Consider the following 114,212-nt stretch of genomic DNA (forward strand, 5'->3'; position numbering starts at 1 on the left):
CCGTAATTCGTCGAGTGCGTGACAGATGTCGCCGCGATAGCAACGAAATCTCAACTTTACCATAATCGAATTTCTAGATTCACCGGAGAGATTTACGGCAATTATCGCAACCGCCCCGAGGGGGGAAATAATGACGCGATTTGTAAATTCGACATAATAGACAGATAGGGATCAGATTTTTACGGGGCACGTTCAAACTATGGTGTATTAGTGCTAATCGCCGCTCTGGATCTAGGCACGTAATGGACGATGGGCTAATGGAGGAGGACAGTGCGAAGAAGACTTGTGTGGTCGAGTTTTGCGGTTTTCACCCATTTGTTTGTAGGGTTAGATCCGAAAAGAGCAGGATAAAGACAAAGAAGTTACCGAGTCAGATCAAGTCAATTTGACTTGACACCGCATAACCACACAATAAAGTATATTCTTTTGATGGCATTCTATTCTATTAATGTTTATGTACAAAAGCACTCTTATTATTCATCCTAATTTTTTTGTCATCTGCATTCTCCTCTCCAACAAAGCGACGATTAAACTTCGCTTTTTATCATTGTAATCGTATTTAGGGGCGTTCTTCGTCCTTGAGAATACAATATAGTTCATATATAGAAATAGTTACCCTATACAGGTGCTCTTTTTTATTTACTCACTCTGTATCGACTTGTCAAAGGGATATCTTTACCGATGAATAGACAAATCGAAGGGGTGACGGATTAAATTGGAGAAAATGCCATACTAAATACAGTCAAGGGTTGTTTTGTGGCCATCATTGTTCTGTTATCACACTTTTGCGCTCAGCTCTGTATATCATTCGCCATGAAAGTGTTCGGTGTAAAATAATGACGTACGTCTCTGGACGCGTACAACACACGCAGAAAAAGGGCCATTAATGCGTTTGGTTGATGATTTAGAAGAAGAGACCAGCCACAATTTGTATTCCAACAGTGACAGGCCAATCTCGCTCCCGAACTTCACCCAAGATTAATAATTCCACTTGTTTTTGTAATATTTCACATGTTAATTACCGCCATTGTGTGCCATTTGTGGTGAGTTATGTACACGGACCACCAGAAATTTGTTCACAGGAGAGAAAAAAAAAGGGTTGGAAGATGAAAAGAAAGGTGATTAAAGGGGGAAATATGTAGAGCGAATATAGAAAAAAGAATAGAACGCGAGAGTCCGTAGTCCAGTTATTTATAAACTGATAGATACAATACATGAAATTGGTAAAATGATGTAAAATAGCTCTCATGATTTCAAAACTAAACCGAAATATTTACACGCATTCAAATTCTCATTCAAAATTGGAATTTGTACAATGTTATATGTAGCCAATAATATTAAGTTTGTCTCTCTATTTTGATTTTCGGAAAATGTGGTCTTTGTATAATATTGGTCCAACATTTTGTAAAGTTAATTAAAATATAACGTGTCGCGTTTTCGTCGTCTGCAATAATTTTTGCAGTTCCAATTACTCTCTTGATCTCGATGGTCGATTTCCGTTCCGGCGATTTTATTGATAGCATCCGGTATGTACCATCACGTTACGTAATCCTCTCCATAACTCGTCCATCTACATGATAATGGTGACCGCATCGTCCCATGAATCAGGTAGATAAGGAGGATGTGTTCTGCTAGTGCACATTTGATAATTTCCTGTGATTACGGGCATAATTGGGGAAGGGCTGACCGGAAATTGAGGGCGACCGCGTACCTACTTCCACCAGGAAATGATGCTTGTCAATTAGGTGTCGCCTGTCCGAAAGCTGGAGTTATTAATCGGACACTGATTTATCTAGAAGACTATTTTTAGAACGAAAAAAACTTGCCCCCTGCCCTTATTTCCATTCGCTTTTGTTGGCAGGACTGCGTGTAAAATAATCCGCGGCCTTCAAGCGCAGATGTCTCCTGCTGGATAGGTTCTGACATGGGAATGGATTTAGGACGATGTGTAATCCAAGGAGCTCCCGGTTTTACCCTTTCTTATGCTTCTAAGGTTTCGGGGTTTGGGGTTTAATGACACGAGAAATTGGGCACGCGTTCTTGCACTTTTTACATGGTTTCATTGGAATTTTATAAATTAGTGGCGGACGCTCAAATTAAAATTAATTAAATTCGTAGAACTGCGGGAGAATCTTTTCTAAAACAATTCATTGACATGGCTTGGTAATTCCGCCTGTCTACCTAAAAACGACTCTTTGGCGTTAAATATTAGCCTTTAAACTAGAAATTTATCAATATTTTTTTGTTCTCGCATTCAAATGATTTTAGGATTTCTGTTGGGCGCTTTACCTTAGCTTGTATTTTTATATTTGAATCTTCTGCGTTTTTTTTATCAATAAATTGTTTTGAGTTTTATCGATTTTCTTTCCCAAATCAGACCTAAATATTCCGAGAATTTTCCAATTCTGCCAGTAAATAAAGCCCGTGGCCTTTGTCAAAGAATTAAATTTTTCACGCATCTCCTACACCTTTTTTACTGTTTTGTTTCACACATTAAAATAATCGCTTCGTGGGATTTTATTGTTGATAATGTCCCGTTACATCGTAATCGCTGTAAATTTAAATGCAAGCCAATTTTGAAAATGAGGTAAATGAGGTGTGGATAAGTGCTGTCACTGCATTTTCATCAATTTGACAATGGACTTTCAAAACGAACCATAAAAGTAGGTGAATGATTACCGAAAATTACGAAAATCCTACGACTTTATTACACCTGAATATCCGCATTGCACCCTTTAGCCACCCTTACCTCGTGTTTTATAAATCGCTTATCAGTTATCATCAAATGTCCCCGTAAATGTCATTACGATAAAACCCACGTCGCGATAACATTAAAATGATAAAGTATTATGCCTAGCATTTAAGCATATTTTCTGGTAATTCCCCCACTGTAATCAAATATTCATTCGGTCTGCTTAAGGTACTTAATGATTTTCCAGCTCATTTTCTTAATTATCGTACGTTGGCAACATGAAAAAATGCACCTTTGTACAATGAAAAGCCGGCAATGAGTATGCAAGTCCGTCAAGTAGGCGTCCCGGACTCCCGGACTTTGGGAAAACACGCGATCTGATTGCGTAATTACACGCTGGGAAACGAACACTTTTTACGGCTTCACCCGTAAAAGTCAATTTGGAATATTAATATAGCGCGGTCCAGCTGAGAAGCAATCTAAAACCAATTCCGATAAAGTTCTTTCCGCTCTTAATGGTTGTAGAAGTGTTGGGTTATGTAAGGATGGTGTCTGGTAAATGGTCAACACCTCGGGCCTTTGTACCGTCGAAATCCACCGAAGAATTTCGAAATTGTTGGTACCGGAGAGAAAAATTCGGATTTTGCACTGTACCGTTCGACAACAAAAGGTGAGGCCATTATCCGGGACGAAATCTAATCTTGGATCTCAGTGGACACCAGGACCTCATGCTGGGCGCAATTCTACGCAGGATGGGCAGTGGCGGCGCAGAAAACCATGGAAGATTAGAAAAAAAAATTCTCATCATTTTCCGGTTCAAATGTGCGATTTTCCTATATTTAATTATGATTAAACTGAAGACTGAACACTCCGAAAATAATCAGCACATTAATTCTCGGTGATTTGACCGTCTTGGTCCCCCAGGCTTTTATATTTCTATGCATAATTTATTCGTGTCAAAATTCGCTGTCGCCGCCGCCGCCGCCCACTTTTCACCAGCACAATGACTGATGTTGTATTTGCATGTCAGCTTTGAACGGTACAGACCTTGAGACGGCTTCATTTCTCCACCTCAGAATCTGTTCTAGTCCTAACAAAAAATTGGATCTCGACAAAATGTATGCGTTTTGAATAATTCATAGCGTCAGATGGACGGCTACATCGCAGACTTCGAGAGCGAACGCTACCGATTTCATCCATCCGTTGAGGTTTTGTTGTGGTTAAACACACAAACTTTGCCTCTGTTATTTTGTGAGACTTCCGGGTTTAGTACGAGCCGCATTTACACATTTTCTGCACAAGAAAATTCAGGTTTTAATAAAGGAAACATTCCGATCGAAGCTTATAAATCAGACCTTTATTTGTAATCTTCAATTAAAATTGTTGAGCAATTAAAAATTCTCTTGCAAAAATTCCTGATATTAATTGTGAAGTGATCTCTCTAATATCAAATTTAATTTGTTGGTAAGGTTGTCGCACTTCCTGGCTCGTCCTTTCTATTGTGACATTTCCTGGAATCATTTTATTATCCTTTTTACGCGAAGCGCTGCACTTCCACGAACCGAAATTAATTTTGATTCAATATTTTATATTTTGCGCATCGGAAGGCGATATTTATGGAACAAATTCCAGAGGTGGCTTGTGATTTTTAGTCTGGAGCGGGCTTTTTAAAACATTTTTTTTGGGAAAATTAAATTTGTTTGCGTCAGGATGCTTACATTATTCTGAGAAGAATGACGGTTGACGAACTATTTGTTTATGATTAACAATACTAAAACTTTTCCGTTTTTTTTGTCACCGCGAGCAAAAAATCTGGTGTAAGCGCTTAACGGTAAACTGAACCATAAACTGATTTTCTGTATCATGAATCCCAGGCAGTAAAACCCACCTAGGTAAAAGCCGTGGGTGTTGGTCCCAGTTTACGACAGACTTCGTGGAACCGCTCTTCGGGGGGCCCCCGGTAATTAGTCAAGGCGCATATAATTCCAACATTGACAGCCCGTCCTGATGTCACTTGTCAACCTTTCCAGGGACGGATTCACGATTAATAGCAGCCGAAAAGCAGCTGTGATTACGAAATATTTCGCTGGTACTGTTGGTAGCATTGTTTGGTAGAGCTAGCCACAGGAGGTCGTTGGGGGGTTTTTCGAGCGACACAACTCTACCCTGCGACATTTTTCGACAGATGCGACGATTGGATTGAGGTGGTCCACTGGAACACCTCTTCATTTGCGAGGGAACGCCGATTTAAATCAACCCCTGTGTAATCTGGTCCTACCGCCATATGGCTGATTTTTAATGCTGGGATGGTGTTTGTGTACGCAAATTATCGCAATGATTAGAGAGAGTCGTGAAGACTTGAAGTTTTTGATGATTTTTTCGAGGGAAGCGAGAGCAAAAAATTCAAACGCATCCACATCTGCCCGGGGGTTGATGATCCTTTCTAGGATTATCTACCTGGCTAGTGGTGGGAGTCTGGAAAGGACCATTTTTTACTATCTTGGAACTGTCAACCCTGTTATTATCCTATTTGTGAGACATTTTTTAAGTCCATTCTTCTTAAATTAATAAAGTCTTCAGTTTACATGTTTGAGGGGAGTTGCTTGAAAACAGTGTTTTATCCACCCCGAGGATCTTTAGCCATTACGGCCTACAACCATGAAGACGAGGAATTCCACAATGTAAACTGAATTCTCAAAGATTTGGTGTTCAGAAATAGAAAAATCTCACAATCGAATTAAACTTCTTTGAATTAATTGACTGTTTTAATGATATTAGTGGTTCCAATGTGATCATAGTTTGAGATTATTTATACTGAAAGCTTTTAGGTGTTTCGTGCGGGCTAGGCAACCAGTAAATCGCTTTAGCAGGGATGTTTTTCCCGCTACTTTCTTCTCCCCAGAATGTTGTCTTTCAGCGCGTGCTTTGAAAAATTCTCTCACCGAGCGTAATCTAATTTAGAGTTTCGTAATTCCGTTGCGTGCTACTCTGTTCGACAAAAAAACGCCCACTCCTTGAGACAAAGTTGCATTTGACACCCTGTTATTATTTGGTTTTATAGCTAATGCATTTCGTTGCACAATAACAAAAGGTTAAAGCTAAGTAACCGATTTAATTCAATTACGTGGAATCCGTGAAGTGGAACGAAACTCCATTTTATCTGTTTTATTCATTCGCGAAGTACGTACGCTCGAACCAAAATAAAACACCCAACAACCTAATCTATTTTACGTTTGCTGTTTAAATTTTTTTTCCGTAAACTATTCCATCGCAAGCATCGACCATTCCGCCCATATTTCGAAAACAAATTACCGAAAAACGTGCGAGTCATGTCGAAACCAAACCGGTCATTAGCGCGGATTCGGAACGCATGTTTGGTACTGCTGCTGACTCATCGCCGTCTTGATTAACTTGTCAGTGTTTTTACTTAAAAAGCGGCATTTTTTAATTTCTTCCGCCCCGAAAACGCAGCTCCAACTTTTATAATTACGAAAATATTATCTACGCTCTCGAGGTTTAATTAATCTCGAAGCGGGAGGTTTTTATGCAACCGGACTAGTAATTGCGTCGTCTTTTAGTGGATGGACGTACATCACCGACAGGTCGACTTTGATTATGGGTGCGGAAAATGGGACTGGAATTAATTGATGGACGATGGGGGAGTGGGAGCATTGTAGTATTTATATGATATCGTTTACACTTAAACTCTTATGGCACCCTTATTCTTCTCACGGTTGTGCTTCGTTATAAAGTCTACAAGCTCTTCGACTTCAGTTGGATCTCCGATAAACAGAGGACTATTCTGATTTATATCCTTTACTGCAACATCCTTGATAAAAATTTGTCCATTACTAGCCCACCCACCGGCATCCGTCATAACAAAAGCCATCGGCCTGCAATTACACAACAAATTCAATTTTCCGTTACGAAGATCCTTGTCGGGTGGATACAAGCAAATCCCCCCATGCTTTATCGTCCGATGGATGTCAGCAACCAAAGACCCCACGTACCGACTAGTGTATTGCTTCTTCTTGTCTGTGAACTTCTTCTCTCTAACAAACTCTTTGAGGGAATCATCCCACAACGACATCCTCGCTTCATTAAGCGTATAAATATAAGACTCTCTTGTTATTGAGATCTCCTTCTCGCTTAGTAAAAACTCTCCAGTTTGAGGATCTAAGATAAACTCGCTGACTCCATTACCAGTGCTGAAGACAAAAATAGTGGCACTACCATAAAGAGCGTAACCAGCAGCTAGCATGATATTGTTTGGATTTATAGCGTCTTTGACTCCTGGTAAGCTTCCATCGTGCTTCACTAGGATGCTGAAGATGGTGCCCACATTGATGGCGACGTCCACATTGGAGAGGCCTTCCAGACAGTCGAAGGTTACGATATATTTACCTTTATTCTCCCGCTCTACCTCTAGTACTCCGTTGGAGTCACCTGTGATCATGATACCAACGACCCCGGAGTATGTGAGGAGGTTGACGACGACGTCGTACGCCAGCGTCTGTATCTTCTTCGGATCCTTGCTTTTGTCAGTGATGGTAAAAGGATGAAAAAGGTTTCCACAACGAAGAACAGAACTGATCGTTTTGGCGATAACACCGAAAGTATGCAGAAGTTCGGTGAAATCGCTGGTTTCGTTGACAGTCCCAATTGCACGAGAGGAGACGAATTTGGCCAGGGGCATGTGATTAGGGGCGAGAATCAACGGTTTCGACATCGCGGGGTATGACATTTCGGTGACGTTGTCTATGATTATGCAACCAGTTGTACAGTTTGAAGAAAAGTTGAGGATTTTCCATTTTTTCTAGTTAATTAAGCGATTTGATGGCCTAATCATCTCCCCTGATTGATGGGCAATAGATGAAACAAACAGTGCAAGTCCGGTCCGTCGATGGTCATTAACACCTTCGTACGACCTCAGTTTTGACACTTACAAATCACGACTCCCATCCTTCCATCTCCGGATGGATTTATCTACCGTCAAGACCCAAAGCACCGGCCATTACCGCCGCACTTAATAAATTTCATCGTACATCACAGCACTTTGTAGTTATTCCTGATTAATAGGACGATTTTTTATTCAAAGTCTTAATTAGAAACCGGGCCTCCAGCGAGCGTTTAACCAGCGCTCATTACAACGCAACAAATTAGATTAGGTGTGGAGGATTTGACATCAATTTGACAACGAAACAAACAATTTTTGGGGATTGGGAATTTCGTTTAAACTACTTCCATCAGCGAACATTTCTTCGTAATTAAATGTCATTTCAACGCACTGAAAGTTAACAGTAGAGTTCGAAGCACCTTCAAATAACAAAGTTGGTTGCTTCGCTCTTGGAAACTCCCGTCTCTTTTTAGTAATTGATTTTCATAAATATAGTGATGAAAACCTAATCTAGAGGAGGAAAATGGGGACTTGAATGGTTTGATTGCTTTCGCAGTGTTTACGGTTTTCGGACGGGAAAAATGACAAAATTAATGTTCAAAGCTGAATAATAAGACACTGAGGTGAACCTGCTTACACAAAGTTTTCAATGACAAAGTAATTTAAACTTGAAAGATGGGAGCCTGCAATGAGATGAGATTCCGATAGTTTTTTAGACTAAAAGTTCCACTGGTAACAAAACAATGTCCAACAAACTACCCTAAGTTGGAATCTCTCCCTTTTTATCGGTGATCTCTTTTGCCCTCGGCGTGGTGTTCGCAACGGCATAATCGCCGCCCCCAGCCCCCTATCCAAACCGCCTGAAACCCAAAGTGTGTACCTAAGCGTCGTCGGTGCGCCAAATCGGATGCTGCGTGCGCTAATTAGAGGAAGTCTCTATTGAATCGTTTGTAGGTCGCTTGGCAACTCCCGCGAAGAACCGATTTAAGCTCGAAGGCGTCTCTCCGTTTCAACAGCGAAATCCGAAAATGTCAATTTATTGTAATTAGGCATCCGGATAAGGCGGCCAATTAACAATAATTCGCGAAGGGAGAGCCAATTACATTAAATGTAACGAAATAACCACAGCCCACATCAAAAGCTCCACTGGACCTAAAGCTCGTTACTAAATGCAAACAGGACCAACAAAGCAGGTAAGCGCGCCGATGATGTTAGCAGGAATGCCTGTGGGATAATAGGCGTGCATCGGGATGCTGTTTGCGGGGTGGAAATTCTACAAAGGCTATTGTAGATTTGATGGTAATTAATAATAGCAATTGCTGAAATTAAAAAAATCGGGGCTAGATTTATAAATGAGAGGTTTACCGAAAGGATGACTCTTAAATTGACCACTCAAGCGATAAACCACACTTGGGAAGCTGCAGACTCATCGAAACGTCTGTTTTTAGGTGTTCAATTATAGACTTCCAGATTTAACAGTTTTTTGGATCAAAAGTGACAGCTAATTTCTTCATCTCACAGTTGTAACTAGAATAGTTTTTTGCTCTCCATAATAGAGCTTTTAGATTACACTATCCATACGGACCCATAATCTTGAAAGTTGCAAATTCAGAGTGTTACAACCTCTTTTTATTAGTTGTGTCTAGACGCGTTTCGGTCATCCACATGTCATCGTCAGAGTTCGCATAATCTGAATGAACGTGTCCCACCATCGCAACGCTATTTTTAGTTCTTCCACTTTTTTTTTGTCCCAGACCATTAAGTAAACTCTCGCCCATTAACAAAGTGTCCGCCACGCCACGCATCATAACCACTTTCGCTATAGTTAAGTTAATGCTTCCTGGTAAAATCCGAACACCTGTTTTAAGCCGAAACTCCCATCAAGTTCATAAATATGAACGCGAGCGAAACCCTCTCGTCCTTTGTTGTTGTGAGTTTTTTAATAAAAATGACGTCGTCGTCCATAAAGGCGCAGATTCCGGCTCGTCGAGCGCCTTTATTGCACGATTTACGATTTGTTGGTACAACTGGTCCCGGATTAATCCGGGTTATTCGCAAAGATGGCGGCTTATTTTCGCCCCCGGAATAAATTCGTGCATTGATAGTTGGTTCCAGCGCACAACATTCGCCACATACTTAGCATTCGTGGGTTATTTATTGCGCATAAATTCAGAGACGGACCGAAAGGTCCGAGTCCGGGCAGACTGCGCGGACCCCGCCGGGTAATGTGACAACAGTAAATCTTGGATATTGCGGATGACCACCGAGAGTGGTACTCACTCTTTAAAACGCTAATGTGGAGAAGACTTGAGTTATTGGCGGGCGGGAAACGGACCAATTTTCAGTCTTTTAATTCGGAAAAAAATTGGTTCATAGAGTTGAGTGACTTTCTGTCTTCTGTTTCTTCAGCGTTGTTGCTTGCGTAATTGGAAAGTCCCAGGACGTCCCATTCTTGTCCTCCTCCATTTTCCGAGCACCAAGTCCGCAGAGTATCTTTTTTCCTCGCGAAATTGCTCGGCGATGATACAACATTCCTCCGCTGCAATCCCATCATGCACCATGCACCGGCCCCCATCTCTATCTGTCCGTCGATCTAAATAAGTACCAAACATGCAGTTTGATGAGTTGTTCTGGTTACGGTTAGATTATGGGTAGGTGTGAAACTCCAACCTTCTGTCGATGACTCGGCTGTTTGCAACACCATCAATTAAAAGTAACCCGACAGCTGCTCGAACGAGTCTAAGACCATCATCAAGTCACAGGTGACGTCTCACACATGTCATCCGCATTGTTTTTGATCCATTAATTAACAGAGGTGCTGAAGACCTCATGTCAAGACTTATTTGCAGCGCAGGCCTACCGTGACCAACGCGGAAAATTCGTGCAAGGGTGTTGGAGTTTTCGGTGGAATTCTCGCCCTGGGTCGAGGTCCGTCGTCAATCACTCGGTCGGTAATTACGGGGAGTCCCAGCAGGAGGTGCGAGCCATCACACCGCGTGGAAATCGAAAACTACTTGATACCGCCTTTATACGTCGCTGCAAGGCCAAACGAGGAAAAAACGTTTGTTAGAAATGGAACGAGTGCGGGGAATAGTCCCCGTGACAGAGACAGGTTTATTCCGAGGGAAAATGTCATAAAAATTACAACAAATCCAACTATTATTATTATTATTATTTGAGACAACATTGACGACAGTTGCGGTTAAAATGAACAAGATGGAAGACATTCCAATTAGAAGTTGTCCCCTGAAGGCTTTGCTAATGTTCTTAAAATGAACTTGACGTTAAATTACATCACCTAGAATTTTTACTCATTAACTCTTTGTTTGAGATAAATTTGACTCTTTCACACTGATTATGCTAAAAATAGACAACTCAATTTCAAATTTGGAATGTTGAATTGGGATCGAGGTCAAGGCTAGAGAATTTCTTCTATTGTATATGCCTAATAAAGGCACAACTTTTGGAAGCACTATTTCTGTACAGTCCAAATTTTGACGAGAAACATTTTTGCGCTGAGATATTTTATTAAAAAATTATTGTCTTTGAGAAAACGTTTCACTTCCTAAAAAAGTAATGACTAAATTCTTGATCGTGCCTTTCTATAGACGGAAGTATTAGAAAACATCACGTATCTCTAATAGTGGCGATTTTACTATTAATCAATTTTCTTTTTCTAGTTTTGTTTTACTTTATTTAAAGTTTTTATTTTGTTTGATATTCTCACATTCAAAATTAAATAATTTATTTGAACTTTTAAATTCGTTATTCTTGGATATTGTAATATGTACTGATATCTTTTAAAATTCTCGAATTTTGTAAACCTAAGGTTGTAATCTTTAAACTTGAGACTTTTAATTTATCATAGCCAATTGTTCTGCAAAAAAATCAGATTTTACGTTACTTATGAGATATTTAAATTAGCTAAATTATTTTTGCATTTTCCGAGGTTTTGAAAGGATTCTTTTTTTGTGCAAATTGCACTTTAGTTCTAGTTCAGATTTTCGAAATTCTCCAGTTTCCAAAATTTGCCTTTTTTAAGATCTCAAAAATTCTTTATGTATTCTGTATTTTTTGTGATGTTTGAAGTCTTTAAATTCTTTTCTCAGGAGAAAAATCTATCAAAAAATACAATTTTTTTTATGAAAAAAATCATTAATTATGCAACTATTTAGTTCCAAAAGAATTCTTTTTTTGCAGAGTAAAAATAAAATACTAAAAATCAAAACAACCATCGAATCACAACATTTTTTTACTATTTATGACAGGAAGTCATCTATTTTCCCAACTTCTAAATATTAATAAAAGCGACACCCTTTTAATTTTCCCGACACTGCATAAACGCACCGGAAACACCGCTGAAACAAACATAATTATGTGCAAGAATTAATGTTAGAATTTTATTGTTTCCGTTTTACACGTTATTTAAAATTCCTTGATAAACAGGTGTGTTGAGTATCACATTCCGTTTTACGGAAATAAATTTCAGAGGAAGAAAGCGAAAGCTCCAAATATTCTAAATATCCTTCTTTCAGGTATTATTTATGAGAAATTCCCACTCAAGTTTGTCGAAAGATAAAAAAGTAACATGATAGTTTGCATCGAATGGAATAATTTGCAAGCTTTGAAATCCTTCTAAATTTAGAACAATTATTTTTCCCGCATCTTTAATAATCCTATTCCTGAAAACCACTCCCCCTCCGCCCCCGAAATCGATAATTACAACACAATTAAAATTCCCTTGGGGTCGTCTACGAGCCGCCTCTGTCGACTAGTTTGTTGCACCTTGTTAATAACGCTGACTTTGCATATTGCTAAGCTTTTTGTAGCGCTCAGTTCTTGGTGCACGTTTTAGGAACGCCATTAAATGCTGTGCATATGGCATATACGAGACCGCACGTTTAATTTTCACATTATCGTTTTTTTCCTTTCCACCTTCATCATCGCTTCTCTTACGCGCAGCCAATATCGTTTAGACACTTTTAGAAGGTGATAATTAGTCTCCGAGATCCAATTTTTTCCACCCACCTAATTCCTTGCGTAACGTCTAATTGGCTGATATTTTTTCAAAATATCCAATGGAACTAACACTGGCAGTGTTATTTGAGTGGGAGAATTTTGTTCTTTATGAACTGAGACGTGGATTTGCATTAGAAAAGACAGGAAGAAAATAAACACGATTGTTCGAAGGGCGAAGGTCAGGTTTGTTTGGAACTGGAGATTTTATCTGAGTTTTTTTCGTTTTTGCGTCGAAGAAATGGGTTAATTTGAGGTGTTATTATATGGATCCATGATTAGCGTCTTGGTTCATCCATGCGAATTTAGATCGAATTTTCAACGGTCACGTCTTTTCGGCTTTCCTCCCTGTTCGTTGGTGTAAAAAGATAACCCAGCGTCGGCGATACCTTCGTGAATATGATCTCGAGCAGAACAAGGATACAATAGCCATCAGTATTAATGATATCTCTATCAGATGGCAGGTGGCAGTGACGGTCAAAGGTCACGAAAAGGTCTTCGCGGCACCTTGATGAATCCGTGCTCTCATCATATTGCATTACTTATCGAATCTTCTATCTGAGTACTCTCCCTGGAAACTATCTTCTAGCCACAAGAAGCCATAAACAAATTCTAAAAAAAAAAGTCGATACATGCCGTGAAAAGAAGCCGAGTTTTTTCCTTCTTTTGCTGTAATAAATTAGTGTGATCGGAGACAAGGCTCGGAACCTCCACTCGAATCCTTGCAGGCAATCACGGTGATGTATCTATTTGTCAAAGCAGACTCGGCCGGCCGAAGAGCAATTGCGGTCTCTTTTTATGTTTCCGGTCCACCGGAAGTTCCGCTCGGCTACCGGTCGATATATCTACGTGCAGTTGCAGATTAACTTCCTGTTTCCGCTACCAAGATTCGCGTTTTAATGATGCGAGTTTTTGTGCGAGCGAAGAGAGCGATGGAATGAGGCTTTAAAAGTATCATAAACAAGTTAAAGTTAACCACGGGAAAGGGTTGAAAAGTTTTCAACCTACGCTAAATAATTTTCAATAAACCAATCATTCACAACTCATTGCTACTTCAGATATCAAAAGGACAATATACCTATACAACAGTTTTTAATTTGGACGAAATTTGGAAATTACAACATTTGGTAAATACGACGGTTTTTCTTTGAATTGCCGCACGAATTGCAGGAGTTTAAAAAAAATCTGCAGTATGCAAATCGGTCCGCTGAATAACGAATCAGAGCTGCACTTTAAATTTAACGCCTACAAAAAATCTCTGCAGGAGAAATTAAGTTTATACGTTATTTTTTCTGCAGAGAATTTATCGATTTATAAAGGAACAATTTTAGAAATCAGCAGAATTTGAAAGAGATAAGTTAGATATCTGTAGTAGATAAATGTCAATTTTGATTAATAGATGGCTCCACAATCAAATATCAAGTTTTTTAGTAATGACAAAACAAGTATAAAAAAAGTTGTAATAAAATACTTGATAATCTTTATTTATTTAATCTTTAGTTTATTGCTGACGCTCGATTTGACAGTTTGACAAGTGTAACAATTCTTGTTTGACATTTCGCATTTTCATATTTTTTAACTCGTTCTCTCAACGACAAAATCACTGAGCGAGCCGCATTTTAAATTCGGTGTCTACAAAAAATCTCAGCAGGAAAAATGGGTTTAGATACTTTAGGCGCTTGAGCAAAGATTAAAATTTTAAAATTGAATGAAAAAAAATGTAAATAATAGAAAACTAAGAAAAAATAATTAAATAAATGTCTCTCAAAGTTATATTGTTGCTTGTTGTATTTTCTGAATAAATTTCTACGAAAATTGTTTAAAAAAATAACGAAAATTCTAGGTAAAGACACAAATATTAAAAATATAGAAACTGAGAAAACTAAAAACCTCATACCGGATTGTAGTCTTAAAAAGATCCGCAAATTTTAATTTGATTCTATGAGATTCTGATTGAATCCTATGAGTTATAATTTTTTAAATAAAACGGAAGATCTGAGAATCTGTGAACGTGGAAAAGCACCAAATTATCGAAAACCCACATAAAATCTGAACATTTTTTGATCAGCAAACCAATTTTTTGAGAATGGTTTAACAAATCAAGAACCAGAATTTAGAAAATCGGTGACAATTTAAATGAAGTGTCAAATTTAAGAATAAAAGTCGAAAAAAAGCAAAAAGCTTGCACATTGTACAAGTTTTTTAATAAAAATATACCCAAAAGTAATTGACGACAATTTATTTTTTTTAACTTAGCAAAACAAATCCATTAATTAAATTTATAGAAGCGTTAAAAACCTTTATAAATTTTATTATCAATTAATACCTCCGTAAGTGCGCGTTTAAACCTATACTTTAGAAGTATTTTTCTGTTTCAGATCGTACCTGAGACCGCATATTTACACAGCAAAACTTATACATCCTGCCTAGAAAACCCCCAGGTAAATAATTTATTACTTTACTTACCATTAATTACACAACTTTTTTTATCGCCTTACATAACTTCGACGTCTTTTTGTTTTTTGTTGGGTCCTTCTGTAGGAATTTCGACACAGAAGACATTTAATAAGTATTTTGTGATTGATTGTTGCGATGATTATTGAAAATACATCAACTTTTCCAGAAAGCAATTACAGTTGTTTGCTTATTATTGCGTCAGAACAATGATAAATGCGTTTTTACACGACGGAGTCAATTATCTCAACTACCAACGAGGAAAATTAATTAATTATTGTTATTACCATGATTAAATTAAAAAATGCTAATGACGCAAATGGCTGTGCAAATCAGAATAACAGCGTGGTAATGAAAAATTTTCCCAAATTGGTGAGGCCCCAAGTGAGAAATTGCCCCAGCAGGTGCGTGAAAAAATAGATAAAGAGACTTTTAATTCAGTTGTTTGTTAATTCAAGTGGAGATGGCGGAAAAAAAGTGAAGTCTGGTATTTGGAATGTCACAATTTCACCTTTTTTTTCTGTGGAGTTAATTTTTTTATTTAGTTTTTTATGTTTTTGCTTTTATTAACTTCACCTCTTTTCCTTCATCATCCATCTTAATTATCGCGCAAAAAATCCGCGCCTCAGTGCACCTAGAACACGGAAAACAGAAAATTATATACCAACATAACATAGTAGGTCAATGAAATTCACATCGTGACATAAATCACCAGAAACCAGTTACGACTCGATTTTTCTTCGATTTGCGTACGACTTCATCACGAAAAATAATCACCACAGTGAAAAGTGTTGATTGATGTGAAATTACAACCAGTGGCGTGCCATGCACACAGGTTTTTGTTCTTTGTCTAATTGGTCTACTTCGAGGGTGATTTCCGGCATTGGGGCGGCGAGTACGTCAAAAGCAACTACGCCAACTACGACAGGAGAAAGTTGTTGCTTGATTGTGACCCGAAAGTTTCGAGGCTATTGTGGCCATTTCATTCTGTTTTGATGGCTTTGCGATAAAACTGAGCTGTACAAAAGCTGCTTTGCTAACCCCCACTTTTGGGACTTTTTCGCGAATAATCGGGGCATCGGCTGGAAAAGAGCTAAACCAAAATATGTGCTTCTGTGGCGGCGACTTTTTTACGAAAAAAAAAAAATCCATGCCGATTTGTTCTCATCCTCGAGATAACATCACGCCGTGCACAGAAAAAAGAAATTGAAAGTTGGAAAATCGCCGGTGTTTCCCCAAATTGGCAATATCACCCCTTCCCTCATCTGCCTCTTCAACAGGTCCTTTCTTTGCTTCGAAAATTCTCGATAGATAACAATCAGAATTGAATAGAAATTTACATTAGAACGGTTTTGTTTCCGTACACAATGTACCGATGTCAGTGCAATCGATACTCGCGAATGTCGCCGACAAAAGACGTCGACAATGGCCCGTGTCATTCGCAGGACCAAACAAGCGCCATTGTTACGGTTTACACGGAAAATACTATTGCAAAACTCTTGTTGTTCTTTTCCGAGGTGCACACACAGACGCCAATAAGAGCGACGCTGAGATAAGAACGATAACGCGCGTGCCGCCGACGCGAATCCTATCGCGGAACGTTCAGACTTATCGGTGACGTCGTCGTTTCCGATCGCGTGTGTGCGTGCCGAGAGGTTGGCAACATTGAAGCGCGACAAAGGACAGAGAACAAGGTGATTATATTTCGGTGCGAAAAAACATTTTTGAAAAATTTTAGTAGTAAAAAAAATTACGACTATCAACGAGATATTGGTAACACTGGATGTCATTGGAGAATTGGATACCAACTTGACTACAAGAAATGCCCCAGCAACTTGTAATGTAACTCAGTTTACGGCCACGCTGTATACCACCACCTGTTACTGGCCTTTATTTCTGTTTAAAATCAACAATCGTTTGGCGGCTCGAAATAAATATCGCATTCTTTGCCCCTCAGTGGCATTCTCCCTCAATAAATCTTATATTTCCCTAAATATCCCTTTTGTCTCGCAAGTCCCAGTCCCGTTGCTCTTAGTCTCGTTTTCGGCGTCTGTGTTTTTCCCGTGTAAAAGTGAGCGTCGTCGTGACGGATGTGTGCGCCGCGACGCTGGCTCTTGTTTTAGCTCATTGGGCGCCGACCGGATGCCCGGCCAACGCTACAATCGATACGAATCCCCGACCAATCCGGCTCTACTACAGCCTGCCTTCTTTTGTCTTTAGCAGAACAATGGAGGAGCGCTCGTTTTGTTCTTGTACACGTGGGACACGAAGATTTATTTCCGTGTGTGTACACGCATCAGGTGTAATTGACTCGGCGTTTTTTGCTTGTTTGTTGTAGTTCGTTTGGGTGGGGGCGGCGTTGACGGCCTCCGGTCATTCATTTCAAAGATAACATCAAGCGGACTAAGATCGGGACGGGCCGAAGTTCATTCATTGTTTCAAGGAATCTCAAGAAAGGACTTGGTGTTGATGTCTCAATACGTTAACTTGCAAACGGCGCGTTTTTGTACAAATAGAACGATTTGTGTGTGTAATCTTAATTATTTCCGGCAAGGATTTTTTCCTTCGACATTCTTAAATGGATGAGAACTCAGAATGATCCGTCACACTCGCTTATCCATTATTGTCTGCGATCTCATATTTCATCGGCTGAAAAAATACAAGGTTGGAGGATTATGATTACTTCGTGGAGGTGGGACTGCGTTTTTGCGATGCTTCGAAACTTGGAATAATGAGTTTTCGAATGCGTAGCGATGGGAAAGGGATGCTCTCTGAAATAAATTAATTCCAGAAATATGCTTGCAAAAAACCTATTTCGAATTTAGGAAGATATTATTACTGCTCCGTGTTTCGTGAGTTGTACAGGCGCGTGGCCAAATTCGTTTTTTAAATTCGATGCAATTTTCAAAAAAAAATTACATTCATTCGCATATTTTTCGCAATTTTAGGTACATATTTCATGTTTCTCAAAAATTTGCACCTGAAATTATACATTTGTATAATTGTATCAATTTGAATCAAATTTTTTGATAAAAACATCTTTTTTAAAATTTTGTTTCCAACTCGAGTATGTTCATTGTCTAACAAATATCTAGATAAATGTAGAAGAAAAAAACAAAACATAGGTAAAAGTTATATCAAAATCATATTTTAAAAATTTTCTTTTGGGTAAATTTAGAGGTCAATTTTAAAACATAGCTGCTCGTAAAAAAATTTAAAATTTTGAAATTTAGACATGGTTCTATTTGCGTCAAGTTTATTGACTGTATCAAAATGACAAAATTTTGGTCAAGAAAGAAAATTTTTTAAAAATATTAAAATATGTTTTTTTTTGGATGAACCCAAAATTCCTTAATGTCCATTAAATTGAATAACATTTACGCAAATAAAGTAAAACTTACTTGTACCAAAATGACAAAAGAAGGAAATGAAATTACCTAAAAAAATGTTTATTTTAAAAACGATCTCAATAGGTCTGCATTTGTAAAACAAATTCCAGTTTTTTTGGTTTGGTAATGTGGAATTCTGTAGCAATACTATTTCGGGCATGTCTTATAGACTTAGGTACATAAATAAAAATTAAAGAAAAAAAAGAGAAATTAAAAAATATCGGGAATTAAATTAAAGTTTGAGTGTTTTAAGGCTAAAACAATCAAGTTTTGGTGAAGTTACTTCTGAGACGCTTTTATTGACGCTCTCAAATCACAGGATTTTTAAAAAATCTTGAAATTAAATAAAAACAATTTTTTTGGACTGTACAATGTGCAACTTGCAACAAATGCTACAATGAAATCTCTCTTGAGCGGACAGCAATGGTTCCAATTTTTTTTTCCGTTAAAAGAAGGTTTGACACGTCCACATTTTTTCTCAAATTTTTACGATTAAAAAGTTGGAGAAAATATTTTTTCAGTAAATGTTGAATTGTTGAATGTTAAATGAAAAAAAATTTTAAAATATGTTCTAAAAATTCACAAATAATTTCACAATTCTGCGCAGTATATAACAATGCGTCAAGTGAAGAGAATAAAGCCCCAAATCGCTGATTTTCGATTATTCGTAAAAAATTGAGAAAAATCGTGTCAAAACCGCCTTAAAAAGGAACTTTTTATTAACAAAGTACCCATTTGGTGCTGAAAGAACTCCCCGCTCAAGAAGGACGTCCGCTTATAAAAGAGTGTCCGTTTAAAAGAGATTTCACTGTATACCAAAGAAAAAAAATTAGAGACGATAATGCTTATTATAAGTTCTAAAAATTGCAACAATTTTTGACGAAAAAGGGGCATTTCGAGAATTTGCAACTCTTATCTTGCAATTCGTATCCATACAGAAAATTTACGGCTTTATAAAGGAGCAATTTTTATAAGTTGGATACCTGCAGTGGATCGATGTCAATTTTGTTTAATAGATGGCTCCACATTCAACTGTCAAGCTGTTTACTAATTGCAAAGTAAAGTCCGTTTTTTTTTTAAAACCACCAACACCGCACTGCACTCTCCCAGCATTTTACAACCGGTAACATCGTCGATGGTGACTTTTTGGTGATAAAATCAAATAGGTTGGCTGCCTAATTGACAATTTGATTAGACAAAACGGTTTTTCAGGCTGTGCCGAGTCTTTTCACTATTAAATCCTTTGATTTGCAATCCAACAGGCTGTAAAAGAAACGTTTTTAACGGAAACACTGCCTAATTTTCAGAAATGTCAAAAATTTGACAACTATTTTCTCACCAAAAATCTCCCTTTGCAACGTTTCCGGTTGTAATGCAGGGAAAAATTGCAGTGTTGGTGGTTTTAAAAAAAAACGGACTTTAAAAACATAAATTTATGTATAATAAAATGGGAGTTTATTACTAAAAATTTGGTGACAATTTCGTAGTCTTTTTTGACGTTCTGTAGAAACTGCAAAACATCATAAAAAAATCAGCATTGTATAACTCGCTCTGCTTAACGATCGATAATTATAGGGCCGATTTAAATTGGGCCCCTCTGCAGGAAAAATTTTAGACTTAGGATGAAACATTTATTTTTAGAACAATCCTACAAATACCAAATTTCAGATAAATTGTTTAAGTCTGATGGTTTCACCGGCATCTCAAATATACCACTTACATAATTAAACTTTAATTTTAAAACAAAAATGCTTTAATTATCATTTTTAATACGAGTCCACTGTTAAATTTTTTGTATGTGCAAGCTATCAAGTTAATATTCTTCAATTGAAATAAAACGGAAAACTTCATCAAACAAAAATTTACATTCTGTGGAAAACCGCGATGAAAAAGGAAAACAATAATTTTATTGCTAGTTTGTTTGAATCGAGACGAATCCTGGACACATTTTGTGGAAAAACTAGTGAGCAGAATCCTACCGTCAATGAGACTTGTTTACGCAGAACAAATCAATATTTATTTAAAAATGACAGATGCTCATTAATTCCAGAGATGTGTAAAACAGTTCAAATTTGATTTGGGTACGTTTCCGTTTATTTCAAAACATCATATTGTGTATTTTATCATTGAATGTATTATTAATAAATAAAGTTGTATTCAACTTTTCTCAAATAAAAATTACGAATGCAATAATAATTAAACATCCATTTGTGTGTACCTACTGGATATTCTAGGATAATATTTGGTTGTATTCATTTATTGCACGACTTTATTATCCATTTCTTTTGCGCCTTGTCCAATGATTTACTCCAAAAGACCACAATCATTGATTTATTCCATTTTGGAAAAGTTTTTCTCCCTTCACTCCATTCACACATTCCACACCATTTTCCTTCTTTCCGACCGCAATAATTAAATTCTCTAACTGTAAAATCAATCGGTCACTTTCATTTCTCGTACTAAAAATCCGTCGATCTAATATCGCCAACCGCGAATTGGAACCGAAGTAAAAGACCCACGATTGTTATCTATAATTGAACGGATTATTACGGTACTTCCATCAACAAACTAACCAATTTACCAGCGATGAAATTGGGTAATTACCCAATTAGTGTCTGTCACCTCGTCGCTCCTCATTCTGATTTCTATTTTTCAAACAATTCCTGCTCAGCAGGAACGTATCGCTAACGCCATCTGTATAAGCGGCAGAAAAGCGCCCCCGGCATAACTTACAAATTCACGTCGTGTTTACATCCAACATCTGATGTCGCAGAAGCGCTTCGAAAAGACTTTTATTGTTTTTTGGCGAGAAACTACGTGTGTGCATGTGCTGTGCTAATGAGAGAGATATTAAAGGCGAATTAAGGAGCGGTGGTAATTAGGCGCAATGGGTGGATTTTTACGGGGGTGATAATAGATGATGAATGGTACAGTTAGGCTTTTCTGCCATTGAGACATCGGAAAAATGCGATTCAAAAGACATATGTTAAGCCAGGAGAATACATCTAACAGAGAAGAAAGTATTTTTACCCAGCCGCGAATTGACACATTCTACATTAAATATCTGCATACACAGCCCATTTGTATGATTAACTCGAGATTTCCCGGTTTATTAACTCCATGTTCAATCCATCTGTCTATTTTTATTCTACCACAATTCCATTTTCGTAACTGATTTTCCCCTTGGTCCCCGAAAAAGTCGGCAACTTTTCCGGAATAATCAATTAAGCTTTGGGTCGAGTCTCGGAGATTGAGAAGGGTCCCGATGGAATCGTCTCATTTTGCGGCTGCTGAAATGACATCCTCTTTTTAGCCGGCTGATCCGCGCTTCCAATTAAACTAGTGGCCGGGTTGGGGATGAGAACACCGAACAATGCAACCCTCTTCTCGTCTTGCCGTGAATTATTACCGACATGCTGCTACTCCCTGTAATATGGACGCCATTGATTGACAGCACAACCACTCGAAGAACCCCAAGGATGCCGCCAACGGCGGTTACCCACCGGCCTTCGAGAGAACTCGGTGGTTGCGAAGAATTCAAGGGGGTTAATATGCGAGGGGGAACGAGTATGTTGGAAATTAAAGATACACGCTGTATAAATTCTACAAAAGTATTTCAGTTGAACTTTGTATCATTGGCTTAATAAAGTGACAGACTGCTTAACATTATCTCACTTTTTCTGTTATCGAAGCCCTAAGAATCAAACTCAACTTCAAAACTTTAAATTGAAGGATCAACCTGATAAAATTTAGTCCAAATGTACTCATCTCAGTCAGACAGTTCAGTACAAATTTTACCTCTTACAATGCAGACGTCAAATATCTTTCTGATTTTATTCTCCATCGTTCTGATCCTAATTGAAGTGCGAGCAACCCAAGTGGATCATTGTAAGCGTACTTCTTAAAATTTTCAATTTTTTATTAGAGATTGTAGGCCTTTTGGGCAATGGGAGTTTGCCAGAAGAAGTGGTACTTGAGGGTTGCGACATACCCCCGTGCACTTTTTATATTGAGGCTAATAGTTCCATGACCATGAAATTTCGATCTCGTGAGTGCCGTTTGTGGAAATTTCCCAAAATTGTCTTTTTTAATCTTCAGCAAGGTACTTGGAACATTTTGCGCCAAGAGCCACGGCAATAGCCCTTGGAGCTACGGTTCCATATCCTTTAGACCAAACTGATGGTTGTCTTGGCGTTACTAACACACCGTGTCCTTTGGCGGAAAATGAGTACATAGAGTATACGTACTCTATGTTTATCTATTCAATTTTTCCAAAGGTTTGTTACTTCAAGTAGAAGTTGGGCCTTGCTCAATTTAGGATTTTTTTAGATAACATTTGTTTTGGAATTTTCTTTGGTCGATTTAGAACAAAACGAAGAACAATTTGTTTGTTTTAGGGCGGTTATCTCCCTGGAAGATTTGCCATAAAGAAAATCGTTTATAAATTTACAAATTAGTTGTTGAGTTACTTTGTTTTAGCTGATAAAATAATATGTAAGTACGATAACTCAATTGTAAGTTTATCTATGAGTGTTTGATCATGGATTATTACTTGACAATTGATTTTTATTAAAGATAAGACATTTTAGAAATGTTTCATTTTCCCCGACTTCCTATTTAATTTTGATTATTTAAAATGAAAATTGAGACATGAAGCCAATTTCTCATGAAGGAAACAAATATAGGAAATTTTTTGGGCAGAAAATCTTTCTACTCCACTTGCAAACACCCCAGAAAATGTGGAAACACTTGTAGGGAAAATAATGCCAAAATTGTAATATGTAACACGTTTCCCTACAACCCCATTTGAAAGTGACATTTTCCATACGATTAAATTGCCCCGAAAGTTGATGTTTTCGTGCGTGCTTGGTCAATTTTGACAGGTCTGTGTTCATATTTTTACTTGTGACTTTCGTAAATCGAGATCCGGACTCATTTATTGTTTTAGATAGAGGATCGTAGGAATAATAGTGTACATAACTCGCCGGAAACTGCCTTTCTTGGTGGCGTCTCGTGCATTTACATTCCCACTCGGGCGAAAGTTGGCATGTTATGTAAATATCTATATCGACATTTCAAATTCACTTTGGCCAAATTTTTGGATCAAAATTTATATACGAAAATTTCAGGAAGCAGACCATAAACCTATAAAGAAAATTTTATAAATTTTACCACTTGCAACTCATTTATGTTTCCTAGCATTAAAATTATCCAAAAAAATCATTTAGGACTCTTCTGCATTTTCAGAAAACTATTTTTATGTACTCTCCACACTAGACAAACATATCAAAATATTCCAATTATAAGTTTATCATTGTTTTCTTTGATTGAATTTAAACTTTATCAGATAAGCACACCTGTCTCAATTTATGCTCAAAAACATTCGTGTTTTATCGTCAATCACAGCTGCAGTCAAAATGAACATCATCTACATTTCTTGCCTCTTCGCCCTCACGTTTTTCTTTGATGTAGTCCAAAGCACAAAAGTCAACAACTGTAAGTTTAATAGTAATACAAACAGGACAAAAATTTGAAGCTTGTAATTAGGCACTGGTACACCGGCTCTTCTACCAGAAGTAGACATACTAGACTGTGAAGCTCCGCCATGTGTTTTCTACATTGGTAAATCAGGACATATGTCCATAACGTTTAGGGCTCGTGAGTAATACATCAGTGGCGTACTAAACTTCTAAAAGATAATTTCAGCTCGATATATTGAGAAATTTCAACCAAAAGCTGTGGCTAATGTTTTTAATATGGATATTCCTTATCCATTGAATCAAGACGATGGTTGTGTTGGTGTAACCAATACACCATGTCCTTTGGCGGAAGGCGAATTGGTAGAATATTCATACGCAATGGAAATTTTAACCATTTTCCCAGAAGCTTCGATAGTTTTGGAGTTTTCTCTTATTGACTTGGATCAGAATAAGGAACCGTTTATTTGTTTTAAGGTGAATTTGGAACTATCGAAAGAGTAGGATTCACTGTGATTTATAAAGAATAAATGTTTTCTAAAATTACATTTTACTAAGTACATTTTTTGCCTTTATCCCTTGTAATTAAGTCAAATAATTATCGTTTTTTAACTTTATTGAAAGTTTCACTATTGATCTGAAAAAAAAATCAGCACAATTTTAAGCCACTCCCTCCACCGCTCATATTTAAAGAACACAATACGTATTTTCATTAAGCAATTCTGTTTTGTTCACATTATTTAAATTTTGTCATTGCAAAAGGTGGGACGTTTCGAAATATCAAAATTAGATATTGAACACCTGCAATAATTGATATAAATGTACTTATAAACTTCCTCCAATTTTCTGTAATTTCTTATCAGATCACACACCTGTGTTTGCTAAAGCCCTGTACCAATATCTCTCTATCACTGTTCCATATAAAAGAACCTTCGTTAGCTTTTCCATCAGTTTCACGATGGAGTCCGCAAACTTGTTCTTCACTTTCATTGCGATTTTTTCATTTATAACAGCGTCGACGGGCACAAAAGTCAGCAAATGTAAGTCCCACCTTAAAGAAGTTTAAAATACTTTTGAATTTTTTCCTAGGTACGAAAGTCGATGCCCCTTTACCAGAAGTCGAAATCAAAGACTGTGACCAATCCCCATGCACTTTTTATATAGGAGCTGCAGGTGTCATGACAATGAAATTTCGAGCTCGTGAGTTTTATGGTGTTCGAAAATTTGGAAATTTCAGTTGATTTTTTTAGCGCGATATTTGGAACGATTTCAGCCTAAAGCTGTAGCTAATGTATTTACAATGGATGTGGACTATCCTTTAGGTCAAGATGATGCATGCGTTGGTGTTCTCAATACACCTTGTCCTTTGGCAGAAGGGGAGTATGTTGAGTATTCGTACGCTATGGATATTTCCAAAGAGTTTCCCGCGGTTTCACTCACCTTGGAGTTTTCACTTTTGGATTTGGAACGGGATAAAGAGGCGTTTGAGTGCTTTAGAGTGGATTTGCAGCTAAAGAAAGTTTAAATTGTGGTTTTGTTTGATGCTATTTGTATTTTAATAAAGTTTATATAAAAATAAAGAAGTGTTATACAACCAATATTGCTATTAATAATAATTACTACACCATATTTCAAAATGATTTTCATCTAGTTGCTTTTGGAATGAAATCTTTTGTGTCGCTCGCATTGTACTAGTCCTGTCACTTTGGACTGCTGTCAATGGTGTCACTTGTCAAACGTTAAAATCGTCATGAGAGAAATAATTTGAACAACAAACAGGAAAATTCAGCAAAGTTTCAGCCATCCAGTCGTCCGAGATCACTACCTAATAATTTTTTAAAACTATTTTAAGGTAGTAACGAATATTCCAAAGCATTATCTTTGTAAAACGGCATTTTTTAATTTGTACGAGTTTCATAAGGCAAATTTTAAGGCAAGAATCCAAGTTTGGATGAGTGCCATAATGGCCTTGTAAACGACTTTTTTATATTATTTTGTCTATTTTGCTTTAGTAATAGAACTATTTCCGCATTTGTTTTGGATGCGTTAATAAACCATTTCTACACCGAATGCGTTAATAGCAAGTGAGAATAAAAAAGGATTGAAAATACAAATTAGGAAAAAAGATTTTACAGTAACAAGTTATAGAAAGAGTATATTTATGTCAGGATGGTAATATATTTCAAGTTATTTTGTAGATTTTTTTCTTTTCATCGATTCCATGGAGGTTTCTAGGCAAATCGACCAACAAAAATCAGCAAACATTGCTGCTGACCATTTTCCATTGTAGCGTCATTCAGTATGCATAATATCCTGATGAAATCTTTCACCATGCTCATCTGATACGGCACCGAGATTTTCCGGAAAGAAATCTACATGCGAAACCAAAAAATGGATTATGAGTGACATATTGCATCCTAAAGCTTTGTAAGCAGAAAGAAGCTCGCGAATCATTTGTCGGTAGTTGTCAGCTTTTGTATTACCAAGAAAGTTATGACACATATACAGGGTCCGGCAACACTTGTGTCCACCCCCAAAATCGTCTTTAATTTTAAAGATAAAATTTTGAAAGTTTGCATACGCTCACAGTTGACAAAGCTCTAGAAGCTGACGTAAAAATTTGTTTTTTATCACTGATAGTTTTGGCGTCGCGACGCCTTAAAAATGTAATTGTTAGGTAATTGTGAGGGTTTGTGATATCAACCCCTAATTTAATTTTTTTTTCAATATAAATATGTTAAAAATATCTGAGTTATTATTTTAGATTCAATGCAAATTGTCTTCAAAATTTGAGGAAAAAATGCTGTTTTATCAAGTTAGTTTTCAATTTTATTATGTCAAAATTGGGAACTACGTATACACCCATCTGTCAACATCTTGTGTCACAAATGACATCCATTCTTTGGCTCGCTTTAGATTGTAACAAAAGTCTTACTTGGTGAAATTGTCACTTTGTCGATGTTAATTAACGATTTCTGGTGTCCATAAAGTGCAACATGCCCGTGGTAATCAAAATTAACCTTTATAAAAGTGAGTGAAGTGACTTGTGAAATTTTGGTGTAAACGTAGATTGCCGCTGCACTGTCATAATTTTGAAAACTAACTTGATAAAGCAACGTTTTTTTCGCAAATTTTAAACACAATTTGCATTAGATTTAAAATAAAAACTCAGATATTTGTACCACAGTTATGTTGAAATAAAATTGAATTCGCGTATATTTCCGCAAAAACTCAAAAATCGCTAAAAATTATACTTCTTAGGCGTCGCGACGCCAACCAAACCGTGATAAAAAAACAAATTTTTACGTCAGCTTCTAGAGCTTTGTCAACTATGAGCGTATGCAAATTTTCAAAATTTTATTTTTAAAATTAAAGACGATTTTGGGGGTGGACACAAGTGTTGCCGGACCCTGTATATGTATATAGATTGTTTATAATGTTAACGCATAAAAAGATTAAAAAAATCCTGACATTATATTTTGGAAAAAAATTCAGAAAAATATTTTTTGAAAAATCTAGACGTGATAAAGCAAATCGACCACCGGGATCAGATTCAGAGCATCAAAATCTTGGTATTTATGACATAATTTTTTGAAGGCGGATTTTGTTGCAGACCAGTGAAATCTGAAATATTTTGATCTAGACATTAGAAAAATAAAAAATATTTTAACATTAAAAAATGTTTTTTGGGATGTTTATTCAGGTTTAACCACTTTTATTGCAATAGTAAAATAATTGGTCTATCGAGATTATAGCAGCACAGATAGTTTTTGTGTTTTTTTTTTGCCTTTAGTTAATTGTGACAATAAAACCAATACACATAAACTTAAAGATAATTTTTATTTTCTTATTAAAACTTATATACAGACACTCTATTTTTCATCGTCCTAAACTTTTCTTGGTCTCTTTGCTGATGGAACTTTTATTTGCTTTTTATTTGCAAATCAACTTCATAACATTCAAAAGGCTCACTGCCGTTGTCAACATCCACAAGCGTAAAAAACAAAGTCAAATTCACTTCAGGAAACACATTCAGCAATTCCATTTCGAAAGAGTACTCAATTGGTTGACCTTCGTCTATGGGACACTTAACATTGGTAATACCATCACATGCGTTCGTTTGTGGAAGAGGATAAGTGACATTGATGCCCGAAACTTGGACAATAGCCTTTGGAGTTATATTCTCCAATTTGTGAGCTGAAATTGGCATTGTAGAAGCTTATGAGCATACACTGAGTTACTTACGAGCTGTAAACTTGATGTTGGTCACCACTGTATCGCCAATGTAGATAAGACAAGGTTGCTCTTCGCAGCCTACAATATCCACCACGTCTGGGACAGCAATATTTTTGCCTGTAAAGAGTTAGACTAATAAAATACACTTTCGTTATTAAACAATTAATTTTTCCTTACAAGATGTTACCGCAGTTGAGTCGACATCACCAAAAAATGATCCAAAGAGAATGAAAGCTGAAATTGCCCAGAAGATCTTCATTTTGCTGACGATCAGTTTATTACTAACAATAAAATCAGAATTTGGAGCTTTTACACTAATTTTCCATGTGTTTTTTAAACTGCAGGTGTTCTTATCAGCTGGTTTCAAAACAGAATTCTAGAAAATTAGTTCACTTTATCACCTCTTCAGCCTTTGCAATGTCTTATCGTCATGCAGCAGGTGTTGGATGGAACGACCATGTTTGCACAGAGATTAGAACAATCATCTAGATTTATATAATTATTTCGTCTGGTCGCATGAAATTAAAATTTTCCTAGCCCAGGTGTTCAAAGATAGATTGATTGATTGATGACTTTTTGTTGGCATTTATTTAATTTAGAAATGGCGATGCTCTTAAAATCATTGTTAACATTTTCGTAGAGAGGAAGTCTATCGTATTAAAACTAGTAAAAACACTTAAACTTCTCTTTAGTATAAATTTTAGCAATCATTAATAATTCTGAATATTTGTTTCGCTGCTGTAAAAACCGGTGCTCTTCTTTTGATGTCCATCCTGTTAATTTCATCTCCTGCGTCCCTCCTCGTCCAATTTCTAACAAGTTAATGCCCCCAGTGCAGCTCAGAACTCGCTTCGGACAAATATCACCACCTGCTGCGAGGATCTTATCTAAGTAACATATCTTTTGTAAATTTATGAGCATACTGTTAAGTATTTGTCACAGTCTTACTCCTGTGTTTTATATATGTTAGTACGAGTAGCTGCCACTGTTTTACACTGTACACCGCAGGCGGTACAGTCGCACAGATGAGCTTTCATCCACCAATAAAAGCATTTACAATTCCTGCAACCATGGTGGAAATCTCGCGAATTCTGCGTGTTATTTCCGTTTAAAAAAATTAAGCATGACCAGGAAATCGGTGTCGGAATTTCGAGTTGGGAGTAAAAGTTAGACACGATTTGGTTGGATGATTGTTGGGATATTATGTGTGTGTGTAATGTCTATACCGCACACGTTTTCAGGTTTCGGATTATTTATTAATTTGTTTTTATTTATGCGGTATTTGAAATATGTGTGTATGAACGGTGGACGCTCACCCACGTAGACAATGGTCATTATGGCAAAATTTTGGTTATTTATCGGATTATTATTTAAATTGAATCAATTTAAGCGTGCTTGTGGGTGGGTGCGAGGATATTTATGGTTGTGGGTTTTTCTTCACTTTTAGGGGATTTATTGGGGCTTTAGGGGTGACCGCTAAATTATTATTATACCGTCTGAACAAGTTAGTAAAGCCTTTCTAATACTAGAGAGCTATGAATGGCATCTGTCATTATAACGTCTTGACAATGACCTCCACCATCTCCAAATGTTTTTCTATTCGAACTTTCTCTACAAAATGCTCTCCAACCCCCATTGGGGGCATCTGGGACTACTGCATTCAAAACACTTCTCTCCCTAATAAGGTGGATGTAACTTCAGCCGAAAATGAGACACCCACTTCCATAATTTCAATAATTTACAGGTAAGAAACTTTTTTTTCATCAAAAATTCTCCACTTTTTTCATCCAGAGCGGGTACTCGTAACGAGCCCCCTGACGCCCCCGGCCTCATTCACACCCTCCGAACATGTGCTTTAATTTCAACAAAAAACGCCAGCGAGTTTGCCATAGTTCGCAACGTTCAACAAAATGGAGCTTGCCTCTCCTGCTTAATCCACAGACAAATCGTGGCGTATCTCCTGCAAGGCACACGAGGAGCTATAGAGAAGACTCTTCCATTTCTAACAGAAGTGGCAACTAATCAGATTTATGAACCATGGGAGATATCAGACAATGTTAGTTGCATGAAAGAAGAACTAAAGTTTTTACCACCCATGGCGAGAATCAAAGATCTAATTCATAAAGCGGCGTTTAGACGAGGTGGTCTTGGTAACTCTTTGTATATTCCGGAGTACAACCTTGACAAAGTCTCCTCGGAAAGTTTACAAAATTTTGTGAAGACTAACTTCACAACGGGTCGTACGGTGGTCGCAGCTCTAGGAGTTGACCACGGGATGTTGCTGAAATATGTTGCAACTCTTAACTTACCGTCTGGGGAAGCAGCTCATCCACCCTCTCCTTACAAAGGTGGTGAAGTTCGGATAGAAACCGGAGGTACTCTTGCTTATGTGGCTCTCGCCTTGGAAGGGTTTTCCTACAGCTTCAAGAACTTGACCTTGTCACGTATTATCAAGAGAGTCCTCTTCGGTAATCAACCTCCAAAGTCTAGATGCTTTAAATACTCCAACTTGTTTAATTCGCCTTATACTTCTCTTGGAAAAGTGGTGCAAGACATAACGGAACCAGTTGAGATAGCACCGTTTCACTACACCTACAGTGACACAGGACTCATCGGAGTGACAATCGCAAGCCACAAAGATGTAATAGGAAAGCTTGTAGAGGTTGCAACAGCAAGTTTGAAAACCAAGAGTATAGAGGAAGGAGAGTTTAATGTAGCCAAAGCTCAGACGAAGGGACAATTTTTGATGAACTGCGAGAGTCCAATGTTGGCGTTGTATGCCATTGGGAGACAAGCGGTTTATGGCGAGGTTGCTCATAGTCTGAAGGATTTGGAAGAAATTGCAGATGGTGTAAGTCTGACCGATGTCAATGAAGCTTTGAGCAAAGTGGCGGAAGGAAAACTGAGTATGGCAGCTTTGGGAAGTTTAGAGAATGTGCCGTATTTGGACGAGATGCAGTAACGTTTTAATTATGGTTTTGTAAGAATTTTTCTAAATATAGTAGAAGTTATAGTTATAGTAGGCAAACGACTTTCAAAATCTTCCAATGACTGCAACGCTGAACTTCCTTTATCACATGAGAACAATAATGCCCGCACAAGAATAGAAGTGCATTATTCAATTTGTTGGAATTTAATTGTTATTACGAAGCATTTGCTTAGAAGTCTCAAGCAGTGCTGTACTAAAATAGAAGGTTAAAATTAGCTAATAAAGTTTATACTGGAGTAAAGAGAAGAGCTTTGAAGGGTAAAAATTCGTTGTTCCCGAAATCACTGTTTGGCCCCAAAATGCAAAAATAGTCCATCCATCACCGTTATCTCTTTCCATCTCTTTAATCGTTCCTGCCCTGTCAATATCAGCTCCGTAGAAGGCATTAATAATTATTGGATCCAATTACCTGATAAACACATTTCGATAAGCCGTCGTCGATTCAATATCGCCGCTTCGGACATCTGTAAGCCTCGCAGACATGTGTTGAGGTTTTGTATTTGGCTTGTATACGTTTTTCTTATTTTTTTCTAGGTGTTGTGAGAGTGTCGGTCGTGATCTTCGGTGGTGTTGGGTCCTTTGTCGGTCTTCCTGCCGTCATTAGACTATGAGTCAGCAGCGAGTGCGGTGTTTGAGCCGTTTCGGACATGTCAAACCATCGAAATGTTTGATGCCAGTTAGATTAATGTTTTTAAGATATTGGTGGTTCGACGTGACGAGGCGGTTCTGGATGGGAATAAGAACTGGCGGTTTAAAACATGAGCCGACAGAAAAATGATGCCGGAAATCGCACACTGGAACTTCCAAAAATCGAATCAATTAGCATGAGCCACCTCTGAGCCTCATATTTTTCAGCCAGCGGATTTATCGTCCTTATTAAAAATTAATACAAAATGATCGTGACGTTAACACCGCAACAACATGGAATTAAGATTTCCTCTTATCATTAATATTTCCCGTCTCCTTTGAATAGGATAACGAATGTCCTCGCCCGGCGATTTGCATACCGGTTCTTATTTATCCACAAATATTTTATCATAGATCCGTACATACGTTATGTTAATGAACGACTTTTTTCGACGGGAACCATCCTGAAAATTTTCGCCACGGCATGAATCACGATGTCGCTCGCCTTTTTCAATAAAAATGCAGACGTCAGTCCTAAATCCGTTCAAGAATTTCGAGAATGTCCAATAACCGCAGTAATTTAATGTTCCAATGGCTAATCAAATAAATAGAGCTCAAATTAGTTAAACCACCGGTCGTGACAATTGCGCTTTGTAAGAAATTAATAGACGGCGGTCAAAAAGTGGGCGAAAATGACCGTGAAAAATCCAAACTGTGCTTTGGATGATTGTCGGTTCGCTTTCACACGGTGCACAAGGCAAGAAAAAATTTTCCCAAAAAAGTCCTGCATGGTCAATCTTGGATTCCAAATGCGTCCGAGTCTGAAAAAGTGCGAATATTGTTTGCCTAGCCCCAATTACGCCGACTTTCCTTTCCTCACCCCATATTTAGCTTTCTACGACTTCATCTAATTTGTCCCCATTCCGCCCTCTTACCGATTTATTCCGCCCTATCCAAGGGATGATACCTTCTCAATCCAGGAAACAAAGCCACCTCCCTCGCGTAAAAAACACGTCCTATTTGATCAAAGCGCCACTGTAACATGCAATCATCCCGATTACCCTCCGACACCGTTATCCTCATTCCACCCCCAAAAAATCCCAAATCCACCACTGATTTTACCAGTGTACGCCAAATTAAAAGAACACAGTGACATGTGGTCGGCACTTGAAAGTCTTCGGTCTAAATTAGAGGGGTGCATTTTGCATACTTGTAATGACTTAATTCGTAATAATAGCAACATGCGCGCCCCGAGGTTGGATATTCTAATTTTTCCTGGCATGCAAGTAATAGACAAACGGCCCAAATCAGAGGTTGCGTTCAAGTCTAACAGAAGTCATTCGAGAGATAATTTCGAGTAATAGAATACGGGCCTGGAGATATAATTGTGGTTGGGACACGCGTTCTGTCAGATGTGCAACCAGAAAGCTGCCGGGGGCGGAGAGCGCCGGGACAGACGATAGACGAACTTGCGGCTTGGCGGTGACCAAATTACGGCGCTACGTGCATATTAATGACCATTTTAATTAAAGGAGGGAGACCAACGAATTTTCGCAAACCGGGGCCGAATTATGAAATTATCTCAACGGTTTTCGAACGGTACTAACTAGGAAAAATCTCCCCCTAGACCGAAAATTACTCTTCCCTGTCTCTTGCCATGCTCACATTTTTTCATAATTACTCTTCGTTGAAAGACAGTCGAGTCACGACTCCGTCCTATTCACAGTCCAAACTTCGTCAAAGCTTCACCTTAATTAATGAGTTTATAGGGTCCCGGTTTAAATCACACTCCCATCACCCTCGAGCGGAAAAGCGGAAAAAACTCTTTCCTACTTTATTAATTTCGCGCCACGTTTTCTTCGACTGACCACTTAATCGATTGAGACGTCGAAGCGAAATAGTCATGCTTGATTAGGCATTTTTTGTTTCAACAATTCGAGGGATTTTTTTATAATACAGGTGGTCAGAAAATGGGACCGCAACGCTAAAACGAGGGACGGAGATCCTGCATTTTTGGAAGTTTGCAATTACGCCAAGTTTTTTGATTAATCACGGTAATTAATTAGGAGGCAGCCAGGGGCGTACTGAACGATCTATCTCTAATCATAAAAAATTTCCCAATAGTCGCATGTCGCATCGCAGGGTATTTAGCAAAGTTTTACCACTCTTGACTTGATTTTGGGACAGTTTCAGGCCGCTTTGAGATGTTGCAAATTGGTTAATTACATTTTTTATAGTCTCCTTGTTTCTCCCAAATCCTTCAAATTTAACAAATTTTAAAAATGTGCGAATTATCAGAAGTTCGGATAAATACATTATCGGATTAAAGAAGTTATACTTTAGACTAAAAAATACAGGAAAATAAAGGAGCTTGATGGTAACGACAAGTTTTTCCGTCTTTAGTAAATTGTGACAAGAAAACTAATATAAACTTTTAAAGACTATTTTTATTCTTACATTAAAATTGATATACAGATTACATAGTCACTTTCTTTTTCATCTTCCTAAACCTTTCTTGGCGTCTTCGCTGGTGGAGTTTTTAGTTGCAAATCAACTTCATAACATTCAAAAGGTTCACTGCCTTTATCAACATCTACAAGAGCGAAATGCAAAGTCAAATTTACTGCAGGAAAGATATCCAGCAATTCCATTTCAAAAGTGTACTCAATTGGTTGACCTTCGTCTATGGGACACTTAACATTGCTAATGCCATCACATGCGTTTGTTTGTGGAAGAGGATAATTGACACTCATGCCCAAAACTTGAGCAATAGCCTTTGGAGCTATATTCTCCAACTTGTGAGCTGAAATTGGCATTTTAGAAGCTTTTAAGCATGCATTGAGTACTTACGAGCTGTAAACTTAAGGTTGGTCACCACCGTATCACCAATGTAGATAAGACAAGGTTGCTCTTCGCAGCCCACAATATCCACCACGTCTGGTTTAGCAATATTTTTGCCTGTAAAGAGTTACACAAATAAAAGACACTTCTATTACTAAACAATTATTTTTTCCTTACAAGATGTTACCGCAGTAGAGTGGGCATCACCAAAAAATGATGCGAAGAGAATGAAAGCTGAAATTGCCAGGAACGTCTTCATTTTGCTGACGATCAGTTTATTACTGACAATAAAATCAGAATTTGGGAGTTTTATACTATTTTTCCATGTGTTGTTTAAACTGCAGGTGTTCTTATCAGATTGTTCCAAAACCGCATTCTAGAAAATTAGTTCACTTTGTCACCTTTCCTGCTTTTGCAATGTCTTATCGTTGTGCAGGTGTTGGTTTCATCTGTTTGTAAAGACCATGTTTGCATAGAGATTAGAAGAATAATCTAGATCCTAAATTTTTGGAAGTCACTGTAATTAATAATAATTAGGAGGATATTTTCGACAGTTCTTTCTGTAAAAAGTGCAAAGACCTGTGAGACAATTTGTGACAACTTCCGACCTTGCAGAAAATGCAAACACTTAAGAAATTGTAATGGTAGTAATAAACAGTTCACTCACATATCCACGAATTTTGAGTACATATAATTTTCATTCCCCAAAAAATGATTATTAGTAATAATCAGAAGCAGCTATTGAACATCTGTGAGTGCAAAACCTTCTAATTATATAAGAACTTATAGCAGCAGATATAACCGCCAGGTAAACAAAATAATTTGTACATGACAGGCGGATCTCTAGGCATGTGTCTGGCGAATTACAAAATATTTTAAACTTATAATTTTGAGATTTTGGCGTGAAAATTCAAGAGACAAAGAGTAGTCTCCGCTGGACCATATCGGAGTCTTCACCTCGTCATAGAGTGACAAAAACCGATGCATTTGGTACGGCTCGGTTAACACAGTACACAAATCTTTTGATTCGATTATAGATGCCTCTTGGCGGTCCTCGGATCTGTGCTTATTATCTTTTAGTCGGTCTTAATTCTTCGCGGATGAAATCAGAAAACGCGAAGATTGGATATCAACCGTGCAAACCACGATTAGAAATTTTGTGCGGTTTTAGAGGACCCGCGTGTTGGAAAAGTGTGTGATTAACTGTTTAAACTTCCAAGAAAAAACTCTTTCACCTTTCGATCGACACCCCATCAATTCTTCAAATATATTAGACAAGTCTTCGTAAAACAGTCATCTTTATGCTTTTAGTCGGTGTTGCGTCGTATATCATTCTTCGTGAGCCTTGACCTCTGCTACCATTGACAAACATTGACCAATCCGCATCCGGCGAAGAGTGGAAAAAATGCGTTATTAATGTTAAATTTTCCGGTACAAATGGACATCGTCTTCGTGGCGATTTGTCACAACAGCGGGGCGCTGCGAGCTACCGGAGACGCTCTCACGATACACGCAGCGAAAATGGGTACAGCGAAATTATTACAAGGCGAAATGAAGAAGACATAATTTTGACTAATCCCAGGTTCTTCTTTTTCTTACTTTTGGTGGTCCAACATTGAGGAGTGTTTGGTCTATTTCATTATCGAAGCGGTTTCAGCAGCACACGTGCAAATCGACCTTGAGGTCACAAATTAGCAGCAAATTAACGCAGTCATTTGAAAAATGTTCGAATCGAAAAATTCTCCGTCAGGTCAGCAGCCTCAGCCACCAGTTGATATCGCGTGTTTGCGCCATCCTGAATGGAAACCTCCCTTGGCCATTTAATATTATTACTTTGAGCGTAGCAGACACACATCGACCTCCTAATTCCAATATTCGACCGATAATTTCGGTCGGCAAACCCCGTTTCACTTACTATTATTATTATTTAGCCGTCGTGACATGTATTGTCGAAACGCAGGAGTTTCGAGAACGGCTCAAAATTGAAGTGTACAGACACATACTCGCGTATTCTATCGAAGGACATATGCTTTTAGTTTTAAGAAGCGAATTTCGAAAGGAGTAATGATAGTGATTGTGCCCTCAGAGCGGGAAGCGTAAAAACGTGACTCGAGAGAAATGTTAATTGGAGCAAGGAGATTTTTGACAAAACAGCTCTGGAGGGTTCTTGCCGGAGAGGGATTCTCTCAAGGGTCAACGGCTTAAAATTCAAGCGATATTTAGATTTGCATATATGAAGAAAAAGAGAAGGTCCACTACGACCTACAATTTACAAGTCTGGCTGAATTCCACTTCGAAATTTTTGCAGGCGATAAAAACGCAAAAAAGAGGAAAAACTGTCGATTGTAATTTATTGCAAATTGTTTAATTAATTTTGCGACCAAGCAATGACAGGTCTAGTTTATGACCACTATAAGGTCCCATAAATAAAATGAAATCGCTATAAGACACAAGAACCTTCAAAAACAGACTGGACGAAAAAAAAATTAAACAAACAAAGTTTAAAAAATCTAAATTCTCAGGTGCACTGTTCACATTCAAACCACTGAATTCTCCCGTTTTCCAGTTTTAGGGGGTTCTTTTGTCACCTTTGATTAATTGTTTTCTTCAAAACTGTCCTAAAAAAACAAAATCTCTGATTTTTTATTTGCAAAATGTCGAAACAGCGCTAAATTCCTCCAATCAGTTTTCTCCCTCTCCGCTCGCTTGCCGAGGTGGCAATTTATATTTTTCCACTTATTTTTAGAAAGCGGATAAAAAAGGGGCGTAAATTCTCACACGGGCCGGCACCGTTCTTCGCAACGGGTCATTATGCGGAGGGTTGTTATTAGAAAACAGTAATTTTAGGTGCACATGTTGGCTATTGTTTCCGTATCACGGGGTTCCCAGCGCCTGACGACACGCAATTTGACGGAAACAAGTCGACACACCAAAATACGAAAAAATCAACAATTCGATGACATCGAAAGGGTCACGGCGATGGGACTTTTCGTGTCTTTGTTTTAGAAATGAGTTCGTGGAGAGGAAATGGAAAAAATATCGCGAGATTTTTAATTATTGGAATCTTAAGGGGGATTTTGGCTGGAATGGATTAAATTGTTTTTTAAATCGAAGGTTAGAAAAAAAGGGTGAAAGAACACAAAACGGCTTATCGGTTTGTGCCTTTTTGTTTTAGCTTCAGCTTTGTGTGAAAGTAAATGACAAGATTGAATCTCCAAACATTTAGAAGAAAATCCTCCAACCGCGACCCTACACGATTTCGCGTGATCTAAACCTACCCCCGGGCCAGCGCCTAATAACAGGGCCGACTTCTAATTGAATATTATCGAACACTCCCGTCCTGTTGAGGTCCACTAATCATTCTTAATAAGCAGAGACAATCGGATGAAAAGTGCGTGTGCCTGAGCCCTTTGCGTGTTCTTCGCTCTTTTAACCACAAATTGAATCCTGATCAAGGGTTGCAATTTCACTGATTAAGGGGCGAAGAGCCGAAACTTCCGCACGATATTTAAAGAGTTGATTTTTTTCCAAATTTTCCGCTCTTTTTATCCGTTTGCCATCGGCACCCTTTTCAAGATTATCGTGTTTTATTCAGAACGTCTTTTCATTCATAAACACGACAAAAAGGAATCGTAGAAAGAGTGTGTTAAATTGTCAACAAGCTGCGACAATGCAATTGTACATCCATTCAGGGCGTTTGAATGGACTTGTCTATTCGATTTTGTTTCGGGAGATGCGCGGCTTAAGGAGCGTTTACACGGCGCGAAGAAGAGATGTTCGACCTGTAAACTTAAAATAAAGAAACTTTTACAGATTTGGACCAATATTATCCAATTTTTATGTGCTAAAGATTTAATCGTTAATTTCGCTCGAATTCAGAAACATTTTTACCATTTTCAAACTTCCATGTTTTGGGAATTTTTTTTAGTAATTCAGCCAAACAAATCGTCACTCCGCTGATCCAAGAATTGTGGATTTTAAAGGGATTCCAGCAGTATTTTGCTTATGGAAATTGGAGTGCAAAGTTATAACAAAATATGCATCTCGAGAACCAAGTAGAATTTTCTAATGTTTCTTTTAATGAAAGCTGTAAGTGTTCTACAGAAACAATTTCCAAAATTTTAATTAAATGTTGTAATTTTTGTATCGAATTAAATATTAAAAAAAAAGTGTAAATGTGGAAAATCTCATTCCTCAATTTGGCAAATGGTAAAGTTAAAATCAATTTTTTTTTAATTTACTGCGTATTACCTCATGGTCTTCATCTCTAAGGTTTGTCAAGCTAGAAGGAACGTTCACAAAAATAATATTATCCACAACTAACTGAACACTGTCATCTCAATAATCCCCAACAATCATTTTTTTTAAATAAAATTTTTGTGCTTTAAACTGTCCGCATTTTCCCCATAAGTTAATAAATAACTGGATTAGACGAATTCGAGAAAAATATATGACTCAATCGATTAAAAAAATTCAATTTTTCGTTTTTTTGACCACCTAAATTACTTGTCCTACCGATCTAAAATTTGGCCGGATCATAGAATTTGAGCAGCTTGTTCGATTGATATATGTACAGCAAAGGCATAAACGTCGTTTTCGTCCTGAAAAAGTTCCTTAAAAATCACCCTAAAATAACCTCCTAAAAACTTATTTTGGTCAATATCTAATTTATTTGTGAAGCAAACTTACGTTATTGAGACTCAGAATTTCAGGCAGAATCCGAAACTGTGCTAATTTCTACCGTACGTCAAGAACTTGAGTTATCGCCAATTTTAAATTTCGAATTGTCGCCAGAGAGCCAAAATTTTGAAGGTCTAGAAATATCGGAAATATCTTTGAAATTACGATGCTTTTGCATTTTTCGGAATTCAAAAATTTTACCGTTATCTTTCGAACAAAATCTCTACAAGGGTAGAAATTTCACATGCTCTAAGATAATACATAGGACTAAATGTAATGTTATTAGTCTGATTAGTCTAATTTCGATGGCTAAACATAAAATTTCCCAAAAAAAATCTGTTTCAACTGTGTAAGTGTGGCAGAACTGTTTAAAAAAATACGTAATTTAAGAACCTTACATTTTTATTTTATTAATTGCATATTTCGAATTCGAGAAGGTATACATGCCTTTAGCTCGGGGTGACTAACATTGTGAGGGTGTGTTTGTCTCCTAAAGTACGCAGGTGTAGGTTGAAGATGCTACTGTGGAGATAATCTCACGTTACGATTAGCATAAGAAATATAATACAGATAAGTTAGATGGGACAGTTCGTGACGAATGACCCATCGGAGATGCTCACCGGTGGCCGGAAGTCGGTAACTACCTAGATTCATCTTGAGATTAATAGTTAAATGAAAAAACACAAAAGAAGTGTGAAAAAAATCTCTCCCTCTTCGACAATTAATCTGAAGACGGGTAACCCCCGATGTGCATCGCGCCGCAGAAGCCACCTGGCGAATTTTTCCTCAATTAATAAAGCCCGCCGCTAATTACATTAGCTATTAGCAACCCCTCATAATTATCCATTTCACCGCTAGGTGTTGGTTCAGCCAGTGCACTTGTTTACTCCCTGGGATTCACAGATAACAGTTCTTCAGCTGGTCGACTCGGTTTCTAAGTCGGCCGATCTTTTACAGCTCATTTGCATTTTAGAATTGCGGAATCCATCTTAGCTCGGTTTTGTTTTAATGTCAAGCGCGCTGGTGATTATTCGGGATTTAGTGGCGCAACCCTTTGGCGTTGACAGATGGTGGATTGTCTTCTTGGGGGGCGCATTTTTGCGTGCAGGGGCTAATCGAGTTGGCGGTAACCTCTGACATGCCGGTGTTAAATTTGAAGAGTTAGCGCGGTCGTATATTATGGGATGGCTCGATGGTAATGGCTACTTATGTTTTACAGCCGGTGCGAAACACTCGTAAATTTTCGACCGACGACGTGTACATTAAATTAGGGGGCAATTTATGGCCAAAGTGACTGCATTAGGGAAACATCGGGATGGACGCGAGGGCGGAGGACGGTCAGCAACCAAGAAATGCCAAGTCCTGCATACCACTAAATTCTTTTATTGGCATTTCATTGTTCGCAAATTCGGCTTTCTCTTCCTGCAAAAAAATGGACAAATTGTGTCAAAATATTTAAATTCATTTGGTCACAATGAACCGGCCTTAACATTTAAAACTTCCATACCTCGCGATTTGCATACTAACAAATCGCAGACAACGCGGGCCAATTTTTCAGCGTGTCCGGTCTGTTATTAAAATTAATAATTACGAAAATATCAAATACACTAAAATAATTTATACGGAATGTCTGTAATTTAAAGCTGGCGACTTAAATGAAACGCGCAATTAAATGAAAAAATGCGACCCGTTTTGAAAAATGACCACTAAAACAGTTCTCTTTAGCGGATGACATATGAGTCCCGACGAAATATTGCACGCTAAATCATGGGGCGATGGTTCGCTGGGTGGACAGAGGCGTGCGAGGGAAAAATGTCCAGTCGCGGAGGTTTGACTGTACTTTCGAACGTGGAAATTGGTTGTGACCTATTAATTCGCCGCCAAAAAAGCGACTTCAAGGTTTAATCCGGTTGTGACGTTCTTACGCGTCCATAGTTCACAAAAAAATCATTACGGCACTTGCTAAATCCATGAGAACCGAGAAACCTCGACTTGTAATTATAATAAATGAATCCCAAAACACGATCGTACTTTTCCAGTGGCATCATTAGTCCCGTTACTTCACGCATCATTTATGACTTAATTAAATTTGTGATTAATTGTAAAGTTATGTAACTTCTGTTTGTTAACATTCCTCTTTTTTTTCCAGGTTTCAATGTCAAATCCGTCAGTCAGGTCCAAGGTTTTGCCGTGAAGGTTCCGTCAATAAAATTTCTAAATGTTCAAATGTTATTTTCTTTCTCCTCCTTTGACTTAATGAGAATCTAAGACAAAAGTGGGTTTGTCGATGAGTATCGCGGTGATGCGACACTATTTTTAATTACAACAACCCCGGGACGTCCATGTCCTGCAGAGTGATGGTAAAGCAGCCGCCTTCATCAAAGTCAGGTCCATCGACACCTTCCTTCTAACGTTATTTATTATACATTGGTATGCATGCGTTAAAACTAAAGTCAAGCGTCGATTAATCAGGAATGATTTATTTTGTGTCCGGGACCAAATTGCGTAGGGCTTAACTAGTGGAATTGGAAAAACGAGGTACCGCACGTAGAACAACCTCCGAAAAATTAACAGAAAATTCCAGACATGTTTGAAATATTACTTCTAATAAGCAATTATTTAAGCTCCAGGAAGTGCTCTTTAACGATCATAATTGCAACTTTTCGAAATTAAGAACTTAAATTATTATGACCCTCGGAGTAATAAATGATGCCACCTTTCGACGATTGCGATGGACCATGAACTCAACTTTCGCCAAAAACATCGTCTAGATATTTGATCAAGCAGAAATTCAAAACAGGAAGTGTAAAAAAGATGTTTTTCTCAATTTATTGCAGTTTTAGTGAGCAGAAAAGTAGGTAAGTATACGGCCAATCTAAGAGAAAAACACACAACAAAAAAAAACAAACAACGTTGACATATCTTTCTCTTAATGCTGCTGGCGTTCTAATAAATTATTGTTCATTTAGGTATTTAACACGAACCAAATTTTTTTTCTAAAATTTATAATTCCACTAACACAAACTTACGGCAATGAAATTTGAGAAGGGTAATACTTTTATTTTGCTTATTTAATTGTACGAAGTTCCAAAATTCTAAAACCAAAAAGACAGATTTTAGAAATTTTCAGTTACGAACGAACCAAGAATTTCTATTTTTTTTAAGACTATAATTTCAATAATTTTAGAGATAGAGCTGTGGCAATAAAATTTGACAAGGGTAATACTTTTATTTTGCTTAATTAACTGTACGAAGTTCCAAAATTGTAAAACCAAAAAGAAGCAGATTTTAAAAATTTTCATTTACGAATGAAACAAGAACTTTTTTTTCTCAAATCTCCAATTTCCCCAATTTTAAAATTGTGGCAATAAAATTTAGTAAAAGCGATAGTTTTATTTTACTTGTTAACTGTACAAAGTTTCAAAATTCTAGAACCAAAAAAAAAAGATTTTAGAAATTTTCATTTACGAACTAACCAAGAATTTCTATATTTTTTTTGAAGGTCTATAATTCCAATAATTTTAGAGATGTGGCAATAAAATTTGCGAAGGGTAATACTTTTATTTTGCTTATTAATTGTACAAAGTTTCAAAATTCTAGAACCAAAAAGATAGATTTTAGAAATTTTCATTTACGAACAAACCAAGAATTTCTATTGTTTTTTTTTTGTCTATAATTCCAATAATTTTAGAGATGTGGCAATAAAAGAGAGAGAATTTAGAAATTGTCATTTGCGAACGAACCAATTTCTATTTTTTTTACTAAAAATTCATAATTTCAGTAAATTTAAATTTGGTTATCATTATCAACTATGTTGTGTCAAAACCTAAAAATGCCTAAAAGACATAATAAAAAATGTACTGAAACATTTTTTAATCTCTCGATTATTCAGGCACTAAATTAATTGTTGAACTACAAAAAAACACAGAACTCTTACTTTATAAAATATATTAACAATAACAGTACTTAAAGGCCCTTACACTTAGCGAAAAATCGGAACATACATTCGGTGGCGACCTCTAAAACTGTGCCTTTCCTGTAAAAATCCAGAGTCACACAAAACACCCGACTCCTACATCCTAGACACATCCTCCACACTAATTTAGTTAGGATTTGGTGGAGTTGGCACATTCAATAACAAATTCTGTCCTCCAGGCAAATAAGACACCTGCCTTGATCTCGACAATTGGTATGCTATATCCTCAGCCGCCTCAATCCTCCTTAGCTCAACCAACCCTTCTCCAGCATCCCCAAACGCTTTGGCCAACAAATTAGCTGCTTGTGCATCACCCTCAGCTGTAATAACCGCCGCTTTTTTATTCTGCTCTGCTTTTTCTACCAAAAACCGCGCCTTTTCCGCGTCCTGTTGCGCAACTTGTTTCAATTCAACAGCCAGTGTGAATTCCCGGCCGAAAGTCAAATGGGTGATAGAAATGTCGTCGAGAATGACACCAAACTGTCCGGCTCTTTCTGTAAGATCGTCACTGACTTTTTGAGAGACGAGGTCTCGCTGGGTGATCAACTCCCCAGCGTCGAATTGAGCGACAACAGCCTTGAGAACTTCAGTGGTGATTGAAGGCAAAACACGCTCCTCATAATCCTGGCCTAAAATTGTGTAAATGCGGGGAAGTTGGTCAGGAATGGGGCGAAATAGAATCCTAAGGGTGATGTTAACGTTCTGGAGATCTTTACTTCCGGTGATTACAGGAACGTTGCGGGGACGCGAACGAACGTCGAAAATAATAGGGCGTTGGACCCATGGTATGAAAAAGTGGGTGCCTTCACCGACGACTTGCTTCTTTATACCCGAGAAACGGTCAAAGATGACGGCGCGGTGGCCTCCATCCACTAAAAAAAACACAATAAAACTAATACAAAAATTATGATAATTACCAACCGTTATATAACGCAGAGTTGACTACGCCACCAACAAGGGCCACCCCGAGCCCAAACTGCCCGATTCTGTTGAAAAGCTGGGCTGCTGACATTGTTTATCTGGAAAAAAAGTGCCGATTAACGTGGTTAAAGTTTGACTTTTTGAGGTTAGATTGGAATACTCCTAAGAAGTCGCACAAAAAAGGGTTCTTCGAAGTAACAATGTAAATAATGAAAGGAAAAAAGTGCGTGTAAAGAGTAATCATAAATTATTACCGTTGATTTAAGGTAAACACAGTAAACTTTGCCGGTAAACTCACGAGTTATGCACCAACAAAATGGAAGTCGAAAAGTGACATTGACAGTTGGTGACATAAAATTTAGTGATTTCAGTGCGGGCAACCTTGTGGAGAAAAACAACTAGACATTTTATACAAATTTCTATAAATTTAACCAGAATTTGAGTAAAATTAATTGTTTTTTGCAATTGTGTCCTGGTGTTAGTACAAAAAACATAACTATGATGTAACTAATATATATAAAAAAAATATAAGTATAATGTGTTGCCTACATTCAACAAATAAAATTTTAGTATAGGAACGTCGCCTAAAACCGCACAGATTATTTTATAAAAATTGTTCTCTCGTTCCATGTAAATATGTAAAAACACAACTTCTACAAATATTTATTGAAATCTTGAAACTGATACAAAACTGATTAAATTACACATAAAAACTGAAAAGCTAAATAAATAATAGTATAATATAAAAAATACTGACGTATAAATGCTATATCTAAAAAATAAGGGCAGTAGTATTACACATATTTTATGATAGAGTACACGCAGTTATTAAGTGGGATTACATTAAGGTTCAAAAAGATCAAAAGTTTCCAATTTCTCCTGTTGCTCAGGAGTGTCACTTTGTGCCACAAGCAAGGTATGACCAAAGCCCATCGACAAACTTATTACTTTCACTCCAGAGAGTTTGTTGACCTACAAAAAAATCCAAATTCATAATAAAAAGTGCTAGAAATTAATAATTACCTCTTTGGGAACTGTAGAGGACTTGGTAATTTCTCCCAACCCCAATTCTCCATAAGTTGGTGTAGCTCCCCATGCTATAACCGACTCATCCGCGGATACAATAATCGACGTATTTCCTGCAGCCACGTGATTGATACTCCAACCTGTGAGGTCTTGAACAGGCTTAGGATACATGTTTGCTTCTCCACTTTTTTTAGTCTGACCAAACATGAACAACACACCAAAGTCGGATACCGCAAGACTGTAACTTGAGCCACAATGGATCGCTCGAATTCCTTTCGACTGGATATCGAAATATTTAATTAAGCGTGGAACGAGTTCATCTCTTGGTTCTGCGTGACCTAAGCGTCCAAAGCCGCCGAATCCCCAAGAAAACGCTCTTTTTTTGCTATCAATTGCGACGGTATGATTTTGTCCGCAGCTGAAATCAACTATCTCTGTAACATCCACAGGGGCTACATGACCGTCTTTGCTCTTTTCAATGTAGAGCACGATACGTTTCGGGCTAGTCACAAAATTAAAACTAAGTTTAGTAGTGGTTTTGAAATATTTGCCATCGGTATTGTGGCCCAACTGGCCGTATTCCGGCAAACCGAAAGAATGTAAACCGCCTTTTATATCTAAAATGACGGAAAATTCGGCTCCACAACCCACTTTTACAATTGGTGGTCCTCGGTAATTGATTCGAGTGGGGGTTAGAATATTGGGTTGTAGATTTCCAACTCCGCATTGACCTGAGCGGTTATCGCCACATGCATACACAGTACCTGTATCGGTCAGAAAAAGGGTGTGATTGCGACCACAAGCTGCACCGATTACATTCATGTTTTCGAGTCCTGGAACAACTGTTGGAATATCTTTAGTATCTGTATTATCCAGACCCAGTTGCCCGAACTTATTGCGACCGAAAGTTAGAGCTTTTCCTTCTTCTGTAATAAGGATGCTATGAGTGGCCATGCAACCACTGACAGCAAGACGTACCTGCATAAAAATCATGCTGTTAATATAACAATCCAAACTTTGCATAATTATCAAAAAAACAATGCAAAACAAACAAAGCTAAGCATTTTGCCGATTTCTTTTACGTCAGAACTATAAAACTTGATTAATTCAATCACAATGTTAAAAAATGCCGTCCAAAATGTGGCAGCGATTGTATAAGGTGTACAAATATTTAAAAATAAACAATGGGTTTTATTTATTAGAAATATTCAATTGTAATAAAATAGCCAAACATCAAAATAAATTTTCCTGCAGCCATACACTATTTGCATTTATAATCTCTGGGATTATTACCTCTTTTCGTTGCATAAAAATGTGAGAACTAAGTTATGAATGCTTCATTGCTGTTGGATAACTCGCAAATTAACCATAAAAACAACACTAAAAATAAGACCAACAATAAAGCAGATTAAACTCGTTGCTCCTGTTCCGAGCCAGAAACAAAGAAATAGAGGGAATAAATCATGTAATGTTAAGAAGCAAAACCTACACATCACAATATAGTCAAAATAAACTGAAAACTATTTTTTCAAAAATTTAATTGTGAATCGAGATTTCAAATAAAGTGAGATGTGATTTATTATTGTACACTGAACAAAGAGATGAAAAAAAATGAAAAAAAATGCTGAAACTGCGTGTGTTGCGAGTCAAGTATAGCGATGGCATAGTTTGGTTATTAATTATTTTCTTACTTTTGATTAGTTGGTTTAGGTTGCGAATGTCCACCCAAGGTCACAAATTTTAAAACATTTTTTACAGTCGGTTTAGTTTGCAAGTGTCCACTTTGACAGTAGTTTTTTTATTTAAGGTTGGAATCTTGACGAATTAATTTTCGAAATTTTAAGATAACATCAATAACATGGTTGGCATTATGATTCTCCCCCGAATGTGACATTTTTCATTTTTGACAGGAAAATTGCTGTACATCAAAGTTATGTAAAAAAATTAGTGCGAGTCCTTAAAACATGTTCAAAGCGAGGTGAAATTTTTCTCAGAAGTGATTGCTGTTTAAAAATGGTAACAAACAAATTTAATTGCGACGCATTACAATGACAGAACTTACACGATCGTATTTTGTACCCCAAAACAACACTGCCATTGCAACATTTGCAACATTTGCAAAAGGAACAAACTACACGATGGAAATTTTAAAATTTGTTACCTTGGGTAACCTAAACCAGCTAAACCTTTAATTACATAATTGCCTATGTTGTATTGATGTCGGAATTTTGAAACTATGGTTTAACTCCGCCCACATGAACAAAAGACGATTTGAATTTGACGAACCAAAGAATGACAGATCCTGTTTACTCAACACATAAATTACTACTGTCACACATGTCGAGAAGATTTGTAATTTCGTCGGCTTAAGTCGTTAGTTTGCCAAGTCCATTTTGATTTTATTTGACGGAGATCGATAAATTTTTATTTTTCTCATATTTGTCGTCAAATCTGAGATTTGAAAACTTGTAGACTGAAAATAGAATGTATCTTAATTCTGAAATAATAACATATAAAAGAATCGAACGGTAAACCTTTTTGTTTTAGTCTTTTCAAAGTGCAAGAGTTAATAATCGTGAGATTTTCGTCCATTTTCTTCTTCTTCTTCTTCTTCTTCTAATTTGTGGACTAGCTCGACTTCCAAATATTAACAGAATAGAAAAATGTTGCAAAACAAATCAGACTTTCATCTATTGGCATAAGGTAAGTGGAGTTAAATCAAAATTCCGATAATAGTAGTCCTGATTAGAAGTTCAACAGATTTATTTCTACACCGTTTCACAATGACATAAAAAAGTGTATCACTTTATTTTGACGTGACTGTCTCATACAAAATTTCCCAGAAACAAATGTTTGAATTACGGTTCTAAATTATTTTCACTGGCGCAAGTCAACTTAAAATAAGTCTGAAATTTTAATTTTTTAATATAATTAATGAAATTCTTCAAACTATGAAATTTTTAAAATTCCCTATTTCAAGTTCTTGCGTTGTAAGTTAAATCCCATTTTCTTCGATCTAGACTTCAATTTTCCCTTTATTCAAAATCCAGGGCCAATTAATAAAATATGTAAATTATGTTGACTGTGATATGGAAATGAACAAAATGTGAAAGTAGAGCATACGCCCAACACACTGTAGGACGTGAATCGAATTTTTCAGGTGTCCTACTTAAAGGGAAAAACGTGCTCTCCTGTTCAAACATTTAGTAAAATTGGCGTCAATGGGGCAAGCAAATGCGTCACCACCATGTAGGCGTAGTTACGGCAATAATTGACGAGATATATTCAATTCAATTCCATTAGTGCATTACATAGATTTTTTTTAAATTCATCGTCAAAGAATCAAATTTTAAAAAAAGGCACTAATGAGAAAAAAAATTGCAAACTAGACGGCTCCTAATAAAAAAAAGAAACAAAGCGCCCTAAAGAGGGGAATTTGCATCCTTGCAAAAAATGCATCAAAAACATCTGCAAAGCTCAAGTTCCCCTTCAAAACTGATTTATTGTTGCACACAAAACATATACCTTGTAATCCAGAAATCGATGTGGACTATACAAGTTTGGATGCATTTTCATCTTCACTTCTTTTGGTATCTTATTTGAAGCGTGATCCCAATTAATCAGGCCAAAAATCAACAGTTGGCCCGCCGGTTTAATTAAAGTTTTAAGTAACTCCTGAGGTAATTGTGTTGGTTCATCAAGGGCATCCCCATGTCCTGCGATGAGGACTTCATCAGGTTGAGTGGCGTTTTCATTGTCACTGGCATCACTAATCTCTGAATCCACATCACTTTCTGCTTTTCTCTTGTTACGTTTGGCTGGACCCCTCTTTACTGGTGGCTTCTTCCGTTTCGTTGACATGTCTCTATAATAAGAAGTTTAATTAATAAACAAAAGTAACTGTCGACCACTTTACAATGCAAAAAATTCAATTAAGATCAGTGAAAAACCCGGAAAGATTGGAAGATGTTTTTCGACCGAATTTAACACAACGCCGTGACCGCTGGATGGAGTAGTATTGTCGTTTCAACGGGAAAACATTAATCTTAAGGACCGATTACCGGTATTATTGAACACAATACACAAAAAGTGAACACTGAGGAGAAACAATCATGACTTATTTGGGGTTAAAAATAGAAATGGGATCATACACAACCCTACAAGAATACTTCGTACTTTTTCTAACGGTATTTCTGCCACAGGATAAAGTAGTTTATATCAAAATCGCCGTTCCGTTTCTTTTCGATTGTCGCTGTTGGCAGCGTGGCTTGTAAATGACAGATGACACTTGGCAGATTCAACCAATTTATTGTTTGCGCGACGAACCCTCAAAGTATCAAGAACTTCATCCAAATTTGCCAGTAAAAATACCCCGAGTTGGACAATCAATCAAATAATTAATTTCAACGTTTCCTGCATATGTCCAAACTTGAATTTGTCTTATAATTATTAAAATATATTCAATTTCTTCGTTCGTGTGGTCGTCGCGCCTACAATCAACCCCAAAGCAGTATTTTTTTGTGATTTTTCCAATTGGTACCCCTGTTCCCTAGTGTGATCTGTCATTTCCAGGACAATTTTCTTGTCACAGTTGGTATTCAAAACGAAAAGTCGTTACGATGTACTGATTGTCGTGTATATTATGTTTAAACAGTAATTTTTACAGTATTTAATTCATAGCCTAATGCCAATAATTAAAGATAATTCGTGTTTGAAGTGATTTCAACTGTAAACAAGAAAGTACCGTTCATTGCTGTTTCGTTCCCTGCCAAATATTGGTGCAATTTTGACAGTTGCAAGCTAGGTACACACATTTATATTTCTAGCCCAAGAAACGTCAAACGAATGGAGTTTGATCTTAGTAAAGAGAATATTCAGCCACTTCGAGGGGGCCGAAATGTGGTACAGTTAGGAGTAGCCCTGCAAGCACAAGGTGACATGGAGCATCAAAGAGAGCTACTGCAACAGAAGGGGTAAAACGGTACAATGTTAAGGTTATGACTAAATCTTATTAATTATTAGCGAGTTTGAGAAATTAATTCATGCATATACCGGGGATGATCCTCTAGAAAACTGGTATAATTATATCTCATGGGTTGAACAGAGTTTCCCCAAGCAAGGACATGAAGGGAATTTAATATCACTTCTGGAACACTGCTTAAGTTTATTTGAACATGATAATCGGTACAGGGAAGATAGACGACTTTGTAAACTATTCATTAAATACGTGAGTACACCTCAAGAAATCAATAAAATCTACTTCTTATCTTGTAGATTGATCACCAACATAATCCTATAGAACTTTATCGTATGATGTATGCACAAGGTCTGTGCAGAAGTTGTAGTGATATGTACAAGGCTTGGGCATACTACTATGAAGCAGGAGGTGATTTTCAAAATGCACATCGCGTTTTTGAATGCGGGAAACGAGAATTGGCTCAACCATATGAAGAACTACAAATTGCCCATGAAAATCTTGTTATGGCTGCAGGACATCATGTAAGCTTAAATGTAGTCTATAACCGCTCAATTTGTGAACATGTGTTTTAGATAATATATGGACCAAATGAAAGGGAATTATCAGAAAAACGCCAAGCCCTAACTTCACTTCAAACATACAAGTCTGGACAAGTGTTTAGTGTTAGAAATGCAGACTTTTCTCATGTTGGAGGAGTTGGTGAGTGCTTATTTTAACTTTCAAATGCTGGTCCATTTAATCAGTTCAGTAACAAACAAAAAATCCAAATTCTTCACATTTACGGGTGTTTTTTTTAAATTATCCAATGCTTTAAAACCAGGAAAACCTTAATTTGTGGTTAATTGCTTATTACAGCGTTGTGTGAAAAAACTCATTTTCCAGTCCTCATCGCGTTACATAATAATGTGAGCGCCAAAGATAATTTTTGTATCTAAAAAGGAGTATTGGTTTTGTCTTGTTTTTATACAAATTTGGCAGCACATTTACATAATAAAGCCTGCGTTAATTCGCCTGGAATTACATAATGTGTTTTTTTTAATTTTAGGGGCGCCAGTTATGGGTCGGTCTAACATTTCGGTCGCAGTTTACGAAGACAAAGGTGACGAAGTGCATGGTGCAGAAGCAGGTCCAAACAGCATCGTCACAGCCGCGAAACGGCAGGAAGTCCGAAAAGAAAACACACTAAAACCTGGACCCTGGACAACTCTACCAGTTAAGAAGAAACAAGCAGGGGCGAAATCCACACCGAGTTTCACTGGTGATAATTAAACCGACATTGTTTTGATAATTGAATATTTTGTTTTAGTTCACGAAGACAGTGACGATACCAGTAATGGTTTCAAGCTGAGTCATTTTGTTTCTTCCACTCTAGAAAATTATTCCAACTGGATTGTGAATCTTACAATCCCTGAACCAAAAGATGATAGAATGATTCCAGTATACCCCAAAGACAAAGTATATTTTGAAACAGGTGTAGAATATAGTTTGGAGGAGTTGCGTTCGCGTCGATACTGTTGTGATAAAAAACCTGTAATGGATATAAGTCGAGAAAATCCTGTTCAGTCGTTCGTCGCAAATGCCAGCGTTTCTTTCTCGAAGATAAAGGTAAGCAGTTATACCACGCATTTAATAAAAATTATTGAGTTGATTGACAAAGATCCTGATCATTTGTTAAATAACTGATTCTGTTTTAGGATGAACCTAATCCCGAACAAATGTTGTATCAAAACAGTTTTCAACAAAATGAACAAAGAAAATCCAGTTTCTCAACATCGACAATCTTTAAGACAGAACAACACGCACTAGAAAATACGCCACCGAAACTGACCGCAGAACGAAACTCTGCAGTCGGAGGAATCCAAAATATAAATTACAACTTTTGGGATGATTCGTTCAAAAGTGAGTCACCCAATACCTCCGTTAATGTGATACAAAAAGCCAGTGCACCCAAATTTTCGATCTATGAACAGACTGCTTTAGAAGAGCACATGGGACCTAAAGGTACGCCATGGAAACTTTGAGTTAGTTTTAGATACTTGTATTGCAGTCCCAATAAAGTACAAATGGTATTTTAGTAGATCCTTGTTAAATTTAAGTTATTTATTTAGGTAGTGCAATGAAAACCCCGTTTAAAGACTTGAATGCTGAAGAACTCGCTGAAACTGGATCTCGAGGAGGAATGGACATAGCGGCAGCGGCTCCCGTGGATAGCGCAAAGAGACTACCGATCTATGACGACGATAGCTCTTCATATGAAGATATAATGCAACCTGGAAACTTTGGGAATCTCACGTGTAATACCCAGATGTTTAATTTTAATCTAAATGCTATGCAAGTGAGCACTCCTCAAAACAAAGAATTAATGACTGCCAGGTCAATTCAGGATTCAGTGAACATCACTCCTAAGCAATTGTTTACCGATACAAAAAATCAGGATGATAAAAACAAAGTGCTTTCAACAATTCTTGAAGAGACAAAGAGCTATGGGTATGTTTGAAAATGTTCAACTCGTTTATAATAAAATTGTTTACTTTAGTTCAAGCTCAAGCAGTGGTACAACAAAATCTTCCCTTTTTGGTAGTCAGATGAAACAAACTAACATGGCGACAATTTCTGAAGAACACAATAGCTACTTGGCTCAGAATCTTATGGTAAACGCAGCGTTACGTTCAAGCTTAGGACATTTGATGGATTTCAATCAACATAGTCCAGTACCATTGCCAAGAACATCCACTGTTGCATCTGCAATGAGTACAACACCTCCAGCACCCACAAAAGCTATGCCTCTTACTTTTGTGCCATCTGATCCTTTCAAACAGAGCGTTATTGAAAATTTGCTTCAAAGAGTGAATTTTCCAGGACCACACACTGAAGGCTATTGCTGTATTGGTAACATTCTTAAGCCCACGGTCCGGAAAGAATCTATAGGTATAGGGTCAGATAGATATATAATTGAAAAACAATTGGGGAAAGGAACATATGGAACAGTATTCAGAGGTGTTGAAGTTAGGACAGGAAACACTGTCGCTGTGAAATATCAAAGACCCGCAAACCGATGGGAATTCTATATCTGTAGAGAACTCCGAGCTAGACTGACCAACCATCCGCTGAGGGAGCGATTTATGGACGTCACAATCGGATATTTTAGTAAGTTTCTTACTGTTATGCGCCAGAGTGAAGGTGATTTTTCTTTTTTTTTGTATTATAGGTGATCAGGCTTCCGTGCTGATCTCCGAATTCATGCCATGTGGATCATTGCTAGACGTCGCAAATCTCGTTAAACAAAAGTCAGGTCGATCAATGAAAGAATCTCTATGTATTCATTTTTGTTTGGAAATGTTAAAAGTTGTACAAGCAATGCATGAAGTACAAATCATTCACGCTGACGTCAAACCTGACAATTTCTTAGTTCAGCTTTTACCAAATGACATTATAGGCTTGCAGCTGATTGATTTTGGCTGCAGTATAGATATGTCTTTATACCCACCTGGTACAAGTTTCACCAGAAGAGTTACCACAGAAAATTTTGTCTGTTGTGAGATGTTAGATAACCGACCATGGAATTATCATACAGATCTATTTTGTGTCGCTGCAACTGCACATGTTTTGTTGTTTGAAAAGTATATTCAGTTGCAGAAAAAAGACATGCATTGGTCCATTTCCAACAGGTTGCCAAGATATGCAAGACTGGACTTATGGAATATGTTTTTTAGCACATTACTTAATCAACAAGAAGGACCGGCAAATTCCGTACAAGTACAAGCCATGTTAGAGGATAGTTTGAATCATAAATTTGATGACTATCATAATGAATTGAGATATCTTGTGAACATACTCAAAAATCGATAGCAGGTTGATGAAATAGTTTTTGCACAGCTTTTCTAAGTTCTGTTTTATAATAAATACTTCAAATTAAGTGAATTTATTTATTTTGTGGAAATTACTCTGTAGATATTTTTAGTAAGTTATTTAAAGGCTGTACTGTTGCATTCTTTGTCTTAAATACTTTTAGTTTTATGTCTTAAAAATCGTATGATTTATTTTCATTTTTAGCATGATTACTAATTAAATATTTACAACTTAAAGAAAAGTGTTTTATTCCATTCTTTATTGTCGAAGCAAAAAGATTAGATTTTATGACAAACCCAAAAAATTATAATCCTTAATTAGGTGGCAGCTGCTCATTGAGATCGACGCGTAAAATTTTATCAGCCAAAACTAACTTGTTGACTGTCTCAAACTGAGTGAATCCTCCGCCAATTTTCGCCAACTCAAAGCCTTTGCGAAACAATTGTTTGCAAGCTTTTGGCAAATACATAGGAAATGTAATGTTAAACGTAAGAATCAGATTTCCACGATTGGGATACTCGTCGCAAATTGGCATTCCTTCGTTTTCAACGATTTTTTCATATCCGGGGCTATAAAAATTAGGTATTTTATTAGACTTTCAGCTCAAAAAAGGTAAAATAAAAACTAACAAGATTACGTCAGTTATGGGCACTCGGATCGTCCGATGGTCAATGGTGGCCACCGCCACTGTAGTCCCCATCAAAGCCTCCTCCAAAGTAACATTGTACACCATCAAAAGATCGTTTCCTTGCCTCGAGAAAATCTCATGAGGGCGATCTTCAGTTATAAAAATAACATCCGCGGGAACGAGATTGGGATTCTGATCTCCTTCTTCGGGAAAAATCATTTCCGTACCAGGCAAAATTCCCGGTTTTATAGGAACTGTAAGGATTTTTTCTTTCACTTCAGTCTTCGTTTTCTGATCATTTATATAAACAAGACGATGTATCTTCATTTTTTTTATACCCCCGAAGAAAATTTCATGCAGAGTTAGACAAAGCGGATGTACAATTGGTGGCTGTTTATGACAAAATGTTTTACCACATCTCTCTGAAGTCTCGTACGACGGTTTGTGCGAATAATCCAATAAATTTGGATAAGGAGACAATGTTCCAAAGAAATCTCTAAAAAAAATCTGGAAAATTAAAAACGCATTCTTTGCATTACCTGTAGGTTCGCATGGGATCGCCATGATAATGATAAGGTTGTATAAATTCATCAGGCCCTGGGACACCTCTCTTCAGTCCCTCTTCCCCATATTGATCAAAAATCGCTCGTCGTAAAGGATCACTAAGCACATCGTACGCTTCACCTATAAGTTTGAAAACTTGTTGCGCGTTCTCTTTTTTGAGTTTTTCCGGATTGAACTCAAGAGCCAAGTCTCTATAACTGTAAAACTTTTTTGGTTTAATGAGTTTAGAACGAAGTGATGCTCACGCTTTTTTTATTTCCAAATCGGTGGCGTTCCGGGGCACTTGTAAGACTCCGTAAAAATCTACCCCCATTTTTAGTGACAAATTGTCTTATTGACAAGTGTGACAAAAAGGATGCCCGGTGTGGGTTATTAGAAGAAGGCTTTGATCTGGATTACCAAGAAATTATTTGTAAACATAATTCCCGCTACAACTTTAAAATTGTCGCACTTTGATTGGTTACTCGGTAATTTATCAACCAATATTGGCGCAGGATTTTTTCACCGTCTCCAACCGGACGGTAAAACAGGTCACGACAGTGACACCCCAGATTTCATAACCTCAATTTATCCAAGTGTCAAACACACGTGCAAAAATTGTCAGTCAGTGTAAACAAGAACACGCCTCGTCCTGAGTAGCACACGCCTGGTAAGATTTTTTATTTATTTTAACGTTTTTCTCTTCAATGGCTTGTAATTTGTAGAACAATGGATGAAGAGTTCTCCGAGGACTGTGAAGACCTCGAGGTCATATATTTGGATGACGTTACCAGTGAAATAGTGGAACAAGCAATCGCTGACGACAACTTTGAAGAAGCGGATGAACCCGACCTGCCAGACCTTTCGAAACTTACCTTCGCAAAACACTCAAAGGCTGTCTTTTCCGCAGATTTAAGCAAAGACGGTCAATTAGCGGTCACTGGAGGTGAAGATGACGCAGCATATCTTTGGCTAACAAACAGTGGAGAGACAAAATTTGAGTGTACAGGCCACAATGATTCAATAACTTCTGTTTGTTTTAATTATGATGGTCAGTTACTGGCTACTGGAGACATGTCAGGCATGATCCAAGTCTGGGATGTCATAAATTTCAAGTTAGTTTGGTGTTATGAAGGAGAAGACATGGAATGGTTGACTTGGCATTCTTTAACAAATGTACTAATATCTGGAAGTCACTCTGGAGATGTGTTCATCTGGCAGATTCCTCAAGGAAAATGTAAAGTCCTTCCATCCCATGGCTCAAATTGTCCCTCTGGAAAAGTCTTACCTGATGGCAAAGACATCCTCACAAGTTACGAAGACGGTCAAGTGAAATTATGGGATATTAAACAAGCTACAACTAAGTGGCAATTTCTTAATTCACTTCAACCAACAACAACATCTCTAGAAATCAACTCTGATGGCACTCTATGTTCTGTAGCTCCATCTTCTAATTTAATAAAAGTATCTGATGGGAAGTTGATAGGAACTTTATTGCTTCATGGCGAAACTGAGATAGAAACGCATTTATTTACCAATGAATTAAATCTTTTACTCACTGGATCTCTCAGTGGAACTGTTTGTGTGTGGGATTTACACGCAAAAATGATCAGACACCAAATCAAACTGGACTATGGCATAACAACCCTTAAGATGGGACCAAATGGAATGGGTTTTATTGGATCAACAGATGGAATAGTTTACGTGTGTGATATTAGAACTGGAGGAGTAACTGAACGTTTAACAGGACATAAAGCAAGCATTTTGAGTTTGTGTGTGTCTAATTGTGGGACTTTTATTTTGACCACCTCTGATGATAACACTGCTAAGATTTTTTGTGTAAAATCAGTGTAAATTTTTTAATCTAACTTTAAAAATACATAAATGTGAAAAATTTTTGATTTTTTTTATTAAACCTTCAAGGAACTAGAGGTTTTACACCAACCTGTCATCGAAATAATTGATTTATGGTGTTGTTCAACAAACAAATCAAATTTTCCACAAAGTAAAGAAATTCGGAACGTTTTAAAACAATTTAGTTAATGTCTGAAAAACCCACTAGCACCTGACGCAACTCGTAAAAACTTAAAGAGGAAATGAGTTCTGCGGACTTGTACTTGAAAATGTGATAAGAAGTTTTTATCGTAGTGTGAAGCAACAATTTCGGTGCACAGAATTATTAAATCAGGTCAAGTTCATGTTTATTTTGTAGCAAACAATTTATAAATAATTTTAGAAAATTTTAACGTTCTTAAAATTTCAGAATACAAATGAATGTAACAAAATAAAAATTAAATTATTTAAAATTAAAAATTATACAAATCACCGGCAGTGTCAGCACAAACCAAATAAAAAAAACTCGCTTACCTAAATAGTCTTTATAATAAATCAAATAAATATTATAATTCTAGAAAAGTAATAGGTAACTGGAAAAAATGGAACAATATAATACAATAGTTGTAGGTAAATAATATCTACAAAAATCTACAGCGACTCAGTTCACTTTTTCGTCTTCCTGAGAGACACACATGAATAATTTAGCACAGGAATTATTGAACTCGTTAAATACCCAACTCAACCACCTCGGCTTGTCCTTCCAAGCAATTGTCACTAAATAAACAGGAATTCCACAAAAAATGAAACCTAAACCTACTCCTACTTCAACCGGACTAACATAACAAGGGAATGTTACAAGAAAACTACAAATCAACAAAAATATAATAGGGAGACTAATACTCATTTTAATTGGTCGCTTCAAATCTGGACGCCTCCATCGCATGTACAATAATCCACTTACACTAATCGTGATGAATAAAGCCTCCACGAACGAAACGTAGTTAATAAGAACGTACACATCCTCAATCATTACGAGTGCCAATGTGATGATGGCCTAAAAGTAAACTTGAGATCAAAGATGTTGGAGGACATGTCAACTTACCATAAAAATTAACGAAGGCACTGGAGTCAACCTCTTAACATCTATTAAGGCAATCGCTCGTGGTAAGTGTCCTGCACGAGCTCCGACGAAAAAAAGTCGGGACGAGGCAAAGATAGCACCGTTTAAAGAACCGAAAGTTGAGCATGCTACCGACAACGGCATCAAAAATGAAAAGGCACCCAGCATTTTATCGCCGAATGTCACAGCAACGGCTTCTGAACTTAGAATATCATCTTTGCTGAGTACCACGAAGTAAGCCACGTTGGTTATGACATAAATAATAGTCACTACAGGCACGGAGATGCAGATAGCCCTTGGGAGATTCCTGTAAGATTTAAGTTTAGTCCTCCTGCGCCCACCTTGTTCCGATTACCTGTAGGGATCTTTCAATTCTTCTGTGACATAATTCAAATAATTCCACCCCGAGTACGAAAACAACCCTGAATAGAACGACAGAGCGATGTATCCAGGCCTCCAGTCGGTACCTTCCATAGGGTTTTGGAAGTGTTCAACGTGGCCAGTGCCCAAATAGTACAGTCCAGCTATCACTATTATAAAAAGCGCCAGCATTTTTGTAGTGGTGAAGATATCTTGAACTCGCGTCACCCATTTCACATTATAACAGTTTATAAGGGTAAGCAGGCAGACCGCGGCTGCTGCTAGTAACCTCACAGCTTCATACGGGGGGGCACAAGAGCCCCAGAATGGTTGGAGGATGTATTGGGCGAAGGTTATGGCAGTAATCGCGTTTCCTGTTGGGGTCAGGATGAAAAGGGCCACCCAGAGGTATAAGAAAGCGGGTAAGGGGCCGAAGGCTTCGCTGATGTAAGCGTAGTCGCCCCCAGACTTTGGGATCATCGTTCCTACAAGAAATTATAAATGTTGGTATAATGAGTACAATTTTCAGCTCATTTTTTATTAATCCAGTTGATGTTTGCATACATGAATGTTAGATCTGTTCTTAAATTCCAATTACATACAAATTGTTCTTTTATTATAACTGCTATAATGTAAGGTCTAGGTGACTATTTCTACGTGAATTCGAGATAAGTTTGAGTGATTTAAAATCAGATTTAACTCGTTCGGAATAATACTATAATTATGTGCTGATTAGATTTAAAAAACGATTACTATAAGTGAATTTAATTTTATAATCTTCAAGTGTGTTGTCGTCACTGTTTTTATCAATCCATTGTCTGATTTGTTTTGAATTTAATATTACATAAACAGCCTTCATGCACTTTCATGATGTTCAATAAACACTTCAGTAATGGTTTTATTGAATTGTTATTTTGGTTACAAATCATTTTAATAGTGAAAAAATGCAGAAAAAGCACCGACAAAGTGTAGATTTTAAATCTCAAATCTGAGTCATACAATTCATGTTGAATTAAACGACGCGCGATGTTGTAATGAAAAATAAGATATCGAGCATTCCATTCAGCTATCAATTCACGAAGAATAATGTTTTGTTTTGTATAGTTCAGCCACGTTCGTCTGAGCCACCATAAAATCATAAACATTTGCGGGCGACCGCAACGGGACAGCTCGTGGTATTTTCAGATTTACGATGACGACCAGACAGCTGGCCTGTTTGGGGATGATTCTTATATTGCAGGGTGCTTTGTTAAATAAAGATCAGGTAGATATTTTAAATATTTGCAGATTGGGTTGTAATAAAAATTCTGTATTACTCAAATGAAAATTTAATCCTCCACCTCGCTTTCGCTATCATCACTTTCATCGTTTACATGTACAATAATTTCAGGAAATTGTGCTTCTGACAGATAACTATTTTCTATATTAACAACATGGTTGACGCAACTTTTCCAAAGTAAACTATCTATTGTTTTACATTTGGCCCTAATGAGGTCCACAACACTTGCACCTAAACTGGGTGTTGCATTCCCTTTACGTACACCATGTTTAAGCTGACTCCATATTAGCTCTATGGGATTTAGAACGCAATAATAAGGCGGTAATCGCAAAACGTCATGACCACGATCCTTGGCAATAAGATCTACATTATACTGCTTACTCTTGTCGATGCTTGAGCTATCTGCGATTATTTGCAGCAGGATTTTCTTTGTGTTCTTTACAGGTATTTCCAGATTATTTTCCCGCAAAAAATCCAAAATCTCGGCTTTTCTGGAACTTTTTGTGGGAATTTTCTTGTCCTGCTTCGAGTGGTAGGACGCATTATCCATCACAATGACGGAATTGAGCGGAATGTTGGCTAAAAGTTTGTTTTCAAACCACTCTTCGAACATCCCATGCTCCATATCTTGATGATAATCGGCAGAACAGTTTTGAATATTTTTTGCCGAAAGTAGTAAGCAGTTAGGTACCCATCCGTCACTTCCTCCTGCGTGTAAGATTATTATTCGCTTTCCCCTCGCAACCGGTGTATCCAGACAACAACTTCTGGAATCGTCAACCCATCCTTTTTTTAAAACATCGTGAGTGTCGAACCACGTTTCGTCTAAATAAACGATATTCCGACCTTCCTCACGATATTTCCGGATTTTTGAAATAAATTCCGTTCGCCATGGTACAAGCCTTGGAGACTCCATAATTGCTGTCCTTTTGTTGATGATTTTATGTTTAAAACCAATGAGTTTTAAACACTTCCTAAGTGTCTCCTTCTTCATAGCAGGATAACAGTCTTCTTGTTGGACCTTTCGCAAGATTTCATCTAACGTAGGCACTTGTTTTTTTTTGTAGAAACTGTAAACAATTGCTCTCAGTTGGTCTTTCGTTGGTTCGTCTAACGAAGCGACAACGGAGTTTCTCTTCTGAGCCAGCCTCCTGGACAGCTCTTCTTCTGGAGTTCCAATAATCCTTTTAAGAGTCGAATATGGAGTACCCGTCATTTCGGCTACAACCTTTAAGGGAGTGGGACATTCCTTTTCTATTAACTTTTGGTGGAAATTGCGAAGCATTACTTTGCAATTTAGGCAATAACGCTTATTAGTGGACGCACGTTCTGTAGTGAAACAAAAAGTAAAATTAGTATAACTTGAATTTAACATTTTTAACAGTACTAACCTGGTAAATTTTCGTCAATTTCATTATTCTGCATATTTGCAGAAACACTGACTTCACCCCATGGACGCCACATTTTGTATTTAAAGTTAGTCAAGATAGCTGTGTTCAAGAAAAACTAAACTCTGATCGGTTCAAGAACAAATCAACGAACTAAGTAAAGTTGTAACGCAAAGATACGAAAATGTAAAAGTTTAGTGGGGGGTAGCACCCCGAAGTAATTTGAATGTAACGAGCATTTCCACCACTGATTTAACTTTCACTCCCTAATATTTTTTTAAATGACATTTAACGATCCCTAATTATCTTCTTTGGGTTTATGAATGTACCTGAACATCTCGGTACCTTATGAGCATAAGAGTCAATCTCAAATTTTTGTCAAAAATGAGTTAAATAACGTTATTTATTACTCTTTACTTTTTCTTTAAGACAGAGAAAAATAATCCCCATTAGATAAAAAACAAACGATTTTAGGTTTCTATAATAAAGGAACTAAGCTACCGCATCATGTTAGAAGCTTAAAGCCAACTCTTTGGAGTTTTTTTACTCAACTGCTCCAAATTTATTCAAGGTAATGCAACCATGTTGTTAATATAGAAAATAGTTATCTGTCAGAAGCACAATTTCCTGAAATTATTGTACATGTAAACGATGAAAGTGATGATAGCGAAAGCGAGGTGGAGGATTAAATTTTCATTTGAGTAATACAGAATTTTTATTACAACCCAATCTGCAAATATTTAAAATATCTACCTGATCTTTATTTAACAAAGCACCCTGCAGTATAAGAATCATCCCCAAACAGGCCAGCTGTCTGGTCGTCATCGTAAATCTGAAAATACCACGAGCTGTCCCGTTGCGGTCGCCCGCAAATGTTTATGATTTTATGGTGGCTCAGACGAACGTGGCTGAACTATAAAAGCAATCATATTCCAAGAAATACATAATATAAAAGAATTTTGATGTCTACGGTGCTTTTGGGTCAGTTTGGCACATTACCACTGCTGAATAATCCTGCATATTTAATATTATACATATATCATCGATAATATTTATACACAAATTTAAAATGCAGGACCTTTAGAAGAATATTGTAATACGTATGCAAAGTGTCTGTGTCATTTTAAATTCTAAATAGACGTCTTCATTTACAATGATAGGTATGTGTTTATCATGTTTGCGAAATTTAATATATAAAAGAATAAAAAATTAATATCTATATAGGTATAGAAATAAATTATAAAAAATAATAATTGTACTCCAGTTTATTGATAAATTTAGCATTAAATTACTATAAAAGTAGTACGTCAATTTAAAAAAGTTCACCTAGATAAAAGTGCGCAAATAGACTACTAACAGACCATTCACAGACTGATAATAATTTGACCGTATTGTATTTAAATCGACACAAAATTAGAACATCTGAAGTGTCCATCGAAATTTTCTTTAATTGCTTTAAAATCTAGATGGTAATCAAGTAAAAAACTTGTTCATTTTTTAATGACATCAAAGGCTTTGGATATTACGTAAGAAACTTTCAAGTTTGAGCAGGGAATTAAATATCAATATTTGCAAGCCCAAAATTACCTGGAAATGCCATTTTATCTAGATATAATCGCATAAAAATACACAGAACCTTCTACTGAGCCTTTACAAACTCAAAGATATTGATATTATGTAATAGATTCTTGTTATTACTTTGGTCAAAAGATCTAGCTGTAAATTTAAAGTATTAATTTTAAAAAGCTCAGAATTTTTTAATTGACACACTTATCTTTAACACACTGATTTACTACTGTGCCAATTTACAAAAGTTTATTTAAAATATCCTTTTCTTTTTTTTTAACAAATTTCGAAATCTTGGAGATGTTACTATTTATTTACTATGTAGAAGTAGAAAACAGAAATAATTTTTTTTTTGGACAAACTTTCAACAAATTTATTATAATATTGGAATAATGAGCTTCGTTGCAAATATTGAGCCAAAATAAAGTTACAACAAAAATATGTTAATTCGTTATCAGGTTATCACTTTATCAGTAATACCTATTCAATGAATTTGACGTCAGGTTTCAACCGAAAATATGGGTTATCAATAAATTATTGAGTAAATATTATAGTAAAAGTTGCAAGAGGGCTGAATTTCTGAAGCTTTTCCTATTTTTACAGGAAGTCGTTAATACATAATTTGTATGAATGTAGTAAGAAAAATAATTGCGAAAACTGATCTTTTTGATTTACAGGATGTAAAATCCAATAAAGAGTCTGATTTAAATAATCCAAGCCAATAAATGTGTCGGGGGAACAGATAAGAAAATGGTGGTGCATATATTGAAAAACTCATTTCTATTGCATCATACAACTAAATAAATAAAGCTTAGGTTCTGCAATCATCTTAAGCAAAATTACATCTTACACAGCTAAATAAAAATCGCACGTTTCAATCATTGCATCATTTATTGCATTTTGTATTATTTTATTTAATCGAGACATTCAGGAAGCACAAAAAAATTGCTCCCACTTCACAAACTGCTTTGTCGACAATTGTATTTAATTTTTTCCTCGCTCTTTGGATCAAATCAAATTTCACGCCCTCGATCAATCTATAAATATAACGACAATTATAGTAATTTTATTTTTATTAAGTACCCCAAATTTGTAGGGCGTGAATTTGGAATATTAACGAACCGTAAAAGAAAAAATGTCCTCGAGATCAAGGGGAGATAAAAAGAATTTATCGTGAATATCGTACAGCCAGAAAAAAATGAAATGAAGTGCTGAATGATTCTTTGTTCTTGGAACACCCGGCACAAACCCATTGAAAAAAACTGCACATTCAATGCGGATTTAGTTGCTGATCCAGTTTTCAGGATCACTCTGTATGTTTTTAGGTTTTTACTTCCCGGCTCTGAGCTTAACGAACTTTTGCCGACAAGGGACTCACATGTCTGTTCAATATGTTTAAATTATTTTAATTTTACAATTTTATTTTATAAATCAAATTTTACAGACACAATAATTCTTTTTTTTTTATTCTAATAATTAATGCAAATTATTATATTGAGCAATGATGTCGACAAGTGTTCATAAAAATACTTCGTTATTGCAGCGAATCGAAGTAGATCACAAACCGCGGCAAAACCGTAATTTGTAATCGTATCAGTGAATCTTTATGTATTTATTTATTTCCAGTAAATGTAACATGAAGTAATTTTATTACAAAGTGTAAAGTGGAGCAAATATGTGCACTTAAACTAGTCTAGGACACATGTATAGATACACGAAAAAGAATGATGTAACATTCGCGGTAGCTATCAACATGTGGAACTTACCCAGTTCTGCATAACATAACGCACCAATCATAGACAAAGTTCCCGACAAAACCCAGACAATTAAAGCTTGTCCAATTGAACCCGAAGATCTTAACACCCCTTTTGGTGATACAAAAATCCCTGAACCAATTATAACACCCACTATAATAGCGACACCATCCATTAACCCGAGTTCTTTCTTCATTTTAATTTCGGAATTGTCCGAGGACTCGGCCCCTTCGTTTTCTGTATTATTTTTTATTTTCCCCATTTTTATGTGTTAATTAACAATTAATAAAAATTTGAAGACACCTCCACTGACATACCACCACACCACACCACGTGTTTGTAACCTGTATTTTGATTCCAAACATTGCTCACCGCTAACAACTTTCGAACGAACAACTTTCGTTATCGTTAGTTGCTAATGCGCCGTCTCCAACACAGAAGCACCGCGAACATTGCGAAAACATGTCTTCAGGTGCGTACTTTGAATATTTAAAATTAATACAATGGAAATTGTCAGTGGACACAAATCATGGCAGTGGCAGTGGGAGATTAGGAGTTTATTATGCTTCGTCGGCATTGTGCTACTCAGTATAGTACATCCTGTAGGTTGTTATTGTATTAATAACTTCAATAGAAACCCACCGTCAACTTTAACAAGCGGATGTCAATTTGACACCATGACTTCTCAGATTAAAGTTTTTCCTTAGTGGATACATACGGGGTGATAAAATGGCACAAAAATTACAAATTTAGATATTATCCCTCTTAATTAAAACTATAATTGCGTCTTATTACACCCCTCTTTAGATGTTTTTATTTTTATCGAGAGGAACGAGCAAAGTCGGCAACATAAAGGAATGTAAAATGCCAGCAAATTCCAGATAAAGCATCTGAAAAGTGGATTGTTTCGGAAATTTTCATGGTTTCGCGTTGGATCGTAAAAAATATACAGCTCTGAGACAGTTGGTAGTCTCCCTATATTCCGTTTAATTTTAACAACTTGAGGAAGGTAGGAGCTGTTCCTTCTTCCGAAAATGATTTCAAAGCTCCTCAAATTTAAAATTAAAACTTTAATCAAAAGTTAAAACGGTATAGAACTTGGTGGGTTTAAACGAAAATAAATAAAATTGTGATCTGCGTCCTGCTTCGACTATTAAATAGTCGACAGAATTTTTTGGTATTTTTTTTTCTAATTTATCTATTAACAATTTTAAATTTTGACATTGTTATAAAGCACGGAAATATATTCCTGAGTTTCTAGAATTTATCTGATTTATTGATTTTCAATAAACAAGTTAACGCTTATTGCACAATAAGCATTTTATTGCACACAATTAAATAAAAGTCTTTCAACAGCAATATTTATTCACAAATCGTCATTTACAAGACAAATATCCGATCTCAGAATTGATGCCTTTTTGCAAAAGTTAGAAAGACGCATGTTATTGAGTCTGCTCGTAAACTCTCAATATGAAGCTCTAGAGAAGTTTGATAAATGATCTATGAAATCGTTGAGAATTCTCAGGCAAGGACTTTACTGTAAAAAATGTTTAAAAAGATGGGAAAATGCCAGATTTAGACAATGTATACTTTTGATTTACGTAAAATTGCAACGAAACTAACACTACATGATCTCATGTTTCACCATTTTACGTTAAATTAATTTGACACTTGTTTAGTGTTAATTTTTGGTAAATTGAGTAAATTAAATCCTCGTTATAATTATCACATTATGATAATTGAAAACTGTAGTCATTTTAGATGTTGTCATAGTCATACGATAATTTGTCACTATCTGTTAATTTATCTAATACAATAATTAATACACTTTGCAAATATGTACATTAATTGTTATTTTAATGATATTTTCTGGTTAATTTCCTAATGGTCTTTATATGCATGTTTTAGATTGAAGAGTTTGCATTCAATTTATGATTTATGAACAATTCTGACGTCTATACTGTTATCATTTTTGTTAATCAAGTACCTTCATCTCCCAAAACTAAATCAAAACACTCAACTTCAGAAGTAAATAATTGCACAAAAAAAAGCAACGTCATCAGTAATCACATCAGTTTGATAATTTAGATATTAATTACTCTAACGGTTAAATTGTGTATAAAATATTTCAAAATTTAAGTTTTAGTGTTATACAACCAACATTTCACATTTTGTTACTTTCAAGACTCTCTATAGAGGTCACTACCACAGAAATTACAGGAAACTTCTTATCTACATCACACATTGACAGATGTTGACAGTTATGTGCAGTATGTCCACCGTTGTTTTTGTCTGCGAAAATCAGGTTAAATACAATCTCACGATCCTGTAGAAGCAATTATGTTTAACACTGATAATAAAGACAAAAGACAACATTTGTAGAAGATGGTCGACAAGTACGAGAGACGATCTTCAATGGTTGCTAACCTTGATGATCCCCCAAATTCAAGATTGTTCATAATTGGTAGTAAAATACTTTCTGAAGAGGACTTCCGGAAGGCTTTCCAGGAGTTTGGCCATATAGAAGAAATTTGGTTGGTCAAAGACAGGCAGACTGGGGAAAATAAAGGTAAATTAGGTGAAGTTTTAGTAGAGATTTAAACCTTAGGGCCAATTTTTTTTGTTCTTGGGCCAAATTTTGTATATTAAAATTTTCGTAATTGTAGAGACTGGCGCCCGTAAGTGACTTGAGCTATTTTCAGCTGGGTAATTTGTATAATATTGCAGGATAATTAATAATAAGTGGATATAAATTACCTACTACTTTCACTGCTATAATTGAAAATTAATATTAGCACGTTTTTAACCTTTTTTTTATTATGTAATAGGTAAAATGAATAATAATATACCAAATATGTATGGTTTTCTCGTTTTTCGGGCGTTTCCATGTTTCAAATTTGCATGCTAGAAATCACTCATTATTCAAAATCGCGTGAGTTAAAATTCACACTCCAGTTCCTGTTTTAATATCGCCAGTTATTAACTGCAATTTCTGGAGCCTTTTTAGGAGCGCTTTATGGTAATCAATTTCGTATCTTTGTATCAATGGTATAACCAGCTAGTTTGAGAATGAAATAGAGCGATTATGCTTCAACCCCATAATTGTACAAAAATATCTAAATAATTACATTTATTGCAGGAGTTACGTACATTAAATACTCAAAAACCTCAGAAGCAGCCCGAGCCTTAGAATCTATGAACGGAAAATGCATAGGAAATTTAAATCGCAGCATACGAGTCATGATAGCCGCCAGGTATTTCCCTCTACACTAATAAAACATTTTCTTGTAACTTTTTTCTTTCAGTCGGGATCAGGGCTCAAAAAAAGAATCTAATGAAGAGGAAAAAATTCTCAGATTATTTGTAGTAGTTCCCAAAACAATGACCGATTCCGAATTGCACGACTACTTTAGAACCTTCGGAGACGTCGATTACGCCACAATAATGCGAGACAAAGAAACTCGCGAAAGCAAAGGATTCGCTTACGTTAAATACTTCAAGTAACTTCTTGCAATTACCAAAACTGCGTTGTTTAACATTGTATTACAGATTCTCCCACGCTGCGGCAGCTTTCGAACGTTGCGACAAAAAATACAGAGCTGTCTTCGCAGAACCACGGAAGCCCAATGTGAGAAATGACGAAAAAAGCATCACTCCTTCAAGTTCCATGAATAAAATCGCCCCCTCGTTACCTATCCCTGATATTGTTAATTCAACTGGATATACGAAACTTGTAGCGATAGTAAGCCCACAAGTGAATCAGGATCAGTTATGGAAGTTGTTTGATATTGTTCCTGGCTTGGATTATTGTCATTTGAGTCTGGAAGGTCATCCGACACCTAATCGAGGAATCGCTTCGATTGTTTATAATAGTTCACAATCGGCAGCGTACGCGAAAGATAAGTTGCACGGGTTTGAATATCCACCTGGAAATCGGATCATTGTTAAACCCGATCATGACGGTTTTCAGGATTTTGATAACATTAGGACATCATCGTCGGATCGGCAGAAACAAGCCGATTTGTTTCATATTGCGGAGACCATCGCGCAAGCTTCGAATTTAATACAAGTCGCTGGAATTTCTTCAGGTAATATACACGCAAAAAACGCACCCACGGAACTATAATGAACTGTTTTTCAGACGTTTTGCAATCTAGATTGAGTCTTATTTCCTCTTCAAAAGACAGTGAAATTAACTGCAGCGTGAAATTACCAGACCCTCAGCCTCTTGTGTCTTTAGACAAACCTACTGCTTCAAGGTACTTGTGAATCATATCATAACAATTTATGATTCATTTTCTTCAGGTGTTTTATTGTCTGCACGCCGACTCCACTTCCTAACACAGTCTTAAAAGATGTATTCTCACGATTCGGTAATTTAATAGATGTCTACATCCTGAACAATAGAAACTGCGGTTTTGCTAAGTACGCTAGTAAAGAATCTGCAGAGAATGCCATCAAGGTTCTTTTGAATCATCGCGATTTTTTTTTCTTTATTTTTGTACTTCTAGACCTTGCACGGCGCTGAAGTCTGCGGGATACGCATCAAGGTCTTAAAAGCGGAAGAAAAACACGATCATAATAGAAAACGTCAGCGTCTGGAAGAAAAGTTGTAAAGTAAGTATACATTTTGTTACTTTCTTTGAATTTGAAGGCTAATAGCAGTTCTTGTGAAGATTTTGGACGTGACAAGGACACGACGGACATTAACAGGGACCAATAACCTTTGACTACGACTATTTTGATACACATCCGTTCTGTGATACAAAAAAATCTCCAAAAATTCTTTTTTGATTGTTTCAAATTTTAACTTTGTATTATACATTAGAGTTGATAGTTGTTTTTATAATACTCGAAATGTAATTTTGATTTTATACTGTAGTTGTTTACCATTTGCTGTTAGAGAATAATATTTTGGTAAAGTTTACTAACAAATCGAGTCTGTGATTTCATTTTTAATTAAGCGATTCCTCATGATCAACAGTGATTTACTTGCAGGTAAGAATATTCTGTTTTGTAACAGCGAACTGACTAAACTTCTGACAGACCGGACCTCTCGTGGTAAAAACTTTTTTCCAGTTTCTATCTATTCGGTTTCGAATTTCTAGTATTCAAAAGTTTTGTAAGATCGGAAAAAAATATCTAATAAAAATTACGAAAATATATTTATGCGGCATATTATCCCAAAATATGCTCAAGTAATATGGAATCTTTAAATGCTTCAAAGTATAAATATAATTCTCTTGGATTTTACGATTTTTTTGTTTGCTTAAGCTGTAGATTTTACTAGATTGATTTTTTTTTCAAATATCTTAAAAATTGTTTATTCTCCTGTTTTTTAAATATTTATCTTGATCAGATCCCTCCTTTAGATCCTCTAATTCTCTTTCTATCATTAATAATTCAGATTTCCTAATGAAAAAAAAACTATTCGCATCTTTTGCATTGTTCAGATCTTTGCATCCTGAAGCCTGTTCATTATTTTTTAAAATGATTTAGATACTTTTCAAATTTTGGATACATTCTTTAATTTATTTTATCATTTTAATTTCCAAGAACTTGAAAAACTCATTGTGTGAAATGTTGCTTTGCACTAAAGCCGCTCCTGTAGCACAACAGAAATAATAAATTAGCAGATATTGTTTTTTCCTTTATTGGAAATTGCGCCTGATAATATTTGCGATAAAATTAATTTAATTTTTATAACACATATGGTAACGAATTTCCCGCAATAGGTAAACGTCTGTTATGTCCTTTGCAATGTTCAAAACAAGAAAATTGGATAGGTAAGTGCGTGTGTTGTTTTCATTTTCATCACTTGCTTTCATCGAAATACATTTTTTTATTTCGACATACCTTGCGTCTTTCCAAATTTGAAGTTATTGCTCTTTACCGTGTACCAATTCCTCATTTCAAGGCTGAGTACGTCACTGATGTAAGGTGTTTAAATTACATTAGAAATCTCGTGACAGTCTTATGGGTATACGGAAAAATGTAAATAAAAGTTATCTTCTCATGACTGTGTCGGGTCTGATAAGTTGTAGAAAATTTAGTGCTGTAAATGAAATATAAAAAAACATGCCTCCAGATGTAGTATCTATTGCCGTTACGACAGGGATAGGAGTTAGTGTATTTGCGGGGATTATATCAGGAGTTTGTTACGTTTTAGTATGTGGGTTTACCAATAAAAGGTAAGATAGCAGCAAAAAGAAATTTTGTTTTAGAAAGTTATATTGACAAAATGAATTTAGTGAAATGGACCTGTCCGTATTTGGAAATTTTAGCGCAAATTGATCTTTAAAAACGATGCTTTTGTTTACATTTGTAACGAGTTTTTGTTTGTTTTCGCCTCCAATTTTTTACCATTTTTCTTCAAAGGCTTCTCAGAACTTCTCGCAACGAACGACCTGTTTGCTTTGATGCTTTTTTTGCATTTCATAATTCTCCATTCAACTTCATTTTTGTATTAAATTTTTATTACACGTTTCCTATTACTTTTTTATTAAATTTTTATTCAGCGTAATTTGTATCCAACTTCGGTGGCACTTACCGTAAATGTGTCACGAATTAATCAAATATTCCGTTTGGAAACTGGTGCCTACCTATAATATGGCAGTTCCGGTTGACCGGTACTCATCGCCAGTTTTTTTACACCGTAAATCCGGTGGAGAATGTCAATGTACAATATTATGTTTGTACACTAATTTAACTTTGGGTAATAAAGTTTTAATTATTATCTATTGGGTTTTGAGATTGCGGTTATTAGTGCTACAGTTAATTTGTGCGAAACAAGAGAATACTGACTTTGGTGAGTACATTATTAACATTTTTTCTTCCTCAAAGATGAAACATCACATTTTATTATTCGTACCGCAAGCTGACTGGTTTCACAATGATTGCTATAAAATGAATTGTTTAGTTTGCACTCTACATTTCGTACGAAAATTGGATTGAATTATTATTTTTGAACATCGGATGAAAGAATCGGATTTGTTTTAAAAACATGATACTTACGCTTATCGACAACAATTTAGAATTGATTTTTGATGCTAAATTCTGTAAATAACAAAATTGTTCGATATTGGTGGCCTTTCGAAAATGTCAGTTGTTTTTATTTTTAACTGTGACTGGTGACTTTTGAAATTGTGTCTACTTTACAAATTTTTATTTTACATTCATTTTATGTAACTAATAACAATAACAATGTTTTGATTAAAAATACTCGATCAGTCGCGCACGCACATGCTTCAACATTTCACTTCTTCCTGTTCACTTTTGTTATTCGTCTTCTAAAGTAAAAATTTTTAAAACGACTACCTCAATAACACACAACATAAAAAGGGCCATGAATATATCCATGTGTGCTGTATTATGATTATTGTACATTCCAGGTGGATAATCACTTTTGGTACTTAATTCTTGCACAGAACTAAAAAAATAAAACATCGCACTAAACTCTAAAATCAGTCACAGTTTTTTGGTATCACTGTTTGGGACATTGTTTTGGTTCTTATGGTAAAAGAACAATAGTTTAGTACTCGGCTATTCGCCGACTTATACCAAGAGCTCAGTTTGTTGAATTTGGAGTATGTTGACTAAACGAAAGTAAAAGTTTGTTATTGTATAATGCGGTATATAAGTGGTAATGTAGGTTAATGGACAAGACGACGTACCTAGACTCTGTACACAAGTTTCCAGTAGTTCTTACGTAATTTGCATCGACCTATTAAGTACCTTACGTAAGAACTGAAGTAATTCCTTAAAAACAAAATATAAACAGATATTGTTATGATGGTATAGGCAATTATTTGTAAGAGGAAGGACGTGTACTTGTTGGCAATTATGTCGGATGATTTGAGGGACAGATAATAGGAACTTGAACATTTTTTATTAGTGTACCTGTTTGCTTACTGTTAATATTTAAATGGAAATGTACCTGTACAGTACATACTTCGAAATGGTAGGAAAATTTTTTAATTGAGCTGCCATTATTTTCACTTTCTCTGTATGGTGCAACCTCGATTCCTTTATTATTTATTGATGATCTAAAATGAAATTTTGTGGCGATAAATAGCTCACTGTTAAGAAAATTTGGCCTTGCGACCAAAATTCTGCATTTGAAAATTTTGTGCAGGTATATCACCCAAAGTCTTTACTTTTTGGCTTTTATCTTCTAAATCTTTTGTTTCGGAGCGCATTTTCGATTGAACCCAAATGCAGGCAGGAAAATTTTTTTGAAAGTTCGTACGGCGAAACTAGGACAGATTCGGCTTGTAGCATCGTTTTTCTTCCGGTTTCATGTCGCCGTGGAAAATTACACGTCTTCATCGAAACCAAATATTCGCTTTTGCTTCCTATTCGCAAATAATCGAAATGCGTTCCGTGACGGAATTAACAAACACACTCTCTTTTCTTTCAGAAAGCGTGAACCGGAATTGCAGTGGCTGTGTGCCGTTTGTGGCACCTACCTCCGTCTCCGCATCAAAGAAAAAATAAAAATAGTGATATGTTCAAAATGTGAGCACCGAGTTTGCAAGAGAAAATGTTCGAGACGTGATTCCCAAACCAAAGAATGGATATGTTACACGTGTCTGAAGCAACCCTCATTCTTCCAGGGTATATTAAGCATTTTCCCGTTATTTAAGAAAAAGAAAATTGTACCCCAAAGTATACAAATGGGGAAAACTGTAAACGAAGATGTGAGCATCAAACAACAGAAGGATTCCGTGCGGGATTTTATAGAGAAGTTAGTTTCCACTATTGTGGGAGGGAGTGTGGATGATGCTAGCGTTTTTAAGATGTACAGTGATACTCCTTGTAAGTTTACAATTTGCGAGCTGGTTACACATATAATGATGTCTCAATTTTAGATAACGTAATTTTTGATCGGTACTACCAGGATTTGAGTAATGCCATCACCGATTTGAGCTCATCTTTACAAATTTCAATGCAAAGTAAGTATAATTTTATGAAATTTTTCCAAATTGCGTCACTAAAGTATCTTGACGTTGTGCGAATTACAAGAATCCATTATGCATGTACAATTGTACATATCTCGGCGTCATTTACGGCTTTGTGGGTTAAAACTCGACTTTGAAATTGTGTTTATGACGTCAGTACCGTTCTAATAAAAATGATTATGATGAATTACCGATAGTGCGTATGACCCAAATAAATCATTCGTTTTGCTATTGGGAAAAATAAAGATAAATAATTTAGAAAAGCCGGCCGGCTAACCAGATGACGAATAACACACTGGTACCTCTCATATAATCAAGGATTAAGACGAGTTTTTCTTAATCTCCAATTAGCAAACCAAAATTGTTTGGAAAAAACGCTACGTATAAGAAATTTCCCCAAATTAAGACTAATTCTCCATGCATCATTGTTTTCAATCGGTTTGCTACTTCACCAGAGATCCTTCTTGACGGATTATAATAAATGATGAGTTCATTGAATTATTTAAGCAATTATAATAAACGATATGTAACCTTCACAATAGTCAAGGTGAAGAGTTTTTACTATGTTTTAAATGTACGTCTATTTATAAGTATACTAAGTTAGTTTGAAATTAGCAGTTCCTTCAATTGGTTATTACTGTCGCGCTTCTCACAAAAAACAAATTTATATTGTAAGTGACTAACCAGATATACATACATAACAACTCAACAATTACCTCGAGACGTAAAAAAGATAAACAATTTTCGTGATACGGTTAAAATTACTTGTGAATTATCTACCGTAGGTAAAGTCCTACATGTGTCGCGATAAAAGTGATGTGTCTTGAAGTTTGAAGTGATTTAAATAAAGACTGCAAGAATGATTTTCACTATTTTGACTAGCGCGCTTCTAAGTGTTTGGATTATACTGTGCATTGTTTTATATTGTTATTATTATTTCATTGAACAGTATGAAGGTAAGAAGTGCATCAATATTTTCATTCCTATAACAATTTTCGTGTTTACTTGAATTTTAATGCATTGATAATCCGATTTTATGACGTCGTATTCTTAAACACACAAAATTACGCTTAAATTAGATACAATAAAGTGCACCTTCCTGTGTCGTATGCACGCAAATCATAAGAAATAATAGAAGAAAATAATTTATTGCTGAAGATGATAAATGTTGGTAAAAATTAGTTTCTTACTAAGGGTACTTGAAATTTATCATCACATTGTTTTTAGATATTAATACGGAATTGTTCATATCTTTTATCATGGTATTGTTTCATGAGTTATCTAGACGCAGAAAATGGTGAAAGTTCATGATTTCATAACTGTTTACGATGGCCAAATTTCCAGGAAAAACTGTGCTATCAATCAATATGTCGTTTTTCCGCAATTTTGATCAACTTAATAAACTAAGGCGAGTTTGAAAGTTAATTCTGAGAGTAATTTCTATAGTTGTCACATTTTTTATTACATGACGAGAAAATTTAATGCTTTATCATTCCTCTATTAATAAAAATTGTATTAACAGAAAAGCGCTGTGTAATATGCATGGGTTTTAATTATTATTAACTGAAGAGGTTTAACTTTCAAAAGTTTGTTCTTTGTAAAAAATTAGGTCTGTATAATTTCATAAATAAAACTTAAAGGACTTCTAAGTGAAGATATTCCAAGGACGGTAAATAGGATGGAACCTTCAAAAAACGTGTTGTTTTTTTTAATGTACATGAAGAAAGGCATATGTACGAATCGTACTTTTATCTCTTAATTATACGTTTTTGTATCAATATTCTTTATCAAAGCACTTCCACGTGTTTCAATGACAAATAAATTATACAAAAATAGAGTTTATTAGTACGTAAAGCACAATAACAGTGAACTATATAACATGTCTTCAAATCTTCTCATTTCTTTAATGGTTTTTTAACGTCAAAAATACTGCTATTGCTGAATACGACACTCTGCAAAGCTACCCGAAAACTACATAATTGATCAAATCAGTTATTCGAATACCTGAATCAAAGTAGTATAACCAATTGAACCAACTCCATGGAGTTTTACAGAAAAAGGTTCCATGCAGTTTTGCATCAACACAATAAAAGTCTTCTTATTTCTTTTATCCCAGTAGTACCAAGTACATCTAGTAACATCACCAAAAATATTCGTCTGAAACACTACATTTTGAAAATTTTGGGATTCAATTTTTTTTTACCATATTTTGTAGCTCCTGGGCCCATGAAAGATATAAAAACATGTAGTAAAAATTCGTGATGAGAATAGTAGTCCCAAGAAAAATCTCCTCGCTGCCCATCTAAAAAACTCTTTGTACCTTCGTATAAAAATTTTATTCTATACGAACGTTAATTGACATGAAAATAATTCCAATATTTGTTGATATTGATATTACCCCAAGAATATGAAACGGCAATCGAAAAGTGGTCTCAATTTGTCGTAGAAAACTGCAAAAAATATGTTAGATTTTGTAGATTTATAATAAAACGGACTTTAGCAAGCGAGCGTGTTGTTTGATGAAATAACTCAACTTCGAACCAACATTTTTCTGATAAATTGAATCTAAAGTTTCGTTGAGTTCTGACAGTTCTAATAAAATTGTGTTCAGAATGGAGAACTGAATCTTTAATTTCGCAATCCCGAAATGAAGGAAGAGACTCACAGAATAGAAACATATCTCTACAACGGGAGCACAAGCCAACAAAATATTCTTAAAGTATAAACTCCAAGGATATGTAAAATATTCTTCTGGTATTCTAAACACCACAAAAAAATGTCGCTTATAATAATCCATTTTTGTGTAAACGACGAAGGTGGTCACCATTCCAAGCCCAATGCTAATTAAAAAATATGATAAAAATATCTTCGACTCGTCTAAAAGGGAACATTTTACAGTTTGAATGGGTACAGAAATCCGTTGAAGCTTTTTAGTCATTTTTTGAAAATCGTCAGCGTATATTAGTGCAGCTGACAAATAAACGATACCCTGCAAGAAAATGTCGTGTTATTAAAATAAACTAATAAGGACCTACATACGTCGATTGATAGAAATATGGATGTGAATATTTCAGTTAGGAATTTCAAACTGTGCTTATCGATGATACAATAGATTTGAAACAGTAAAGTGAGAAGGTTTTCGAACGTTAAGAATTTGCCCACTTCGTAGGCTGTGGTGGGTACTAATGATCCCTGTGATCATTTGCTTCGTGGTCTCTCATTTATGAATACAATTAAAACGATCAATGGAAATCTTCGATTTACTATTTATGACAATGTTCCTTGATAACAACAAAGACCACACAAAAAGCGCTCAAATTCGTTGTCCGTTTGAAAATTAGATAATAAAACTATTACTCGTTCGTTTTACACGTTTTTACAGTGCTGTTCGTAGTTATTCAATTATTTGCACGTATAAAAGTAATTATAAAAACATGTTAATTTATTGCAGATGCGTCATTATCCGACCAGAGTCCATCCTCAGCGCATACGAGTTTGAAACTTCTAATTGAAAAAATTATTCGAGAAGCGATCCATCTTCCCAATTTTCGTAAACCAGTGGAGAATCCAACAGCGCCCGAAGATCGAACGTACGAGGACTTGTTAGCTACAGCGATATTAAATAAAGTAGGTTTAAAAAATGAGTTGAGAACCGCATTTTCAAATTGGCTTCGACAGATAATTAATAAGCAAGAAGGCACTTCAACTTGGTCTTCAGCAGAAAATGTGGTCGACAACGATAGGTTTAGTACAAAATATAGAACCAGAAATAGAAACAGCGATTCTAGATGGAACGAAACAGAATCGGTTTCGGGTTCAAGTATCGACGATTATGTGTACAGTGATTCTAGTCATAGCTCAGCCAAATATGTTGACCGCGTCCATTTGACGGTAAGTTTTTCACTTTAGTATTACAGAACTATAGAGCATTTAAAAATGAATTATCAGTGAAATGGCTAATGATTAATGACTAATTAATTAGACATAGTTTGAATTCCTCGTGTTTTTTTTTTAATGATGTTCAAGGTAACAATTGACAGTTGATTCCAGTTATTAACACGTAATAATTATTGTTCGTCATAATCCAAAAATTTCGTTATATGATTTTTTATTAAATATTTACAGCCGTTTTTGTGTTCTTTGAAGGAAATCTTTGCTGCAGATCTCAAATTCCTTCCTAACACTTTTTAACGTCAATGAATAAAAATATCGCAATCAGAAACTCCAATCTGTGCTAAGTAAATAATCTCTTCATCGGTGTCGCAATTATGTAATAATGCGCTTTGATAATGATGAACTAACTGATTACATTTATTGAAAGATTATTTCAAAGTCCATTTATAAAATTTTCCTTCTCTGACAAAGTTTTTCCTTCGAGATATCAGAGAGTAACGTCATCCCGCACAAATAGAACACATTGTTCCCATTTTATTACTGTACATATTTGAATTTCTCTCATTCCTCTTGTTTAAACAAGGAAATTCTTGTAGATACAGCAACGAATCGAGCAAGCACCTTCCATCAGCGAACACGACGATGTCGACAGCGATTTCAATTATTTCAGTGAAAAATCGTCTTTAATTGATGCCAATTCGAATTGGTACCTTCAGAAGCGCCAATTCAGTACCAACTCCCCAGTCCCTGTCCCTATGCTCGTTCCCAATCCTCTAACATCAGCTAAAGTACTAATAGGAGATAAAGAAATCGACGACACCTCCGATCTATCCGATGCTAACTCAGAATGCAACGACGTGCACACAAATTTGATCATTGATTCATCTCTGACGATTGAAGAAAAAGCTACAAACAATTACTCTTCGGATGAGCAAACATCGTTCGATTCTGGAGTTCGAGAAGACCGAGATGATTGCTCGGAGAATTTGTATTACGCGGAGTCGAAGAATTTCGCCGGGGCGGATGAAAGTAGTGAAATTATCTTGTGTTGATTGTTCTTAATTTGTTCTTTTAGAAACTTGGGATGTTGAGGATTCGTCGTTGTTTTCCACGTACAGCAATGTAGAAAAGGATTCGGAATATTTGGAGAAATATTCATCGTTACCGACAAAGATGTAGGTATTATTAAGGTGTTATAATCACGGATTAGAGAATTTTTGTAGTCCGGCATCGTCACTGCAGAAGACCCATTACCACGCTTTAAATCGTGAGAAAGAGAACCAAGACCTGGAGGACTACGAAGACGATTCTTCGCTGTTTTATGAAGGTAATAATCTTGTCTTGGTTTAGAATCCTGGATTGAATATAAATGTATTTAAGGCAGCTACAGCAAACGGGAGAAAGAAAAATGGAAACATCCAGTGAATATGCCGCATAATCCGTACTCCGAGGAGAATATTCGAAAGAGGATACTAACAAATAAAAGGTTTGTACGGAAATCCAAATTTTTTGCATTGTTTTTTCGCACTAATCGAACAATCAATTAGATAACATTAGATAAAATACTTGAAGATTAGCAAAAAATGTATTACGAAAGTGATAAGAGAAAACGTTCACGGTCTTCGACTTTTGTAAGCAAAACAATAATTTTGATTAGATGATTGTCTAAGAATCGCAGTATTGGTAGTGAAAACGGGCGTCAAATAATATCATGAGTCGGATTGTGGATGTTTTAGAAGCAGATTTACGAAAATACCGAAATCATAGGTGAGACTTCAATTACGTACCTCTGAATTATCGTATCGATTATATTAAAAAATATATCAAGTCTTGAGGGTTTGACTATTAATTTGAGTACTGAAGTAAAGATAATGCACAATTTTTTTTTTGCAGATTCGGCAGAGACTATTACACCAAACAAGCCTCTTTGCCGTCTGGGAGACTCAAATCACAAGAGGTAAGTGTATCCACCCGCATTGATCAATTGGAGGCAAGATACATGTATTCGAGTCTACCACGAAGCTTGTATACAGCAAGAAATTCTACAGAGAATTTTGTAAAAAATCCATTACTGAATTTCAAAGACAACGTTGATTCTACTTCTTGAGCGCATTGTTTTTACATTTTATTTATAGATATTGGGTATTGTTAATCTCAAAAATAAAGAAAGGTTACACTTATTTGCAACTTACTTCAACGTAACTTTGATCATTATTAACACAACCATAATTAGGATTCATAATTACTCAAATATTGCCAATTATCAGTTCTACACTTAATTTACTTCATCTATTGTTACAAAAATTTGCAATGTAGATCTTATGGCTGTGTAGGTATTAGGAAATGTTCTTTTGTTAAGAATTTACATTACAATGTGCCAATAAATGCGACAACGCAATGATTTATTTATTTGATTAGCCATTTCGTTTCGTTTCGAGAAACGTTAGGTTACGACATGAAATGACATGTAATGCGAATTACTAACTCATAAATTAACAAAAACATTAATCCAAACAAGCGAACACCTTTTGATCTCACGAACTGAATAAATATTAGTTCGAAACAATCTCCAGGATAAGATAATGAAGTGCATTCCTGCATGCAATAAAAAAGTAATTACTTGCGAATAAATTCCAGATCTGATCTGAACTTACAAGTTTTCCATAATGGTGAGTCTATTAGCTCTTATTTGCTGTAACTAAAGCTTTTGGTGTTAGTTTATAAAGTAGCTAGTAGTTGGTAGCATATTCTCAAATAGTTTGTGTCATGGGTCAGTTTGTATCAGTTTTAAACTCGGTCGTAGACATAATAGTGTACATAACACGAAAGGTAGATACTCAGTTAAAGTGATTTAATTTAACATGTGTAGCCGTCGTAGCTTTGGTACTAACTTCAGACAATATTATTGTCTGTAGATGTAGTCCAACATTTTTCTTCGTCTCGAATAAACGAATTTCTCTTCACAGGAGGATGACCACTTTTCGGGTGAAGAAGAAGACGGAGAACATTGGGCACAACCCGTCATCATAACCGACGATTCTCTGATCGTTTTCGAAAATAACGATGTAATAGAGAAACAACCCTCTGAGGAGGACGAGAAAACGTTTGAAGTCAGAGTTAATGAAAAGGAAGTTCATCTTTTTGATGAATCAGAACTTGAAAACACGCTACAGATAAAAACTAACAAAAAAGAGGCTTTTACTTCGTTTTTGGTAGATTTGACTGATCAAGACGTTGAAAATTCCGTCGAAGATGAAATCCCTGAAACACAAGTGGAGATTCCACCAAAAGTGGACTATTTTAATCACCCTCTTTTAAGCAAACAGTTCAGTAATGCTGATGAGATAGAAAAACCAGAGCCCTTGATACGAATCTTGGTTAACGAAAAGGAAGCGTTTTCTCCAGAAGTGGATGAGGCACCTACAAATGTAGACGGGAATGTTTTCTCTAAATTTGATAACAAACCCAATGAGATCAAAACTTTCGTACCCACCCCCGTTCCTAGGAAAGCTAAACCAGCTCCTGAAGACACGCCACCACTGAACCGACAGTTGTCGTCTTCAGCTATAGTCCCTAAAAAATCCGACAATACGTTAATAAAAAAAATTTACTCTAATCCAGTCGTTCGGAATTTCGCTCTCACGAATAGAGAGCAAATTCCGGGAGCTCTTGAAGAGCCTAAACTTGCGGCAACAAACGGGGTAGCTACCGTGCCATTACCACTGAAGAAGACTGTTGAAAAAACCGAAGCGATCAAACTTGACAAGAAACCTTTCGCAATAGAGAGGAAAGAGGATGTGGCGGTAACACACAATTTCAGTTTGGAGTTCTCTGACAATGAGTCAGTAAAAGAACAAGATGAAGGGGATATCGATTTTAGAGACTTGAAAGAAAGACGGCTTGTTGCAAATTTATTAGGAAAATTTTCACAATCAGTTCCTAGTCTGGTGAAAACTCCCGAGGAAGACGGAAAAAAAGAAATAAAGGAGCGGTTTAAGCAAAATAGAGACATTTTTACACAGCCTGAAGGTGAGACAAATAGAGAGACCGAAGTCTCGTATTTTGCTTCAGTGAAGAAGTTGAGGCAGTTATTTGAGAATAATGATGTAAGTAATGTAACAATTTTTTTGTTTCCAATCGGAGATTTTAAAGTGATTGTTATCACGTGTTGGGTTAGTTTTGCGATATTCAATGTAAAATTTCCACAATTAGATTTCCCTGTTATCAATGTTATCTTCCTTTTGTCCGATTTACTCAAATTGACACATGAAGGTTGGCTAATCCTTTTTGTTTTAATCCCTCAAAACAGTGAAAAAACGGGATTAAACTTTTGTTTTGAGGGATTTTGAAGCTCGCCTTTTTTAATTCCTTGCTATTTGCTATTTACTATTTACGCTTTTTCAGGCTTCCAGGTACAAGAAAGATAAACCAGTTCACAGTCTGACTGCCAGAAGTATTTCAAAAGAAATGAAAGATAAACTAAGTTCTCGCGATGGTATTTATTGTTCAAAAAGCGAATGTTGACTACAATTTTAAATTTCAGGCGATCCTGTCAAGGACGAACAACCTGAGAATGAGACGTTTTGTTAACTTTTAGCCAATGCTCATGTAAATATATTTTACCAAAAAAGTGCCTTTTTTATTTAAATCGGTAAAAACGACCACATGATGTTTGGATTGCGTAATAAAAGAAATTCAATATCCTTTAACTTTTATTTTTTATATATAATTAATAATAATCTATTTCTTTATTCGCTTCTTATAATCTTACACTATATTACATTAAATCTCTTACTTGAACAGTTTCAATCTTAGTAACATGAGTCTTGTCATCCACATTGTTGTGGGTGGTTAAATGCTGCTGAAACAGAATTGACTGAGTGAATCCTTTACCACACAACTTGCAAATAAATGGTTTTTCCACCGAATGACTTCGCATGTGGACTTTCAGACTGCTCGAACCAGCGAATCTAAAACGAAAAATGTGAGCTGCCGTCTGAATCTCTCTACCAACTTACTTTTTTCCGCATATGTTACAAACGTGAGGTTTTTCTCCAGTATGAGTCCGCATATGACCTGATAAATGACCTGAAGAGGTGAAGCCTTTCTTGCAGATACTACAAACATGCGGTTTATGACCAGTATGCGAACGTGTATGGATTATGAGAGTCTCGTGGCGGCTAAATGCTTTTCCACACATGTTGCAAATGTATGGTTTTTCACCAGTGTGGATACGCTGATGGATTGTTAAAGTGTTAGATCCTGCGAACGCTTTTCCACAAGTTTGGCAAACGTAAGGGCGCGCTCCAGTGTGAGTTCGCATGTGAATGCCCACGTAACCAGATTGGGTAAAGCTGGAAGAAATAAGTTATTTAAAAAAAATAATAAAAAAAGATTTTACCCTTTTCCACAGATGGGGCAAAGGAAGGGTTTTTCTCCGGTGTGAACACGCAGGTGCTTTTCAAGGTTACATATTTGGGTGAAGGTTTTTTGGCACACTTCACAGGTATAAGGGCGCTCGCCTGTGTGCGATCGAATGTGGATGCGGAGACTGCGAGCCTATGAAAAAACAAAATTTCAATATATGTACGTTTTATTCGTTTTCTTTCCAACTTACTTCCACGTATTGCTTTCCACAATAGTCGCAGGACAAAAGTTTATGTCCCGTATGATATTTCATGTGTTTAGACAGACTAGACGCCCATTTAAACGCCCTTCCACAGACGGAACATAAATGAGGTTTTCCAGTTATATTGCGCAATTCGCCGGTATGTTTCTTTTTATGTTTACTTAGATTCGAACTTTCCGCAAACGACATATGGCATTGATCACACTGGTGTGGCTTTTTATCGAGATGTATTTTTAGATGTCTTTTGAGGATTCGAGATTCGGGAAACCCTTTATTGCACACATGACAAATATGGTCTAATTCTTTCGGATGCGACATCATGTGTACCTTCAAGAGAGCATTAAATCAACAAACGCGTTACTATTTCACTACCTTTAAGTCAACTTTCAGGGCAAACGATTCGTCACATTTCGTGCAATTATACTTTAGTTTACCCTGAGGTTCAAGATCTTTTACACTGTCGCTAGGGTCCAATTCAGGCGGTGCTTCGATGGTGTATAAATCTTGTTTTACCTCCACGACGCTACCGTCGGCTTCATTATAAGCAACAAATTCTGCGGTTATGCCTTCCTCGATAACAACATTAGCTATGTTATCTGGAAATTGTAACTGCTCTTGCAACTCTTCTTTAGTTTGGTCTTCGCTTAGAGTTTCCGCCAGTTGTTGCTGGAGAAAATGAATTATTGGTGTACATATTGCGTTACGCTTTTACCTGAAATTCTGCACTGATATATTGGCGCAATATATTATCGGATTTTTCGCACTGTTGCTTGAATGTGTACGCTCGGCTGCATTGCAAAACGCACTGTACACACATTAGGTTTGGTAAGCCGTCATCTTCTTCCACCTTAACAGAAAAAACGCAATATTAGAATATATTTACTGGTGGCGTCGATAATTTTTGATAATACGCTGAAAAAAAAATATGGCGAAATTCGCATCTAATTGGTCGGGGTTATGTTATGTTTTAATTGTGTTGTATACTGAATCAACAAGCATATAAACAAAAACGAAATATTCAACAACACTTCAAGGAGCTCACATTTCAGATTGTTTTGAAACAGTCATTTGACCTATTGATATGAATAATACCATTTCTGTTGATTAAATTAATTAGAACAGTTGCGAGGGGCAAAATACCTGATATTTTAAATGTCTTACACAGTCTGCACCGAAATTTTAGTATTTTTTTAGTAAAACACGTAGTTTTGTTTATGAAAATTACGATTTACTTGCTTCCTTTGATTGTTGATAAGAAGTATGGATTACCAGTGTTTTAAGTTTCGCCAAAGACTTGTCTCTTCATAAAGAATACAGCAGCCCCGTAGCCCCGTTTTTAACCGGTGCTGTTTATGCAATGACTCCTAATTGTAATTAAATACAATAGTTCTTTTTTGTCAGATAAAAGTACAATTAAAAACGTATCAATACCTGAATTGATGCAAATGACACCAACATTTCGTCCAGACAAGCCCCAAACAGAGGCCTCATGTCTCCCTTTTCTGTCAGACAAGCCCTGCAGATTTTATCCAAACGTAACGGAGCTGTTAAATACACACTCATATCCATTGTATATCACTCAATAGCTTGTTATGTATTCAATTTATCACAGAAAAAGTCTCCGGCGACACAAATATATCGAAAATGCACCAGTGATATGCCAAACAATCAACACCAGGTATTTACATAACCACAATCACTAAACTATGTACAGAGGAATTCGTTTTGTGTGTTTTGAAGGTTCAGGGAATACAGTTGGAGGTTATTTATTTATTGCTTTGGACATCGAAGAACGAAAATTCCATTTGAAAAAAAATCAGTATCACACGTCATTGACTTGCATTAAACGATTTGACATATATCACAAACTTCTCGTAATTGCAAATCACTAATATGATTGGTTGGCGCGGTCGATAATACAGATTATCAAGCATTTAAAATTGTTGGTAAATATTACCGACTAGGAGATGGCGCTTTGAAAACTGTGATAAAAATGATAAAATCCGCGCGAAAAGGTAACAAAAACTATAAGTTTGCTTGGTGGGATTTTATTAACGTCACGATTATTTCAGAATACAAATAAAATAAACGTTTACGTAAATATGTAAAAAAAAACAATTTTATTTATTACAATAAATCAATTTGATTTTTATAACTAACTTCTAAAATAAAAATAGAACCACTCAATCAGTGGTATTACTGCGCTAACTGATATATGACATCTATCTATGGACTAAGTTAAGAAATTAAACATATACTGCCGATACAGAAAAACGTCAGTATAAGCGAAAAAACGAAAAGAATATGAATGTTTCTATCAAGGACAATACGTAATAACAAGAATTATTTTACAATTTAAAGACTACTCTTTTATGTGCACCAATGAGACGTAAGCGATCGTTTAAATGAAGATGATACAAAACCTAGTCACTTCTATTTGTACAAAATTAAAAAATAAATCATATTTACAAATAGTATAAGTTTTAACAAAAATTATTCATAAATCTTTATAAATTTCATATAAATTTAAACTATAGTAAATAAGGTAGTCAAATAAAGTAGTGATCCAATTAAACTTACACCATTTATAAATATTCAAACATTCAAATGTCACTATCATCTAATCCAGGAATTGGGGGTTGCGTTAAATCTAACTTGGGGAATTTTGCGGGAGAAACGGAATTATTGGTATCACTAGGAGGACTTTCGGATTTAGAAACTGTTTCTGTCGCCCGTGAACTTCTAGTATCCTCCAGCATCTCTTCTGCTTTCCTTATCAAATCTTCCTCTGACAAAGAACTCAACACACTACCTGATTTATCCAGCTCTGTCGTACTTTTCTTTTTCGAGGGTAAATTCAAAGGGATTGTATTCTCAGAAACCGAGCTTACTGCCTGGCGTGAAAAAGTAGTGGGCAACATTAGAGGAATGGTCAGTTCTGAACCTTCTTGTAGTCCTGGAGCCGTGGGCTTCGTATCAATCGTTTTAATGCTGTCTAAAATTTGTTGTAAATTACTGGGCAAAGCGATATTTGCTAAAGCTGATGTCCCGATTTCGGTGGAAGCAGTGGCGATGTTTTGTGATATACTGTTGATTTCGGATTTTTGCATTTCAATTTCTTTGTTGAGTTTCTCCATCTGCCGTTGGATTTCTTGAGTGCTTGAAGGTAAAGTTGCACTGTCCAAACCTGGAATATCGTCGAATTTGTTAACGAACGGTTGGAAAGTTTGAGACGAGCCAACGTCCGCTTCCAGGAAACTGGTGCTTTTATTTGATATACTCTCAGTTGTGGAGGGAGCCATACTGTCTGGATCTGAGTCTTCTGGACTATAAGGTTCATCTACAACAACGGCTTTAGTCTTATTAGAGTTCAAAGAATACACAAAACGTACCTCCATCTTGGTCTATAATTGACGGCGGAAGAGGTAACTTTAGTCTAGAATCCTTCACTGGTGGAGGTGTGTAAGATCTAGTCGGTGGTGTTAATTGCACTAAGGGTAGATCCAATTTTGATTTTTTTGCAGTTGTGACCGCCGGAGAAGCAGATTCAACGTATGGTCTTTTCCTTCTGTCTCTTACAATAATTCCTAGAAGTAACGCCGGACGGGCTTCTTCAAAACCTGGAACCAATCGATTAATCAAAATACGCGGATAAATTATAACAAATTACCTGGTCCGTTTAGAGGCAAGAGAGCCTGCGGAATCGGTTTCTGTGAAGCCAGAGGCAGAATATAAAAATCCTTAACAGCTTTATTTGTACTCTTTACAACTCCTAATCTATTCCTACTTGACAGATAACTGTAGAGAGCTAGATATGGCATTTTCTCTTCTACGTTAATTGCCTTCAATCTTACAACTGAGATTATTTTACTGTTGGAACATTTCATCTTTCCAATATAATCCCAAACAGTATCTGGAGATATTCTCCCTACTATATCTAGATTTGCAGGTAATTCCGAAGACAAACCGTTGCAATCTCCTGGAAGCAGCTTAATTAATGCTGTTGAAATAAAACAAGAAAAACTTACCCGACACTTCGTGGGCAGTTATTGATATTTGGGCGACATCAATCATATTGATAACACCTCTCCAAATTTCTTCAGATTTCGCTTTTACTGGCTGAGGTTTGCTTTCTGGATCCACGCGATCTTTAGGAGTTGTTTTTTCTAGAAATTCAGAGCTTGAAATGATTCAAAATAGTTTTTTACGTACCATTTTTAGTATCTGAAACTCCTTGATTTGATAACAGTTCATCAGAGTCGTTATTTCTTGGAGGAGTTGGAATCGTGACAGTCGACGTAGGTTCATGGTCACTATCACTCTCAACTGAAGGGGCTAAAAAGGGTAAAGTTCATTGGTGAAGGATTCGAGTTTGGCATACCTGGCACAATATCCTCTTGTGGCACATGCTTCCACAGCCGGTCTTCCAAAGAAGGAACAATTTTATTCTCCACTAACTGTTCTAAGATCTCCTTACTCTTCTTATCTAACTTCTCGGTGGAAGACCCTCTATGCGACTCCTTCTTGTACTTGGAACTTTTATGTGACGACTTCCTGTGTCTGTCTCGTCCTCTACTTCGCGACCGTCTTCTTTCTCCGTGCTTGGAATTTTTATCACGACTTCGGGATCTTTTCCTGGTTCGATCATGATCTCTACTCGTTGACCTATGGCTATGATGACTCTTTCCGTCAGTTTTTTCTTTGGTAGATTTACGGTCTTTATCCTTGTGACCGTGTTTGTACTTTTTCCTATCATTATCTTTCGTTGGATCTTTTTTCGGGTCTACTTTTTCACCGTTAGCACTATCGGTTAAACTGGTGATGACTTCAGTGTTGTCAATGTTGTCAGTGGGGCGGTTGTCCTCCAAAATTTGTTCACCTAGACAAACATTAGTGGATGCTTGAAATAATTAACTTTTTACCTTTATGAGTCTTTAAGACGTATTGGCGGTTACATTTCAACAATTCCAGTTCTGATTTTTTTATCATATCCAATTGATGTTTGGCCTCGCGCTCCCTCCACAACGCCAGTTCTTGACTAGCTAAATCATCAGGAGACAAACGCACCTACAACAGAAGCTTTAGTTTGAACCAAACAGAATTAATTAACAACATACTAATTGGTATGGATTTATTGATTTTTCGCAAATTCGTCGCCACAGAGTTTGATTCTTTATATCTTTAATGTTAAAAATTAGACTCCTGTATTTATTTCTATATTTTTGGCCCGTGTCGCCGAAACATTTGTACAGTTGAGATTCAATTTCGGTAGATATGCTTTTCAATTCGTCTTCAGACAACTTCAAATCTTCCACTGCTTTCAACCTGTTGGTTAACTGCTCAAAGATAGTTTTTTGGACATTTTCTCTGATATTCTCTTGTTTCGCGTGGCCAGAATTCGACTGTTCGTGACGAACTTTAATTTTAGTTGGAGTTGGCTTTTCTTTAACTGCAGAATTACTGGATTTAATAGAAGTTTGAATAACTTTCATCTTTGGTGGTGTAGTTGCTTCTTTATTCGTAGCGTTTGCTATTTTTTCCCTCGCTAGAGAAATAGTCTGTTTATTAATAATTTTCATGCCTGGGATGCCGCCCTATTGAAATACAGTTATAACATAATGTCAAGAAAATATACAAGACTTTACTTTAATTAGAGGCTTATTCAACTGGGGACCCTTTGTTAAGTTCTTGGTGATACCGCCGATTGTTTTACTTTTAAGCGTTGGACTGTCAGGTTCGTGGCTCATAGGTTTTATGAGTTTTAATTTTGATTGCTGCACTTGATGGGTCTGAAAATAAAATGGTAACTTCGCCGTTGGTTTGGGGGGTTGTTTTACTTTAGTGGTGACAATTTTCCCCGCTGACCGTACCACTTCAAAACCGGGATGATCTTTGAGCCACTGTTCAAGGTTGGCAGCGCTTGGGGCTCTGTTACCTGTCAACATGTTTCCTGTCGCCCTTTCAAACACCACCACCTGAGAAAAACAGTTGACGGCTACGGTAAAACTGCAGTTTTTCTACTTACTCGTTCAACCCCTTGCGCGTGGGCTAGAATGCACGTCTCGCTACAGAAAATGGAGTTACTCCTCGAAGGTTTCTGACAAACCACGCACGGAACTGAGCTAGTCTTCACTTCACCGATTTGAGTGCTGCTGTTGCTGTCAGAAGACTGTCTCGAGTTGCGAGAGGCTTTTCTGATTCTCTTAGCTGCAGCCTGTGGTCTTTGAAGGAGAGGATCCTAGAAAAAAGTTGTGATAACACGTTCAATGAATGATGAAGACGTACTTTGCAGAATAAGCAGATCCACTCTCTTCCTTCTGATTCCATTTGTTGTCCCATTGCTTTGGTGATGTTAACGCATTTTCCATGGTACCATTCTTCACAAGTGTCGCAACAGATCATGAACCGGTTGTTGTGGGGCTGGTTGCAAATGCACCACAGTTTGTTAGGGTCATCTTCAGATTCTTCTTCCTCTTCGCCGGAACTGTCTAATTCATTTCCAGAGACGTGTTCTTCGTCCAGAGGTTTGCGAGTGAATCTAGAAGGCAAAACAACCATTTAAAGACTCAAATTAAGAAAACATTTGGTGTGCGCGCAATGTTGACAACTGCTTCCTAACCTAACGATTCCACTTTCACTCTCATTTCCGAACTTTTGATTATTTCGAACTAGCTTTGTGGTGCATCCCAGCTTCAATTTATTGCATGTGCAGTGTACTTACTTCAGTAAAGATTTCTCCTCGCTGTTCCTTTTATTCCGACTTCTGGTGGTGGGACGTTCAATTGGTGGAATTACCACAATTCTACCATCGGGCCGCACAATTTGAGTGCCCTTCTGCGACATGTTACTGGATGTTACCTGCAATAAATACAAACAACAAAGGTCAATACATGCGAATAATACACATTAACCTAATTGGGATGTAAATAATAAATGAAAAAAAGTCGATATCAGGAATTATTTTCCGCGCATATCGTTAGCGCGGTCTTAAAAATAATTGTATAAAAATTGGGGTCATTACCTGCTCTCCCATGCTTTGCTCGCTACTGCTCGGTTTGGAATTCAAATCCTCGTGAACTGCGGTTGAAAGAAGATTCTCCTCATTCAAACTCTTATCTATAGCGTTCTGTAGTTCTGTGTTGGACACAAGCGACTGTGCTACTTGATACAGAATGTCTTCAGAGATTAAGTCGTTGTTGATGTTATCCAGAAGAGCTGGGTCCAAGTCGAGACTATTTGCATCCAAATTCATATTCTGTTCGTTGCCACTTAAATCAGAAGTTTCCATCGACAAGTTTCCCGTATAACTTTTCCCTTCGCTTTCCGTGGAAATAAAGCTCATATCATCAGACGGTGCTTGCTCCATTTCTCCAATATCCATGCTTGATTTCGGCAAGTCCAAATTCTTCTTGACCTCAGGTCGTTTTGGTTTTGGATCAACGTTCATTTTATTCTTGGTTTCTAATTTAAAAACCTGTTTGTCGCTCACCTTTCCATCCAGACTGAGCCTTTCTTGTTTTTTCGATGAAGTAGGAGATTCGTTAACAGATTTGGAGCGTATTTCGATTTTTGCAGGTTTATTGTCTGAAGGAGTGGTCGGTGATGAACCCGAGTAGCCCAAACCCGTCGATTCCTTCCCTCCAACTCTTCTTATAATATCAGGTGTGGAAAACAAAGCAAAATCGTCAGGTGCATTTTTCGTGGGTTTCTTATCTTTTTTCACCAATTTTTTATCACCCCCCTTGTCTGTGGGAGTCGTTGGAGTTCTATCTACTTTAACCTCCGGTGTTTGTTTGGGTGTTTTAACACCCTCTTTACTCTTACTATCGGATCGGTGGAGTTTTTTGGGCGTTTTCAATTTATCATCTTCAAATAATTCATTTTCTTCTTCCGCATTCATCCAAATCTCTTCTTTTTCTTTCGGTTTTAGTCTCTTCAGGTTAGTTTTTATAAACGTTTTTACTTGTGTTTGTGCTTTGCTTTTGGAAGAGTTGTTTGGAGAGGTAAGAATGAGTTCTTTAGGATCGGCTTTTACTGGAGTATCATTTTCAGACGATTTGCTTGTGCTAAGATCGGAGCTTTCAGCGTCTCCGTCGAGAATACTTAGAGTTTTTGCTAGTTCATCTTCTTCTGGAGGCTCGCAATGGGCAGTGTAATCATGGTCTAGTCGTACATTGTAGAGATTGTAAGCGATCTCGTCGTAATTTACTGGTTCGGTGCCTGGAAATAAGGAAAAACACGTTATTCAAATTTACCGCCTTACATTTTTAGGGTGAAAAAAACTAAAAAATCTGAAATTGTGGCTGCCAATTCGCTTTGTATTTAACGTTATTTTTTGGTAATTTAGCTCTGACATCCAAATTCTGACTGTTGTACCAATTTATTATCGAGGGGGTCTCACCCAACATTTTACTAATTTGTTAACAACCACACACTACTTACCCTCACTGTCTGCATCTGGCATATACAACATGTTATTTACAGCTACTTCAATGGATTGATCATCAGATTTATCAATGTGCATGACTTGGAGATTAGTTCCACCTGATTTTCCACCTAAAAAAACCCAAAGCAGTTAATTATCACTCTCATTACTTAGAACGTACTTAAGTATGCATCCACCACATCTTTGCTTGGTGTAACAGTTCCATCTTCACCCACAAGAAGCATCAAACTGTCATTTAGTGAGGAATCTGTTACCTTAACAACGCTGTTGGACATGATTCCTAAAAAGGATACAAATCAAACCCCATGTAAATTGACAAGGTAAAGTTAAGACTGGAGAAACAAAGAAGTGTCCATGTTTTTAAGGTTAGAAAACAAACAAGGTTTGTCTCTATCCACATGCTAATTATAGGAATTGTATCAATAAAGTAAATATTACACAAATTTGTAACTGTACGTCTAGTCCCCACACAGACACTTCTTTGTCCACAAAAATTGCTTTATTGCTGCTTCATATCTACACAGTACATCTAATGCATCATTTTAATATTCTTTATTAGTCATTACATTTTAAACTACACGTTACTCGTTCTATAGTTGATAACGACAAAAATTACCTTCGTCACTAGTGCCGCTTATAAAGGTAAATTTAGCGGTTAAACTACACAAAACGTAAAAAAAATTCCACTATTTACTGTGTATGTTAAAATAACACGCTAGCATCCATTTTGTGGAAAGCAAAACATGTATACACTGCACGCAAGTAATTAGAATGAAATGTTTTTCTTCTATTCCATGGAGAACACCACTAAAAATTTCATCATGGAATTTATTAATTCGGCTTCCATTTAGAATCCTGACAATTTATCACCCGCATTTTATCAAAGCTCTCACTACGCCGTTCTGTCACTGTGGTTACTAAACAATGGGTACCAACCGCGCGCTTGCACGAAAACAAAAACACCAACTTTGTGAACTCTGCATTCTGCAATGCACTGGTGGAATGCGTGTTATTTACCAGAAAAACAAAAAGAAAAAATGCCGTTTTAACAGATTTGAAGTCTTTTCATTTCTGTATTTTATATGCACCAGTATTTTGTACTGATTTTGATGTTTCGAATGTTTCAATTCATTCACTTTTTTAAGTAAAGGTTTATTATTGTTTAGGTAATATGAATTTTAGGAAGTCATTTTATAGATTTTTTATTTTAAAGTCCTTGAGTATTTTTAGAAACACCGTCCAAGCAGACTTTGAGATTTGAAATCTATTGGTAACTGTGCTTGTCATCTCAGGTCTCTGTAACAGTTCAAGGTTAAACAGTAATTGACGTGCAAATATGGTATTGTTGACATTCTGGAACAGCGGCAAGACAGCTACCAACTTATAAAAAATTGCAAGGTCCTCTAAAGTACACTGTTAGGTTGCATTGAACCACTCAAAAAAAAAAACTTTTGAGAGTTCCTTATAACTGTAGGTCTGTTATAGTTCTCCATACACAAACTTTCGTCAACCGTATTTATTGAAACCATATCAAAAAAAACAGAAATGTGATCATGTATATTCTTTCTTCACAACAAAATTAAATTTGTCCTTGGGGGGGAAATGATAACTTCAATTTTTGTTTACATGTACACGATTATCACAGAAATTTTAGACCTGAAAAATAAATTTATGTGAATTAATTCTATACATACCCTCTTGAAAAATAAGATAAAACTCGATAAACTATGAACATGGAATATTTGTCAGACCAGGACCAGTAAAACACATTAAGAATTGAGTTAATTTAGTTGGTTTTTGGTCCACGAACACTTTGAAGCTGTTTTTAGGGCAAAAATTCGTTATTCAACATGGTTGGAACAATAAACTTGATGCTAATTACGTCTAGAACAACAAATGATTTGACGCAGTGGTTACGTTGACGCGATAAAAAATAGGTTAGGTTATGGAGCGTGTGTCAAAATGAAAATCCCTAATTATGTGGAGCGAGTTTTAAAATCGAACAAACAAAACAATTTGTGTCAGTGTTAATATTTGTGAATATAGAAAATTTATGTTGAATAAAACATTATAATAACGTTCCCTTACTAAAACTTGTAAAAAAACAGTAAAAATGTTCGAAAAAAAGGTGATTTTGTAATATTCTTCTATTCCAGATGCCGCCACAAGTGCGATTAGACCGCAAGGTTGGCAGTATTTCTAGTTCCATTTTTGCGTAAGGCGTATGTTGTGGTGTGGTTGCAGTGTTAATGATAATTTGGTTGGATTTGTGCTAAAAACCAAGACCCAACCCACAAATATCTTTCATTTTTAAGCGTAGAGGTAACAATGTTTACTTTCTTTCAATTACGAATTATCTAGATAAGAAAATATCCCCCGGAAATTTAGTTTAGAGACCACTCGTTAACGATAAAATGGCAGATTACTTTGCTTATACACAAATTTGGGAGTGTTATTAAGTCCGATTAAACCATTTAAGTGCATTTCCTACTCAGAACGATTGTAGTATCGCTTTAAAATTAGATAACCCCAGATCGAACGAAAGGAATGTAAATTCTCCAAGCAGCTAAGCGGTAAATTTTAGATAAACTATATAATTAGAATTAAAGTTGTAAACGGATTTTCAGTTCCAAGAAGATCCGTTTAATTTTATCTCGGCAAACAAAAATGTAACTTGTGATATTAGTACTTGGATTTTATTTATTTTTTACGTGTTATTGCGGAATTCGTTTTGTTAATAACCAAAAAGTAGCTTGGAAAATTAATTAAATGTATCGCAGGAGTCTCTGGGAACCATTTGTTTAAACAACGCTGCCTTATCCACATTGAGGGAGGTTTCGGCGGTTCCACAGTCATCATCAGGGCGACAATGGCTTCTGGTTTGGCAAACTTCTGATTGTTGCCGGAATTTAAACTGAATCCTATTAGAACTATTTTATTTTTTTTATTATTATTTATTGGTTTATCGCGAAGTTTGCAAACCACAAACCACTTCTCCCGTCTTGTTAACATGCCCATGTTAATTGTTCTGTTTACTTCCAGACAAAATGCAAACCATTAAATGTGTAGTGGTGGGTGACGGCGCTGTTGGTAAAACATGTTTACTGATAAGGTACTATTGATGTCATTCCTTACAATGTTTCTTATACTTTTGTTACAGTTATACCACAAATAAATTTCCTTCAGAGTATGTACCAACAGTCTTTGATAACTATGCTGTCACGGTAATGATCGGTGGTGAACCATATACTTTAGGGTTATTTGATACAGCAGGACAAGAAGATTACGACAGATTACGACCTCTTAGCTACCCGCAAACTGATGTTTTCTTAGTCTGTTTTTCAGTTGTTAGTCCGTCCTCTTTTGAAAATGTAAAGGAAAAAGTAAGTGGATAATCAACTCCTTTTCAGCAGCTGTAAATGTTGTCAAATAGTACAAAATTGGTTGTTAATGACCACGTAAAAATGAACTTTAATCCCTAATAATCGAAGATTAGACAAAATTCCGATAATGTTTGTTATAAAACTAATTAGCCATGAAAAAACATTATCTAATGCCATCATTTTTTCAAGATTTTCCATTTAAATTTAAATGAATGCATTACATAACTATTCTATGCAAAACAATTACAGTAATAGCTAAATTTAGTACACTAGAAATGACGCGAGGAAGCGAACAGTTAAAATAATTTTTATTAACGTGAATTGTATTGTGTTAAAATTGACGACACTTCTAATGTAGAATTTTTTAGTGGGTTCCAGAAATTACGCATCATTGTCAAAAGACTCCATTCCTTCTGGTTGGCACACAAGTGGATTTACGCGACGACGGAGCTACAATTGAAAAATTAGCTAAGAATAAGCAAAAGCCAATTTCCGTAGAACAGGGAGAAAAATTAGCTAAAGAACTGAAAGCAGTAAAATACGTGGAATGTTCAGCTCTAACACAAAAGGGACTGAAAAATGTATTTGATGAAGCGATTTTAGCTGCATTGGAACCTCCAGAACCTATTAAACGCAAAAAATGTGTCATTTTGTAATCAGTGAGCAACAAAGATGAATTATACTTTTTTACACTAGTTAAAACGAAATTTTATATTTATTTGTTTATTTTTTGTTAGTTATGATAATACTAATTATTGCCTTTTAATAATAACTTATATTATTCAATTCTTCCATTTTCTTAAATCTAGTAGTAATAATTACTAAGTTTTTTTAATTGTTTGGGAGCAACAGTCAGTATTATACGAAAAGAGTTAATACAGTTTGCGTTAGCAATAAATTTCCCTGTTTATTATTCTGTGCTAAAGGTCTTTCTTTCATTAAATAAAGTTATCATTTATAATTTCAATTTATTTTGTTTTTGTAACAAACCAACCGTTTTTATAGTATTTTTGTATTATAATTAATATAGGGAAGCTTGAAGTGGACACTTTTGTACTTTGCAAGAACGACTTCCGATACACATTTTCTTGAATAAATCCATCAGTGTGTTCAAGTGTTTACATTTTTGCTAGAAGTAGATCGCTGCTGTTTGTTAATACGTCCCTCAAAATATCAAATAAGTCATAGGTTAAAAGTTCTTCAAAAGCAAGAATTTCGTCTTACATTTAACACTGGTGTGGTGTTTTCTGAACAACTTGTGCTTTACTTTTACATTTTTAGAGTTCTAATCTAAGACATTTATGTGCCTAAATTGTAACTAATACAGTAACCAAAGATCTTTTAATTAAAAAGAAAAAAAGTAATACAAGATCTATTTTTTATTCCAAGAAAAGTTTGGAGGTTGTTTTGGAAGGTAAGTATGTAGTAAAAACTAAAAACTAAAAAGTTGTCAACAGAGACAAACTCCATTTGATTTAACGTCAAAATGATAGAAAAGTGGGGTTCACTCTTGACATTCATGAACACGAGGCGCGAAATTTGAAAGTAGGAGACAAAAGTACAGAATCGGGTAGAAAACAGGAAATGATTAAGTAGAAATCGCGCAGTGATAATTTCTGTAAAATCCGGTTGAATTTCCTGCACAATTATCGACGGGAATTTTTCAATTTTCGCAGATCCGTGATTTTCCATATCTTGTGCGTATTACCGCAATTTTTTACCGCACTGTGTTGTTTTGGTCGCTGATCCGAGGCTAAGCATTGCGCTGTTCTGGATAAGTGTGCCACAACCTTTACTTGTATTTTATTACAATAAATCTTTTTATACAGATTAATAAAAAATATGTGAAGGTTATTTAGTACACATTTTGTGTAACAGGTGTGGATTTCTTAAAATTGGCAACTTTCAGGCTTTTGTTACTTAAAATAAGTGATTGAGCACTAAATTTTATTTTATTTTACTACTCACATGAAAAAAATTCATCCGACTCTCCATACAAAAATGGTGTTAACGTGACAAGGATCCCAACCAGTCATAAAATTTCCTAATCATAAAACGTCGTTTACTTCGGAAGGAGCGAAAAGTAGTCGTGTGGTCAGTAGTAAAATTACATTAATGTTAGGAGCACTGTACTCCACAGATGCATGTGTTTATAGTCATATTTCTTACCTGTATATTTTCCAACATTTGCACAACGCCAGTGAAAGGTAATTTTTTATCATTACTTCTGTGGTTTTAATGTTTTTTTGCAGACGTCATGTATTTACGATATTTGAAACAAGAGAATCCGCCTTCAGTAGAGTATAAATACATTATTAAAACAGTTTTACCTCAAGAAAACAGTTGGTGGAAAAGGGGAACACATCATTTTTATGCTAATGGCGCAAATCCGACAATGATCGCGGCTTGAGGTCAATTTTGTTATATAATCGAATAAAAGATGCATCAGATGTTTACAGATTTCAGTTTATAAGCAATAAAGATGGCTAATAATTGGTAAGATTTTTTTTACGTTCCTCGAGCTATGGAAGTTTAGTTTCCAAGTAGTAAAATTATCAACAGGAATTTCGTGATAAGTAATTCCGATTACGCTGTCTAAACCGAATTTAATTTTAGACTGGATGGTGAGGACAGGTAAAAAAACACGTGAGGTAATATAGTAATATTTTTTTAGGAAAAAACAAGCTTATAGTGTAGTTGCACATATCAGCGAGTTTTCAGTACCTCGAATGATATTTAAAACGTAGTATTTGAGCCGATATTAGCCGAGATTTATTTACATAACAAAGTGGCTTATAGTTGCCTGAAATTCAATTTGATAAGTCTTCTAAGTCCGTAGCAAATTATCAAATTGAACTGTTTCAAAACTACAAATTATGAGACTTTCAAAAACTTCCCAATTTTAAGTGCATGTATCTTACTGACTACAGTATCAATTTTTGAAAATCCTTTTAACCGTAATTTATAGATTGAAGAGAATAAATTTGTGTTTGTGACATAACAAGAATGTGATGAAAAAACTGACAATTCCTGCTGATCTGAAATGAGTGTCATGACATGATTTCAGTAAAATATCCATTCTAAATCATGCTACTAGAGCAGCAGTTATTGTTTGCTTCATTACTAACTTACAAGCGCCTCCACAGGTGGACGCCTTCTCCCGAAGGACTCAAATCTTAAGTTATTTACTACAAATATAAATGTTTATACCTGCTAGTTTATTAAGTTGCCACTAAGAGTTGGTTATAAAAATGCACCCACTTGAGTGCATACTTTGTATTTATGGTAAATAACTACAGATTATACTTGATTATAGAAGAATCTTTGTAAATGTATAGTAATATACACATATTATTGTAAAACCACGCAGATCACTGCGACGTCATTCACATAAAACAATATAATACAACAATATAAAAATACAATACGTACAATGCATCGTATTTTCGATATAGTAAGAGATTAGAGATAACAGTTTATGGTCATCAACTGTCAACATCACGCGTTTTCTTCTTGATGTGTGCGGACGCTGACAATATAAGCTTTTAAATGGCATTAATTGCAATCAATTTCAACAAGATTATTTATATCTAAAAATAAATATCAGATAAACACTAACTTGTGAGCAGTTACTAGTAACAATAAAATATTTAGAGAACAACCAAATCTCAACAATCAAAGTTTACATACTAATAATACTTGAACTAGAACTATTTAGGTGGTATACACAGTAAAGCATTGCTTTAAGAAATATTGCCATCGTTAAATAAAACGTTAAAGTATCACATAATTGGAAAGGAAATGTGAAAAAATGGAACCCACTGTTGGACACTGCATCGATTTCGTGTTTTTTTTGTATTTTAAAGGATGGCATGCAAAAGTTAGACTCCAAAATCGTTAATAATTCCTACTGATATTGGACAGTTTACTTGGACTAACTTTTTTCATCATTGGAGGAGTTGCTTTTAGGCAGTTTTTTAAACCACTAAACAATTACGTACTTTTGTAGGTTCTGATTTATAGTCTTACACTTAATTCTACCTCTGGAATTTATGATATGCTTTACTACACCAGCAAAACATAAACGAGTTTATGGGTATCGTTCAAGTTCTTTATTACGTTTAGTTTAATTTGCAGTTTTTTATGGAAGACTAAACAATGAAAGGTTATGCAAGATGTAAAACCCTTAAAATGTTTTTCACATTAAAGCTTAATTACCCTATCTTGCCTCTTATTCTACGTCTTTTATTATTTTTGAATAAAATGGAATTGAGCCACTGGATTTCCTGATTGAATTGACCGAAGAAATTATTGTAGAACGATGTAAGTCTTTTAATCATAAGACAATCGTAAAAAATCGTGAGGACTTTCACAACGACTTAATTAACTTTTTAATTTCAAAAGTAACGCGCGGAGTTAAGCAAGTGGGAATTTTTTCATTTAATTGATTGTCGTTCGGCTTAAAACTTTTGTCTATTATAATGATGGTCGTGATTCTCATCTCAGTGTATACCTATTTGCGTGATCAAAAATGGTGGATGCGCCAGGTTAACTTTATTCGAAGCAGATGGATGTAGATAGTTCTGATTTATTACATTCTTTTGGGAGTTGAGCCAAGTTAGGAGAAATTTGCAAATGAGATCAGCATTTTTCTAGTTGGCTAAAATCGCAGTATTGCTATCTCCGATTACATTTTCATCTCGATATGTTAATTGCAACTATTCTATTCATCTATAACTACTTAGCATTTTAAGTCTATTTTAACGATTCTTCCGAAATCGATGCAGCTTTCTCCATGAACGAAAACTCCTATTTCTAAAATCCTGGTATATACAAACTTGAATAGACTAAAATTGATGTGCATAAAATTGCGTTGACGGCATTTTTAATTTGGTCACAAGGTTTAAGAAATGTATAGATTACAGTATAAAGATTGGCGATAAAATAGTTATATAATTTTCTTGCGATTTAAACGATTTTTCAAATTTTATTTACAGTTTTGTCCATTTCCTTTAAATACTGTTAATCTAACAACAAGTAACTTTTAAACAAGTTATGAATGTTTGAAATGCAAGCTTAAGTTTAAATTAGATTCGTCCTAATTCTATAGATATAGAAAAGTATCGTTATTTTAGTCGAACAATCCCTAAAGTGAACGTTTTGGATAAAGTAACTACAAAACTCACTAAATTGTATTCAAACTTTAACCTAAATAAGTAACTTCAAAGCAGAATCTATTCAGAACGAGCCCTCGAACGAGTAATTAGTTGTTTTATCTGACAAACTTTTAGCCCGGAGGAAACGAAAGTCTCACTTGTACTTAAGTTGCCTTAATACGTATAAACTCAACTGTAATTGACTGTCTTTGTTGAAATTATTAATTTGATGAGCCCGCACCTAAAGAAAGTACATTTTTTCTGAGTATGCACACTACGAGACTGCATCCGTCCTAAAAATTAGTATCAGTTTAAAGTCCATTGAAAACAGGATTTTGAAAACGCAACGAATAATTTCATCACAAATTTCAGATCAAAATCTCACCGGGACATTTTTGTTTATTTCATACTTGCACAGGACTATGAGCTGTCTTTTTGTCTTTTTTCTTTGATGAAAAAGTTTCAGTCGTACACTTTGGGCCTTCATCAGGACTATAACTCCATTTAACTTTCTCCTTGTAAGGTTTTTCTTCGGGTGTTTTGATTTTACGAGTTTTCACAAACTCGGTAACCTTTTGTCACTGAATCTCGCAAAATGGAAGTTTCTGACTATCCTTAGTATCAGTGTCTGCGTTGCTAACCTCATCCTCTTTGGGACTTTCTGTGTTACTCGTGCCTCCCTGGCCACTGAAAAACGGTTACTTTAGATAGTTGGGAGTGTTGGAGGTGGTTTACCCTATGGATCCAGGGGGGCACATTGATTGTCATCTAAGCGCCAGAGTGGAGACCATCGGGGGTCTAGACGGCTTATTCTCTAAAATTCGTTCTATTTCTGCTACCATGTTGGTGTTCAGTTTGGGAACAAGCTAAAAAAGAAAGTAGTAAGAAATCACCGTGAGACAACGCCCAAACCTGAAGAGACTGAATACTATCGTACAACTGCACAACTGTGTTAGCTCCAAGAAGTAAACACTGGACAGACTCATTTTTTAAACACCAGGCTATAGCTAATTGGGACAAAGTACACCCGAGTTTCTCCGCCACAGCATTCAATTCTCTAATTCTCTCAGATTGTCGCCGGGTTTCTTCCGGTTGGATTCTTTCCTTCATCCAGTTGTACCCGTCTTTATTCCCTGTCGTAGTCTCATCTTCAGTCCACGAAAAGGAGCTGTACTTATTCTTAAAACTCGATCTTGAGAATAACTGCATGCTGCCTTCTTCTTTGCCTTGGGACAACCCCATGGATATTGGTGACCAAGCCATCAAACCTACAGAAATCGTTATCTAAAGTTTAAAGGAAGGACCAACATACCAACTCCGATTTTATTGTACAGTTCCGGCATGTAGAGCTCGGTTTTCTCTCGACAAAACATGTGGTATTCTGTTTGCTCAACTATTGGAGTAACACAGTTAAATTGGCGGCAGTTTGTGTAAGCTTCCATTACTTCGACAGGTGACCATCGAGCGGTTCCCCAGTACATTACCCAGCCTTGGGAGATGACGTAGTGCATGGCGCGTACCACTTCTGGAAAAAAAGTTACTTCTTTGGTTTTACAGAGCTGTCTTTACCTTCCATTGGGCACATGGGATCTGCCTTGTGAACTATCACTACGTCGATATATGAAAGTTGCAAGCGAAGTAAGCTAGCTTTTACGCTTTCTATTATGTGCTTTCGGGACAGACCTCGTTCTTCGGATCTGGAAGAGAGTCAAATGTGATATTTTTAACAGTTAAAGAAATGAGTACCGTGTGCTCCAATAAATCTTGGTGGTTACAATGTAACAGGTTCTTTTCCATCCTCTTCGAGTAAGGATTCTGCCCAGCTCTACTTCAGCTCTTGTTCCTGGGAATATAACAGTAATTTTCTGGTTAAACAAAAAATTTTTACCTGAATGAGCCTCCGACAGATCAAACACATTAATCCCGCTCTCCACCGCCAAGACAATAATCTGTTCCGCTTGTTCCTCGGTGACATTTGGTCCAAATGTAGGCCAAGTACCTAATCCAATATTGGACACTCTTAAGCCACTTTTCCCCAAATTGCGATATCTTAATCCCGGAGCAGCTGTTGTTTGCTTAGCCAGCTGAAGAGGAGCGTTCGGAGCGGAATGTGTAAGTCCACTCAGTAACAACTGTTCTTTTGTAATTCCCCCATCTCCAGAGCGATCTGTGAGTGCACTGAGTGCACTTCCTGCGCTGAATTCTTCCATACAATCAAGACTTGCTATTGGTGCTCTACACCTAAAATATTTGAGGATTTACATTTGTTGAAATAAAAGTAGATAACCGAAAGTATAAAAAGAACACCTAGCTAGGGTACAAATGTCTAACTGCTGAAAACGATAAGTAGCGTAACATGCAGTTTGATTTTTATGATAACAATGCATGAAGAAGATATTCACGTCACGTCGATTATATTGAATAGCGATCGCTAGTTTCTTTAATAAATTTCGGTTTGTCCACGACTACGTAAAACATGTATTTCGTAAAGCACGATTCTTGCTAACAGAAATTAAAGACACTATAAAACTGAAAACGCATGCTGGACCTCAGAAGCGCCAGAATGTATGGGTCATACATCGGGTCAGAATAACTTTGGAATTGTTCAACTAAATTAGCATTAAACAAGTCACTGGGTATCAGAATGACTAAAATCTAATCTTACAGACAACATGCTTATATGGTTAGTAGTAACCTATTGAAAGGTTTAACTTTAAAAAACTCTATGGGTATGTATGGTACGGTACATACGTTATACGGAGATGTCCAAAAACGGATCTAGAAATGCACAGGCACATCTAGATCTGACCACTGTAGATTGGTAAAACTAGATGGGTCTGAGCATTTCTCATTCATCTTGGGTGTTATAACCAATCTGCGTGATTTCGACTGAGATCATCCATTTCATGAAACGAGAATGATATTGTAGGTAATGGAATTCACTAATTTTATTTATTTGGAGCTGACAAAATTTAATCGGAAAGTTTTAGAACATGTGAATCATAAATTATGATCTTTACTGAAAAACATAGAATCCATAAAGATTTCGGAACAATTGTTTCAAATCTGTTCGTTTTTAGAATATACATAGTGCCAGTGTAGGCAGTTCTAAATATTTTGTTAGATTTTTTGAAGTTGAAAATATTCATGTTTTCTCGTATGATTTGTACAAACAAATAAAAGGAAATTATTAAGTCAGTTTTAAAAATATCGGAAGTCTCTTAAAATACTCAACATTTCTGTACAGATTTAAAAAAGAGTGAATTTTTCTGGAAAAACTCTTTAAAAAACATTGACTTTCTGACTTTAGACCCTCAATTCAATTTTCATTTAGCATTGCATAATGAAAACAACAAAATCAAATTGTTAAAATATGAATGCGCTATTTAAAAATTACACAGGTGACTCACGGATATCGTCTCCAATGGGACTTTTAAAACCGTTTCCGTCTTGCGACTTAGAAGTGATGACACATTTGTCACTTCCTTTTGTAGCGGTGGTGTTTCAGTCCCTAAAGTGATCATATTGAGTTTGGACTCAAATTTTTGACAAAAAAACAAAAAATATGATCGAATTTTCGATAATACCGCTAAGAATTAACCAAATTCTCCAACGAGCCAATTAATGTATTGATTTTGAAGAAGTTTATTTCACTTAAAATAAACTCATGTTTCCTGGATGCGTTAAAAATTATATTATTAGAAATTAAATAAACATTTCAGTGCATTTTCAAAGCGAAGTGGCGTGAAATGATCTCATGCATCACCAGGTTTTCAGTTTTTCTGATTTTTTTAGAGCGTATTTATTTCAGAAGACAACCCGCCAGATCTTTCAGGAGCAAAATTTTCACAGGTTTTTCCGAACGTCGATAATAAATGAAATGGTTGAAATATTTCAACGCTTCACTCATTTTACATGAGGAAATTAACACAGTAACTCAATAGCTATCAATGTTGACACGCTTCAAACCAACATAAGGTAATTTCATTATTGTGATTTCTCGTACAATCAAATTTCCAATATTAAAACGCGTACGTGTAAACAAAAAGACTGCCGGAAATTAGAGACACTGAAAAATCTGGCAAAGTTCCCAAAGTTAGCAAATCGCTGCAGATATTTAGAAAGTGTCGCCACCGGTCGTATACGTGGCTTTCGTAATGTCCAAGCACTAGAATTTAATTTGAAATTTTAAGGATTTGGATTTAATAAAAACTGAAGACTGTCAGTACTACAGTTTTTGTTGGTTTATTAATTTTAGTGTTTTAAAATTGGTTACAAAACTTTAATTTAAAAGTGAGTGAAGTGTAAAAGTTTTGTAACCAAACTAAGTTATTTGGTGCAAATCGAAAAACTATTTTTAATAATATTTACCTATAAATAGTTGGTAGTTGATTAGAATCCTCACTCGTGTTGTCATTATTATTGTTGTTATCATTATTAGTGTAATTACATAAAGCCAGTTGAGACATTTTAGTATCCAATAGTTTTGTTGCATAAGAAAACGCACCAAATTTTTATGAGAAATTGTTAAAACCACTTAAAAGTTTACTGTTACATTAATTTCTAGATATAACTCCATAAACGAGAGGCACTACAAGGTTTTGTTCTTAAGGCAAGCAATTATTTGATGTGTTTAAAAAATCTGCAAAAATTAATAAATGGTTATTTAAAGGAAAAACGATTAATTTGAATAAAAAATGTAAAAAATCTGCACAAATGATACCCACCTATGGCTAACAATCTAACATAGTTATCTACTATACTAACTTAATAAAAAAATCAATATAAGTGCAACAAAACTCTGGCAAAATTCCATTCTAATTATACGTACAGCAATAAATGTGCGTCAAAAATTGTCACTTGGCATAAAGTCAAAAGAGAAACTATTTAGAAAATCGAAACTAACCTCACAATGAAAAACTGAATTTTATTTAGACCAACGTGCATTTAAAATATAGCAAATTTGAACGTTCCTCTTATCGAAAGAGCTGATCCGTTATCACACTATTTTACGGAAGATCTAGATTCTTGCTAGGTAATCGATAATCTAAAACCTTTTATTGCTGGTTTGAAAGCTTTATTTAAGCTTCTTCGTTAACACTATTGTCTCACTACTATTCTATATTAAATTTTAATGATTATTCTTAGTGTATAACCTATTATTGTTTAAGAAATTTGTTGTTATTAAACGCGTTTATTTTAAAAATCGTTTCACAACCAGTTTCGTATATAAAAAGTTAATTAAAAGGATAAGAATCACAACATATTTCGTTAACAAAATAACAGTTCGAAGGACGAACTTATTATATTAGGGGCAGTTGAGTTTCGTCATTGCAGGTTAAACGAAAACTGGCGACTGTCAACGAACACGCGCGATTTTCCTGAAGGATCCTTGCAGGATCCTATGAAATACCTGCACAAAGTCGAATACGATTTCCACAGAACTTGCCATTACTTCGAAAGGGCGGATGTGTCGCATTCCAGTAAATCTTCGGCGTTATACATAATCCACGTAATTATTTATAGCTCTAGCCGATCTTTCTGGTTGTCTACGTTTCAGATTTCAAGTTCAACATATTTTTAGACGACATACACAGTGATTTTATTTATTGCATATTTGCGTTATTCTCCTGAATTATTAAAGTTTTTAATTTAAAACGAACAGAATTCCAAATGATCGACAAAACAATAATGAGGTCATGGCAGAGCCGGCTCTTGGATTTTGGGCCCTCTATAAATCAAGAGGACTTTACAATAGTTATGTGTTATTGTTATTAATAATTGAATGTTCGTCTTTGACGTATTTTGTGGGTATTTTTATAATTGTAAAAATGGTGGATGCGCCAGGTTAGGACGCTTCCATGTGGTTTTGAAATGAGCTTTAAAAATTTAATCTAGTGGATTTTGTGATGGATCTTGAATTAAAAAGCTGTTTAAACCTTTATGTGTATTAGGAACTTTTGAAATGGCACAAATTAAATTAAAAAATTTAGAGAGAAAATTAAAGTTGAGGAATTGAAAACTACACTAAAGTAGTTGCAATAATTTAATTTGTACTCTGAATAATAGAAAATAATAAGTGGATTTTTTTTTTAAATAGTAAATTAAGTAAAGTAAATGGTAAGTCATTTGAAAAAAAAATTCAATTTAAAAGCCGTTTATTAAATATTTTTGGCGTTCTGAAAATTATGAACAAACAGAGGAATTTGAGAAGAAGAGGAGAGACAAAATTAAGAATTTGAAAAATTTAATATACCTGAGAAACAGAAAAAATACGAGCGAATTTCAGAAACCTAAAAAATTTTAGTATTTTTTGGAAAGCTATAAAAATGGTGAATTGCTGACGTTTGATTGTCTGAATATTAATATCACCAAGGACATGAAAAATGTAAAAAAATTTAAAACATTTTTGGATCTTCAAAGAAAATTTATTGGATCAATTCTTGGTGTTGACAAATTATTAAAATTACAATTTTTTCAGTTTAATCATCGCTCTGATAATGATAGCATTGCTATCGAAACGCGCGTCAGCATTTTTTGTAAAAATTTGGTGTTTGGGTAGAAAAAATTGTAATTTTAATTTTTGGAACTAAAAAAATATGAATATGCATTTAAAAAGTAGAACCTGTTTGAAAATTAAAGGATTTGGTTGGAGAAAATTCACGAATTTATGTAATTGTTACATGTCTTTAAATGAATGTTTTAAATAATTTTTTTTAAGTCTTTTTATTATTTTAATAATAGTACAATATTATTTTTCTGATTAGGGGAGTATTATTTAGTCAGTTCAGAATCCAGATAATATGAAGAGTTCAAGCACCTAAAATATCTAAAAACTTCAATTTCAGGATTTCAAAAAAGGTAATTTTTAGGAAATTGTTCTTAAAGTTTACATGTATATTTTTGTTAAATTTTACTTCATTTTTAGTTCCAGAATTTCAGCAATTTTGATTGAAACGCAATTTTACCTAAAAGTTAAGCAAATTGGAGAAACGTTTACATCTGTATTTACTTTATTTTAATGGATTCTATCACAGTAAAGTTACATACCTACAAGCACTTTCCTTGTAAAGTAATTATTCCCAAAGCTGGTACACAAAAACTAGTTCGCAATTTGCACAAAACTGAAAACTTTTTGATAATAGCAGTTTCCACAATGCAAAACCAGCTCGCGAACAATTTTAATTAAAACAAGTAATTTGAAGCGGTCAGCATTGAGGACTACTTAGAACTAATTTGACCCGTAATCCATACTTCCTCGGAAAAATGTCGTGTTTTTTTTATTTTCTTTTCTTCCTAGCTATTCACGTCATTACATTTTTGTCATATTTTACATGCAGATACTTACGTTGAAGGAAAATCATCTCTATCGTCTAAAAGTAAATGTTGTTGTTCGGCTAGTTCCTTCTCTTCTCTTTCACGTTCTCTTTCTGAATGTCGTTGTTGCAACAAATCGTTATCAAGTTGTCTTATCTCCCACTGTTCTCTCTGCGAACGATGGTGTTCCTATAAAAAGAAAGAGCAATGAACAAAAGAAAAAGTAGTTTAATTACATTTGGTGTGTAAATAATACATGAGGCTGATGATTGTTTATATGGATCGTTGTTTATGTTCTACATGTTGTAGTTAAATAAACTTTGACTCAGCTTCTACGTAAATAATTTGACTTCACTTGTTAAGAAATGATTTAAATAGCAAACTATACAAAATATCATCAATTATCCTCTAAAAAACAGCAAAGTTCTACGGACAAGACAATGTGCAAGAATGAGAAAATCAATGAATATGTAGATACAAACAGTACAAGTACAAGTAATTTCCTAGATGAGTAAATGACTGGGAAAGTTAAACAAGACTTACTAATAGTGATTGGAAGTATTTAAACCAATTACAATAATAAGCAGTGTCTTAGAAATAATTCTAAAAATCTAAACTTTTGGAAATTAATTATCGTTGCATTCAACAATTTACAAACTTTAATGGCGGCGTCGTATTCTTGTTGTCGTTGTTCCTTGGATGTAGTTCGTTTCTCTTCTTCACTCTGCTGCTGTTTTTCTTTTTCTTTAGAACTGGTGGAGCTGCCCGCCCCCGGCGGCGGGTACGATATCCAGAACTGGTGGGCCAGCTTGTTGCACTCCTACCAAAACCGCCAAGATGTTCTGAAAAAAAAAACGGTTGAATATCACTCGTAAACTAAATTCGACGTGGTGATGAGCAGCGATTTGATGTATCGACAGAATTATTGGATTTATTAAAATGTTTGATTATTTTCATAACACCTACTAGAACTTTACACATCGTAAGATTAGTACTCAACACTTGAAAGGTTTATTTATAAATCTAAGAATATATTTAAGTAAAGTGTTTTCGTTTGTGCGTCAATTTGATGCTTTTTTACTTTCTTATTACTTTAATAAATGCCTTGAACAAGCTTCAGGAGTAATTTCCACGCAGTTGTAATAAAATTTATTGGCTAGCATCATAAATAAATCTCACTTACCTTGTAATAAAAACAGTTATTACAAGAGTGATCAATAAATCTCAAACGGTTTGGTGATTTTTAACAACACGACTGTGATTCACATTAGTAGTGTATTTTCGGTAGTGTGACTTGTCCTATTTATACTAATTTGACGAGTAAGTTTTGGAAGCAATGGAAAATTGACATCGAAATTATAAGCTTGGATATTTTGTTTGGTTTATAAATACAGTCCACAATCAAAGTGGAGCTTTAACTGACAGACTTGTTTACCCAAAGTAAAAATTGATAGATTAACTTCAGGCTTCTCATCGAAGTTTGTTTTGTTCTAATTTGAGCCCGCAGATTTGTTGGCGATGAGATGACAGCTCCAGGAAAATTAGAGCTGATTAATAGATTGCTGAATGCTAAATTCATTTGTAAATATTTGACGCACTAAAATTTTTCCCACAAAAAAAATCTAATTCCATGGGCACAAGAGAAGAGCAATTTGGCATCGGTTTTGTTTTGAAACAAACTGGTTTTAATTTGATGCAAAATTATGTTGTTTCGTGTTAATTTTCTTGGCATTCAAACCTTTCCAGAGAAATTAGAACACACTTGTAACCTAGGAGACGTTACAGGATTTATTTTTGTGTAATTTTGAAGCGAAATTATGCTAGAAAAATCTGTTAATTTGTGAAAATTATTGTTCACTCATCCGTTTTTTTCCAACACAATGCTTTCACTGATATTTTTGAACGAAACATTTTACTATTTAAAATGATTGTGCAAAATCAACTTTTAATATTGAAGTGCCTCAAAATTGCCCTCGTTCTTTTCCGTTTCTCCACATTTCCACGCATTCAAACCTATGAATGTAATATTTCCAAATTACACTAACCATTTACTTATTTATAGCATGGAAGTCAATGTTTGGAACTTATCGAAATCAATACAGAAATTTTAAGTAGTAAAAGCGGTGGAGTAAAAATAGCACACTAATCTTGATCATGAAGCGACTTTGACATTAAGATTTTCCCATTTTTTTCCGATTCTGTCTCGAGCAGCTGCGTCAGCTAACCCTAGCTATTACCTTTACACCTTTATTTAAATTCCCACTAAATTGACCTGTCACGTTAACGTAAGAAAAATTGGTCTTTCATTCAATTGAACTTTTCAGAGGCAAATTCTCCGGTACAAACTTTTAATTCCTTGTTGACACCGCCGTTCTTGTTTTTCTTTTAGAGGATCAATTTTGACGAAGGATTCGTTTAACCACGACCCAGGCATTTCGAGCAGATGGTATCCAATTTTCCAGTAATACAAAAGAGCTATTCGGAAAAATCAAATTCAATATCAAACGAATAGAGCTTAATAGAAAAATGAATCAAGGGAAGTAGACTGAGCGAAATGAAAGGAAATTTATCGACGGTGGAAAATGGTATTTCTGGTGATATAGTGAGGTTAATTGCTGGACTATTTTTAGTGGCATACTTGTTTGCTTTTTTTGTGTAAAAATAAAGTAAGAAGGTTTTCAAGCAAAATATCACTTTCGAGGATATTGGTGGGGACGTTTTTTTTGTGCAAAAATTGTGCTTCGTGTTACACAAGGCGAATTTAGAAATAATTTTTAATTATTAAAAATTAACATAATGTGGTGCCAAAAATGACACTGAACTTTAGAATTCGCTCTTTGAACTTTAAACTGTTTCAAGTATTTTAGAAAGTAAATGATTACGCGTTTTTGATGTTTTATCAAAAACTGTTATCGGTTAGCTGTTGCATTATAAATTTTAATTGAGCATTTTTAATATTTGTTTTTATGTCTGTACCAATTTGGGATAAGTTTCAGATTGCCACTACTTCTCAGAATTGTGTGTAAGTACGCTGCAGGCGTTTTTAATTGAAATAATTCTGGTCTTAATTTAGAACTGCAATAAAATTTTATTAGATACAAAAATAACGACTTTACTTTGTACTACTTTATTAAAGAAGTTACTTTCTAAAACGATTATATTTATAAGCATTGTACATCTGTAAATACTAGTTTGTAAAGATATTCTCAGGTTACTCAGACGTTTTATAGTCCTTGAATTAACTATTTCGAAACTCTTAAGTACCCGAATGCATTCTCGGATTTCAGAAATTATCAGGAAAGCTTTGGAGTAGCTAGTAAATGTTCGATATTAATTTGAGTTATTTTTTGATCTTTTAATTTTTGTCCCAATTTTTTTGTATTAGTCTTGCTTTATTTATCTTTCTAGCCAGAAATAAAAGTGAAAATTTTCAAAATATATAGACTGTCCCAGAAATCGCGCCCCAGAGAGAAAGGGCTTATCGAGGCAACAATTCTAAACCAAAAGGTTGAAACTAAAATTTTTAACTCAAAAAATAATCGAGATAAGACAAAAAAATGGTAGGCAATCCCGAAGCCAAACAGAATTTGAAAAACGGTAACTATGAACACGTACACATCCATTGGTCAGATGAACATTAGACTTTCGTTGCCTAGGAAATTATAGGCTTTTTACTTCACTTCTCGAATAAACTTTCGGTATTGGTGGTTAATATTTTATCAGTTCTCGAATACTATTAAACTTATTATCATTACTCGTATATTATTATTGTCAACACCAAGATTTGATCCAATAAATTTCTTTGTATTAAACTTAGTCAAGTTTTGTTTTGAAATTTACCATCTGTATTGCTTTCAGCACCCTCCCTTGCTCTCTGGGGCGCAAGTTCTGGGACATCCTGTATAGCAAGAAAAAAATACATTTTATATTTCAGCAAATAATAATTAGCCTTTTCATGAAATTTTAGGCTTTGTTAAGTGGTAATGGCGTATGTACAGAAGAAGAAGCGCGAAATTTTGATTATTCGCTTACCTGTACCTGTTTTTTACGATACTCAAATTTTTATATTTTCAAGATTTAGAATATTAAATTTTTTGTCCTTTCATTGTGAGTTTATCAAAATGTATGTATTTAATTTTAATTAAATTGGTGTAAATTCAAATTTATCAGACTCAATAATTTCGTCTCAACTTCTGTTTTGAAGTAACATTTCTTAACTCCGGCTCTGGGATTCTTAACTTGTTAAGTTTTTAATTTTGGAAATTTCGTAATCCCAATGTTTTGTTTTCCTGGAATTTAATTTTTTAAATAAAATTTTCGGAGCTCTCTGAGAATTTATAGATTAACCACCTAAAAATTTCATGGCTTGGATAATGTAAGAATATCAAAAAAGGAAATCCTAAAATCTATTTTTTTTTATTTTGGAGTCCATAAGCGGAAATCTACGAGCTCAACAATACTAGAAAGATCAGAACGACCTGACAATTAAAAAAATATAGAATTCACAGCCTCGAAAACTAAAAATTTTAGAACCTGAACTTTTGGTTCTTGGACTTTCTCGGAATTTAAGAAATTGGAAACTGTTTATTATAAAAGTTTTTCTTAGCTAAGCTTTCTCTGTTTATTGCTATTATTTAAATTGTTGGTAGCAGAAATTTCTGTTTATCTATTCTCACACTGAAGGTAACGAAATATTGAATTTTATTTTAAGTAGTTTTATTGTACAATTTTGACTGAATCCTTAGCTTTGATCCACGAAAATTTGAAAAACTTCTCAAGTGGAGTGCTGAAAAACTTAAAAGCACAATCATTTTATAAACTAAAATCAACTGGCTTTAATATTTGCATTTTCTAGCTAGTTTCTAGTCAACCGATGTGCCGACTCCCAGATTTGCAATTACCTCTCTTCAAATTCAACGTACAATTGTAGAAACTTTCCTGTCCCGAGACTTTGCTTCATTTCTTTCCTTTAAATTTTGTTTTTCTCGTAGTGATGGAAGACTGCACAAATCCTGGTCTGTTTCTTTCACCGTGCGAAATCCTTTCATAATGAATTAATGATAAAGTCTGACGTTGATAAATATTTACAAAGTATCGTAATTTTTCAGGTTTATTTATTGTGAAAAAAACAGAAAACCTATGAACACATAGCATGCAATTTTGAGGTGTTTGCTAGCTTTAAGTACATTTCAATTCCTATTTTTAAACCGCCATAAATGACACAAAGGTTTCATTGATTGCACACTGATAAAAGATCGAACGAACAATCTATACAGGGTTTAACATTGCTACAACAAATTAAACTCTCTATGCATAGCAAACAACATTTATTGGACAAAACCATGCTTAAAACATGTTACAAGGTTATAAAATATCCATCGCCATAGTATAGGGCTGGGAAGGATCATTCAAAGGTTGGGTCTATACATAAAAATAAAAACCAAGAAAAAAAACACCGAACACCTATAATCTACCTTAATTGTCCATGTCTGACTTTTTAGGTTAGAAATTGTGGGTCACACAGGGTCAAGGTTTTTAAAAATAAACACAATTTTATGACACGAGGTTGCATCGAGCACTATACAATGCACGACGCGACTGGTTTTGTGGCATTATGGATTATAATATAAATATAATCATGAAACTGTGTACACCAACATGGGGTCAAAAATAACTAAATTCTCGATCTCGCTACAGCAAAACCTGTATTCCTGCGGCGCGTTATCCTCACTGCAGAAATGCAGGAAAATTACTGATGCGCCACAATGACGGCGCCGTCTGACGTCGCTTTATCTAACAATGAGTTGTGGCGTCGCAGGTTTCTTTACGATTGATATTTATAGGGTGTTTTATTTAAAAGGAACCTCTGAATGATTCCGGGCATCCAAAGAGTAATGGAAGTTGTTATAGAAAATGTGGCGTTTCACAGGTTCGTAAATTTTTCTTTTGGACGCAGAACCGGCTCTAAATGCGGATTTTTCAAAGAATAAAGAATAGTGGATTTAAAAAAACAGAGACTGAAAGACTTCTGTAAAAATCAATTAAATTATGTTGCAGATTGCCCGGCGCATCCACCATTTTTAAAATTGCGAAATTAGTGCCACTCCTTTTTGGCTTTGATCCAAATAATAGTAGTAAATTTAAATGATTAATAAGTTTTAGCGGATACGATAAAACTAGAGAGTATAAAAAATTTGAAAAAGATGAAGTGCTTAATTTGACTTTTAAATTTCTAGTTAAAATTGTCCAACGGATATAAACGATTGCGTAAAATACATGTAGTCAAATATCAAGAAGCTCAAAAAAATCTAAAACCACTAATAAATCTAAAACTCTTATTAAAGGAGTAAAAAAAGTGTAAAAAACGTAGTAAAAAATTTTGAGTTCTAAATAATTGAAATATCTAGAGTATTCAGATGATCTAAAGTGTCTGAATAATCTATAATAATCCAGAAAATTTATAGGAAAAACGAAAAGAATTAAAACAGCCAAAGATACATGTTTTCGAAAATGGTTTGAGCAATAAGCTTTAATATTTCTATATTACACACAAAAAGTGTAGTTTGATGTCAAACTCTGTTGTCAAAAAACTCGTTACGCAATTAAGAAATTAATTTAACGAATTAGGTAATTACAGCAGTTAATTAAGTGAAAAAGATAACATACTTCTAGGCTTTTTTTTATTTTACCTTAAACTCAAACTTGGTGTTAAAGGTTTTAATTTTCTTATGATTCTTTTGTGCAATTATTTTAAAGTTATTAATGTATGTTTGCCTCTATTCTATTTACAATAATATTCAGCGCAATAATTATTATGTAAACACTATTTTGGACAATGACAATTTTTTAATACTTGTTTTCACTTGTTTTACTATACCTATCAATAATTTCCAAAGTAAAAGTAA

General features: G+C 35.7%; 18 protein-coding genes, 2 long non-coding RNA genes and 1 pseudogene across 27 annotated transcripts; 11 read left to right on the forward strand and 10 right to left on the reverse strand.

Annotated features, from left to right (window-relative positions):
- Window positions 1-6,392: 6,392 nt before the first annotated feature.
- Window positions 6,393-7,436, reverse strand: LOC148174926 (fructose-1,6-bisphosphatase 1 pseudogene; annotated as a pseudogene).
- Window positions 7,437-15,295: 7,859 nt separating this feature from the next.
- Window positions 15,296-22,199, forward strand: LOC148174927 (uncharacterized). The gene is made up of 2 exons (XR_015770204.1): window positions 15,296-15,463; window positions 21,762-22,199. It is a non-coding gene; the product is annotated as an uncharacterized LOC148174927 (long non-coding RNA).
- LOC148174928 (NPC intracellular cholesterol transporter 2-like) lies at window positions 22,123-22,942 on the forward strand. Its single transcript, XM_088037905.1, has 4 exons — window positions 22,123-22,336; window positions 22,383-22,496; window positions 22,547-22,725; window positions 22,778-22,942. Exons 1-4 carry the CDS (start codon window positions 22,207-22,209, stop codon window positions 22,874-22,876), a joined length of 522 nt encoding a protein of 173 aa, XP_087894031.1. The 5' UTR covers window positions 22,123-22,206; the 3' UTR covers window positions 22,877-22,942.
- Window positions 22,943-23,636: 694 nt separating this feature from the next.
- Window positions 23,637-24,478, forward strand: LOC148174929 (NPC intracellular cholesterol transporter 2-like). The gene is made up of 4 exons (XM_088036935.1): window positions 23,637-23,754; window positions 23,801-23,944; window positions 23,996-24,106; window positions 24,155-24,478. The coding sequence occupies exons 1-4, from the start codon at window positions 23,637-23,639 to the stop codon at window positions 24,427-24,429; spliced, it is 648 nt and encodes a 215-aa protein (XP_087893061.1). The 3' UTR covers window positions 24,430-24,478.
- Window positions 24,479-24,722: 244 nt separating this feature from the next.
- LOC148174930 (NPC intracellular cholesterol transporter 2-like) lies at window positions 24,723-25,450 on the forward strand. The gene is made up of 3 exons (XM_088037326.1): window positions 24,723-24,965; window positions 25,015-25,125; window positions 25,176-25,450. Exons 1-3 carry the CDS (start codon window positions 24,884-24,886, stop codon window positions 25,448-25,450), a joined length of 468 nt encoding a protein of 155 aa, XP_087893452.1. The 5' UTR covers window positions 24,723-24,883.
- A 4,246-nt stretch (window positions 25,451-29,696) lies between these two features.
- On the forward strand, window positions 29,697-31,123 carry LOC148174931 (cytochrome b-c1 complex subunit 2, mitochondrial-like). Its single transcript, XM_088036937.1, has 2 exons — window positions 29,697-29,905; window positions 29,953-31,123. Exons 1-2 carry the CDS (start codon window positions 29,697-29,699, stop codon window positions 31,121-31,123), a joined length of 1,380 nt encoding a protein of 459 aa, XP_087893063.1.
- A 3,158-nt stretch (window positions 31,124-34,281) lies between these two features.
- LOC148174932 (mite group 2 allergen Lep d 2-like) lies at window positions 34,282-35,092 on the reverse strand. The gene is made up of 4 exons (XM_088036938.1): window positions 35,012-35,092; window positions 34,796-34,967; window positions 34,628-34,735; window positions 34,282-34,580 (listed from the first exon to the last, which is right to left on the reverse strand). The coding sequence occupies exons 1-4, from the start codon at window positions 35,090-35,092 to the stop codon at window positions 34,282-34,284; spliced, it is 660 nt and encodes a 219-aa protein (XP_087893064.1).
- Window positions 35,093-43,229: 8,137 nt separating this feature from the next.
- Window positions 43,230-44,538, reverse strand: Phb1 (prohibitin 1). Its single transcript, XM_088035947.1, has 3 exons — window positions 44,450-44,538; window positions 44,196-44,293; window positions 43,230-44,146 (listed from the first exon to the last, which is right to left on the reverse strand). The coding sequence occupies exons 2-3, from the start codon at window positions 44,284-44,286 to the stop codon at window positions 43,401-43,403; spliced, it is 837 nt and encodes a 278-aa protein (XP_087892073.1). The 5' UTR covers window positions 44,287-44,293; window positions 44,450-44,538; the 3' UTR covers window positions 43,230-43,400.
- Window positions 44,539-44,846: 308 nt separating this feature from the next.
- Window positions 44,847-49,518, reverse strand: LOC148174934 (protein RCC2 homolog). Of its 2 annotated transcripts, none has more exons than XM_088035537.1 (4): window positions 49,398-49,518; window positions 48,747-49,086; window positions 45,219-46,199; window positions 44,847-45,167 (listed from the first exon to the last, which is right to left on the reverse strand). In XM_088035537.1, exons 2-4 carry the CDS (start codon window positions 49,080-49,082, stop codon window positions 45,039-45,041), a joined length of 1,446 nt encoding a protein of 481 aa, XP_087891663.1. In that variant the 5' UTR covers window positions 49,083-49,086; window positions 49,398-49,518; the 3' UTR covers window positions 44,847-45,038. The 2 variants fall into 2 exon arrangements, with proteins under 2 accessions (XP_087891663.1, XP_087891664.1); XM_088035538.1 differs by lacking the exon at window positions 49,398-49,518 and adding an exon at window positions 49,138-49,366.
- A 251-nt stretch (window positions 49,519-49,769) lies between these two features.
- Window positions 49,770-54,270, forward strand: LOC148174935 (mitotic checkpoint serine/threonine-protein kinase BUB1-like). The gene is made up of 10 exons (XM_088035536.1): window positions 49,770-50,194; window positions 50,244-50,448; window positions 50,496-50,720; window positions 50,772-50,898; window positions 51,245-51,457; window positions 51,506-51,804; window positions 51,894-52,200; window positions 52,308-52,686; window positions 52,736-53,346; window positions 53,408-54,270. The coding sequence occupies exons 1-10, from the start codon at window positions 50,067-50,069 to the stop codon at window positions 54,046-54,048; spliced, it is 3,135 nt and encodes a 1,044-aa protein (XP_087891662.1). The 5' UTR covers window positions 49,770-50,066; the 3' UTR covers window positions 54,049-54,270.
- A 91-nt stretch (window positions 54,271-54,361) lies between these two features.
- LOC148174936 (dnaJ homolog subfamily B member 13-like) lies at window positions 54,362-55,798 on the reverse strand. Its single transcript, XM_088036939.1, has 6 exons — window positions 55,776-55,798; window positions 55,673-55,690; window positions 55,548-55,630; window positions 55,216-55,480; window positions 54,678-55,172; window positions 54,362-54,617 (listed from the first exon to the last, which is right to left on the reverse strand). The coding sequence occupies exons 1-6, from the start codon at window positions 55,796-55,798 to the stop codon at window positions 54,362-54,364; spliced, it is 1,140 nt and encodes a 379-aa protein (XP_087893065.1).
- LOC148174937 (angio-associated migratory cell protein) lies at window positions 55,792-57,115 on the forward strand. The gene is made up of 2 exons (XM_088037362.1): window positions 55,792-55,889; window positions 55,945-57,115. The coding sequence occupies exon 2, from the start codon at window positions 55,949-55,951 to the stop codon at window positions 57,071-57,073; it is 1,125 nt and encodes a 374-aa protein (XP_087893488.1). The 5' UTR covers window positions 55,792-55,889; window positions 55,945-55,948; the 3' UTR covers window positions 57,074-57,115.
- A 466-nt stretch (window positions 57,116-57,581) lies between these two features.
- On the reverse strand, window positions 57,582-65,093 carry mnd (L-type amino acid transporter minidiscs). The gene is made up of 4 exons (XM_088035814.1): window positions 64,535-65,093; window positions 58,531-59,020; window positions 58,158-58,482; window positions 57,582-58,109 (listed from the first exon to the last, which is right to left on the reverse strand). The coding sequence occupies exons 1-4, from the start codon at window positions 64,782-64,784 to the stop codon at window positions 57,714-57,716; spliced, it is 1,461 nt and encodes a 486-aa protein (XP_087891940.1). The 5' UTR covers window positions 64,785-65,093; the 3' UTR covers window positions 57,582-57,713.
- Window positions 65,094-66,745: 1,652 nt separating this feature from the next.
- On the forward strand, window positions 66,746-69,461 carry LOC148174939 (RNA-binding protein 45). The gene is made up of 8 exons (XM_088035825.1): window positions 66,746-67,091; window positions 67,662-67,776; window positions 67,828-68,022; window positions 68,072-68,610; window positions 68,664-68,781; window positions 68,828-68,984; window positions 69,034-69,139; window positions 69,199-69,461. The coding sequence occupies exons 1-7, from the start codon at window positions 66,908-66,910 to the stop codon at window positions 69,136-69,138; spliced, it is 1,413 nt and encodes a 470-aa protein (XP_087891951.1). The 5' UTR covers window positions 66,746-66,907; the 3' UTR covers window position 69,139; window positions 69,199-69,461.
- Window positions 69,462-70,476: 1,015 nt separating this feature from the next.
- Window positions 70,477-82,027, forward strand: LOC148174940 (uncharacterized). 3 transcript variants are annotated; one of them, XM_088035823.1, is made up of 13 exons: window positions 70,478-70,713; window positions 72,942-73,339; window positions 73,393-73,476; window positions 76,934-77,109; window positions 77,161-77,373; window positions 77,973-78,405; window positions 78,452-78,551; window positions 78,600-78,703; window positions 78,757-78,862; window positions 79,270-79,333; window positions 80,343-81,482; window positions 81,781-81,871; window positions 81,920-82,027. In XM_088035823.1, exons 1-13 carry the CDS (start codon window positions 70,601-70,603, stop codon window positions 81,964-81,966), a joined length of 3,069 nt encoding a protein of 1,022 aa, XP_087891949.1. In that variant the 5' UTR covers window positions 70,478-70,600; the 3' UTR covers window positions 81,967-82,027. The 3 variants fall into 3 exon arrangements, with proteins under 3 accessions (XP_087891948.1, XP_087891949.1, XP_087891950.1); XM_088035822.1 differs by lacking the exons at window positions 81,781-81,871; window positions 81,920-82,027 and having other exon boundaries at window positions 70,477-70,713; window positions 80,343-81,746; XM_088035824.1 differs by lacking the exons at window positions 70,478-70,713; window positions 72,942-73,339; window positions 73,393-73,476; window positions 81,781-81,871; window positions 81,920-82,027 and adding an exon at window positions 74,088-74,438 and having other exon boundaries at window positions 80,343-81,741.
- A 48-nt stretch (window positions 82,028-82,075) lies between these two features.
- On the reverse strand, window positions 82,076-84,904 carry LOC148174941 (uncharacterized). Its single transcript, XM_088037328.1, has 7 exons — window positions 84,437-84,904; window positions 83,718-83,852; window positions 83,378-83,671; window positions 82,994-83,332; window positions 82,778-82,935; window positions 82,395-82,730; window positions 82,076-82,346 (listed from the first exon to the last, which is right to left on the reverse strand). The coding sequence occupies exons 1-7, from the start codon at window positions 84,572-84,574 to the stop codon at window positions 82,154-82,156; spliced, it is 1,593 nt and encodes a 530-aa protein (XP_087893454.1). The 5' UTR covers window positions 84,575-84,904; the 3' UTR covers window positions 82,076-82,153.
- Window positions 84,905-85,088: 184 nt separating this feature from the next.
- pps (protein partner of snf) lies at window positions 85,089-93,409 on the reverse strand. Of its 3 annotated transcripts, XM_088037894.1 has the most exons (17): window positions 92,068-92,394; window positions 91,612-91,731; window positions 91,448-91,561; window positions 90,027-91,225; window positions 89,727-89,863; window positions 89,291-89,543; window positions 89,031-89,243; window positions 88,843-88,980; window positions 88,651-88,794; window positions 88,123-88,599; window positions 87,928-88,072; window positions 87,387-87,884; window positions 87,218-87,340; window positions 87,034-87,171; window positions 86,676-86,984; window positions 86,398-86,625; window positions 85,091-86,345 (listed from the first exon to the last, which is right to left on the reverse strand). In XM_088037894.1, exons 2-17 carry the CDS (start codon window positions 91,724-91,726, stop codon window positions 85,609-85,611), a joined length of 4,968 nt encoding a protein of 1,655 aa, XP_087894020.1. In that variant the 5' UTR covers window positions 91,727-91,731; window positions 92,068-92,394; the 3' UTR covers window positions 85,091-85,608. The 3 variants fall into 3 exon arrangements, with proteins under 3 accessions (XP_087894019.1, XP_087894018.1, XP_087894020.1); XM_088037893.1 differs by lacking the exon at window positions 92,068-92,394 and adding an exon at window positions 93,146-93,409 and having other exon boundaries at window positions 85,089-86,345; window positions 88,651-88,980; XM_088037892.1 differs by having other exon boundaries at window positions 85,089-86,345; window positions 88,651-88,980.
- Window positions 93,410-93,633: 224 nt separating this feature from the next.
- LOC148174943 (cdc42 homolog) lies at window positions 93,634-95,801 on the forward strand. 2 transcript variants are annotated; one of them, XM_088037895.1, is made up of 4 exons: window positions 93,634-93,773; window positions 94,494-94,563; window positions 94,612-94,834; window positions 95,203-95,801. In XM_088037895.1, exons 2-4 carry the CDS (start codon window positions 94,499-94,501, stop codon window positions 95,488-95,490), a joined length of 576 nt encoding a protein of 191 aa, XP_087894021.1. In that variant the 5' UTR covers window positions 93,634-93,773; window positions 94,494-94,498; the 3' UTR covers window positions 95,491-95,801. The 2 variants fall into 2 exon arrangements, with proteins under 2 accessions (XP_087894021.1, XP_087894022.1); XM_088037896.1 differs by lacking the exon at window positions 93,634-93,773 and adding an exon at window positions 93,855-94,024.
- Window positions 95,802-96,811: 1,010 nt separating this feature from the next.
- Window positions 96,812-97,279, forward strand: LOC148174944 (uncharacterized). The gene is made up of 2 exons (XR_015770203.1): window positions 96,812-97,041; window positions 97,087-97,279. It is a non-coding gene; the product is annotated as an uncharacterized LOC148174944 (long non-coding RNA).
- Window positions 97,280-97,486: 207 nt separating this feature from the next.
- Window positions 97,487-105,344, reverse strand: Hk (potassium voltage-gated channel subfamily A regulatory beta subunit hyperkinetic). 2 transcript variants are annotated; one of them, XM_088035730.1, is made up of 9 exons: window positions 104,897-105,340; window positions 104,362-104,632; window positions 101,879-102,231; window positions 101,737-101,833; window positions 101,560-101,687; window positions 101,303-101,515; window positions 100,903-101,258; window positions 100,726-100,856; window positions 97,487-100,677 (listed from the first exon to the last, which is right to left on the reverse strand). In XM_088035730.1, exons 2-8 carry the CDS (start codon window positions 104,457-104,459, stop codon window positions 100,755-100,757), a joined length of 1,347 nt encoding a protein of 448 aa, XP_087891856.1. In that variant the 5' UTR covers window positions 104,460-104,632; window positions 104,897-105,340; the 3' UTR covers window positions 97,487-100,677; window positions 100,726-100,754. The 2 variants fall into 2 exon arrangements, with proteins under 2 accessions (XP_087891856.1, XP_087891854.1); XM_088035728.1 differs by having other exon boundaries at window positions 101,737-102,231; window positions 104,897-105,344.
- Window positions 105,345-107,168: 1,824 nt separating this feature from the next.
- Window positions 107,169-108,288, reverse strand: LOC148174946 (uncharacterized). Its single transcript, XM_088036940.1, has 4 exons — window positions 108,274-108,288; window positions 107,966-108,127; window positions 107,339-107,496; window positions 107,169-107,290 (listed from the first exon to the last, which is right to left on the reverse strand). The coding sequence occupies exons 1-4, from the start codon at window positions 108,286-108,288 to the stop codon at window positions 107,287-107,289; spliced, it is 339 nt and encodes a 112-aa protein (XP_087893066.1). The 3' UTR covers window positions 107,169-107,286.
- Window positions 108,289-114,212: the final 5,924 nt, after the last annotated feature.

Source organism: Gnatocerus cornutus, chromosome 5 (genome assembly GCF_029298725.1).
Source record: "Gnatocerus cornutus isolate USDA-ARS CGAHR chromosome 5, icGnaCorn1.1, whole genome shotgun sequence".
NCBI classification, from domain to species: domain Eukaryota; kingdom Metazoa; phylum Arthropoda; class Insecta; order Coleoptera; family Tenebrionidae; genus Gnatocerus; species Gnatocerus cornutus.

Coding starts and splice junctions, on each gene's coding strand:
- LOC148174928 (XM_088037905.1), top strand. CDS start 22,207: ATGTACTCATCTCAGTCAGACAGTTCAGTACAAATTTTACCTCTTACA. Junction 22,337..22,382: donor AGCAACCCAAGTGGATCATT/GTAAGCGTACTT, acceptor TAGAGATTGTAG/GCCTTTTGGGCAATGGGAGT. Junction 22,726..22,777: donor TCTATTCAATTTTTCCAAAG/GTTTGTTACTTC, acceptor GGATTTTTTTAG/ATAACATTTGTTTTGGAATT.
- LOC148174929 (XM_088036935.1), top strand. CDS start 23,637: ATGTTTCCTAGCATTAAAATTATCCAAAAAAATCATTTAGGACTCTTC. Junction 23,945..23,995: donor AAGCACAAAAGTCAACAACT/GTAAGTTTAATA, acceptor GCTTGTAATTAG/GCACTGGTACACCGGCTCTT. Junction 24,107..24,154: donor GTCCATAACGTTTAGGGCTC/GTGAGTAATACA, acceptor AGATAATTTCAG/CTCGATATATTGAGAAATTT.
- LOC148174930 (XM_088037326.1), top strand. CDS start 24,884: ATGGAGTCCGCAAACTTGTTCTTCACTTTCATTGCGATTTTTTCATTT. Junction 24,966..25,014: donor GGGCACAAAAGTCAGCAAAT/GTAAGTCCCACC, acceptor ATTTTTTCCTAG/GTACGAAAGTCGATGCCCCT. Junction 25,126..25,175: donor GACAATGAAATTTCGAGCTC/GTGAGTTTTATG, acceptor TGATTTTTTTAG/CGCGATATTTGGAACGATTT.
- LOC148174931 (XM_088036937.1), top strand. CDS start 29,697: ATGAATGGCATCTGTCATTATAACGTCTTGACAATGACCTCCACCATC. Junction 29,906..29,952: donor ATAATTTCAATAATTTACAG/GTAAGAAACTTT, acceptor TTTTTCATCCAG/AGCGGGTACTCGTAACGAGC.
- LOC148174932 (XM_088036938.1), bottom strand. CDS start 35,092: ATGCAAACATGGTCTTTACAAACAGATGAAACCAACACCTGCACAACG. Junction 34,968..35,011: donor AAAGCAGGAAAGGTGACAAA/GTGAACTAATTT, acceptor CAATCTGATAAG/AACACCTGCAGTTTAAACAA. Junction 34,581..34,627: donor CAACCTTAAGTTTACAGCTC/GTAAGTACTCAA, acceptor TGCCAATTTCAG/CTCACAAGTTGGAGAATATA.
- Phb1 (XM_088035947.1), bottom strand. CDS start 44,286: ATGTCAGCAGCCCAGCTTTTCAACAGAATCGGGCAGTTTGGGCTCGGG. Junction 44,147..44,195: donor CAACTCTGCGTTATATAACG/GTTGGTAATTAT, acceptor TGTTTTTTTTAG/TGGATGGAGGCCACCGCGCC.
- LOC148174934 (XM_088035537.1), bottom strand. CDS start 49,082: ATGTCAACGAAACGGAAGAAGCCACCAGTAAAGAGGGGTCCAGCCAAA. Junction 46,200..48,746: donor ATCGATTTCTGGATTACAAG/GTATATGTTTTG, acceptor ATTTTTATGCAG/GTACGTCTTGCTGTCAGTGG. Junction 45,168..45,218: donor CCTCTACAGTTCCCAAAGAG/GTAATTATTAAT, acceptor ATTTTTTTGTAG/GTCAACAAACTCTCTGGAGT.
- LOC148174935 (XM_088035536.1), top strand. CDS start 50,067: ATGGAGTTTGATCTTAGTAAAGAGAATATTCAGCCACTTCGAGGGGGC. Junction 51,805..51,893: donor TTTCTTTCTCGAAGATAAAG/GTAAGCAGTTAT, acceptor ATTCTGTTTTAG/GATGAACCTAATCCCGAACA. Junction 52,687..52,735: donor GAAGAGACAAAGAGCTATGG/GTATGTTTGAAA, acceptor TGTTTACTTTAG/TTCAAGCTCAAGCAGTGGTA.
- LOC148174936 (XM_088036939.1), bottom strand. CDS start 55,798: ATGAAATCTGGGGTGTCACTGTC. Junction 55,173..55,215: donor GATCCCATGCGAACCTACAG/GTAATGCAAAGA, acceptor GATTTTTTTTAG/AGATTTCTTTGGAACATTGT. Junction 54,618..54,677: donor CCCATAACTGACGTAATCTT/GTTAGTTTTTAT, acceptor TAATTTTTATAG/CCCCGGATATGAAAAAATCG.
- LOC148174937 (XM_088037362.1), top strand. CDS start 55,949: ATGGATGAAGAGTTCTCCGAGGACTGTGAAGACCTCGAGGTCATATAT.
- mnd (XM_088035814.1), bottom strand. CDS start 64,784: ATGGGGAAAATAAAAAATAATACAGAAAACGAAGGGGCCGAGTCCTCG. Junction 58,483..58,530: donor GAATTGAAAGATCCCTACAG/GTAATCGGAACA, acceptor TAAATCTTACAG/GAATCTCCCAAGGGCTATCT. Junction 58,110..58,157: donor TGCCTTCGTTAATTTTTATG/GTAAGTTGACAT, acceptor GTTTACTTTTAG/GCCATCATCACATTGGCACT.
- LOC148174939 (XM_088035825.1), top strand. CDS start 66,908: ATGGTCGACAAGTACGAGAGACGATCTTCAATGGTTGCTAACCTTGAT. Junction 67,092..67,661: donor GCAGACTGGGGAAAATAAAG/GTAAATTAGGTG, acceptor CATTTATTGCAG/GAGTTACGTACATTAAATAC. Junction 68,782..68,827: donor GACAAACCTACTGCTTCAAG/GTACTTGTGAAT, acceptor CATTTTCTTCAG/GTGTTTTATTGTCTGCACGC.
- LOC148174940 (XM_088035822.1), top strand. CDS start 70,601: ATGCCTCCAGATGTAGTATCTATTGCCGTTACGACAGGGATAGGAGTT. Junction 70,714..72,941: donor TGTGGGTTTACCAATAAAAG/GTAAGATAGCAG, acceptor CTTTTCTTTCAG/AAAGCGTGAACCGGAATTGC. Junction 78,863..79,269: donor AGGATACTAACAAATAAAAG/GTTTGTACGGAA, acceptor TTTTTTTTGCAG/ATTCGGCAGAGACTATTACA.
- LOC148174941 (XM_088037328.1), bottom strand. CDS start 84,574: ATGGATATGAGTGTGTATTTAACAGCTCCGTTACGTTTGGATAAAATC. Junction 83,853..84,436: donor TGTCATTTGCATCAATTCAG/GTATTGATACGT, acceptor TTTTCTGTTAAG/GTGGAAGAAGATGACGGCTT. Junction 82,936..82,993: donor GTGGAAAGCAATACGTGGAA/GTAAGTTGGAAA, acceptor GTTTTTTCATAG/GCTCGCAGTCTCCGCATCCA.
- pps (XM_088037893.1), bottom strand. CDS start 91,726: ATGTCCAACAGCGTTGTTAAGGTAACAGATTCCTCACTAAATGACAGT. Junction 88,981..89,030: donor ACGCGCAAGGGGTTGAACGA/GTAAGTAGAAAA, acceptor TGTTTTTCTCAG/GTGGTGGTGTTTGAAAGGGC. Junction 86,346..86,397: donor AATTATAGACCAAGATGGAG/GTACGTTTTGTG, acceptor CCGTTGTTGTAG/ATGAACCTTATAGTCCAGAA.
- LOC148174943 (XM_088037895.1), top strand. CDS start 94,499: ATGCAAACCATTAAATGTGTAGTGGTGGGTGACGGCGCTGTTGGTAAA. Junction 94,564..94,611: donor AAAACATGTTTACTGATAAG/GTACTATTGATG, acceptor CTTTTGTTACAG/TTATACCACAAATAAATTTC. Junction 94,835..95,202: donor TTGAAAATGTAAAGGAAAAA/GTAAGTGGATAA, acceptor AGAATTTTTTAG/TGGGTTCCAGAAATTACGCA.
- Hk (XM_088035728.1), bottom strand. CDS start 104,459: ATGTCTCAACTGGCTTTATGTAATTACACTAATAATGATAACAACAAT. Junction 101,688..101,736: donor AAGATTTATTGGAGCACACG/GTACTCATTTCT, acceptor ACTCTCTTCCAG/ATCCGAAGAACGAGGTCTGT. Junction 101,516..101,559: donor TCCCATGTGCCCAATGGAAG/GTAAAGACAGCT, acceptor CTTTTTTTCCAG/AAGTGGTACGCGCCATGCAC.
- LOC148174946 (XM_088036940.1), bottom strand. Junction 107,497..107,965: donor AATACGACGCCGCCATTAAA/GTTTGTAAATTG, acceptor TTCTTTTTATAG/GAACACCATCGTTCGCAGAG.